The sequence below is a fragment of the Zootermopsis nevadensis genome, unplaced genomic scaffold, assembly GCF_977971745.1.
Source record: "Zootermopsis nevadensis isolate Lab colony 2312 unplaced genomic scaffold, Znev_1.0 Znev_ptg000040l, whole genome shotgun sequence".
Classification (NCBI taxonomy): Eukaryota; Metazoa; Arthropoda; class Insecta; order Blattodea; family Termopsidae; genus Zootermopsis; species Zootermopsis nevadensis.
Window position 1 is genome coordinate 104,580 of NW_028259172.1, and position 144,179 is coordinate 248,758.

Genomic DNA, 144,179 nt, shown 5'->3' on the forward strand with positions numbered 1-144,179 from the left:
TCATCTGTCGTCTAAGAATTTACGTTTCCTCGGCTGTGTTCTGTGCCAGTTAATTGGAGTTCACTACTTCAAACTGTATTTCTCTAAGATACATTTTAATATTATCCATCCATTATACGATCTGATCTCTTGAGTGATCTAGAGTGGTCAGTTTTCTTCAAGTTTCAAAACCAAAATTTAGTATGAAGTTCTACTTCTCATCTTCCTGTTCATACTAGCCTGCATTCCTACTCCTCGTTTTATTTTATTTAACCACTCTAGTAATATTTCTTTAACATTGCAAACTATTAATTTTATTGATCGAAATCTGAACGTTGACAAAAAATATCTGCCGGTCAATCTCAGATGACCTCTTCACGATGCTCTGTTTTCGCTGATGATAAGTACCGTATTTATCAGAGACACGCCTGGAATCTGTTTTGTACATCGTGTCACTAAGCGAATTCTGCACATGCGTAAGACTCCTTATATACCTCAATAATATCTTGTCATTGAATGGTTGATGCACCCCTCAGAAAATTTTGGTGGATGCCACAGAAGATATGTAATGTATATTGATTAGCTGCAAAGTATTGTGCCAGTGCGTGACCTCCAGGAACTAAAGTTCAGCACGCCACGCTCTAGCGTTATTAAAATCGATACAGCTAAAAGATTTCGGTTGCACAAGTGCTCAGATACCTGATAATCGTATGAAGATGGAATCTGCCGGCCCTAAAATGAGACTAGTAGTTCCCGAGTATTTAACGATGTTTTCGTTTTAGAGCTGGGAAAAACATTCAGTGCAGTGTCTGGCTACGGATTGGACGACCGGGATCTCCCCGTCAAGGGCAAAGGATTTTTCTTTTAGCTTCTCCGTCGAGACCGGCTCTGGGGCCCACCCAGCCTCCCTTTCAGTGGGTACAGCGTGGTTCCTCTGGTGTGACGCTGACCTCTCACCTCAAGAACGAGTAGAGCCCCTCCCCCAAAAGCCAACATGTAATTATAACCGGACACATTTACTTTCTTAAATAATAATAGGAGTTTTGTATAGGTTATATGAAGTACCTGGTCGGAATGGCTATGAATAGTGAATTGAATAGGATTTGGAAGGAAGCGGTCGTTACATATTTTAAGATAGGTCTACTCTCTGTGAATTTGCATTGATGAACTGAGATAGTATGCTCCCCCGAAACGTTGGTATTTATCTTAAGTTCCACATGACGTTACAGACCTGAAGACCAACCATCATCTTCACTGCCATGATAATAAATAAATACATTTTTTGGGGGGGAGATTTTAGGAACTGCAGCAGTCAGCGTTATATTTCATGTTATTGTTATTTACTTTTCATTATCACTTTTATGTGAACGTCTCCAGTAATATTCTTTCCATTGTCTTTATATCGAAACAAAAATTTCGAAATTGAGCATATTATATCTGATTACTCTCGACCTCGGATTTTGTGGCCAGCACGGAAGTTTGTTAATCAAGCCTCTATTTCCTCCATGCCAGTTTTAACGATACAATCTGTCTCTGTAACGTGCTGACACATTCCCAGATATCGGTTGCCATAAATATTATTTCTCTTAGCAGGAGCTCGTCTAAATAACTTTGTACTAAACTACGCAAGTCTGTATAAGTAACATTCTTACAATATACTGCAGACTAAAACGTAGCCGAAGTATCAAGTAACACGAAACTGATTCTTGTCTGATTAAAGTAATGTAACGTCCCTATGCCCAATGCATTTGGGTTGATGAGACAAAGCGCCTCACGTTCTTAACCTCGGAATTAGTTGGAGGTGAGTCTTTAGCACGAAGCTTCTACCATTTTAACCACGTCCTAGATCGTAATCAACGACTTTTAGGGACCCGGCCCGATGAATTTACATTTTTGGTCACTGAGCCAAGCCACTCATTCGATTATTAGTCGCTTGTTTGTTAGTTTGTTAGTTTTGCAATCAATGATCAGCACTACGTATTACTTACTCTACATTCACAAATACACATTTTTTTGTATGTACGCCTTCGTTTGTATGTATATGTAGGATGATTCTTAATTACACGCAGTAAATATAAGTATCACGTTCTACTCATAAAATCAAACGAAAATTTTTGTGTGTGTGTGTGTGTGTGTGTATTTTTAAATCTAATATTATTGAACTGACGCTTCTAAATTAAAGCACATCCAGTGTGGTAATCGTCTGAAAAGTTCGAACTCTCTCCTTGTTGATATTATTGGTGGTAGGGAATTAAAGTGTCCCCTGATATCCCACCAAAGTTTAATTAAAATCTGTCAATTGACCGAACAAGTTATCACATGAGATAAACACACCGAAACGCAACTTGTCTTCCTTAGAAAGGAAATTACATGGAGCCGTATCGATCATCAGATAATGTCTTGCATCGCCACGTCGTTTCTAGGAACAGCTGATTCTGTCATGTTCTTTTTTGTTGACAGTCATGGAGTTCTCATGGCTTATGTTATGATACTGTGAGAAACGTTTGTCAATAGGGATGTAGGCACGGCTTAACTCAATGTTAATTTGTAAATATGAATTTAATTCCGTATTAGGCATATATTTACAGTTCTTATTAAACATAAAACACAACTCTACCACGTTTTGTTTCTGTCCTTTTCCTGTTGCAAGAAATGCTTTCTCTCTGGACTCCCACTGTAAAGAACTGGAACCAGAAACTTCTTTTCAGTAGATCTCTCGTACCCCCCCCCCCCCTCCCCGGCTCCGGTCCTGAACCCTTTTCCCACTTATTGTCGAGTTAAATACCGTACTTTTATCTGAAATTACAATCTCTGCAAAGCTTTTGGACAATCCAGTATTTCTTATCAGCAGACAAATTAGGGCTTCATTATATAATAGTTCACTTTCAGAGTTCGTAATTCTTACTTACGAGTGTTTTCATCTGTTAAATTAACTGGTTATAACTTGTATTATCGAACACGGCTTAAAGGTTTTTAGAGTGTTGAGGGAAGCGGGAAGTATCGCGGTGACTGGGAGGGGTAATGCGCCTTCGTGTAGAAAAAACGGGGGTTGAAGGTCGGTTAGAGGAACGAATTCGAGAAAGATGAAAGTTCCATGTAAACTCGATACCCTTTGCCTTTTATTAAATGCATCATTTTTAAGCTTGAAAAATAAATGACTGGTCTCTCGTGCACGCTCTTTGAATGACGAGATTCCCCCCCCCCCCCCCCCCGTAAATAGCAGAAAAAAAGAGGCTTTGCTCTGTTTCCTCCTTTTGCCGTTGTCGTTACTGATTTGTTGAAATCGGATTAAGGAACAAACACATTTTTCTCATTAGTAAGACATTCTTCGAAGCTAACCCTAAATTCTGATTTAAAATGTGAGTAATAAATGTATCAATAACATGTAAAAGAAATTAAAATGTTATTCGTAACTTGTTCAAATAAATTCCCTCGACAATATAGGTCTACTTTTACATTTACATCATTATAGAGACTCCGCAAATTTCCATGTGAAAGAAGACTCTCTTAAGCATATTATTGTAAAAATTAATTAGGGAATTTACGGGCCTAAAGATGATACTCTACGCTATATAGTCTGAGCTACTGAAAGAGCGTCGATAAATAAACTACAAATAAATATAAGTAAGTCAACATCATAAGAGAACAGCGGCGAAAGAATGTGCAGGGTGATACCCATCTTTTGTTCGCGACGTTTGTCAGTCTCTGAAGGCAAACGTTTTGATACTGCCTTGAGTAAGCCTTTACCGATTCCTTTCACACCCCTGCCAGTTCATAATTTTTACGATCACGTTCCCATTCAACCCTGCATAACATGCTCAGTTGAAGAACACCGTAAAGTTTGAATGATTTGAGGTTCACACTACGGCGAGTATGAAGATTTCCGTCTTCTGGGTTGCTGCGCTGTGTAGTCTGGTCGATATTAACCAACGTTTCAGAGGTCATACTGCCTCCATCATCAGGGCGATGAGCATGAAGATTTAAGTCTTCTGGGTTGTTGCGCTGTGTAGTCTGGTCGATGTTTACCAACGTTTCAGAGGTCATACTGCCTCCGTCATCAGGGCGATGAATATGAAGATTTCTGTCTTCTGGGTTGTTGCGCTGTGTAGTCTGGTCGATGTTTACCAACGTTTCAGAGGTCATACTGCCTCCGTCATCAGAGTATGAAGATTTCTGTCTTCTGGGTTGTTGCGCTGTGTAGTCTGGTCGATGTTAACCAACGTTTCAGAGGTCATACTGCCTCCGTCATCAGGGCGATGGATGTTGGTAAACATCTACCAGACTACACAGCGCAACAACCCAGAAGACAGAAATCTTCATCGTAAAGTATCTTAAAAAGAAATCATTCTTTAGAATATTTAGAAACCAACCTACTGGAATCAGGAACGGAATGAATCAATAAGCATCGGTTGAAGCTTCTATATGTGAAGCTTTATAAATATAAATTTTTCCGGGACGAAATATAAGATGTAGGAAGACGCTTTCCATTCTTAAGAAATATTATCACTCTAGCGTTCACAACGACTAGCGATTTTCAACACGATACAAACAGAAAGAGGGAAGATTTGTAGGAAGGAGAAATGAAATACAAAGAGTCAGGAAATGGGCGATACAATCCAACTTTCGTTTTGACTTTTCTTTTTAGCTCTTAGTTCTGTATCGTGAAGGAGATATTCCATATTTTGGAACAGTTTTCGTGAATGAAGTTTTAAAACCAGCATTTCTCAAAGTTTCTTTATTTTAATTCTTTGTGACTACATCATATTTTACATCATTTAATGTATTTTACTGGAAATTTGGTACAGTTCTTATCTATATTATATGCATATCTTCTTTGGCTTTCTGTCAATGTGAATAGTTTATATTTATGTATATTTTATTCTGATATGCACCACATCGGTATAACCTTGTACAAAACACTATTATTTATGCCTCTTTCCTTTCGCATTATTATTATTATTATTATTATTATTACCTTACATGACCTTCAGTTCTTTATTTATGACACTATATTAAATTGTGGGCATAAAACAGGTAATGAACATCAGATTTACTCACTTTTGTGTTATCTGCTCTGTGATGCACTGAATGTGAGAAATCACCACACGTGTATACAATTAGAATAATTTATATTGCGATCAGAATCTCATAACTGGCTTGGAAACAGTGGATAAACCTACGCATCTTATTACATCAAATATATGTTCATGTAGGTCACTGCATAAATACATTACATTTCATTTTAAAATTCTAAAGAAAGCGAGTCTTTTTAAAAGTCATGCAATAGACCAATTTATGTTACACTTATTCTGCAATGCGAGTGATTTTTAACAAGGAAATTGTACATATAAATTCGTATGGAGAATGTTTCTCACAGAGTAACATGGTTGAGCCCAAAAAGGACAGCTTCCACAAGTTGTTTGTCACCTTAAATTAGGTGACAAACAACTTATGAACGAAGGAGTGTTGCGGTCTGTGAGTACTGCACGATCACCGGACTTCAACTCAATTATATTCTTGAGTCCACGTGAAGGATTCATTGTCCTGCAGTGCTGCCAACATCCCAGATGGGATATGGTGTCTTGTTTGCTGGGTGATGATCAGTGTTCGTCGCACTGTTGATGTGTGTCTGTGATCATTCTTAACAAATGCTAACGGTGGTCCGTTTGAGCATTTGACGTGAACGAAATGCTAAATACAACAACAAAATTGGTAATTATCGAACTGTTATAACATCCTCCATTTTAGGGACACTAATTTGCAGTAGCTTAATAATGAAATAGAATAAGATTTTTTAAATTAATTTTGGTACCTACTCTTGTTTCATAAAACACGGGGCACTGCGATTAAAGAAAACAAATGAATAAATAAGACTGTCATAGGGGGTTACACGTACTCATAATACATACAAATATAAACATATTGTAACCGTGTCACAGATTTTATATTTTCGTAAAATAGGACACTTTCAAGACGTTTTATAAAGTCACGTATGAAAGATGGACAGGTTGGTCTTACGATGTTTGCTTCATTTGTGAACTCTTACATTTTTGAGACTTCACTTCTTCGGCTTCACATTCACCTCATATTTCCGTTCTTTGGATTGTCACCACTCGATTGTCAATGCTCATCTGCTTAATGCTGTCAGTGTGAGAAACCACTTTCAGCTGTCGTTCATATAGAGAAGTGAAGGGACCGAATATAATAATTTTTATGAAAAATTTAGAAATAAATTATATTCCTAATAGAGTTTTAGGTGGAGATTCAAGAATTATGTCTGTATCATTTTTGAAACTCTGAAATTTTAATCAGTTCAATGTATGTTAATGACAATAATTACACGTACAGGCCTACACCCCTCGTATTAATCTATTAGTTAGGATAAGATAAAGCAATTACAGATTTCGGTGTAGCTTTACCTGTAATGAATTATCTTTACGTAGTATCTTGTTAATGCGATTTTTAATCATAGTGGGACACATCGTGATTTCTGCAGTCGTTTGTATCTGAGTGTATCTGTACTCTATGATGACTTAGTTAAATGAAATAATTGGAATAATAATAATTTTATTGATAGAATTAATGCAATTAGAATAAATTTTACAACATATATTCACCTTAAACGTGTTTATATAAACTTAGTTTTATTCTTGATACAAAAATTTAACGATCAATATAAGGGGAAGGGCAGGTAATGTAATGGAGCTCGTTTTACGTCTGAGACAAGTTTTGACGAAAGCTCCCAGTGTCATGAATTCCCCTGAATTGAAAGTCTGACGTCATTTTCGTGACGTAAGAGTCTTAGATGTCAAGATGCTTAAAAATTAAAACTTGGACAATTCTTGTAACATAATCTTCCTTGTGAACAGGAGAAGCTGGTTAAAACTTATTTTTTTCTCGTAATAAGAACTCAGAATATTTGGAGTAGGGGCATTCTTCGCATTAAATGCTGTCATTACATGTAGCGCTGTACCTTTCATGAAAATAACCTGCAGTAATCAGTTATACGTTAAAGTTTTTCGTACCATGTTACAGTCTGAAGAAGTTACAACAAGCGATATCACGACTTATGGCGTAGGAATAGGTAATATTTGTTTAAAGATGAAGTTTTTTATATTCTGCTAAGAAACGAAGAAAGAAAGAAACACTGTAATCCAATTGTGGCCGTGTATAGTATTCACTTTTAGTGTGGATTGTACATTACGATTATTAGTAGGAAGGAGTGTTTATACCTCGTTAAATACCGTGAAATCAGCTTTTCAGATGTATCAGGTATATTTTATGACTGAACAGTATTGGTTTGCTGAAAATTTAATACCATTAATAAGTACAAAGATTATTTCAAGTGTTTAACTGGGATTTCAGACATTCCAGTTTGTTATATGGTCTGTATGACCCAGAAAATATTCTTAGGCTGTTTTAAATATTACGCAAACTAGAAGTTTAGAAGGAGGAAATCATAATATTTGTCAAAGCTTGGGTTCCATAAATTGTTACAAAGGTTAACCTTTGATGAGCAGATCACACCATGTGAGTAAAACGGATGTTTTATGTTTTGTAATTATAAGTTCGGAATGTGAGCGAACACCAGGCAAGTCAGAAAATAGGTATAGAATAAATAGTCTATAGGTACAGTATAGATACTGTTCTAAGTGATGTGGAAAAGGGTTTAAATGTTTACCATTAGGAATTTGGATGCTTTTTTCCCTTTCTGGCACTTACAACACGAGTATTTACACAGTAATAGCATTTTCAGTGGTTGGGTAAGGACAGATAGGACCACAGCAAATGGGGGATAACTTCGTGTATCTGGGACTACGGAATCCTTTTGTCAGTTACATATTCCGCATTAAAACGTACCGATTTAGTATTTGATGTAAGCGGGAAAAACACTTTTGACGGAATTTTTTTTTTAGTTTAAGCATTTAAAAATATCGTGTTTTGTTAATTTTTAAAGATTAGAATCCTTGAACAGTTTTTGATAAATATATACACAATGGTAAGAAATATAAATAAAACAGTGTGCAATCCGTCGCATTCTGGTATAGGGAATGACACATAAAGAACACAAAATATTTTTCGTCGATCTATGATTTATGGTTCATTGGTTTGTTATAAATATGTTGTATGAACTCGCAATTAGTTCTCTTTCTAATGTGCATGTCAACACCGAAAAGGCGACTAAATGTCAGTTTTGCCAGTCATTATTTAATAGCAAAGTTACGACGGCAGAGATCTTTTGTGATATCACGTAGAAAACAAAATACTGTAAGAACAGTTGCCAGTTCATTACTGTATCTTTGTTCCTGCAGAAGCAATGTTCTTCATCCACCGCTGTTTCACTGCGTATCTTGAAGTCCGTAAGCCTGAAAAAGAAAATAAATAATGTCTAAGGCTGATTCAAGAGGATTTAAAAAAAATACAGTAATTTAATCCACTTGGGTAACAGCTTTAGAGGTGTGGAACTGCAGACAGTTAATCTCTTGTGATTATATTTTAAAATGTACGTATGTTTCTGCTAATTAGAGAAACTGAACGCATTTTAAATGCTTATAAAATTTTAGTCTGGAAATATGAAGGAAGAAAAATTTACATGGGTGTCTGAATAGTTTTAAAAATGATATTTAAACACAGTGTATTGTGGTGTGGGCTGGATTCATCTGGCTTCGGACGGGGCCCACAATCGGGCTCTTTTCAACACAGTAATAGACCTTCTGGTTCCATAAGAGGCGAGGAAATTTTTGACCAGCTGGACGATCAACAGCTTATTAAGAAGGACTGTGTTTCTTGCAGTTGCATGTATTTCGACGTCACATAATCTAAGCAGTCGGCACAGTGTCGTAGAATGAAGGAAAACTAACTGATCGAGATATGTGTACGTAATACAAATGAAAGCCGGTACAAAACTAGATGGCAGTAATTTTGTATTCTGTAATGGCATAATGCCCTGTATTTTCTGCAAATTATATAGAGTACATTGTTACGTCACCTGATTTCTGAGTTTGAAAATCGCGTAGCTCGGTTTGCGACATTAAGGCAGCTCGAATCACAAAACAAGTGACATGACGCACGGTAAATAAGCTGTGGACGAGAATTACCATTAACATAAGAATAATCTTATTCCTAATCACTGTCACTGCGATCTGATAAGCTTATAGTAAATTGAATGTTCTCTCATATTTTTAATGGAGGTCAGATAATGTCCAAGAGGATAATGGAAATTAATTGGACTAATAATAACAGAACATTAATTGGAAAGGAGGCCTTGTCTGTATTACTGTATTTGTATTCAATCAGAGCGGATTTATAGAGTTGAGCACCATTTTGCGGCAGTTACTGATATATCCCATCAAAATTATAGAGTGTATTTCAGAATCGTGGCTAAGTAGGACGAGGTATTAGGAAATTATTGCAGTGATATGGCCATTTGTCCAGTAATTCTGTTTGTAATAATCAACAAAGTGAGGACAATGGTTGTGAGTTTTTTGATGGCGTAACAAATCTAGCGTATGAATGAACACCTGTATTTTTCAAAGTTCATTTGTTTCGATACATCTGTCTGGTGATTTTCGAATAAATTTAGTGTTCAGGGATTGTTAATTAATATCAAATATGACATTTCAATGCTTTCGTCACAATATGGTATGAAAGCAGTGATTGCATTTAAAATAACCTACATCTTATATTAGTGTACTTAAGTGTATTTACTCTGTTCCGGTATGACATGTTTTAATTGTGAAGAACATCGACTTACGAGCCTCATACTTACATATACGTTGCTGATTCCGTTCTTTTCTTTTACCGTAAAGAAATTAGAAGGCGCCTATTTTACATTGGATATTGCAGTCTGGAATCTCAAACATCTATAGTTATCGAACGAAGGAACGAGAGCTATGAAAACGTGGACGGAAGAGACCACTTGGGAGAGACAGACGGAGATGGGAGGGTAATATTCAAATGCGTTTTCAAGAAATTTGGACTGGATTTGACTGGGGTTCAGTGGATTATGTGGTCTTGTAAACATGGTAATGAACTTTTGGGGAAATACTGACGAGGTGAGCAATTATAAGCATCTCAAAAGGGACACCATCGGGTGTTCCTTCAACATTTTCTTGCATTATATATTTCAAGGTGAATTAACGAAATAAGACTCTCAAACGGCAAATTTAACATCAAAATATCCGCCCAGGAAAGTAATCCCCTTTCTTAACAGTAAAAGAAAAGTATTAATTTATGTGACGCTTTTAAGCAATGAACCGTGTAAATTGGGTTTGTTACAGCTTTTTCAGAACCTGTGTTCATGTACAGGTACTAACAGTGATTGCAGTATAATTTTAATTAAAATAATTCTACAGTGACTTTAGAACCGGGACAAAGGGCGATTCACAGGCCACAATGACCTTTTGTCATTATCACCAGGGTTTGAAAATGAGAGCGAATTATTTACGTCGATGACGAAGCTTTTAGAAATACATGGAGTGAAAGTGATATAAATATTGTGTTACTGGCATCAATAAGTATGGCGAACATGTTTATAATACGAGCTTAATAAAAGAATAGTAAACTTATCTGCTTTGAAACCCCAGTGAATGGAACGAATATTGAGTGGCTGTATTTGAAAACACAATTTTACGTCATAGAAATGCATACGAACGGCTTAGTAAATGTTGAGTTGGTTCACCACTCAGCAAATAATCCTTTACGTACAGCAACTGCCTGTATCCTATGCAAGGCCAGAATTGAAGTTGAGTACTTGGACCAGAGTGACTGGAAGCTGCCTTAGAAGTAGTTGTTTCGACCCAAAACAGTGTACATTTAAGTGCTTAATTTTGGTTACTTTTTGAAGAAACGTCAGTAGTTTTCTAGGAGCTATGGAAGACGTAATATTTCGGAGCAAGGAACTACATAGTAGATGAAAACAAGTAGTCGTGAGAGAACTTAATGAGGCCTTTTCTTCGAGCGCTTAAGGATTATACGTACAGTGATGCTAAGGTGCATTTTAAATTAGTGTAATAATTACGCAATTTATTTGTGGGCTGCATTACATAATTACAGACTGAGAACGCGTTAGATTTGCCATGTTCGTAAGTGGAAAATCGTTTCTTTAGATTTTGACATTAAACACTAAGATCGCGGGTTTGAACCTTCTATGTCTTTCGCCTTCTGTAAGTGGTGGCTTTTGAATAAGCCTATCCCACGCCCTAGAAATCCTACAAAATGTCTGAAAGCCTTGAAAAGGTCAGAGGACAGAATCTCGTAGTAATACAATGAGGGCGCTTGGCGGCTGTGCCGCTGGAGTGAGGAGAAAGGTGTAGCAACCGATGTAGTGGTCGCGGATAATGGAAAACACCTTGCCGTGCGGCCAGATATCCCCACTGTAGATTGCGATTCAGCTGCCCATAAGACAGATTAATAATCAGTTAAGTATTCAGGTTTTACCATATCAATAAATAGATTTTTTCCGTACCACCAAGTGATGAAAAATTATATTACCTGCTCAAGATTATTATGTAAGGTATGAGATGTTGACGATGGCCTTGTAGTTGGTTACTGAAGTTTTGGAGTAACGTACCGCCTCCATGTTCAGGGTGAAGTGACCAGGTACAAGATTACATGGCGTCATAACACAAAAGATGACGATCGACCAGTTAACTCTGGTTTGTTCCAAAGTTACGTAAAGAATTGAGACTAACCTATGTTATGTTGGAACACGTACCGTTGGGAAGATTTCTGGACCGCGCTGCAAGGTCCTTGTTGATGGTTTTGACCAGCGAGCTACATCAACCTGCAAGAACACAATACACGACACATTAATCAACACGTTTTAACACATTACAGACGACTTGAGTTGCGATTACAATACGTGTTTCAGCTTTCGGCTTATACGTTTCGATTGTCCTCAGCTTCTCGGGCCGAAAACACATCGTACTTATTTTCCTTGTCCGTAATGTGGTAATGATGATGATCTTCTGGGTTTTAGTGTCGAGTATGCACGGTGCTAAAACCCAGAACAACATCATTATTCTCACAGCCGCGAATACCTCAGATGTCACAGAAATTAGAGTTACAGTCAACTTATCGCTTATTCATTTAACGTACGATGCTGAATCAACTGCTATTGTCATGTAGGATCGAATGAGGATGTTAAGATGACAGGAAAAGTTCAAGAGCTAATGAGCGATGACCATATTGGTCTTTTAGGCTGTAACGCTGTGTGGACTTGGTAGATAGCAACGTTTCGGAGGAACATTCTGCATCAATCTTCTCCCTTTTGTTTTTTATTAGAAACTTCGATAATTTATTAATGACTTTGGAAGGGGGCCTTTGGTGGCCGTTTGTAACACCTACACTAGATTAGCTAATTATTATCGAAGTGCCACTGTTGACGTATGTAATAGTTTAGTTATGAATATATCTTTGTTTCGTTCATTTATCGTGTGTCCATATCTTTTTGGGACACTCTGTATTCTACATACTGTGGGAGCATTGAATGAGGTACAAATACGAACATCAGTTTAGGATAGTAGACGTCTATCCGAATTTCGAATGGAGTACTTCACAAATACATATCCGATGGGTTACCGTTATAAATCGACCTAACAGGTAAAATTTACAACGTTGCACGACTTATCCATTTATGTCATATATTATATGTTACCAGCTGTATATTATTTAAACCGTGTACGGGGAAGTTTTGTAAGTTATGTACAGTATACGGACAGAGTAAATTGAATAATTGATGTCACCGGTGTTGAACATATCCTGCATCGGATTGTATGCTCCACAGCAGGGATACATGATCCAGGTATTGATTCTTCGATCACTTCGTCTAGCGGTTATCACTAAATTATATTAACGATTTCTAAACAATCGGGACACTATATTGGAAGACCTCTCATGGAACATTACAGCGTCTCCAACACAATTCTCTGATTTATTTGGTGTGGTAATTTATGGCGTAATTTTATGGTTTGTCTGTTTAGATACGAATAAAATGTCTTCCCCAGGAACAAGTGAACTAATATTCACATCTTTATGAAACTTAATATGAACATAATGACATTGCAGACAATGGTATCCACCTGTTTCTTAATTTTCTACCAACAAGAGCATTTACATGGCTGTTATACCACCTTTTCTTGATCATGGAATATGTGTGCATAGAGAAATTTGGGAAAATATCCGTTTGCCAAGGTCACGTTTTATGGAATTTCAAGAAACATGGCGGCCCCTCGAACTATCCCTTTTTCATTTTCATGGTAATAACTAATAAGTTATTTAAGCTAGGGGTTCCTAACCTTGTACGGAAATATATCTAAAACGTATCACAAATTTTATTTCAACAAACATGACGGCGTTGCAAAACTCTTAAATTAATATATATGGCAAACTGAATCTGTATCTACTGGAAATTATATAGAGAAAATGGACTACTGACGTTATGATTATTCGAATATAGTTTATGAAATCAAGCATTTTGAGGCAAGTATGAGTCAGATACCTGCTATATTTTCTTTATGAATTACGAACCTAGCCGAGGTCGGGCCCTTCTTCGGCCTGCTCATTGGTGGACTACTGTTTTGATACGGGTAGTTGCAACGTGTAACGTCACAGCAATGGCAGAAAGGACTCGTGTGCCAGGCTCAATTAGTACTCGGACCTAATTAGTCAAAGTGAATAGGAATTTTACCACCGTTTCCGTCCTCTTGCGCTCTCTGCCCCTCGTTCACGTTTGCAAGTCCTTTTTACACCACTGCACGGCTAGGCTCGATATTTGTGTGATGGCGTTTTTTATTATTTGGACCATCATCGTGTCTCTGCCCCCCCCCCCCCCCGCTCGCTAGCTGACATGCCTAGATTTGTTGACACGCTGCCCGTCACATAGGAGTCCATATGTCGTAATGTAATTATCAGTTGAAATCGCCAATAAAGGTCCTTGCTGTAGGGAAATTTGCTTCGGTAATGTTTGCATGTGGTTCGTAATTTTTAGACTCTGAAATCTACGCTTTGTACTAAAAAAAAAGGAACTTTAACTATGAATGTACAGGAAAATCCTTTTAATGACTTTTTTCCTCTTAAGTGCAGATTTGGCCAATGAAACTCCATTGTACAATGTGAACATTAGGCGTTTTAAATTCCCTTGTACTGCTTCTCTGAATCAAGGAGTGACGAGCTGGAATAAATTCAGTAGTCTGTGCCAGGTTAGTTCGGCTTCTTTCCCCTCGGGTTAAGAACAGTTTCTTCGTTCGACCCAAGGGCCAATTTTAATCTTTTATTTAACAAAAGCTATTGAAAAATGAAAATATTTCACATGATACGCTTAAATATGAACGATATTGAAATATGCACGAACAACTATACAAATATCGGTGAACGTTCTTATGTCGATGTAGACTCTCATGTCGTGTGACCATACGTTTGTTTATGCCCTAACAACGTTTGAATTCATCTGATAAATTTTTATGAATACTTGTAACGAAATTATATTATTACAATACATTCTGTATTTTACTTTTTATTCATCTAACGCCATTTGGAGAGTTCTGGCCCTGAGGTCAGCTTTCATTTTCCCTCAATTGCTTTTTGCAAATATTATTTCGTTCCATCTTCGTCTTCCCTATATCACCACTTCATCCATTCGTCTGTGTGTAACGTATCACAGTAAGAAACAACCAATATTTATGTTGTGTCTGGATTGGCACTTCCCACTGCTTGCTTTCTCTTGTTTTGTGGGCTGTTCCGTGGTTAAATCAAATGAAAGGAGCTAATGTTTTTAGAATGCACCGTAATGGGGTTTATAAGAATGCTGTCATGGTAGTACAATGTGATCTATCATTTCATATTGAGGTTCCCTGCGGTTCGGAGTGTTCGTTGTTTCACGCTACAAATAATTAGTAACATTGCTTTGTATTTTTTTATGAAAGAAGAGAGACAGAATGTTTCTAACGAAATGTATTCATTATTATATCTCAAAAGGACCTCTAGGGAACATGTAATTTTTTCCAATGTGAAATTTATTATATTCAGATGAAATAGAACATCAGTTGTAGGATGAAATCGGAACGTAAACCATGTCTGTTTATGAAAGCATGCTAATGACATTTCTATATGCATATTAAGCACGAAAGAATAAGCATTTAGGTTGGTAAGCGCTGAAGTTTCTGTTTCATAACTGATTTGTTATTCGTTTGAGTTTTCGTATTTGTCTTGTTAACTTGAAGCGATTGAAGGAAGAACAGTATAAAATAGGCCACGATCTTTTCTCCCTACATTAATTACTTATGGACATTTTATTGTTCGATGCTATATAACGTGTACAGTTGAAAGGCGTCATTAAATTATAAAAACTTGTTTCGGGAAGGACCATGTTTCCTTTTAATCCAAGTCAACAATCAGGAAATAAACAATGCAGTGTAATTTAGTACCTAACTACAGAATTTGTCTGAGATAACCTGTAAATCCTAAGGATTTAACGGCGGTCTGTAGATAATTTTGCTTTATTTCTTATGTCATGAGAGTGTTGTGTTTCGTCCGGTTTTTTGACGTGGATTGAAGCGGGAGGCATCCCATTCGGCTGGCAGCGGTTAACCAGATTCATAATCAAAGAATAAAAACTACATTATCTGGAATTATTCGTCAGCCATTTCAGTTTAACATATTGTGTAGTTTACATTATTGTATTTGCATTAAGCATTCTCACTGTCGTTCATCTGAACATGTATGACAATGATAGTCATACAAATAATGCAAGCAAACATTAATCTGTAACCATGTAATATTCCTGTTTGTGTAAGGACCAATTCTGCTGAGAAAGCTAAAGAACCAGCGATAATTTACCTAAACGTTATTAACCAGTTAATATTTATAATGGAGATGCGTCTTATTCGTTTCAAGACGGACCTGAATTTTTATATACTGTGTACTTGTTTAGGGTTTCAAAGGGCTAACAAACGCGTCACATTATTAACAGTGGTATTTAAATTTCTCAAACATTGCTTTGAGTTTAGACAGAGTGCATATTATGCAGGGATCAAAATTTTCAACAGTCTACCATCTAATCTCTCAAGTCTTGTAAATAAAAAGACGCAATTTAAAACAGCATTGAAAAGATACTTAATTACACACTCCTTTTACTCTGTCGATGAATTCCTAATGTCTACAAGTAAGTCGTAATTTATCCTTTGTTTGTATTTTTGTGACATTTATATGACTTGTATTTGTATAACATGTATTGTATTATTATGACTTATGCTACATCCCAGTGCCATTTTATCGTGTAGATGAAACAATGAAATTTATCTGGGTTACAGACTGGCGCCAAGTGGACAACTAAAGAACTTAAAAGAATAAAAGTATAAAACACATTTACGTCCTTGGTTGGCTGAAAATTGTCTATTAAGACAGATTTATCACAGCGAATGGATTCTAGATCCAGTTTAGATTGGAACGAGAATTTTAAATGAAAGAGAAGGAATACGCTCGCCCATCAGATAAAACAATCCGTAACGGACTTAGCATCATCTTAGATATGTAAGAAGATAATTTCTAATAATAATTTGAAGAGCTGGATGTAAAAGAATGAATAGGAAATTGTCAAGCGTAAGTGTGTATAATGTTAGTTCCCGGAATTAAGACATTCCAGTGGCAAATGCTCCGGTTTGGCTTTGGTTTGCACATGTTACATTTGTATACGAATTAGTTTTCAGACACAAGAAGACAGGAACGTGAAACATGTTCGAAAGTTTACAGTCTGACGAAGACGAACTGATTGCCTCATTATGTATGTATCAACAAAAAGTTAAACTTGAAGGCCTATTAATAAGGTATGCAAAATTTCGAAGAATGGATTTTGAAACTACTTACAGGTCTACCTACTCAAGTTTTAGCAAATCTAATTCGTGTTGAATTAATTTTTTAGTTGTGAAAATGATATTTTGGACTTTGCCCATCGTCTAGATTTTAAAAAAAAAATCTTCGGAAAATGTGAGTCTTGTTCCGTCTTCAGGCAAAGAAAGGGAAAGACAGGAATCTTGGCTGTTGGGCATCCCAGTTTTTTTTGCCTGAAGACGGAAGACAATCCAGCCTCCGAAACATTGTAATTTTACTGAAATATAGACGATTAACAAAGTCTAAAATGCCACTGTTACAGATTATAACTCACCGTCGTCATAAACCTTCAGACTTAATTGATTTTCTACCTCTATAATATTAGTGAAATTATTGACATAAACATCGAAAGAAATTTTCGCACACACGTGATAGCTTTATACAGTTACATGATTGAAAGGCATATACGAGGTGCGATCGGAAAGTTTCAAGACTGCGCGTATAAAAACCCCGTAAACTTATCTCAGGTATTAAATTCATCCATCACCCTCGAAGTAGTTCCCCTGGGAGTGAACACAACGATCCCAGCGCCGCTGCCAAGCCTGGAAGCATCCCTGGAAATCTTTCTTTGTCAGCCTGTCAAGCACCATCTGCGATTCTGCCTGAATCTCTTCTATCGTCTCAAATCTCCTTCCCTTTAGCTGAATTTTCATCTTTGGGAAGAGGGTGCGGGATGACGGCCATGGTGATTGAGGCCAAAAACTGCCGAACTTTGAGGGCGGTGTGCGCTGGCGCGTTGTCATGATTCGTCGCATGTGGAGTTCTTCCTTTAGAATCAGCCTATCCCAACAATGTCGCACAAGTCGTTGATGGTACGACGTCGATCTTCGTAACATTTTCGGGCGTTGTGCTCGAAGATGGTCGTCCAGAACGCTCGTCATCATCGACAGAGGTTCGGCCATTTTTAAAACGTGAATGCCACACAAAAGTTTGCGGACTCCCCAAATGCTTGCTTTAGCATTTCATAGGTTTCCGTAGCCGTTTTGGCGAGTCTTTGGCAAAATTTGATGCACACGCCATTCCGAAATCGCAGGAGGGTCGGTGTAATGCACTACCAAAACGCCCGTAACTAAGAAACAAATGCTAATTCGATGATGCCGGCTGGCACACTGATTCACTATGAATGTAGGCCGCACCCCCTAGCGGCAGAAGCTCGTACTACATCCGGTTCGCCCTCTATTGACACAGTCTAGAAACTTTCCGATCGCACCTCGTATGCACGTAGTTTTTCCCCCTGTTTGTTATTGCCCTGTGAAGTTGGAGTACTCCAGAGGATAATTCTGTTTCGAGTACACATTAATATGTTATGCTTCCATAATTATGTTCGCTATTCTTTAATTTATGTTTGTTTGGCATACTGCAATTTGTATTCAGGTTATGTTGATTATATTCTTCTTTCTTGATTAATCCTGACCTTATGTGATGACGTTTTCCACCACACTGTTCCAAATGGATGCGTTGTCTGTTAATTAAATTCCTCATGTATCCTCTGCCTTAAGTATCTGACGTCCATAGTTTGATTTTATGTTATTGTTTCCTTTATAAAATATTTATATTTTGTCACGGACCGTCTTCATCATATTCACAAATCAGCGTCTTATTTTTAACCCATTTTACATTATTTGAGGTGATCAAGTTTTATTGTGAAAGTTCTTTTTATTAAAGCATTTTACCGGTTCAGTGTTGTGTTTATGTATGGATCATACCTCAGTTACATATTATATACATCCTAAATGTAAGGTTCACTGTAAAATGTGGACTTGCACTTATGCAGAAGAAACTTCTTGGATTAAACGCAAAATACGGTAAATACTGGATAATTACTTCTTGAACGCCGTGGTTTTATTGCTCTTTGGACCCCTTCAACTGCGACAAGTACTAAAGTTATTTAACATCCTAGCTTGGTACATCATTTAGCTTCTGTATCATCGAATTACAGCCGTTTCCATTTATCTTTGCTGAATAGTCACAAGTCAGTACTAAATCAGGCTATAAAATAACGAAGAGTTAATTATATTTAATCTGTCCATTTCTGACAGCACGTCTTAATTCTGCCTCGTCCGGACCATTGACTTTTTAGTGCAGTGTAGTAACGCGACTGCGAGATATCACGTGAAAATATCGATTGTGTAGTTTTCAAGTTTAGTTAATTGCTTAGACTTTACATTTTGAAGTTGAAGTCTTTGTTCTTTGCATGAATAAATACATGTCCTTAATATAATTTCAAAACCGGTAACAAAATAAAAAAATAAAAATAGACTCTGTATATTATCTGTTTAACATTGGTAAGAAAATCATCTGAGATTTAAATTAACGCTAACTTATTTACGTATGTCCCATTTTACAGTTATTTGGTACTTTAGTCATGAAGGTGTTAAAATATGCTCTTCTCGTGAACTAAGAATAGGTCCAAAGTAACATTTACTTTGGTTAAGTATTTTCTGACCTGATATCAGTTGTCGCTCAGTATAGGAAGTTTACGGTATTGGGCAGTCTGAATACTGGTTATCAGTGCATAATATTCATTCAAGATTTAAATGTTAGAATGTTAGTTTATGTCATGTGAATCGCTGTAATACAATTAAATACTATTAAATTAAAGCTGCTGAACTTCTTTCAGAGAGATATTCTAAAGGGTTACACGATTTAAAATGGTGAGATTGTACATTTAATGCTATAACGCAACAGATTTCTATTGCCCCGATATATATATATATATATTAGCGATAAATAAATATAAAAGAGGCTGAGGTATGTAACATTACAATGAATGCGTTCTAATCTATATGTACTCCAGTTTGGAGTAAACCGCTCCGCTGTTGTGTACGCAAGGAAACTGTCGGTTGTGATGTTACCTGATATTAGTTGGATTGTTTTACATTTCTGCGTAATATTTTCAGTGATGGGCCCGTATTCATTTACGAAGGGTAATCACCATTGGACTCTGTAATTTTATAGTCGGGTCTCTGACCAGCCCGGCTTTTTAACCATTGTAACTGAAGTGGTTGTAATCATATTATTTCACATATCTAACATTTAATTATCCGTAGAATTTTATTCTCAGTGATGACAATAATAGTTGAATTGTAAAGGTTCAGTCTCCCCCCCCCCCACATACACACGCAAATATGTATGTATGTGTAGGTCTATATAGTACTGTGTAACCTGTGAATATTTTTTATTTATTTTTTCCATAGACTTATCTTTTCATCCGTATCATTAATTTCCTTTTACCAAATTCACGCAACGTGAAATGAATTCTGCACGTTAATCGAAACTTACGTAACCTTTTAACGAACTGGCAAAAAGCAAGGAAAGGTTTCATTTCCGCAGACTTCTAACAGCAAACAAAATATAATAAAAAATTAATCTGTGGAACGAAAGAAAAGCTGTGAAACTAGACGGTTTCAAAATATGAGCATCCACGTTTGATATTACTGATGTCTCGCCGGTGTCCTTAAATCAGAATGTTTGAGAAATGAAGAATTGACGAGATGTCCAACTTACAAAGAGAAGTACGCTAAGATAACAGATGAACTGGGAAGTAGAGGACTGAAGATTAATTACACGAGACTCTCAAAAACACTAAATTAATATCAAATAATTAATATTACGACCCCCGTCCTATATTGATGTCGTTTCGTGCTGTTGAAATAGAATCTTTGCATAAAATCAATGTTTTTTCAGGCTGAAAGCGATTGTATAAATTCTTTATAGGTCTATTTCATCGTATAGGTCTATACCCATTTATACATTTCAAAATAAAATCATATCTCTAGGTCTGGCGCCATTTTGAATTAAATATGGGTGGATTGAAGGGGAGGGTGAACGCTGAAAAGCAAAATGTTATTTTTCCCCTTGTCTCATAAGGCAAAAAAGTTTTATCAATTGTATTATAAAAATCTCTCACATACTGAATTCTATTATCATACACCTTTTACGCTAACAGAGCATTTCGTGCGAGAGACGGACGTAGTTGCCACTTAACCAGAGCGGACTCGTTCTGTTATCTGTGGATTTGCTCGGTCACCAGGGCTGGCGGTGTTGTGTTAATTCGAATGTTAGGCCACTTGTATGCCTAATTTGTAGATGGTATGTGCGTGGTAACTGGGAAGGAGACTTTCATTCAGGCAAAACAGCCCAGTCAGAGACATCCGGCTATGAGTTGTCGAATCATCTCAGCCCTTGATGAGCCTGCTGAATCCACTCTTTATTCTCACACCCTATTATTATTATTATTATTATTATTATTATTATTTCCTCCCATATTCCAAACGAAGTCTTGTCATCAGGTTTTGTGATTACAATACAGGTGACTCTCGTTATACGCTCTTTCGGTATCCGCGGTTTTATTTCAGTATGTTGAGGAGCATCAATGTCATATCTGCAGCCAAATTTTAAAGCCTGCTGCGTGCGGTCATCCATCTCCAAGATTATCAGGGAATATGATTCAGATAACAAGCTTAACATCAGACAAATTGTGGCGCCATTAAAATGGCGTTTGTTGTACGTTTCCTGTTTTGAGTATACGCGGCGATTCGTGGTAATGCAACCGCCGTGTATAACGATAGTGTCATGTTTTGTATACGTTTGTAATCGCCATACGTCCTGTATGTCTCACCAGACTTACGTTATAATTGATTTCCTTAATATTCCGTGAACACTACATAGTGTGAAGCTCATGATTATGTAATTCTCTCTGTCCTCATGTCATTTCCTCTCGTTTGGGTCGAAATTTTCTCAGCTTGCTGTACTCAAACGCGCAGGTTAGGTCTCTTAATAATGACTAATATGTCTCGCCTTGGGTGTGAACTCTGGTATTTTTATGCCCTTAATATTCGAATGTAGTTCGTTCGTAGAATTTAAAATACGCTGACATTTTAGGTGGTGTGTTACTTTCTATTCATTCTTTTCTCCGTTGCTCTCAGCGCTAGGTTACTTATTTCCTGTTTCTTGCTCTCTGTGGTCTGTCTGATATTAGCTGTTCTCGTCCTCTGACAGTTCTGCATGATGAACCTTCCATCTCCGAAGAAGCCACTGGGGGTTGAATGAGCGGGGGTAGATGGGCTAACGGGTTGAAGGGTCTGTCAGATCCAGGACGTCTCATTCACGTTATAGTTGAACACACCGGGAAATGGTACTAGGGAAACCGACACACACATGCGAATGCCTGGCGTACACATCTCACAATCAGGGCCGTGCTATTTCAAGAGAAGCGACATGACAGTAGCGATGCGGTACGAGCAACAACGTTATGGTAGTCGAAACGGAAGATTGAACACCACGAAGATCAAACGCTGCCACTTGTCACGATATTAAGAGAGTTCCTCGTCTCCCTAAGATCCATCTTTGTGTTCTCCTCGGTCTTGCAATTGTTTTTTAAAACTTTCTCCGCAAAAGTTCTACATGCATTTATTCTCTCCCCATCCTGGCTACATTTACAGATCATCTTGGCTTCACTGATTTAATTACCTTACAAAACGTTACAAAACGAAAGAAGAAATTATTGTTTTTCGTATCACGATCTTCAACTTTTTGGGAATAAAACGAGATGATAGTTTTTCAAACTGAATGGTAGCACGTATTTCGAGAGTTCAGTACTACAGTTTTGACTATGTTTCATAATAAAATTAATAATCGTATCATTAAATTACCAATACGTTATTCCTAGTTCCATAACTACGTTTGAATCCGGACATTTCTTATATATATATATATAGTGGGTATAATAATTCAATTTAATTATTTTTTATTAGAGTGCTGCATCAACAGTTAGATAATAATAATAATAATAATAATAATAATAATATTCGCTCTTGATAAATTTGTAAACTTACAGTTTGCCAATTACGATATTGTAGGATTTATTGCATTCATTATTATTGTTTGATCGTGTTTTATGTAGAAATAATAAGCTTATCATTACTGCTATGATAATGATAAATGGTATTTGGAAGTAGAAGGTTATGATTCTCTCGTATAAATTACTATTTTAGAAAATTTATAACGTTATACTTAGATATTTATAACATCATTACTGTTTAATCTATTCTGTCACGAAAAGTGCATGGAATTTGATAACCACTTTAAAAATGAGGCCATTCTCTATCATCTCATCTCCTTATAATTACAGCAAAGTTTACTTAGGGTTATTGTTTTATGTGTTATCTCAACCGCACTTGACAGGTACACTGTGTTTGTTATCGCATATAAAAATTGCAGTGTGATTTACATAATATAGATCTTGGAGTGTAGTGAAAAGGATCACTCGTCGCTGTGCTGTCTTTCGTAATAACAGTTTTCTGAAATGGAAGTTACTGCGTACGGAATGAATGGAATGTTCCATCCTAAACGATAAAGGCATTACGGCATACTCCGAGCATTGCAATGCAATGTTTTTCTTTCCTGTCTCGTTTTCTTCCCTTTCCTTTCTAACTCATATAATCGGCCAAATTTCCTTTCACTTATACCAGGCGTGGTTTTCCAACTTATGAATAAAGGTATAAGAATGTACTGTCTGGAGTACAGGACTTTATAAAGTAATTATCATGATCCAACACAAAATTACACAGTGTTTTTAAGTGAATTTTCTTTAGGTCATTTATTGAAAAGGGCAGAGCTAAATTGTATCACATCTGCTCGTCTTTCTCCCACTAGAAACCTTTTAAATCTGTTGCCGAAATTCCAGGAAACTCTTTATGAGTGTCATGACACTAGGGGTCATTCTGCCTTTGAATTTGTAATTTCCTACTACCATTATGGCGATCACGTAAAACTCTGAAGCAGAATTTATACTAGCTGGGATGTGCAGTGTGTTAGAAGCTTTTCCGACGTTTCAGAGTTTCTTACAAAACACATTGGTCTTCTTAGAGTCCTCAAGTTTTGTACGTGGTTGTAGACCTGTATGTTCAGTAAAACTTGCCAGGTTTGAAGTGTTTTAGGATGTAGGTTTCATTGCGAGAACTGGTGAATTACTGGAAGTAGCAAATTATATTTTGTAGTCTACAGAAATATGGGCCGTACAATAGAATCCTAGAATGTTGTATCATATATATTTACGTTTTAATAGTTAATATGATGTCAACGGTGCGAGAGTAAATATATGTGACAAGTGTATCATAGTCAGAATATGTAGCATTGCAGACTGTGTACAGATATGATCACTGGATTCCGTAGTTAATTTATATTTTTCCTAGCCTCAGAATACGAATTGAAGCATAAACACCTGAAAATGGAATAACACATGTCATAGTACACCGATGAGACGGGATGCAGCTTAGCGTCACAGAGATTTCACCTGCCACTGAACAGACGAATTATTTATCAATACTGAATTTTTAACGACTGTTTCCACTGCACTGATTATATAACGCTGTATGTTATGGCAAGTACGTGAATGCTGAGTTGGTAAAGGTTAGGAAGGAGCAGTCGCGAACAATCCAAATTCCTTCCCTCAGGCAGGGTAGCCTGTAACCCAGTCGAGATTCAAACCAGGGGCCTAGAGCGAGTACAAGAATAAAGACATAAAGATCAGTTACTACACAAACCTAGTTGAAATGTACAGAGATGGAGTTTACAAGCAAGAAATAGTAAATCGCTTGCCAGGTCACTGAAAATATAATTCTGTCTTACATTAAAGAATGATGTGAACTTCTGTTTCCACTGCGCGACTTAAAATAAGAGTTAAGTCCGAGTCGCAATGTTATTGTTTTTTTTTTTAAAACGTTACTTGGCGCTGAAAGTCTCTCATCCGTGTTGCTGAGCTTTGTAAGAGACTGCGAAGAGAGACTGTCGGATGGAAAACACCATTAAGCAAATCCTGCCTGGTTCTTGCTGCTCACGTTTTGTCTTGCCATCGCACGTTCTATTCGCAGTTTATATAACGAAGTTCTTCAACTGTCAGATGGTAAGAGTACGTGTAGATCATGCATTGGGAATGACGTGAAAGGAAGTGGCCGTGCCCTATTTTAAGGCACTTTTCCTGCATTTGTGTGGAGAGACAGAGGGGAACCGCTGAAAGCCTCAATGAGCACAGACAATTAAGGGACAAACCTTTAGGATAATGTTAAGGTTAGGTATTTGTTACGTTGGTGTTTGCATTCATACTGAATGGACATTTGACTATTGTAAGTTAATTTAGTTGCCCTGTTTTCGACAGTCGTTTTATAACATTTAATTTGTATTAAGAAAACACTAAATATTAAAAAAATAACTTAACGCACTTTAATTAAGAATGTTGTTCCCAGTGTCAGTTACATTAAATCCGCAAAATCTTTTTGCTACAAATATCGCAATGAGTCGCTCCTTATTTATGACTTGGAATGACATTTAATAATTTTTGGATGCAAACCACATGTTATAATTAACTATTTTATGGAAAAAAAATTCACAAATCAACATAATTTTAATCGGTCTAGTTCCTGTCTAAAATATGCAGCCCGTAACATGTCCTTTGTGACCTTAGTCGAGTCGTGACAGGCGAACAATCCAGAGCACGCCACAACGAAGCTATTTCCTTCACAAACTAAACAACTCCTTGGAGTACACGGAGCTACCTTAGACGATCTACGATAGAAGCTGTGAAACTGTCTCGCAATATGAACCATCTAACCACGGTGCATATGGACTTTTGTTGTTTATCCTTTTGAAGCCGAAGATAATATAAGTGATATTTCCGGACTGGGAGACTGGGGTTAGATCCCGGACGGAGGCAAAGGATTTTTTCTCTAGCCTCTGAGTCCACCCAGCCTCCTACAACGAATCTTAAGTTTATTTACACCGTTCATGTTCTTATCCTCACCGAATTCCCGATTGCATATTATAGAGGAACATTTTTAAGGACATAACCGTTGTCGAGGATATTCTAACGTCACATTAGGTGTCACAGAAATTGACATTTCTTGTTTAGTCGTTCTGAATGTTACAGTACATTGGTCATAATGTTTCGCAAAGTGTTCTCGAACGCGACTGTAACGCTGCACACACAAACAAATATACATACATGAATATATGCGTACACAAACACACACATGTTCTGCTTGAATGATTTATTCATATCATGCACTCCACACAAAATTTTGAGGGAAAATGACTGATTTTATTTTCTCTTCGTGCCATATGATCAGCCTTATTTCGCTACACAAGTAACATGACGTAGCGGCAACTCTTTTTAGATCTGTGTTTGAGAGACACTTTGTTCAAATATCGGCCGGCTTAGGGGTTATCTTGCTTGAGGTTTTAGTGTCTCGAGACAATGTCGGAACAGCGGCTGCATACTAACTCAATCGAAATGCTAGAAAAAAGGATTCTACTAGTTCAGCCTGTTTGTTCTTAAACATGAATACCAACTTAGTATCGATTGTAGGACAGAGTCCCGCCATTAAATACCACATATTTTCCACTTACCGCTGTTTGCACAGGTATGTTTAAATACGTTAACCTAACCCAATCCAACCAAAACTAACCTAACGAAATCTGACCTAAATTTACCTATCCTGACCTAACTTAACATCACATTAACTAAAGTATAAATTAAACTGCAGTGATTTGGGACTGTGTTGGTTTTATCTGTAGTAAAATGAGTTCTAGTAAGTAATGCGTATGAAACAGAAAGGTGTGCAGACAGTTTCATCGTTAATAGTTTTATTGTTTACAAAGGATGCAACCGTTCGAAATAACATGTTTCAATACTAATACGTCAACACCAGGCCACAAATACAGTTGTGTCACGTACGTATTTACCAAAATATAAGCTTTTGTATTCACCAGTATATTTAATTAACGTCAAACATATCACGCCTCGTTGTTAGTTATCCAGTTATTAGTATATTTATATGAATTTCTCATTACAACAAACGAAGCAAATTTGTAACTACTGTATTTTATGTAATATGACGATAGTGAACTGTGTTTCAACAAATGTAATTATTGTGGTTCATATTCATTTGTCATTGTGCCATTGTAATATATGCCTATTACACAAACACGTATTAAAACGACATATATTACTACTACATTTTACGAGGTCATGCCACTTTATGGACTTACCACCGTATTTTTAATTCACAGCCAAGGACCGACTATCCTCACTGAGGTTTACGTCATAAAACTCAATTATTTCGAAGGCTGGAACAACTCCACGTAAAAAGTGGGTCATTTACCGATGTCTGGTTAATTCTGTTCATTAAGGCGTAAGTATGAACGTAATGGGTCACTACGGCATATACGAGCGCACAAATATACCTTCCTGTTGGGTGGCAGCGGTGTGAAATACGATGGATCTGTTTACACCAAAGTAAGCGAAACAGGGAACAGGCATTTCTATGAATTAATCACTGAAGACATTTTCTCTCAAACGCTTTGATCTTTCTGGTGGGTCTTGGCAACAACTATAAATTAATAATAGTGATCTCAAGAATGAGAGAGAGGAATAAATAGGAGGTTGGAGAAAACTACTTAATGAGATTCATTATAAATACTTGCAAACCAATGAGGATTAGACGGCCGGGGCACATAGCATGACCAGGACGAGAAATTATTGAAATATCTTGGAAAATCTGAAGGAAATACACAAATTGCAAGACGTAGGCATGTATGGAAGGATATTAAAATGGATCTTCAAAGAGGTGTGAGGGTGTTGATTGGATTAATCTGGCTCAGGCGAATATTCCAGTGGCAGCTCTTGTTCACGGTAATGAACCTTCGGTTTCCGTAGTAAGCAAGGAATTTCGTGACCATCAGCTTCTCAAATCGGACTCTACTCCATGAAGTTAGTCCTTTTCACTTATGGTCAGCCTCTCTGAGATTTATCTAAATTGGTCGTTCCTCGACGAGACGCTGTACTAGTTTGCCCTCACAAGTCGTTGAGGTCTGTGGGTCAATTGTTCGCTTCCAACTGCACGGAACAGAATATACTGCAGTACATTGTGATGCGGGCTCATCGTACCAGCCTCTGTACCGCTCGTGAGTGCAGAAATCCTCCGGGAAAATCTGCACTTATCTTAACAGATAATCAACCCCTGCTTTACATGAAATTGAAGTTACACGTCATCAGTTGTCTCAAGATATTTTATTGCTTTCACATTTGCTTGCGTTCACAAAGCGGACATTAAGAAAAACTTTTATAATTACGTAATACAAAGACTGACTGACTTGCTTTCGTTGCTGTTCTCTGGTAACTGCATATTTTGATGATTTGCTTACCTGTGAACTGTTTTATATTTACATTACAGAACATTATATTATTTTTAATTACACGTGTTTGTGTGCATGCTTATGTCACTGCGGTATGCAGTTTTCAAAAGATCGCATTAAGAAGGTACTCAAGATTTATCTCTTGATAATTTGTTATCTTGGTTGATGTTCAAGATTCAACACGATCGGTTTCCTAAATACAAGTCCAGCTAGAACGGTAACGCGTCCTCTTGGTGACTGTTCCTCTAAGCGGAAACGATACAAGGCCCGTCCTACTTCCTTGTGTGGATAAATCGATAATTATCGATGCAAGTCGGATTCATCCGAATCGTAGCGGTAGTACAATATGGCGTTTTCATGTGAGACAGATGTCGGTGTGCCAAAGTTTTGTTATGGCGCCAAAACTGTTTGAAGACGAATGTGACGAAATGTGAAATTGCATATAGTTTAGACTGTTACACTGTGTGTGCTTCAAGAACATTTATGTATGAAGTAGATAGAATCAGTACAACTTGAATTTGACGCAACGACATGATGGGACATATTGCGGTTTTATGTTTCAAACGCAAGGCCAACCACGTGACATCAAATCTACTTCCTCAAGGTGAGGTAAGAAGTATTTGCGAGTTATAATGCATGAACAAACGGTCCAGATTATGGCTGAACAAACCTAATCCTAACTGAAACTGTTGAATCAATACGTGGTACGTGTTTTCACAGTACACCCCTCTATAATGAATGGAACATTCGGGAGAATCTTTAAATGAAATAATTCAAATAGTACCGCTAACATACTTATAAATTTTATAGTTGTTAATGACAATTTTTGTGATTTATTTTTGAAAGTGTTAATTATTTCACAATGAAATTAAATCCAAATAGGGACATATACAACATATTTCGATGTATAAAAAATAACCGGAATATTAATTGCCATTGATCGCCTTTTCCAATTTCACGTATAATTCTGCAGTGATACTGACGAAGAAATGTGAGGGAAATTGGCTTTTTATTGCTGGTCGGACTTCCTAATGCAGATAGGGGGCGACCTCAGTTTTCGAAGTTTTTGATAATATTTATAAAGGATCTGACGTTGAGAACTTGATTGGAATCATTCCGAGTCAAGGTGATTAATGTTCTCCCATTCATGAAATTAAAATTTAAGTCGTAAAAGTATTCAGTACCTATATGTTTCCCCTTTATTAATGTCAGTACAATTTTAATTGAAAACAAACGTAAGCATTTATGAATTAAAATATACATTTTATATCATCTTCTGGTTTTTGCAAGAGATAGAGTTTTGAAAACTTGCAAGTACTACACATTATAACGTGTTTCCATCATTTGTGGCACACACAATTAATTTAATATAATCTAGCTTTTGAATTTTGAAATAAATAGACCTATTTAGAAAACAGTAAATTAAGGGAAATAAGACAAAAAGGAAAACTAAATGGAATCCTATACATCAACACCACATATTATTTTGGAGGTTCGGAACGTCATATTGATTTTTCTAGTTTACAATCAGATGTACCTGGTGGTAAATTATTAATGGCAGCAGGAGAACATGAGACTTAACAATTTAGAGATGGATGGGTACCGAAAAGATAATGAAAGTTGTTCCCAACATATCACATATTCGATTCCAGTTTACTTCTCGAATTATGAAAAATTTTAATTTTAAAATGTGGCCGTACTTATACGCCTATTCCAATCTGGATGATTGCCATTGTATTTATTATTCTGGGGTTTGTGCATTGCATTATTTCAGTACCATATGGTGTTCTAGTCGTATTGTAGTGGAATATGGATATGTGCCTATAGAAATAGCTGATTTGGCCACGCTTTATAAGCAAACAAAAGAAATCATGCACACACAAACATGAACTGATAAACGTGATCACTGATCGGTGTTGATTCAGGAAGAGGAATGGATTGTTTCTTCATATTCTTTCACTGTGCAATGTCCAGAACATGCCTGCAAAACTGTATATATACTAGCAGTTGTAGGGAAAAGTGTACCGATGACGTCTGACACCTTTCAAGTGCCTGAATCTGTATAGAAACTGTCGGAAAAATTGTAAGTTTATACACCCTAATACAATTTAGTGACTTTATATATTAGTTCCTAGCACCAAGCACCACTATTACGTAGTACCTTAATTTTTTTTCGATTTTTCATAACATTTTATGCCATTGCGTATTTGTAATCTCAGCACTTCTAATAAAACTTGTAATTGCAACTTACATGTAGCACACTTGCCTGCTCATTAGAAAAACTTGTAGCCTATTATACCGGAGTTAGGCACCATATTTGTGTAATATACTTGTCACATTAGATTTAGATTTGAGCTTGTTAGGTGTGAAGACGGCGTTTTTCTGGGATGTTACGCCATGTAGTTTTGTAGATACTGACGTTTCAGAGATGCACCTCTGAAACGTCGGTTAGTACGTACCAGACTAACACGACACAGTATCTCAGAAGACAGCCATCTCTTTAAAATATGTTTCTTTTATAAGGGTGTTTTCGCTCAGAAAATTAACAACAACATCGAAAGGACGTTGGTATGTTTAACAAGTAGAATGGCAGAGTTGATGGCGTTATATGGTTGTCGTGCCCACTGGCGAAAGCAGAATAAATGTCAAAATAACGCAGTCTTGAAACAAGCCCAAATCAAATAGGCTATTTGTGTTATTGTCCTTGCTTTCGTTGACTCACTTCAACCTACTCAGCTTATTGTTTACCGCAATATTTAACCCCCCTCCCCCTCCCCCCGAGGCAGTCGAAGTCCTCGATAAAACTGCACAGGCGTCGTCTGTGGTTATTCCCCCCTGTTGATGTAGACTACACTGCGTTATTGAGGCACCTAAATGAAACAAACCTACTCCCGCCATGCAACCTTTAACTCTCCGTGGGATATTCACAGCACGAAGGCGCATTTGTGCTCACAGGTAATAAATTTTCTTCGTCCGGACCAAACTTTTCCATATAAGTACAGTAACACTCAAAAGAATCGTACAGTTTGTGGTGGCGAGTGAGTTATAAAAAAAAGGGGAATGGTATCATTTAGCTGTGTTTGTGCAGTGCATCTCCTTCAAAGTACGTAGCCATTTCAGTGTGATAGAAAGTAGTATCTTAAATAAGACCTAGGATTTGAGACTTTCGCGGCGACTACAGTCAATAAAAACTTCTCGGGCAATCAACTGGTTACCGTAGGAAACCGACGTTTCGGGAACCAATTCTGTCCCCATCATCAGGGTTCTGATGTGACTGGATACCTCGGAAGTCGCCTGTGTCACTGTAGAATGAATGGACGGAATTTAACGAAACTTGGTATGGACATATGCCATAGGTGAATATTGCATACCCCAATCTTTAAATTTCTTACCAACATGACAGTTATGAATTATTGATTGTTATATTTTGGGTTTCCACTCTGCGTGGTGTTGTAGATGGTTACCAACCTTTCGGTGAAACGTGTCGCCTTAATATTTTACCTGAACTTTGGGAGTGCAGATTTATTCGAAATGTTGGTAACCACATGCAAGGCTATACTGCGTCACACCCTAGAAGACCAGAATCCACAGTTCCAGCGGTGACCTAACCGCAGATATCATGTAAGGGGTGAGTTGCGTTGAATAATGAATACTTCAGAACAGCCTGTGCGCGCCTACCTGTACCACGCTGCGGAGCTCAGAGCGCTGTTTTATTGACTGTTCAGCAAGCAGCCAGGTTACCGACAATAGCAGTCACATAAGCAAGTGACTTCTTCTTGGTTATCAGTCCAGATTTATCTACAGTATAAGCAAAGAACTTTAACGCGGATACTGCTACAGCCCGTGCTATGGCCTCCATTCCCTCCTCTGCCTAGATTACGCGGATATCTGCTACCACCGGCATTTCAAAGAATTTCGTAGTCTGTGTGTCCTGTTCTTTTAGAAACGAATCTAAAACAAATCCAGTGTATTACGTCAAGCGCGATAGAATTGTTCGCCGACGAACTCGGCGAGCTGCCGCGACTGTCAGCCATGATTGGAATTGTCTGTGTGTCAACTCGCTGCTGGAATTCTAACCACGTTGTTTGGGTAGGCTGTAACACCGGGCGAGGAAGGACGAGAATTTCAGAGTATCCCCAAACAGAGACTCGGTCAGACAGAAGCCTGTCTGGGGTTGACTCCTGATTGAGTTGGACGGAGACGGTGACGCGATATGGAGGACGTGGCTTGGCTCCTGACCAAATAAATCAGGGGTGACTAATATTATTTGTCATACTTCTCTGCAGTTTACAAGCAGGAACTTAATTAGCGTTCAGAATAATAAATTGTTATTCTACCTAAACCAGAAATGGAGAACACGCGGCTGGCGAAATAAAAACTTCCCGCCCGGCAATTATAATATTAATCTGTCAATAACACGGTCCTTTAATGGTCAAGTTACGTTAAATTAACCCAGGAACTTGATTTGTTTACGGTCTTACGGAGGATTTTGCAGGAAGTAATGAAAAATTATTACACGGAAAGTGTATTGCATGCTGCAGACTCGTCACGATGCAACTAGAAGCACACATGACACAAGTTGTCTGCCAACTGACTGGCCAGCAGTTTATCTTTTTCTTTCACATCATTCCCGACAACATATCTCCCACTTTCTAGAAGAACAGCCCTCTTGTCAACAGCTAGGTCCGTGCCTTCAACACCAGACACTCCAATGAAGGGGAATCTTTTCTTCATCAAAGGAAAAAGAATAGGCTAAATCTCTCCTCAGCATTTACAGAGACGGAAAGGCAGGTGTGCTGGGCTTTCCTATCTCAGCTCGGATGGACGAGTTTGAATCTCCGACCCTGTTCGTGTTCCTCTTTTGGAATTCTCATTAAAATGCCGAGTCTTATCACTTATAAGTAGCAGAATCTATGTCCATCAAATTTGTGTTGTGTAAAAGAGGGCAATGCAAATTAAATTCGAGCCTTGGAAATACAGGATGTACAGTTTAACACGTCGGCAAACCTCTACCAGACTAGAAGGCGCAACAACCCAGCAGAGAGCTTTCTTCTGCCAGCCTTTGTACTTGTGATTACATATTGCATATGTAATTCACTTTATTGTATTTTTCACAATTAAATCTACGGTAGCGTCGTTGAAGTCACCATACAATTAGTGAAATTGGCAAAGAGAATCCACGAGCACAGAAAGATTGATACGTTTTGATTCCACCACTAATTCAGATAGCAAAAATGTGTACTAACGTTTTTAGGTGTTCTGTACATTAGGGCTGAGATGCAGAGAATGTTTTCTGATCTCTTTTTTTTCTGTTTTTCGTCAGATTGCAACAAGATGCATGAAAATTAAGTTACTGTGTAAATTTAATGTCTGATTTAAAACACTGGTTTCTCGTGTAATTTTACCATCAACGAAAGTGAATAAAAAAGGTAATATTTTCAGACAGTATCATTTTTGTCATAAAAATAGCATTTCTTCGGGAAGAACAGTCCCTCTTGTAAACGTTACGCTAATTAAGAACTGAACAAGGAAATGTTAAAAAGTAATGTTTTAATCTTGTCATTTATAAGGTGGATCATTAATGAGCGTCAGTATGATAAAATTGTAGCCTTTGCTTGAACATAGTGAAGGATGTTGGTGTGATTCATCATCCTGTGCCTTTAGCAATATCGGTAATAATTCATATTAGTTTCCACGTAGCCCACTCATATTATAGCTCAGTTTTGCTACGGTAGAGTGATGCTGAGTGATAGTCAGATGTCATTTCTCACCTGCTGTCACCTCGTGGGTGAAGCAGAAGCTAATGTTGGACCGTTCAGTCAATCATATATGTAACAGGTCCCATACATTAATCCTCTGGTCTTACTGAAGAACACCTCACCGCGGAGATATTAAAAATGAGAGGGGGAAGAGGTGATTGGATTCTACTAGAACGTCTTTCATGGTACCCAATGGTTCATAACTTTCTTCACAAGTCCCAGCCATTATTCTCTGTTAAAAGCCACATGCGTTCAATCGACTACATTTTAATATTATCCATTCAAGGATTTCAATGAAGAATTGACCTCATTTCTTATATCCCCATACGTGCTACAGTTTCCGCCAATCTTAGCTTCCCTGATTTGATCATCGTAATATTATTTGACGAAGAGTTCAAGTCGTATCAATCACAGAAATTTGTTGAAATACACAATGAGGAGACTCAGATTCAATTCAGTAAAATTTTCCTTTTCCTTTCATAAGAGACTGCCACAGGCTGAATGATTGGCATGACCCGTGTTAAGAGAAGTGAAGTTGTGTACCAGTGCACTTACCTAAGTCTAGTGCATGCGTCCATTTCTCCATAATATATATGGTGTCGTAATTAATTAACTTTATTTTTAGCGTACCAGTGTACTAAAAAGCTAGGGGTCCACCTAGAGAAAGAAATTTCTGAGTACCACACGGCACGCAATGTGTGTTTTGTAGAATATAAGACATGCAAGTATTTTTATTTTCGTATCGGCCAATTGGTCTAACACACAAACTGCATTCCCCTTCTTTCCTTCCTTGAATTTGTCCAATATCGAATGCAGTTCGTTTATTTTGCAACTGAATATGCTTGGCGAAACTGTAAACATCGGATGTAAAGAAAGTGTGTACTGTGTTACCGCGTGTTTTTTATCTTAGAGCGTTTCAATACAGCTGTGAAAGAGAATGACGTATAAGCCTATCCGTTTCAAGACATACGCACAAAACCACTTACAATATAACGGCAATAGCCTGCAATAGAAGCAGCCGGAGTAATATATTCTACGATATGAAACAGGGAATTGTATTATTTTGCGATGAAAGTGACGCTGTTTGAAACTACTTCATATTTGCGCGCTATGCAAGAAGCCTTTAATCTGGGCGTCTGCACAGTCACAACGAAACAATTTCATATTCTGCATACGTGTAAAAATGACGTATCTACTTATTTCCAAAGACACGTTAGGTCCATTCCAGGTCTTCTTCAATTGGCGGAAATGATTTTATAAAAGTTCGACAATGCGTCAGTGGCATACGAGTTAGTTACTGTTATTGGTATAACGTCGGAAACAGTGAGATGTGAGAATATTGTTTAGAACAGAAAATGTACTATAGGTATATGCACAACTTTTTTTTAAATACACTTTTTTCTCTGTGAATAATAGTTAACGAAATGGCGAAAAGTGTAATATTTACCGTGTTACCGCATTTAAATTGTCTTATACACGGAAAACTCTGTAATGAATGTGGAAACCTCGAATCTCACACATTCCATATGTTGCTGCAGAGCTATCAGTTCTCTATTGATGCTCTTAGATTTCCTGATTTCATTAATAATTCTATGGTTTAATTAGCAACGAAGACATCATAAATCTTGAAGAAATTTGTTCCCTCAGGACAGTTTGATTTATACGGAATATACTTCGTGCTGTATCGTTACATTTACAGCAAGTCCAGCAAGAAGCCGTGAATAATTAACCGGTGACTTCATTCATTGTGTTGGAATTACTCACCGCTCCGTTTCACTTAAGGGTCCACGAAACCTACTGATGAACATTACGCGGTTTAAACACACAAATCTACGTCGCCTCTCCCCTACTGAGATTATAAACTTCGTAAAGAATTGCTTCCTAGAAATATCTGCAGGAATCTTGCTCCCTTGATAGTTTCGAGCCTACGGGTGCCTCTTCGTACTTGAAGGGAAGGGGAGAAAAGGAATGAAACAGCCTAAATGGGATGTTTAACTGGTTGACTGTAGCAAGAAATTAAACTTACCACATCAGGTTTATACAGTATAGTTATAGTATAGAAATATTTAAGAACGTAATGTAGCGTAATTACCGTGGAATCGAGACCTGAGATAATATTTTAAAATGGCTAATGTCGAGAGACTGTTGTGCTCTTTAGTAACTCATGGCGTCAGTTGATACAACTGAAGCCTCTTCTTTGTAATCGCTGTCGTTGAAGGAACTATTGTTGTTAAATAATCTACGACCCCCATCTCAGGTATCGAACCTCAGTTGTCGGGATTATAGCCGGTAACTATGTTGACTCGAGTTGTCCCGCACTGAGATTAAATAGAAAATATACACTAAACAGATCGGCGAACTGCAAATGTCACAAATTAATGGAAAATGCCCAAGAAGGGGGAAATATACATGTTTAAAAGTTAGTATACCGTAAGGTCATATTAAAGAATGCAGAAGGAACTTGGACGAAGGAAAATAGAAGATAAAGGCAGCAGAGATGAGATTTTTAAGCAGACAGAAAAACGTAAAGGTATTTTATAATAACCGAGAAAGTCAGAATTAATTTGAAGAAAAATGCATTGGAAGGTAACTGGCAAAAATAAGATGGTATGGGCACTTTTTAACAACGAATGAAGACAAATCCGAAGAAGGTTTTGAACATGAAAGTAAAAGGAAAACGCTCAAGATGAAATGAACCGGTTAGAGAAAATGTCACACAGAAGGATGGAAGTAAGAGCATGGGAAGAAACTGAGGAGAAGCCGTAGGAGGACATGGATAAACGGAGAGGTTTAGTTATCAGATGGAACCGACTTAACAAGAAGAATAATAAGATTTGAAGAAGTGTAATGGTTGATGTATGGAGAGGCGTGACGTTTCCTTAACAGGTTTTCGTGTGGAGGGTTACTGCACAACAGAAGATTGCTCTCAATGTTTTAACATATGGTAGGTCTTCCACATTGTGGTTTTTATCTCACACACGGCCATCATCTCAAACTAGTAATAATTAATTACCAAGTGTGTTGACCGTGTTTGGAACTGAGTTGAAAATTCATGTCACCGGACGCACGTTCACGCGTGTTCAGGATCGTTTAATAACTCAGTAGTTCAAAGTCATGCGAATTTCTGTCATGGTTTTCACACGTTAGATTGTGGGTTAGTGGTTTGACGAAGCACGATCATTTGTGTACACAGAAACACAGTCTTTTGGGTACATAGAATATTAAATTTGTTCCTGCTCTTAATAAAGTTTAATTACTTTGTTTGCTTTGTATTAGTGTGTATATTTTTAAACAGTCCGTGTTATATGAAAATTCAACGGAGTCGATCGATAATCGATAAATTTTTCTTATGAAGAGAACTCTATTCCGCGTGATTTAGTTCAAGTCCGTTGTGAGGAATATGACTTCTGTCCAAGAAACAGACTACATAAGATGTTCAATTAACGCATTTATGTCCGCAAGGTTTAGCACCGAAATTCCTGAACAGGTTTAGACAAAATCCATTATTTAGATCCACAGTAAAGTACAAATTACAATTCTGATTGTACAAGCCCATTTAACTCCTTCTGTACGCGAAGTTCAAATCAAAATTCATCAACTGTATCTTATCACAAAATATTATTCATTATATAAAATACAGAGCACGTACAGTCATTAGAGATCTTAAGATGTGAACGTTTGCAAAAGAACAGGTATTTGGAAAATATGCATGTTGCGTTGGAGTACACCTTTCTACCCTTTCTTAACCAGGATTTTTCACATAAGCCTATGAGAAACACACGCCCTGTAGCATTATAATGAAGATACAACATATCAGAATATACACGAGCCAAACACATCTGATGCCTCAAGTAACACTGTGTAACAGCTTTTATAAAGAGGTTTGATGGCAAGGAGGGATGGGAATAGAAATGGACATCCATGCTGTAAAAAGAAGGTACGAAGTGACTGTTTCCCTGTGTTTAGATGGAAGTATCCAACCCAACAAACATCTCCCCTGTCAGAGCGACACTCTCCTGCCCAGAAAATGCGACATGTCATCTTACAGCTGGCACTTTCAGGGTTATAAGACACTTTTTGATGGCTTCGTGCTATTTAGACAATAATTTTGGCAATTATTTATTGGATTTCATGTGCGACCGAAATCTTTAACGTAACGGTTCATAAAGACAACATTTCTGAGTACTGTGGGGCACATGTACAGTTTTTTGTGTCTAATAATGCACTTGTTTCAAGGAACATAAGCACGCTAATATGGTATGCATTTCGTGATAAACTGAGAATGATGGGCCCTATCGATTTCTCCGTCTCGAGATAACCGCAGAGCGCCTGACTCTCACCCACGTGTTCAGATGTTATCATTTACGTGCGCAAACACTTAATTGATGTTGCAGTGTTGTTAACGTCACTTCATGTCCATTTAAGTATGTAGATGAGGTGCAAGGGATACGAATAGCAGATAACATGTTAATTCAGCGAAGGGAAAGTGCGCGTTCATGTTCGTCTAGTCTTGGGTGCTGTTATTATATTGTAACGTATATGAGTGCTTTAATTATGGCGGTTTATTTGAAATGAAAGATGGATTTATTCCACACATTATTACGGTAATATCTTTGATGAATGCTCTGTCGTTGAATAAATCGTAGTCTTGGTTAGAGATTCCCAATTTCCGGTCTTACATTAGCCAACCACTCTCGCATATAGCTTTTTACAATCATCTGCTTTATTGCTGTCTCTCTGCCCACCAACCAACAATAAACATATGGCTCGCATACCCGTTTAACTGCATTGGCCCATTAAACCGCATTTGGGAGAAAAAAAAAAGATATTATTAGAACACACGGAATATACTTTACTTCGAGGCTGGCAAGAATTATAAATTGCCGTAAGTGCATTGTTTAGTCATCAATTTCTGTGCATAATTTTCACTGGAACAGAGTGTGACTGTTTTAAATTTTCCCTGTGTGTTCTTAAAGTACAGCGTATCATATACATGTACCACGCAGAATTTATGTTTGTGGTCTGTCTCCGAAAACAATTCTCAAACACACAGAGCGTTCGCTGTATTCTGGATTTTATTTACAGGTGACCAGCCTAAAATTAGATTTGTTCTGGCCTTAGTTTCAATGGAATGGAAGTGTGGGATATACGGAAGGGCAAATGCCACTGTCACCTTCACGTGATACATTTTGTACCTACGAACGAGGCATTGCGGTATAATTATTCTATCTGTATTGGAAGAAATACCACTACCTAATTAAACAAGAAGTGAGTTACGATTCAAATGAAATTCCACTACATATTTAATTTCTTTAATAGTTCCTTTTGTTTGTCGCAAATAATTATTACTGCATTTGATCACTGCAAAATGAAAAATGGCATGACCCGACGTAAATTTGGACAGTGCAGGAGAATGAAGAATTATGTTATTCTAGTGCTGATACAGGGAAATAATACACACAATGAGACCATGCAGAATTAAAAACGTATAATTACATGTGTCTGAGTTTTATTTAATTTGCAGTTCGGTTGAAAGCCTGAGGCGTGTTGTCTGGTTGCACAAAGTGAACGCTGTAACAATACACGTATCTTTCATCTTACATTTGATATTAAATGAGCCTCTGTGCAATTCCATAACGTACCAGAAATTATCTTGTGAATTTTTTTTATAAAACTCATAAATAATGGAAATTCGAAGTGGAAATTTTTGTAGCACACAGTGGGACAGAGGGCACCGAAGGCAGAGGGGAAATTTAATTATCGTCAATAAAGAAATCTCCGTGGTTTCTATCAGTATTAAAAAACTACCTTGAGTTATGCTTCTAAGACAGGAGAAACTTTTTAACTGTTAAAGAAAGTACTGTAAAATCCCCCCCTCGAAATCGTTGCTGGGATAAGAATTAAAAAAATAAGGTTATTTGGCGTTACTGAGAGAACAATCTTAAAATGGAATTTTCGAAGTAGCCCGTGAACGTATGGGATGGATTCAACTGGCACGGGTCTGAGTGCTCTTTTAAACTCTGCCTCCGTAAAAACTGATTTCTTTTGAACAGCTGAGTAACTGTAAGCTCTTAATTACGACGCTCCAATATGAAGTTGTAGGACACGTGTGTGTTCTGTAGCTTATAGGCTGTATCATGTGGGAATTCTTTTCTGAACCGGACTACGAGAAGTTTATGAAAGTAGCTGACTGTTTGCAGAAGCTAAGCCACTTCATTTCTTTTTTTTATTTAAACGGGGAACAAGAAATCACCGTATCTACGATAAATTATCTCTCTCATTTATTTATTTTCTCTATAAGTGCAGTTTATTTTAAAGCTCGTCCATATTAAAACTTAAGGTCTTTAGTCTGCAGAGGGTTTATACCCATATAGTTATCTGGGTGTAAGTACAGAACCTAGCGAGAATGAATAAAAACTATAAATGTTACCAACTACTGAAACAAGTTGCTCCGAATATTAATACGTACCATTACGCTTTACTCTCTGTGAACCAGTTGGGAAGACTAAGTTTGCTTCAGGATTGGTCCACATGGGAGCCTCCGGTTTAAAATTCAGAGTAGAGCTAATTTCACTGCAATAATAGCAGATGTAGTTGGTGTTGCACAAAATTTCGTGAGTCCACAGTCTTAAAAAATGAAACACCAGCAACTAGCTAACACCACAGACTTAGAGCCCTCTCAGTAGCCTGAATCCTGACTGTGCTCACAGGAGGCTACCCCTGCTCCCTACCCTGAGCTGAACGAGTCCAGTCCACACTCCCATCCAGTTGCTTTTGAATCTATTTTAATATCATGATTACATACAGGCCGAGGTATTCCAAGCTGTATTTTCCTCTCGGAGTTCCCGACCAAAACTTTGTGTGAGTTTCTCGTATCTCGTATGCGTGCTACATTTCCCACTCATGTCACCATTTTTCATTTGATCATCCGATAGTATATGGTGAACGTTAGGCGTAAACCCATCACCATCATAGATCTAAAATTGTGTCATTTAATTTAAGTATCGTAAAATATTTGATGAAGAGTACAAATTATTAAGTTTCTCATATGCTTTCCTCCTCTGTCCTGGATAAAAGTATTCTCACCACTTTTGTTCTCAAGTACCCTAAATTTTCTTCTTCGCTCGGGGTGAGTCGCACTCATATAGAACAAGTGAATTATAATTTTGGACACTTTAACATAAAAAAAAATATGTACCTATAGTCACTTTATATATCCTTTGTCTATGTTACCGAATTAATTAATTATGTTAGTGTCTGAGAACCATAAGTTATTACACTCCTTTTTCCCTTCATTTTAATATTTGTTCTCTCGGCAGAATTTATTTCCATTTGTACTACCTTCCTGGTTGAAGTCTGCAGTAGACACTGCAGTGAGTTGGTTTGGTTTGGAATTGCTGGAAGCAGTGAGGAGGATTCCGTGTGTTGTCAGGGGTCGACAGACTTTACGCGTGTAATTTAAATAAAATTAAATTTATACATAAATAGAAGATTACTAAGAAATCACTAGGAGAGAATGTTGAAATGTCGGCAAAGTTCTACCAGAGTACACAGCGCAACAGTCCAGAAGACAATAATTTTAATGAAAATCTGAAATCTCACCTATTGGATGTTGAATTGTGTACAAAATATTATTTTAAGTGTCAGTTACGGTCTTGAAGCGTAGGCCTAATTGTGAAAATATGTTTTAACTTTTTCAGCGTAATGACTGGCGGAGCCGGTATCTCTCGTTTGGATCAAGATGTCTTTTGTAATGGATGGGAGGTACGTCAAGGTAAGGAACTTTAAGAAAATTGTTTTTCTGCTCATGTACATATCATGCAGCCCAGAAGTTAAGGGCAAGATAGTCGATGCAGCTAACATTGCCGTACCACTCACTCGCTTAATGAACCAAACACTCGAACATGGCAGCTGATTACAGAAATTGATAACGAGTATAATTTAATATTTTTACACATACATTTCATTATATGATCCAATTATACCGACGGAACATAATCGATTTTTACACTATATAAAGCCTTGTTCAGTTTAATTTACAAGTAAAATATTTGATTAGCATATTTTATTTCTTTGGAAATGGGTGAGACATGTAGTACTCATAAGCAAACGAATTCACTCCGTATATCTAAACCCCGTTTCTTTGATCTTCACTAAATAATATGCTCCCGCTTACACCAAGAGGTCTCAAGTAATATGTTCCCTTCAGGTTTTCCGACTAAAACTGCACGTTCCCCATATCATCCTCAATTTGACCACCCCAGTAACGTTGCTTTTGTCTGGTCGTATTTTCAACGTATTTCGTGAACCACTCTATTATTACAGTGGAGTACATGCAGTGGTTTTTGTGTTCTGTTACGCAGGAAACTTGTTTATTAAAGAAAATGCAAACAGTACTGCAGAGTTCAGAGGCTTTCTGACTTCAAAAGCTCTCTGCTTTGGTGTCAATAGCAGGCGAAATAGCACCTGTTAGCACTGCTTTTAGCTTTCTACATTTTGAGGCCAGAAAAGTAAAAAAAAAGTTATTACGAAATAAAGGAACAAAAATAAATTGCCAGGGATTACTACTATTCATACTGCTGGCAGAACTTTTAGCGGAACTTCAAAATCATGTAAATGTAAACGTTAAGTTGTTGTCTGCTGTTATGTTGGCTTCCGAAGTTTCCAGAGCTGGAATGTGGAAGGCGCGCTAGATTTGAACAATTTTTGTTTCAAAGATCCCACCCATTTTCAGTAACACTCTGGCCTGTAAACTCTCAAAACCGGAATTCAAAAATAAAGGAAAGATTATTGTAGTGAGAAGAAAAGTGAAATTTCTAATATGCCATAACCCCAGTCCAAGTTGTTGAGGATAAAAGTCAGGCAGGCCATTCGTATTTTGAGACTAAAAACATAGCCAGGAAAATATCCTCCCGTTTACAAGGCCCCATATTTGTTTTTGTCCGACTGTGGGAATTCCTTCCCTTTTGTTTTTAGAAAGAACGTGGATGACAGAAAGGAGGAGAGATTTAAAAAAGGCAAGAAAAAAGATAGTGTTATTTCCTTCTTCCTTATGGACGATAGAGAAATTTGTGCACATCAATTCGAAGACTAGCAATCACGGAAATGCTTTGAGGTTAGTATTACGAGTGGAAGTGGTATTCCTGAATAGGACACTAAACGTGGCGTGCATTTCGCTTACCAGAATAAAACATGAATGCACAGAGAATACCATCCCATAACAGGGTGTATGCGTCATCTGTTTATCTCCCCGCCTGAAGTCTTATCTTTTAAATTTGTTTGCTTGATATGTATGTTCGCCAACACTTCAGCCAACAAAGAATACGTAATAGATCTCTACGTAAGCTGATTCTGTTAAAAATAAATATGCATATTCTCTCCGACATGACCATTTTTGTTATCAAAAGCAGGAAATTATAACGTCTAACTCTGCACTCGGATTATACGAAGTTGTCTACAAAATATGACGAAATTGAATATTTTATCTTCTTATCGCAATATAAAATGTCGTTGAGTACATCCCATAAAGACATCTAGGTAAGTTTGGTTGTGGTTTTACGTCTGTGATATGTGCTAATCCTTCTTACGAGAAATCTGGCTACCAGCACTTTATTTTTGTATCGTTTGGCCTTCAAGGAAGCTTTCCCGGTGCAGCTTTTCGTGTGGATTGTATCCATTATAAAGTTCTTAACAACTTCATAGGCCATAAAGAAACGACAAGAACATAAAAATATAACAAACAAATAAAAAGGTAGCCCAGTATCTTGGTTGCATAGAGAGGATCCTCATTTTATCGGACAGTCCCATGGGACAGTTGAAGGAGAAGGCTGAGCAATATCTGCTCTTATGGATAGCAGTACACAAAGTTAGTAACGACAAAGCTGTAACCAGCCTCCTTCCAACCCCCTTCTGTTTGGTATCTCCCAGCGTGCGCTTACTACATTTATCTGTACTTCCGTCCTTGATTCTCATCCCTCCATAACAGAAGATTAAGCGACTCCAAACCTCATAACAAATGCCCGATCTCCATTACTGGGCTTGTCTACGCCATCTGCAAGTCTTGCAAATCTGCAAGTGTCACACCAAACTAGTCGTAAGTAGAAACTTTGTTCTGTGTCTAGCCCTTTACTTTCAAGCATAAGATTGAAGACTGAATTGCCATTTGAATGTGAAGTTCTAACTTCATATAAGGGAAGTAGGCTTATGCATATTTTCCAGATAAGTTCTCTGATATGTTTCGTACAACACTGAGCTTAATGCTCATTTATTACAGATACAAATATATTTTGGCTAAGCTAATCGCAATAATGTATCGGCACTGCATAGAGCCACAACTTATCTTTTCCTGTAGGCTTACTTTGTGTTTTCAAAATCGATGAAAGAGATTTAATATGGAATTTATAAATCTCAGTGAGACGTGGGCCATTTATTTTACCACCCACGAGATTTGCTTACGTTACGAATTTTGATCGATAAAATTAATTTTGACCTTCGTTTAAGTAGCTTATACGTAGACGTTTGCCGACGTTTCAGACGTCATCTTCGGTGAACATCTATGAGAATACACGGCCACCATCCTAGAAGACAGACATATTCTTGTAAACTCTCGTTTCTATGTAGAGGCGTTAAATTCCCACCTTTTCAGAATCTTACGCCGAGGAATTTGAGCAGAGTGTGGCAGTGAGGCTACTTTTTTTCATTATTCCAGGTTTTACAAATTTGTGGGTTAGCCCACTGTTAATCCCAGGATAAGTGTACAAAACGGACCACAGAACTGGGAAAACAGACATATCAGAACTGTATTCTAAGTGCTCCTGGAATACAACTTAATTCTGTAAATTCTTGGTTGTATAACTATAAGGAACAGGGAAGCTGAAACGAATTAGGGGGTAAATTTAAATCGACAATTGTCCAGTCTATAAAGAAAAGTAAAGTTTCATTGGTTGCACTGGGCTGGAGTGAGGGCTTACAGAGATAGAACTAACTGGCTAGAGGTGAGAAAACATAGTGATTAGTGTGAGAATAAGTGCAAGTAAGAGGTTGGGAACTGAAGAAGCAAAGTAAACTTTTCGAAGAATGGCGAGGGTTGTACAGGAGAAAACAAACATGAAATCTATTGCTAAGAGGATTGAATTTGTTGTCTTAACTTCCTCGGAATGTTCTAGGCTATTCTGTTCTAACGTAGAGTCACAGGTACGGACGGCTGGCGTTTTCCAAACTCTTTACGAGGCAAGTTACAACAGACATAGTGGTAGGAACAATTAAATTCGCCTATATAGACAACTGACAAGCATAAAGCTATTCCCATGCTTAGCACAATGCCGTGAAGCATGTAGGGTTATCTATGAATCCCTTATTCGGGACTGGGTGGTTAGTGTCACGGGCTTTGTCCTTTACCGTCGGAGAAACAGCTCCCGGAACGGATAAGCTCGGCTGTCTGCTGTCCCACAGAGGCCCTCAGTGGAAATCGAACTCCGATATTTCGTAACTGACTGTGCTGCTGCTCAAAAAAACGCCTACTCAGTTAAGATGAGGGGTCCTCAACCTTTTTAGATCGGGTGCCACATTTACCCCACCCCTTATCATCCACTTGTGGGCTGCCGATATGTAAATGAGGACAATCCACTGACTCTTCATGGTAATTTATTAAGAATGCTCAAAGTTATTTCATTAAACGTTCACTTAAAACCACTGAAATGTCTCCATTTGTGATATAAAATTCAATGTGAGTTTTCATTTACATGAATATTTTTAGATAGTGCTCAGAAATTATGTTATTGAATAATTGATCCTGTAAGTTTTGCGTTTTGTCTTGTAATTTCGAGTATTCCGATTAAAATTACCAGGGCGTGGAACACAGAACGATGAGACGTTTCTGACTCAGCTAGTGTGTTATACCATTCTGTCTACAAGTTTGATCTCGCTAGAGAGAATAGAAGGAGAAATGCCTTTTCCTACGTCACCAGGGGTCAGATTTACACGTCTCCGTGGGGTTTCCGCCAACAACTGAACATTCCAACAAGAAGACAAGAAGGAGAGGAGGAGATTTTCGCCATATTCCATACCCTCGGAGTCTCAGATGATACTGTACGCCCCCCCCCCCCCCATATCATCCGCTTGCCTGCTTTCAACTTAACTCTTGCACAGAGCATCTATCTTTATAGAAATCTGTCTCCGGAAACCCACAGTAAATCCGGGGTGGTTCGTCTCCCATCCTGGTAAGGGCTGTCCATTCCTGTCGCAGCCCAACTTGGCCATACGTGAGAGTGTGAACTGCATTTATCTGACTCGACAGGGCCCAGTGGCGGGCTGTCGTGAACGCCGTGAATAGACTAATTTTCCTTCCGGTTCCATAAAAAGGCGAGAAATGTCTTGTCGAAGAAGAACACTGCCACCCTATTAAGCATGCCGTAGTGGCTCAGGGCGCACTCTCTTCCGGTTTCTGCTTGTGCGTCAGATTTGATCGTAAACTCTTCATTTTGTATTTATGTCTTTCGTATGATTATTACTGTAAACAATGATGATTTCCTTAAACGGAATTAACCAACCGATCTTTTTAATGGTGTTGTTTAGTGTTCTTTGCGGTACAAACTAAATTCTTAAATATAATTTGGACAGTATTGGGCTTTAAAGGGCCCAGAATATTTTTTACGGCAACAGCAAGCTACAGAAAATTGTGTTACCCCTGTCGTAGATAAATAGGGAGGGAGTAACATCTTAGGGGAAACCTTCCTCCCCAATATCCACAAATTCTTGTGTAGTTTTCCCTTCCTCCGACATCTAACTACCCCATGAGCTCCAACCCAACCCCCCCCCCCCCCATACAATTCCCGTATCTCTTCAACAATACCATTTTCCTTATCCTGTAACCTTCTTTGCTGTTTTCATCCTCCTCGTCTTCGTCGCTTTTATGCGTTGTTCCAGACGGAGACACCAGGACGCGCCAGCAAGCTTATATAGTCGAGAGTTTCGCACCAAACCAGTCCCATCACTTTTCTAACGGAGAAATCTCTTCGTGTTTGTCAAGTACCAGTCGCAGTGGTTTACGAATTGTATGTCGGCATTCAGATGTTATGCACTGCTGAAGAGGTGTTTACAAACGTTCTTACCAGAATACTCGTCTATTGGCGCCATCAGTACGTTCAGGTAGGCAAATTAGCCGTCTTTTATGGAACAATACAATTTATTACCGTCACCACAAGAGCCCGCCACCGCATCCTATCCTGAGTCACTAGAATCCAGTGTGAATACTCAACACAATTTTAATATAGTTAAATATTATCAAAATAAAAATAAACCAGAAGAAAGAAGTGATAAACAGCTAAGTAATGACTTTAATATGCGTGACCTGTGAAGTCAAGACACAAATGAAATCTTTCTGTTACTTTGTCTCTGGAACAACGATGTCTCTTCAGCGAATGTTAATAAGATTGCTAGAATGTATCACACGGTACATTTGCCAATTTTCTCCACAACCTTAAATCTTAGTTACAGTTTTTAAGAAACTAATTTCAATTTCCCAAAAGAACCTCCCCTTTCGTAATTATCTCACTTCGCTTTACCTTTACTCCGTTTCTCGTGCTGCTTGCAGATTTCAGTTCTGGTGGTCCGTCCTTATTAGCATGGACTGCGTCATATCGTTTCGCACTGCCTCAGGCGGAGCGAAGAAGAACCTTTTCCTTACGTCGTTGCACCTAGCAGCACTTTCTTCATTCCACATCAGTGGAAGAAGTTTCATTAATTTTTCATCCTGAAGATCAATACTGTAATATAGAGAGGTCGACCCCTTCCTCTTTCCTCACCAAGCTTTTTCTTCCACTGCCACCTGGTGGAGTTCACAATTGTTAGTTACTATCTTTTTTCCTTCGTCCTCCTTCATCCAGAGTCTTATTTTCATTTATTTCTTGTGTTCTTGCATTCTCTTTTATCCTATCATCTCAGATACTTCAAGTCCTCATGGACTAAAGCAGGGCTCGGCAGTTATGTTTGCCCGGTGCCAGATGGAGCTCTTCTGAAGTGACCACGGACAGAGGCGCCTCACGAGTTCGGCCTATAGTTTTCATAAGGCTTAAAATTGTTAACTAATAATAAATTATTCGCATCAACTGAACACACTTTCTAGGCCCTTCTCCTTAGGTTCAATGTGCAACTTCGGCTTTCGGCGATGAGTAGCGTCGAATTGTGAGAATTATCCAACGTTTCGGCAGTCAATGCTTAGGTGTCCTTAGGAGTTTTACATAGGACAGGCAGTCGGTGGCGAATTGGAGATGAGCATGTAGTTAAGGCTTCCAAAGACGTCTAGCCATTATATATTCACCCTGAGGATGTCAACTGCAATTTGTGCCGAAACGTTGTATAATTCTCACAATTCGACGCTACTCATCCCCAGAAGCAGAAGCTCCGAGCTTTATACACTTTATAGGTGTACCAGGAGATACAAATGCCCTTTAGTTGCGTTTATGGATGTATGCTGAAAATTTAACAGAAAACTACGTATAATGCATAAGGGGCTTAAAGATAAAGGGGTTAGATGTCGAGGTACTCCATATCTCATCCTACCAACCAATCAGAAGACAGCCATCTTCACAGTCGCCGCCGTGAAAACCTAAAATCTCACAGAGGACTTCATAGCTTAAAAAGCAGGATCGGTTGTCAACAACACGCCAGTTATTAAGGATACGATGTCCTGAACTCTGTATGCTTTGCAAAGCACTAAATGGAAATATGAGTAGTACATATTAGTGCCAGTGAACATTATGTTAGCATTTTTGTCACTGTCTCTTATTATATAATTTATTAATCGAGCTACAATGTATTTCCTATATTAGGGGGGAAGTTTGTGGATCATTGGAATATTAATATTTGTATATCGCCGCTCGCGCCCAAGTTTGTTCACCCCTGTCTTAAAGCATCACGCAAGAGATGGGTTTTGGATATTTACCATATACAGTATTTACCAAAGAAATCCCTTGCGGCGAAATTGAAGTTGATGACGTCTTCGTTTGATTTATAACGCGTTACAAATTCCAGAAGTATAATGATGATAATACGAGAACAAGCTAATAGCTCATCAGCGAGATCTTGTCCTGTGAGACACAGAGAAGTCTATAGTTTAGGGGACACCGCTCCGTAATAATTTGAGTTGTGAGATTGGAGAGACGTTTTGTCTGCTAGTTCAAACAATACTGATCATTTTAAAATAATTATATATATTTGTTTACCGTCAAATCACAATAAAATAGTAAGATAAGATAATTAAAATGATTAAAATATCATCTTATGTTTTTATTGTGATTTGACGGTAAACAAATATATATAATTATTTTAATTAATATCACAATATGACGCAGCTATACTATCTCACTGATCATTTTATCTGCCACAGGAGTTATCCCAAAGAAATTGCACAGTTGCATCATAATTTCGTATACTGATGAGCACCATGCAAACACAAGTAGTTACATAATCAGTTTTAAATTACGCGAAGAAGTATGAAATACCTGTCGTATTAAGAATATATTTCTATCCGTCACAATTTTTAAATACATGAATATACTGGTTAAATATGATAATGATAATAATTATAATAATAACAACAGTAAATTTAGTTCACGCACACATCATATTTCTTTAAGATCGATTTTATCTTCCAATTTTAGCTTAAGCTTTTAAAGTAGTGTCTTTCCTTTACCGACTGTACATTTGCCTTCTCTCCATTGCGTGCTAAATGTCTGCTGGATATGATTACCCTAATAATATTTGATAAATAATACAAACTTCTGTATATAACTTTGCATATAAATTGAAACTACAGAATTGTTCCTCATTTCAAATTAAATTTAGTGTACTTGGAAGTACGTTTCGCTCAGTTGAGAAGGGCGATGTATTTTTCTTGATAAAAATAGCATTTAAAGTTAATAGCTGCGGCTACTGAGTCGATCAATCGTATCGAGATGTAGAATTACATATCCTGAATCATCAGTCTAAACACGATTGTGCCATTATATATATCTGTTTATGCAAAATACTAATCTACATATGCATTAGACAAAGGTACTTATAACAAGATGGAAATCGTTGGGTGTGCAATTTCCAGTAGCAACTCAGCGACCTACACGAAACTTGATTTAAGCTCCACTTAGGACCACCATCAAAATGTCTGTGTGTCTGGCTAGTATTCACTACAGGGAAAACCGACCATTATGAAAAGGAATTCGACCGACTAACTCGTACAGAACATTTGATGAAGACAGCACAATACCCAGATTGTTCAACCTACCATCTCACCCCCTTTCATAATCGTACGCAACTCTCACAACAACTATGTTACATCTTTTCGTCATTTTATAGCATCGCTGCCACCATGGTCAAATGTGAAGGCTGTAGTGGTAGGGAATACATAGCTAAAGAGCTATTTACTGAAATATGTGGACAGGATTTCGAAATGATAAAGCACATAAACTTTAAACGTTGGTCTGCACACCAGTTCGCGCTCTGCAGTTCAGAAAACATCGTGGATGAACTTAAATGTGGAATAGCGGCATTATAACCCTGTGCTGGTTGACTATACATGCCTAGAATAAGCAGAAAGCAATAGCATTCCTAAACGGATTATTTGCCATAGGCCACGTCAGTCGACTTTTGAATAATGTTTTTCGAAGTTTAGTAACCAGAATTTAGCTCATGGTTTTAGTTTCACTGGCAAGAGAGTTGGAAAACTGGGTGTGTTTGAGCTTACGTAACACGGCCTGTGTGTGGTGACACTCGTAGTGCAAACAATCTGCAGGAACGTGGGCCACGGTGAACCGCAGGGCAGTCAGATCTTGCAAGGTCAGCACCGCAGAGAGGCCTGTGGTCAGTCAGCCGAGTCTAATACCACAACTCAAGCGCGTTACACTAACGTCTTTATTCTCAGTCGATACTCTTCTGTCGCTTTTAGAACTCTTTCTTCCCTTAAAAGGAAGAAATGGTAATTTCTTAAATATTATACATATTTTTATTAATTTTGGTACGAAAATAATTTTGCCCAGAGAATTGATTTTTTCTTCATTTTCTGTCGACTCTGATACGAATTTAGCTGCAACTTCTGAGGTGGGAGGGACACTATCATTGTATAATGTACAATCTTTATATTTGAGAATGGATTAACAGATTTGTACCAAACTTGGCATCCTTATTCCTTGAGACCAGGAATTAAGTTCCGCGTTCAGTTATCGGTGACGGCGTTTTCGAAGAGGAGGTTGCGGAATCAGAAGTCAGAAATCAGGAAAATTGTCCTCGGTTCGATTCCAAGTGAAAATGGATTCTGTAGCTCAGACACTAAGCACGGCAGAAGACCGGCACCAAAACCAAAGTTGTTTCGAAGACTACAGAAACAGACGCCATAACACCGAAGTCCTGAGGTCGCTTATAACTCCTATTTTCGCCCATCCGCCACTTTGTACTATTGATGCCAGGAATTTTTTTTTAAAAAATGGAAAGGTAAGATGCATCAGAGTGTGTGATTTCCGTACAAGATTTCTAAAGAGATTTGAGAATTATTATGAAGTATATATTCATGTGGACATGACATCGTATCATATTATTAATATTTATTATTAACTGCAAATGAGTTTTTACCCGGTGGCAGTGGTGCTACAATAAGACACAACAAAACAATAATATGGTATCATGATATCACGTTTCGTCATGAAATAAGGCAAGTAGAATTATCTGTATAATAAGCGAGTGTTGGTTTGTGATGATTTACTTCTAAGCTATTTTGGTCCTTACGGGATCATATTTATGGCTGTGTTAACTGCTTTAGATTTCCCGCAATATACTAGTATTAGAGAAATGTAAAACACATACGGGAATATCACTCCAAATTTCTAATGAGTTATTTACACAGCGTTCATAAAATTAACGCATTATGGGAAAGAGGCCATGCCTGTCGGTCTGTCTGTTGCACATCCTAGGACCTACGAGTACTAAACGAATTTCAATTCAATTTTGTTCGCGGGCGTATTCATTCTGGTTTGTATCGATTCAATCACTGTTTTACATGAACCCGAAATACAGACGTCCGTGGTTGTCACGGCGCTGAAAAATACCTTATTTTCATAGAGAACCGCTTCAAAAGGAATGTATATTGCAAAGTGAGCAAAGCGAATGGTAAGAGAACAAAGAAGAAGGAGAAGACGTGTCGTGAGAAACAGAAACGGAGGCGCAATTATGAGGACCAGCGGGTGTAACGCCTCGTAGGAGGAGTCCTTCCTTCCTTCCTTCCTTCCTTCCTTCCTTCCTGCCCCCTGCACAATGCAGATCTCCTGGAAGGAAGTGCCACATACGCTAATACCTCTGCAGTGCCGAAGTCTTTGAGGAGAAAGGGGAACTTTAAACATAAGAAGTTTACCTATCCTTACTGCATAGTGTGGTTATGTAACGCGGGACGTTTAGCTACGACTAACTGCGATGCAGTTTCTTAGGATGATCAGCCGCGTAGATATGAATAGAGCTAAGACGTTTTTGAAAAGAAAAGAGGCTCCGAAACGTCTGGGTAACATATACCCAGTGACTTGAAGTGTATGGCCATGTGTGTTTCTGGGCAGTTGAAGTGTAATAGAGCATCATCTGTTGCAGTTAATAAGAAGGGGGTTCTAACAACACACTAGAGCAGTATATTATTATCCCATCTATTCACCACTTTATAGGGCATGTTCTTCCATGTACCTGGGACAGACCTTGTCCCTAAGGTACATAGGGCAGCAGCTATTTCCGGAATACGTGTTGTTTTTAACACGTGCTACATGTATTATATAATTTTATTTTACAACAGCGTCTTTCGAATGATGTATGAAGATCCTAAAATGGCAGTTTTCTGCAGTTCCCTGATGTCGTGTTCGCCCGGGATGTTGGCCAAATATTTTCTGAGTGACCTGGAGACAGTTCCAGTTGCTCCTATAATTATTGGGATTACTCTTGCTTTCACTTTCCACATTATCTGTATTTCAATGAGAATGTCCTTGTATTTCAAGATATTCTCCGGTTTCTTCTTAATGACATTCCTGTCAGTCGGTATGGCTATATCAATTAAGATGCAAGTTACTGTTTTAAAGCATATTAATATATTCTGCCCGAAAAGGTATGGATTGCTTTCGACTACTTTAGACTTGGTCTCAACGTTTTTGTTTGAAAAGTAAAGGCGAAGTGAAGTAATTAAGGCAAAAGTGGCTTCGTACGGTTCGCACCATTAGTTGTGAGAGTACGTGCGAAGATCACAGTCTGTTCTTAGTGCTACACCCCACAATTAGTCTTGCATTGTTGTTGAGACTGCACATGAAATCATCACAGGCCAGGCTAACGGCTCAGTCAGCAACTCCAGCATCTGCATTTCTCTTACAATAGGCCGTGCACTGCTCAGTAATCTTGTTTCACGATTTTACAATGGTTTCAATGACCAAGCTCGTTAAATGCAAGTGATGTCGAGACTAACAAGTGGGTTCCGGAAAGTCCTGGGAAAGACACAAACTTACACGGAGAGATTGAATGGAAGTACTTACCAAGAGGATTACGTTGATGCTCTGGGGTTATTTAAGACAGGTAGATGTATTTCTGATTAGCAATAGGTTCACTGTTTACTGCTATTTTCTGACTGTGCATCATCTGCCCGAGCTAACAGAATAAATAATTATGTGAAAGTATGAAACTTGACGTAAATCGAGGAGGTTCATGGCGGTCCTGTTCCCTCGAAACGTTGGTATCATCTACAAGTCCACATGACGTCATAGTCCAGTCTCCAATCTCATGTAGTGAGGGCGTTTGAAAGTAGCTTGTTGTGAGGAATACTCGAGTTAAACACACAGGACGTAAAACAAGGCTGGAGAAAAGTGTGCAATGAGAAGGTTATTATAATCTCTGAGTTTTGTCTGGATTACTGGTAATTTTGACTAGGTTTCCTGTGGAATGTTCGGACTTTCGACGCAAGTGCCCAGATAGAAGAAGTGTACCTGAAGTTTCCCTTTTAAAATTCTTACCTATTTGTTTCCATGACCGTCTTCCCATCTAACTCTACACTATATGGACCCTGCAGATGAATGCTAGGGCATTGGGTTGGAGTGAGAGGTCGAAACACAATACGCGCGTGGGATTTCTTGTCAGCATCCCATTGAAACGTGCGCGTGACTGTGTTGTGGAAACAGCTGTATCAGCTTGCCAACACTTGTCCTCACTGTATGGGCCAAAGAAAGGCCTTTGCATATAATGTAATAACACGTCACCTCTGGTAACGCTGATTGCCCAGTAGTTTCAAGGATATGGTCAGAATAGAAGGCAATTAATTCTCCTCAGCTGCCATCTCTTACGTTCCACAGTTTTAAATAGTCAACTCTCGTTTACCTGCGGTCATGACGTAAAGAAAATTAGGCTTATGTTATGTGTGTGAATTTTTCTCCGAATAATCAAGGAACTAATTTTGATATAACTGAGCACGAAAAAAATACCACCAGAGGCCACAACACTTTTTGTACTTTTGAGTTTTGTTAAGTTAGTGACGCCAACAGGGACAAAATTACTTAGCTTTTTTTTTTCGTTACATCTTTGCAACATCGAAGTGTTGCAAATAAAAATAGTAGATCTTAATGTGATTTATATTTTATGTAATAAACTGTTTTAGAAAAAAAAATTGTTCGTTTCGATTTCAGATACATGTAACAAGGTACCGATTCTAGCCAACATTAAATCATTCTGCACTTTTGAAAGTATATCCCAACACAAAATTTGAGGCGCCATGGCGACCCGAATTTGTGAGAAGGAGCGGAGAGAGAAAGGAAAGAAGATAAGAAATAAAGAAGAGGGGAAAGAAAAGTGAAGATAAATAGGGAATGGAAGGCACAGAGCGAGACAGGTTGAATATAAAAGAGTTTTCAAGGATGCAAACTGAGAAAGACGAAAGAAGGGCAGAGTACTCTTTGATCGAAAGATATTTTAAGGAGAGAGGGTTTCGAAGAGGACGTCAGGAAAAAATATATAATTGTGGCAGCGTCGAATTATCTGGAGCACTGTGTAAGTAAAGTAAAGTAAAGTAAAGTTTGTCCCACTATACGCCATGTAGGCGTTTGGGGGGAGAGGAGGTATAGCTCCTCTCTTCCTTGACCTCGGCACTAGATGGGGGTGAGTGGTCAGCATCACGCCCCGGCCGGCTTTACCCCCGGGAAAGGACCCCGGTACCCATTGTAGGGGAGGCTGGGTGGGCCCCAGAGCCGGTCTGGACGCAGAGGCTAGAGGAAAAATCCTCTGCCCCCGTCGGGGATCGAACCCCGGTCGTCCAGCCCGTAGCTAGTCACTATACTGACTGAGGTGTACATAGTGAAATGAAGCCCTCGCGGGAAATAAATGAAACGACTCTAAGAAGCCTCAAGCGATACAAGTACTCGCCAGGTAAAGTTTCCGGTGAGGTCTAATCTGTTCCTGAAAGGTTACATTTCTCATAGAAAGAGGTTCGTTTGTTTATAAAATCCTTACGGCTGTTCACTTTTCTCCGTCTCTGGTCTGGTTGCTTGGCGAGTAATTTTGTATATGCTTTTAAATAATACATAACGTGATCTGTGTCCGTTGCTTAGCATCTATTTAATACCTAAAGTGATTATTACTATTTCGACACAAAGTCAGTAAACGAAAAATGTAACAGCAAATGCCAGTTCACACGTTTCCGCTGCAGCCCACAGTCAATTCAACGCCAAGTAATCATTGGCTAGGAAATGGTTATCTACCAGCTGTTATTACGCACACCGAAGTGGATTTCTCCTGCCTGAGAAATTTCGCTCGGTCGAAACTCTGGACAAACTATAATCACAGGATTGTGTGTATTGGTCGGAATGCAAGCTACGGCTTTGTGTTCTCTGCAGCAAATAGCTGGCATGTCATAGGAAGCAAATTGTTATCATGTTATGGAAGTGTGTAGTATGTCTCGCTGCACAGCGAGGTCTAATAGACGAAACGGGAAGAGATAACATCTTTTGAAGATGGCTGTCTTCTAGGTTGTTGAGCCATGTAGTCTGGTAGAAGTTTAGAGACGTTTCAGAGGTCTTTGCTGCGATCGCCCTGATGATGGAAGCAGCAAGCAACTTCTACCACACTGCACGACGCAACAACCCAGAAGACAAGCCATATTTTGACTCACCACCGTGAAAACCTCAAATTCTATATAGCGATATCTTTTTGTAAAACAAGAAATAATGAGTCTATTTTTCTACGTATCTTTGAGGTTATAGGAGTTTCACATTTACTGTTTTATGGTTGACAGAACTATATACGGTTTATTAATGCACACAAAGCGATCTATGGTCACAGCTGTTTCGTTGCGAAGCAGCCCTACGCAGTTTATGAACAGAACGTTGTGTTTGACAATTACAAGCAGAACCGGCAATGCATTACGTATGGAGTGATGCCACGTCCTTTAGTTTTTAGTAGAACTTACGAGTAAGAACATTAAGTATGGCAGCAGTAGAGATATTTGATATACGTTTATCGCGTTGTTTAACGAAGCTAATTTTTCATTTTAGTAATGAATACAGCTTCGGGTTATTGACATGACGGTGTTAAATACAACATTTGGGCGCAAGCGTTAGGCAATTAAAGGCGAATTGAGAAAATTACGTAAGCGCAACATAAATTTTTACTCCCCACCAAGACTTAAATGTAGGTGGGAGGATAATGTTGAAATTGATCTTAAATAAATAGGGAAAACGTAGAATTCAAGTGAATTTACGATGGTGTTTTTTTTTTAATTGTTGATGAACTTATGAATTTCGTAAAATGTGGGTTATTTTTGAGCGGCTGTTATCTTATCAAGGATTCTGATTCGTGGGGTTAGCGGTGAGGAATTTCTCACCCATGGACTAAAGCGCACTGCAGTGAGTGAGACTTGTATCTTGTTGACAGATGCTTCCGACCACATTATTCCCACGCGTGATTTGCAAACAAAGCCACGCCAGTCACGACAGGGGGCATAAGGCGAGGACTGGATTACTGCTGAAGGACACTTAAGTAGATTAACGATTCTGTGCGCAGTGATTCCTTTATACCAACATTTCTCAAACTGTGATACATGCCTCGGTGGTGAGATCTACTGTGGGGTTAATTTGGTAATAGCGAACTTTACAGGCATCCCAACGACAGTGTGTGTGAAGTGATAAACACTCACTCTTGAGCAAAATGTATTATAATATACTTGATTGAACATCAAAGTTTAAGTTTAAAAGTAATAGCTTCTGCTTGTTTCTCACAACACCAATAGCATTTTGCTTTATCCTGTCTCTGGAAGTAGTTAATAAAAAGTGTGTTATTGCCACTAATCTATTTGAGCACAATGTTGTAGTTGACAAATGACTTACCTGCTGATAACACACTGGAATGATCTCCCTTGTCACCACAGACGCGTTTCGATGCAGAAAGTGAGTTGTGGTTTCCACAACGCTGAGCTTGAAACAAATCACTCTGCATTCTAATTAGGTCTTCAGTATTTGTCTTTGAGAGGTTCATGTCTTTTTTTTTTCTCTTGAAAAATTATGTCTGGGTTAAAAAAGGGAATGTGTTCTTTATCAGTCACTTGCCCCGTGTGTCTCTCGAACAAAAGCTCATAGGCCCCTGAAATGCCTATGAGATTGGACAAATTCAAAGTAATACTTTATCATTATTTTGTATGTTCAGTGATATTTGTAATATTCTACAGTCATATTCTTCCCAGAAAGTGCTTGAGGTGTTGTCTCTTCTCCATACAACGGTCTTAGATAGTGAAATGACTTAATGATCTGCGCTTTTTTCGTCGTTAACTTACTGTTTAAAAAAAGAAGTTCCTTCTTTGAACAGTCTTCGTTCTGTGGGAAGTATATTTTCATTTCAGTAAGAATTTCGTACATACGAAGTTGTCTTACAATTTATCAAATATGTACTGGTTGTAACGTGGAAGGAATTAAATTCTCCTGGTCCGACGTATTGTATTTTCTTCCACCCTGATATTTGCGAGAACTGGCAGCACAAATTGGAGAGCAGGTAATAATGTATGCGAACTATATTTTCTTTTGACTTGAAATAATTGAGTTGGATTAACTTATTTTCCACATGATCATCTTACTCGTTTCTTTAAAATAAACGATGGCATTTCACAAACTGCCTCCATATTACGTATTTCAAACCGCACTTGGAAAATAAATATATATTTCAAATCTGTAATTTGACATCGACAACTTGGAACAAGCAATACACAGTTCTCACTTCTCTTTAATACGTTTTATATAATTACGGTATATATATTTATATTTATTTAGACGCACTTATACACACACAATACACTAATTTTGTAACACTGTCACCTTTTGTTACATCAGACTTCCTCATTTATCAAGAAATTGTCATGAACGAACAAAATAGTTAAAAAATAAAATTATATTCGCCACTTTGCTGGTTCATAAAGAACACCTTGTCGAGTTTCTCAGTAGCCTATGCATAATTCCACTGCCCTCGTTAAGTGTTAGGGGCTTAAAAGCAATAGGCACACGCAGAATATTAAACAGTAGAGATGCGATGAGCGATGGTGCGCTTGTCCACCATGTTGCATTGCTGCTGGATATTCCCCTGCAACAAAGAGAAGGAATGGAAAGTACAAATTGTATCAGATGCTTGTCCTAGCATTCAGGTGTACTCCATGTCTTTTTTACTCCAATCTATTTCATCTCATTCGTTTGGGGAATAGAATAAACTGAACTTTGGCACATTATGAACTTATTAACACCGCGGTGGCAGAATCTGAGAATTAATCGGATACGATCCTTAGCCATTTCTCCCGCCCTAACAACTCATCTGTTTAGGATCCATCTCTTTCTCGCTGTTCCAAGTGGAAACTTCCTAACAGACGCTGCTTATAAACTGTGCGTCGTAACATGAGGTAATAGACAGACAGAAACGTCAGATTTATGACGAAAGAATGATTCTGAACGGTATTAAATCGCTCTTACAGCATTTTATGAAAATAATTATGATGACAGGGCCACACACGGAGGATGTTTACTGCCTAATATCCTTTTTCTGAGAGTGGTCCAAGATAAGAGCATCTCTGTAGACAGTTTCATAGAAAGTGGGTGTTACAGATATTGATATTCATCTTACGGGCACATTATCTTCCTATTTAAGTACATAATATTTTACTAACTGGTTGTAAAGGTAATTAAATAAAAACAATTCTCGTTCAAAACCTGAATGTTTCGCTCTTTGCCTCAGTAATGTACATAATAAATCACAAAATATGACGTGGTTAAAATTTAATGAACTTGTGTGTTAAGTAGCAGAAGTACACCGACGTTTCAGAGGTGATTGCTGCCCGTATCATTATGGCGCTACAACCCAGAACAAAGCCATCTTCATGTTTTACTATTTCTTCCAGGAACTCTTCCGGTTAGAAACGGCATTTTCTGCGAAGTCCTCAGCAATTTAAAATCCAAGGCCTTCGTAAATGCTGTGCTTTTGATTTCTGTCCAATAAAGCAAGAATTTCTGTTCCTACATAGGCCACGGGCCTATATAGTGGCCTACAGCTTTGCCATTTCCCATGACGACTACAAGCCTAAATTAATGGAACATGCCGAAAAATGTTTATCTTTAACGGAGTCGTTACTGACGGGAACTACCAACATCACTTAAAAAAATTATCTTTAGCCTTTGATGCTAATGATCTTTTTCTTCCTTCTCTGGCACAGATTTCTGATGGTGCATGAAACATAAATTGCATGTTTGTAGAAATATGTACGTGAGAGAGAAATGTTTTATATAATCGGACTTAAAATTCGATGCATGTGGTTCCTTCTTGCATTCGTTTGTAGAACGTTACTCTTCCCTCTTCCTATTCGCATTCCCTCTTCTTGCAGATGTTGTCAAACCCTTGAAACCATCCCCAAGTGATTTTTTGAAATTATTCCTAAGGGGGGAGTGAGGCGTATATAAATAAGATGACGTCACAGAGACGACATCTCGAATTCGCCTTCGGAAATTAACGAAGCGGCAGAACGCTTTACCTTCCTATCGTTGCCATGCTGTGAGTTATTTTTCTTGCGTTCTTCGCATGAAGTGCATAAAATACACGTATAGGGCAGAGTATGTATTATGTGCGCCCCAAATATTCAATCTCAGAAGCAAAAGAACGGATTTTGATTCAATGTGGCCCTGAAAGTCCACTAGTGAGCCTATAGGCCTACAAAAAGTTTTAAGGAAAATTTATTTCTGCTTTCTGACGGTCAGATATAACCTCCCCTCTCACCCAATACGTATTTCTTGAAGATGCTGGCTTAAAAATCACCCCGCAGACGTAGCGTTCTGCTCTTCAGATATCTAAATGGAAATTATTCGAATGTTACCATAGCGCGTTCAAATAAAATACATTATAAGTTCATTTAAATTTATCAGTTTGTTTAATCTACTAGGTATGACGAGAACTTCAAACTGAGCACATTAAACTTAAAGCTGTGTCATATTGACATTGTGTGTGTAAGAAAGAGAGGGGGAGACATTTTTGAGTACACTCACACAACGACCAGCCGGTTTGATGTCCCTTGATTCTGTTTTGCGTATGTTAAGGCTGTTATGATACCAGTAGCACAGGTGTGGCAACATACGACCGGCGGCCATGTTAAAACATAAAAATGGAGCCTGTACACATTTACCACAGTATATAAATGATGAAGTAAATCTGTCCGTATAGTGTGCTGACAGTCGTAAATACTGGGTTCAGTTACTACAAGTTTAATCTGATCAGGATTCTGTGATGTGTGTTAATATAGATTAAAATTTAAATTTTCGGTTCCCTAATAAACAAATTTACTAATTTATTCACAATGTCTGTAACTGGATATGAGAAATGAATGGCTTCCTCCCACACCAAATTCCGTTTACTGTGCGTGTTAATAGCTTGAGAACTTCAACCAGGATGTGAAACCGTGTCTGAATTATAACAATGCTGTGTCGTATGATATATTTATAAAGTATGCTTAGTCATGTACATGAATAGTACAGGCGAGTTAACAATCTAAAATACGTAGTCTTTTAGTGGGGGCAACATCTGCCCGGTCTAATTCCGTAATACGAAAGAAAAATGTCTGTGCTTGTACTATGGCGATATAGTGATTCTCGCAACGTTCGTAATATCCTATTACGGACTGGTAAATCAATGCTATGGCAATATTAACTGTGTTCATTTCGCGGCTTATATGATGACGGTCAGAGGACAATGTGCAATGAATTGTGGGTACCCACACTGGTGTATAGGGAAACCATGGTTACAGATGGAACTGAGATTTTAATAGCCAAAGGCTAGTAATGTGGGATTACCTTCAGTGCAGCTCTAATTAAACAGAACAATAAAATTAAGATCGTTATAAATGTTAGAGTCACATGAAACTGGAATGTAAATTAAAGTTTTTGGAATGAACAATGCTATCAGTTACGTTACGCCAGAATTAACATTAATGAATCACCTGTAACCGTATATACAGAAAAGACGATTTGATTAATAATGTTTCCTTAATGGTGCAATATATTTAAATTACATAATTAATTTGCGATGGACACTCATTTATGTATGCATAAGCCCCCTACAACCACACTTTTCCGTCGGTACAAACTATTGGTTTTAAGTCGTTAATAGTTATGTAGCTTATTGTAATATAATATGATAACCACTTATTTTAACCTGTACCGTAAGTTATTTTTAAAAGGACCAAAATATTCTTAGCTGTTTCCAAGTTATTAATCCCCACTTAAAATGTTGCCTTACATATAATAAAAGTTGCATTTTTTCAATTATCTAGCTGGTTTTATCAAGGATAGTCCTTGTGCAAAAGCTGCTAGTAGCCGAGTCGGTTAACAAATTCCTCGCGTTTTCTGGAATCCACATACTACGATGTTCACTAGGTCCCGCCAGTGGACGCTGAGGCGAGTTACTTTAATTCATACCGCACCTTTAAGATCCATCTTAATATTATCATAACACTTAAGGCTATGTCTCTCAAGTGGTCGCTTCTGTTTCCAGCTGACATCCTTGCTTTAATCACACGAATAGTAGCCACGTAGAACTGCTTGAGAAATTTGAAACACCGCGGTTAAGCGGGCCACAGTTTGGAGATCAATGGTTTAGACCAGCGTTTCTCAACCTATGGTACGCGAACTAAGTAAGAAAATCAAAATATAATATTAACATAAATAAATTTTCCCTGAACGCATTTGGTTACTGGTACATTTAATGTGTTGAATTAGAGTTAGTGATACGACCAGCGAAGAATGGTGAGAATCCCTGGTTTAGACTATGGAAAGTTTCCAGAGTAGCTGTGCTTGGCATGTGTGTACCGCGATGCCTTAAGAACACATCCTATGTAAGTTCAAAAAGACTGAAAGAACTTAAAGGAAAGTTAAGTCTGAGAGTGGCTGAGACGAATGAGATGTGCTAGAAGATTTGGGAAGTAAAACGTAAATGAGGGGAGTGTGGGCTGCGTACACAAAGGGTGTGTGTGTGTGTGTAGGGAGACTCCGTTTGGCTTGGATGCGCAGAAAGGCCTCGGGGTCCCAGCTAATTACAGATACAGGATGGGGGCTGGGCGGGGGTGTGCTATCTCTGATAAAGTTGTCTAAGGTTTGGTGGGAGGGGGGGACATACTCACATTCCGACGGCTTAGTCTTTACGACACTTTGGCCTACAGCAATTTTCCTTCCTTCCTTCCTCCCTCGTTTTCTCATATGGCGCAGATTCTACAAAGTTGACTTTTGCACACTAAGCTCAGGGTTCATGAGTTATCCCATTTCGCCCTTTCTGTATTCACAATACTGGTTTTATTTCCACTCACATAAATTGCCCTTTTCTAAATTACGTCATCAATCACTAGTACCCAGCGTTGTATCTGGTCTTCTGAAGAAAGCACGAATAAGTATGAAGTACTGAAGAATATTATTAAGCCATCCCTCCCTAAAGCATACGTATTTGTCCTGAGGCTAAACTATTTAATGAAACAAGAAAACCTTCAAGTCTTATAAGCTGGTAACAGTTCAGCCCGTCAGTAAATTCCCCACCGTTTATGAAACCAAAAGTTTCGTTGACCCCGCTGTGGACCCCGTCGCGAGCCAGATGAATCCAGTATACACCCTCACATCATATTCCTTTAACGTACGTTTTCAAAGGTGCATTTCTTCCAAATTAGGCCAAGGTCTACCAAGTGGTGAGTTTACTCTCACTTGTGGTTTCCCGGCCAAAGTTCTGTGTGCACGTTCTGCCCTTCAGACGCATTTACTGCTCATCTCAGCCTCTTGATCGGATCACCTCAGAATCAGATCTTAATGTTCTCATTACACGACGGTGAATCGAATTTGCCTTGTATTCAGTGCGTCAGGCGACATGTTCGGTATGGAGAAGACTACTTACCATTCAGGACGTGAACCGTGATGCTTTTGGACTGAGCATTCGAAGGGTTGCACTGGTAGCGACCGGAGTCCGAAGGCCGGGCCTTCTGGATGAGCAGAAAGCTGGTGGTCGTCTCCCCCTTCTCTGTGATGACACTGACGCCACCACGCGGCGAATCGTAACTGATTATCTGGAACCACACGAATATACACGTTCTGTATTCCCTCAACCATCAATTAGTCATCTTCTTTAGCCTGTCCTATTTGCACCTGTAACTCATACGTGAGATGCCGTGGCCTTTGATTCGTTATTGTTTAACGAATTTGCACCAGAATAACGCCACTAAAAGAAATGACCCCCCTTTTTAAAATAAGGAGTCTTCGTAGCATATTTTATTTAACCACCAACTCTGCCTATCTAGTGGTTTTGAACGTATGGACTAGTTGTTCCTGAAATAAATAGTACACCTTTAATAATTACCTTAGAACTGTACAGTGTAAATCCCGTCTGAGTATCGTTTTAAGATTCTGCACCAATTCCAAGAAAATTAAAATTAAAATACTGTTTGAAGAAAATTTATACTTGATTATTCCTGGTATTACAAGTAGTCCATGGCTGTCATTTGAGAGGGTAATATCGAATTAGTGACGTTTACAGCTGGAATAAGGGAACGAGATCTTTAAAATACACGTGTTTAGAAGAAGGAAACTATTCTGAATGCATGCGTAGCTGATCGAGGGATATAACATTTACCACGAAGGAACCTTTCTTTCTTTCTTTCTTTTTATTTTTTGCTGTCTTATTATCCAGCTGCTTTTAATCAGAATTGCTATGAAAATCAAGTGGGACGGCTGTTTAAGTGACACACTGTCTGAACCGGCCATGCCATAGCTCTGGCTGGATTTTCACCGCGGAGACCCATTCTTGTAGTGGGCGAAATGGTTCTTCTCTGAGATCCTGAGTTCTCCGCATATACTTGTGATTCTCTCATTTATCACCTCAGTCAGGATAGTAGATGTTCGGGCAGACGTTTGGACCCAGGACCTCCCGAATATGAAGCAGAAATGCTATCCACTCGGCCGGGACGTCCGGTCGTTCGCATTCTTAATAGCATATTGATTTACGCAAGTTTATCCGGAGCGTGTTGGGACACTCATAAATCAATACCTATTCTTCCGTGACACAACTCCGGTATCCCCTCTTACACCCCCGTCCTCCACCACCCTGCTACTCAATTTTACGGCATCCGTTCATGGTCCAACTCTCTCCCCACACACTTCCTCCTCATCTGCCTTAAAGTGTTGTATTACTGAGACTGCCATACAGTCCTACGTCATATTTATTATACGATATGGCGTCCTATGCACGCATTCAAATCGAAGAATTTATTATCCATATATACACTGTACTAGTTGCCCATTCTTTTATCACCTAAAAGAGAGACTGTTGTTTCGTGCTGGCATGGGATCTGGTTCTGGCCAAACCAGAGGAAGAACATTTGAAATAATTCAAAGTGCAGGTAGGACTCGGTTTACGCCGGGGTTAGGTTCTTCAGATTTCCGGCGTAAATTGAAGCAAAAATATAATGGGAACATATGTAAATACATTAGGTTCCGTTCCAAAATTTTCAGTAATCAACACAAAATACTTGACATTTTTTTATTTTATGAAATTTACGTATTGAATATTGTATAATATTTAAGAAAAAGAAAGAAAATTTACTTCTTTAAAAACGATAGAATAGATGACTGTTCGGTTTTCTCTTTTTCTGATAATAAATTATATAGTATGGCTGTAGAACTGTATCAATTCCTCTCTTAACGGTTGAGCTCCGCTTTCAGTTGGGGTCGTTGCTACAGAACATCTCACATCCCTTATTAATAAGAGCAATAGCCTATTGCATTGATTTCACTGTTGGTGTCCTAACCGGCATTGCAGAGTCAGCTTCACTTTCCTCTGTGTCTTTTTGGACAGTTGTTCAGCTAGCTCTTCTAAATCTTCCGTTGAAGGCTCTCCGCTATGACTCTGAAGGAGCTCATTTATGTCACCAACTTCTACATCATCTAGTTTTTTGTTTAATTAATTAAATTGTAGTCCGTAGTTTATTATTTAGTATTATAGTTTTATTACAATGTAAGTTATATTTAAATGTCGGGACCATCTACGTCTAGGAAGTCGGGCACAGTCATGACTCCTCACCCCCCCAATCGTGATATATGAGAGGCGCAAAAGTGAAGCCGGCGTAAATTGAAGCGGTGCAAACCGAGTCCTACCTGTACTTGTCCGCCAATAACTCAATCCTTTATTAATATGTACTTATGAAATTAACATCGCGATGTAGAGGCGCTGTTTGCTTATTTTTAAGTGACAGCACTTCAGAACAGTTTGCATCTCCAAGGACGTATCTTTAAAATTTACTGGCGCGTCATATATTTTGCAGAGAGCAGTTACGTGAAATTTCTACGGTTGCTGTTACAGCTGAATGCATGCATTGTTCAGTGAAGGAAGGTTGTATTCTGTCTGTAGCTAATATATTGAAAGCGGAGAACAACTGAACTAAGATGAAAAGAAATTTCTTCCGAATATGTTAGCTTTGTGGCATAGTACTCGTAATATTCAGCATACTATTTTTTCAACAAAATGTTTTTACCTCGTTTTTCGAGTTGTAAAGTACATTCATATGTTCAGTGCTGCATATTCAGCAGAAAATTAATTAAACAAATGCAATTACTTAATTAAAAATATTACCACGGGGAGTGAAAGCTGGCTTAAGTAAACAAAGCTCCATTTATATTACATAATTTGTAAATATACGTTCATATTTTAATTTCTCCCACAGGCAAATTGTTAAAAGGTAAGTTTTTCCCCCCTCATGCGTTCTAGTCGTCGTCACAATTTATCAAGTACATCATGGATGGGCTTATGGTAGGCCCTTAGATGCTTTCACAAAATGGCCATTCTGACTGAAGTACACCGTTTGCGAACCAATGCGAACAGTTGCCAATATACATGCATTAAAATATGTGACGGTCTCTGTTTTCTTACACCAACCAAGTCATGAGTATACAGACCTTCTTGCTTAGGTAGTAAAAGCGAAGCTGACTGATATTGGAATCTCTCGCTGCCGCGAGAATCTAAAATTGTCTTTACACAGTTATTGCAAAAATAAAAGGAGTCTGCTGACTATGGAGTCAGCAAACAGAACATATTTTCAATTCAATTCTTTATTATTAGTGTTCTGTATCAACAGCATGAAGGCCAATTACAGATACAGCACAGAGATGACCACACATGGTATGGATAACCCAGAGTGTATTAAGTCTACTTTGTGCTCACCTAAGTTCACGCAGATTAACAGTTAAATATTCAGAATTCAAAATAGAGGAATAAGAGGTGAAAGAACGTGCCAGGAGTTAAACAGAAGACAGCGGTTTAAAAAGGGCCATGAATTGACTTAGGAAAACCACGAACGAAAACCCCCGACGGGAGACCTGTCGAATACGAAGTGGAAGATCTAACCGCTACACCACACCGTAACGCTTGATTATAATTTCGATAGGTATTAACATGTGAAATTAGGAACGGATTAAAATTCGCAGTTTGTAAATGCAAATGTCAGTTAAAAACTATCAACATGGGAATATTATTATCAAATAAATATTTTTGTCTATTACGTATGCAATTTTTTTTACAGAGCCTAGACATCCAGCAGACAGTAAAGTGACTAGCTGCTGGCTGGACGGCGTGGGTTCAATTCCGGACAGCAGCTTTTTTCTTTGTCACCGAGACCATTTCTTCTGTGGAGAATCTTCCGTCCCCTTAAACAGTGATTAACGAAGACTTTTCCTGGGGCTAAAAGTGGATGTAGCTTGAACTGATCTCTTACCTCCATCTAGTGGTGAGTTTAAAATTACATAGTGCTTTAGCTCCATTACCCAACAGAGCAAATTCTTCCTTCTGTGCCTATTGATTTACTTGTGAATGGACTATTTATGTTCCAAATATGACTAACGTTAGCTCGTTATGGGTTTTGTGCTTCATAAAGACTCAATCCTACGGAAGGCCAAATTTTGATTGGGTCAAATTAAGTTTTCATCAGCAAAAGCTTTCTGCAAGGCACTCAATCTCACCGTCCGTAACCGAATTCTTTTTAAGGTAAGTACGTTTCATGCCACGTCTTCTTACTTGTAACAGAACGAGCCGTGACCCTAACACTAGGCGTCGCGGCGGTGAGAAGACAGACGATATGATTATGTTTTCCTGACAGAGACAGCAAGCTGGTAGCGTTCTCTATTTCCTGTGCTGGAGAGAAATGCAGACGAAATATTGGAAGCAGAGCTGTTTTGGTGCAGTATCCGCTCCATTGCGAATTGAGTTAAGGCTGTTGCTGGTCTGTACGTGTCAACTGATGGACGCCCCTCCGTGGTCTCCCCTCAGTTTGATCTCGAACGTGAAGAGGTGCTAAAAAGAAGGAGGCGTAAGCTAAAACAATTCTTTTTTACTTCGAAATGGGTTGACCTTTTCTTTATAAGGGCGACTCGAATGGAGCACTTAGAAGTTGCAAAGGAAAATTTATATAGAATCATCTCTATCCCTTTCAGTAGCTGATTTTATCTTCTACGAGCAATACCTCTCGGACAGTATCTCATTTTATGGTGGATGGATTCCAAAGATTTTTGATTATATTATAGAAAAAAAATAAACTGACAGTTTGCCTACGATCCTAATAGTTTTTTTAAGGTCTGGTAGTTCTCAAAATGAGGTACACTACAACGTACAACTTGGTAGCTGGGCCGTAGATTTCTAGTAATATACTTGAACACATTTTTAAGCATTAAAGAGACGTCTTTTTGGTCATGCAGCGAATAGATGACAGAATAATCTAGTTTTTCGTGCACATATAACAGCAGAAACGCGGGAAAATGGAATAGTTGATCTTGCTACTTACTTCCGCAAGCAGCTCTGAAACAATCGATCAGTTTCTAGGATATTACACAACTCAACATTTCGCCAACTTCAGTTTCTCCTGATCTTCTGTTGCCTGGATTACGTGGCAGTGCTCTGGACTTGCATTCGAAAGGTACCCGCTTTGAATTTTGGCCAGGTTATTTGCTGCACTGACTTAATTTTCTTCAGTTTCTGTAGGCGAATTCCGGAATAGCCTACGACCGTCTCCCTTCAAATTGTTCCCTACTTAACATTTAGGACACTATTCCTACATCATTCGACGCTATATTGACCTAACACCTGCATCTGAAACAGATTCGGTCAGTAACTTGACAGTCGATCACCTGTTTTTCTGAGGCCGATCTTAATGTTATCGTCCCAGTTCCTTCTTGGCGTTCCAAGTCCCCGCTTTCAAACCCGTTTCTACGAGGTGCGATCGGAAAGTTTCAAGACTGCGCGTATAAAAACCCCGTACACTTATCTCAGGTATTAAATTCATCCATCACCCTCGACGTAGTTCCCCTGGCAGTGAACACAACGATCCCAGCGCCGCTGCCAAGCCTGGAAGCATCCCTGGAAATCTTTCTTTGTCAGCCTGTCAAGCACCATCTGCGATTCTGCCTGAATCTCTTCTATCGTCTCAAATCTCCTTCCCTTTAGCTGAATTTTCATCTTTGGGAAGAGGAAGAAGTCACACGGAGCTTAGAAAGGAAGTTGGGGTCGGTTCTTGCAAGATCTTTGAGCTCCTGACAAACGAGAAGTCGATTCTGCTTCTGGTCCTCAGACAGGATGCGTCGCATGTGGAGTTCTTCCTTTAGAATCAGCTGACAGGTCCCATAGCCTATCCCAACAATGTCGCACAAGTCGTTGATGGTACGACGTCGATCTTCGTGAATGGCCTGCCGAATCTTCGTAACATTTTCGGGCGTTGTGCTCGAAGATGGTCGTCCAGAACGCTCGTCATCATCGACAGAGGTTCGGCCATTTTTAAAACGTGAATGCCACACAAAAGTTTGTGCACGACCCATTTCGGACTCCTCAAATGCTTGCTTTAGCATTTCATAGGTTTCCGTAGCCGTTTTGGCGAGTCTTTGGCAAAATTTGATGCACACGCCATTCCGAAATCGCAGGAGGGTCGGTGTAATGCACTACCAAAACGCCCGTAACTAAGAAACAAATGCTAATTCGATGATGCCGGCTGGCACACTGATTCACTATGAATGTAGGCCGCACCTCCTAGCGGCAGAAGCTCGTATTACATCCGGTTCGCCCTCTGTTGACACAGTCTTGAAACTTTCCGATCGCACCTCGTATATCAAGAATTTGTGCGTATTGCTCGTCTCCCCATCTAGTCCTCCCTAGATTTCACTACCATATTAATACGAGGTGACCTATGCAAATCGCAAAGTTTCTCGTCAAGTTATACGTGTCGTAAATTACCCACTCTACTCTTCTTATGTCAAAGTATTTCGCTGTACTGTTTCTTTTGAAACACTTGTAATTTGTCGGAGATTTGAGGTGCTCACGCCGGTGAAAATATCGAATGTGTTGTGGGTGTTGTGCTTTTTATTCGGAAGGTCTGTGGTTCAAATCTCTGCCCCGAGACGGATAATGCCACAATTTCTTTCTTTTACATACAATTCATTATTTATTAATCGCCATGTAATCGACGCTATAGGCTTATACAAAGAGTTAGTGATGGCGTCGTTTAATAAATCACATAAACTAAAATAAATATAAAATTGGACATATAATTAGGCAAGCGTGTGTAATCTTTATTAAGGTAGACGTAGTGAAATCCTCTTTAAATAACACACGTTGGATGAATTTTGTGACTATTTTATATTTTATTTACGCATTGAAAATATAAAACGACGAAATACGAGTCACCTGATGATAACGAGTGAAACAAGTCGTTGGTCCATGCACAAAATGCCTAAGGTTAACTGACTGTTAGGTATGCGGGGTAAAATATCTGTAGAGAGCAGTTCATATTTGACCCAGAATGTTCACTGTTTCTCGATGTATCCACTGACAGCGATATTCTTCTAAAATGTTATATCCTTCAGGGATCAGAACAGTGTATGACTGTAGAGGGTACCTTGAGGAAACTGCCGGATATGAAATAGATGGGAAGATTTACTGACATGCTCGAATTTGAAACACTGCAGATAACACCATGACAAAACTAAACATGTTATTACTACATTAAAACAGACTGTATCTAATGGTAATTGATATTTGCTACAATTTGCAAACCTTCTCTCCCCACTCCGCCCCTTGTTATGGATGATATTCTATGACATCGGTCAGTGCCGTCAGATATTACATTATATCTGGCTCGGTGCACTTCAATCATTGCTCCTTGGAATTGTCCCCTTACCATGCTCTCATGCACTTGCGAATCTATGTATATTAGCTGCTCCATCATGACATTACACCAACTCATGTCTCTCCTGTTACAGGGTTTGTCACTGATCTTCACCTACAGATACAAACCGTACCAGCTCTAAAGAGACGGAGGTTCCAGTCAACATGGGGTGAGCGACCACACAGTATCAGGAAAAATCTCATATGAGTGATTGTTGAGAGTATGAGCGGTAGACAAAGGGAATTATTTCCAAAATGGTGGACAGTAAACCTCCACTGAGACGGTGAGCTCACGAACACATCCGAATAAAGTACAATTAGGAAGATAAATTTACTATAAGCTTTGATAATGTACAACAAGCAATAACCAAATGCTCCCCACCCGATTCCTGCCAGACCCGGTGTCTGACGGGGTCTGTATCTGACGTACCCTCTCACTGACGGACAGGGACTCCGCTGTACACAGTCTATAGACCATCCAGTCTCTCTTTGACCACGTTCCTTACGCGCCGTCGTTGCAAGGAACGCTTCTGGCGGAGATCGGTTCAGGCATAGACGTCAGAGACAGTATAAGGCAGAGAACGCGTCCTACTTAGACGTAGTGACAAAGACACTGAGTAAGGCAGAGAGCTAATGAGACTGTCAACGAGTCATGCAGAGACCTGCTGTGGTACTATCTTACTGACGCACAAGGATCTGCTGTGCACAGTGTCTAAGCCATCCGATCTCTCTTTGACCGTCTTTCTTACGCGTCGTCGTTGCAAGGAACGCTTCCGGCGGATACCGGTTCAGGCATAGACGTCAGCCAGAGACAGTGTGAGGCAGAGAACGCGTCCGACTGAGACATAGTGACAAAGAGACTGAGTAAGGCAGAGAGCTGGTGAGGCTGTCAACGAGTCATGCAGAGACTTGCTGTGGTGGAGACGAATTCTAGCAGGAAGATTTTCAATTGAGGTTCAAGTGAGGCAAATTCTGAAAATTTTTCAAACTTTTCGAAAAATAAAAAAATCCTGCAAATGTCTAAACCGCGCACAAAACCAAAATTTTTTGAAAAAGTTTCAATTTTGTTTGATAATTATTTAATTTTTAGTTTTGTGCGCCATTTGAAAGATTTCAAGCATTTTTCAATTTTTTGAAAAATTTGAAAATTTCCTTCAAAATTATCCCCACAGGTACCTGCCAGACACGTTTTCTTTTCTAGCCTGTCTCTGACATACCATCTCAATGACGCATAGGGACTCTGATGTGCACAGCCTCTAGGCCACCCGGTCTCTCTTTGACACGTTCCTTACGCGTCGTCGTTGCAAGGAACGCTTCCGGGGATCGGTTCAGGCATAGACGTCCGCGAGAGACAGTGTGAGGCAGAGAACGCGTCCGACTGAGACGTAGTGACAAAGAGAGTGAGTAAGGCAGAGAGTTATTGAGGCTGTTAACGAGTCATGCAGAGACTTGCTGTGGTTGAGACGAATTCTAGCAGGAAGATGTTCTAGTGAGTTTCTGGTGAGGCGAATTTTGAAGATTTTTGAAAATTTTCGAAAAATCAAAAAATGATGGAAAACGTCTGAAACGCGCACACAACCAAAAATTTTCAAAAAATTATCAAAATTTTTTTTGTTAATTTTTCATTTTTTTTTTAGTTTTGTGCGCCATTTGAAAGATTTGCAGCATTTTTCGATTTTTTGAAAATTTTGAAAATTTCCTTCAAAATCATCCCCTCCCGATACCTGCCAGACACGTTTTCTTTCGTGGCCTCTATCTGACATACCATCTCAATGACGCACAGGGACACTGCTGTGCACAGCCACTAGGCCACCCGGTCTCTCTTTGACCACGTTCCTTACGCGCCGGCGTTGAAAGGAACGATTCCGGCGGAGATCGGTTTAGGCATAGACGTCAGCCAGAGACAGTGTGAGGCAGAGAAAGCGTCCGACTGAGACGTAGTGACAAAGAGACTAAGGCAGGGAGTTGGTGAGGCTGTCAACGAGTCATGCAGAGATTGCTGTGGTTTAGACGAATTCTAGCAGGTAGATGTTCTAGTGAGTTTCGGGTGAGGCGAATTTTGAAAATTTCCAAAAATCAAAAAATGCTGGAAAACGTCTGAAACGCGCACAAATCCAAAACTTTTTCAAAAATGTTAAAAAATATTTTTTTTGATAATTTTTCAAACTTTTTTGTTTTGTGCGCCATTTGAAAGATTTGCAGCATTTTTCGATTTTTTGAAAATTTTCTTCAAAATCATCCCCTCCCGATACCTGAAAAACACGTTTTCTTTCGTGAACTTTCTCTGACATACCATCTCAATGACGCACAGGGACTCTGCTGTGCACAGCCACTAGGCCACCCGGTCTCTCTTTGACCACGTTCCTTACGCTCCGGCGTTGCACGGAACGCTTCTGGCGGAGATCGGTTCAGGAATAGACGTCAGAGACAGTGTGAGGCAGAGAACGCGTCCGACTGAGACGTAGTGACAAAGAGACTAAGGCAGGGAGTTGGTGAGGCTGTCAACGAGTCATGCAGAGACTTGCTGTGGTTGAGACGAATTTTAGCAGGAAGATGTTCTAGTGAGTTTCGGGTGAGGCGAAATTTGAAAATTTTTGAAAATTTTCGCAAAATCAAAAAATGCTTGAAAACGTATAAAACTCGCAAAAAACTAAATTTTTTTGAAAAATTTTAAAAAATAATTTTTCAAATTTTTTTAGTTTTGTGCGCCATTTGAAAGATTTGCAGCATTTTTCGATTTTTTTAAAATTTCCTTCAAAATCATCCCCTCCCGATACCTGCCAGACACGTTTTCTTTTGTGGCCTTTCTCTGACATACCATCTCAATGACGCACAGGGACTCTGCTGTGCACAGCCTCTAGGCCACCCGGTCTCTCTTTGACACGTTCCTTACGCGACGTCGTTGCAAGGAACGCTTCTGGCGGAGATCGGTTCAGGCATAGACGTCAGCCAGAGACAGTGTGAGGCAGAGAACGCGTCCGACTGAGACGTAGTGACAAAGACACTGAGTAAGGCAGAGAGCTGTTGAGGCTGTCAACGAGTCATGCAGAGATTGCTGTGGTTGAGACGAATTCTAGCAGGTAGATGTTCTAGTGAGTTTCGGGTGAGGCGAATTTTGAAAATTTTTGAAATTTTTCGAAAAATAAAAAATGCTGGAAAACGTCTGAAACGCTCACAAAACCAAAAATGTTTGAGAAATTTTAAAAAATAATTTTTTTGATAATTTTTCAATTTTTTTTTAGTTTTGTGCGCCATTTGAAATATTTGCAGCATTTTTCGATTTTTTGAAAATTTTGAAAATTTCCTTCAAAATCATCCCCCTCCCGATACCTGCCAGACAAGTTTTCTTTCGTGGCCTTTCTCTGACATACCATCTCAAAGACGCACAGGGACTCTGCTGTGCACACACTCTAGGCCACCCGGTATCTCTTTGACACGTTCCTTACGCGACGTCGTTGCAAGGAACGCTTCCGGCGGAGATCGGTTTAGGCATAGACGTCCTCGAGAGAGTGTGAGGCGGAGAACGCGTCCGACTGAGACGTAGTGAAAAAGAGACTGAGTAAGGCAGAGAGCAGGTGAGGCTGTCAATTAGTCATGCAGAGACTTGCTGTGGTTGAGAGGAATTCTAGCAGGAAGATGTTCTAGTGAGTTTCGAGTGAGGCGAATTTTGAAAATTTTTGAAAATTTTCGAAAAATCAAAAAGTGCTGGAAAACGTCTGAAACGCGCACAGAACCAAAAATTTTTGAAAAATTTTAAAAAATATTTTTTTTGATAATTTTTCAGATTTTTTGGTTTTGTGCGCCATTTGAAAGATTTGCAGCATTTTTCGATTTTTTTAAAATTTTGAAAATTTCCTTCAAAATGATCCCCTCCCGATACCTGCCAGACACGTTTTCTTTCGTGGCCTGTCTCTGACATGCCATCTCTATGACGCACAGGGACTCTGCTGTGCACAGCCTCTAAGGCCACCCGGTCTCTCTTTGACCACGTTCCTTACGCGCCGTCGTTGCAAGGAACGCTTCCGGCGGAGATCGTTTCAGGCATAGACGTCAGAGACAGTGTGAGGCAGAGAACGCGTCCGACTGAGACGTAGTGACAAAGAGACTGAGTAAGGCAGAGAGTTGGTGAGGCTGTCAACGAGTCATGCAGAGACTTGCTGTGGTTGAGACGAATTCTAGCAGGAAGATGTTCTAGTGAGTTTCGGGTGAGGCGATTTTTGAAAATTTTTGAAAATCTTCGAAAAATCAAAAAATGGTGGAAAACGTCTAAAACGCGCACAAAAGTAAAAATGTTTAAGAAATTTTAAAAAATATCTTTTTTGATAATTTTTCAATTTTTTAATTTTGTGCGCCATTTGAAAGATTTGCAGCATTTTTTGATTTTTTAAATTTTTTTTAAAATTTCTTCAAAATCATCCCCTCCCGATACCTGCCAGACACGTTTTCTTTCGTGGCCTTTCTCTGACATACCATCTCAATGCCGCACAGGGACTCTGCTTTGCACAGAATCTAGGCCACCCGGTCTCTCTTTGACACGTTCCTTACGCGACGTCATTGCAAGGAACGCTTCCGGCGGAGATCGGTTTAGGCATAGACGTCCTCGAGAGAGTGTGACTCGGAGAACGCGTCCGACTGAGACTTAGTCACAAAGAGACTGAGTAAAGCAGAGAGTTGGTGAGGCTGTCAACGAGTCATGCAGAGACTTGCTGTGGTTGAGACGAATTCTAGCAGGAAGATGTTCTAGTGAGTTTCGGGTGAGGCGAATTTTGAAAATTTTTGAAAATTTTCGAAAAATCAAAAAGTGCTGCAGAACGTCTGAAACGCGCACAGAACCAAACGATTTTGAAGAATTTTAAAAAATAATTTTTTTGATAATTTTTCACCTTTTTTTAGTTTTGTGCGCCATTTGGAAGATTTGCAGCATTTTTCGATTTTTTGAAAATTCCCTTCAAAATCATCCCCTCCCGATATCTGCCAGACACGTTTCCTTTCGTGGCCTGTCCCTGACATACCATGTCAATGACGCACAGGGAATCTGCTGTCCACAGCCTCTAGGATACCCGGTCATGGACCACGTTCCTTACGCGCCGGCGTTGCAAGGAACGCTTCTGGCGGAGATCGGTTCAGGCATACACGTCAGCCAGAGACAGTCACTCGGGTCAAAAAAGATTGCATACATGTTACGTATTTACTATAAACAGCACCTTATTGTATTACATAGCATAACAGAGGACAGTATTGTAAAACACATTAAATACAAATAATGAAACAGGTTCCACACATAAAATCACACACTTAGTTCAGGTCCCAGACAGTATCACTCCTGTTATAATACAATTCATATACTGAACCATCACTCTACTAACATCACAGAGAATTGTTCTCTTTCCTTCTCTATTTCAGTCACAAGAGATCAACAGAATTTCTGATATGAGAAAGCAAAATTTGTTTTCCTTCTCACATTATTTGATAAATCACATTTATACGTAAGACAAAACACGACTATTAACTTTATTTTGGAACATATTAAAACTTGTCTCATGTGTATGAAAAATTAAATATCAAGTAGACAATAAATAACTAAAGAGCATCCTTCTACATAATTTCTTTCATGTTACAAGTAATTAAAAACGAAACATGGTACGAAAGTCATATATTTCACAATACAGCTGCTGAATGCAAACATGTCTAACTGCTAATTATTTTTCCATTGTATTGCCTATAGTATATAGATAGTATTGCTAACAACCAGTATGTCACATGTCACTCTCATATAAAATAATGTATGAGAAAACTACATACTATTTATAATGTAACAGCCATTTTGTCACTGATGTACATACGTAAAGAACACTGACAATAGATATACACACACATCATAAAAACAAACAATTTAGCTGTCTTCTTTCATATTAAAACTATTCAGTAGTGATACTTGAAGCCTGTAACATTAATAAAATAGAAATTACCTTCAGGGAAAATGCCACTACAAACAAATTTCCAAAGTACCTTTAACTGGGGGGAAAAAAGCACATTTTGTGGAATAATAATAATAATAATAAAAGTTTTCTGATGTAACACAAAATAAAAATAAAGAATCATTCATTGTGTACAAGATAAATTGAAGCACAGTATTCTTAATGACGTTCTAGTTGCCATACATATCAGTCTTGAATTTAGCAGGAAACTATTCCATGCAGTACAAATTTTTAGTAAGTTCCACTCCAACATGACACCAAATCCAAACACAAACACCTCAAGATATCAGCCTAAATAATATTGCCATTTTGAGATGGTAATTTCTATCACATGGCTCTGAATTAAGGTGGATATACACATTCATCTTCTAACCAAGGTGGTAATTTTTTTGCACTGTTTATACACACAGCTCAGTAAAGCCCAAATGTTAAAATGAATTACACCGAGTAAAAATGGTAAGAGAATTTGGTGGCATGACTGATCCAGACAATTAAATGAAAACTGAAATTAAGTACAAAACATGTGCAAACAAAACCTAACAGATATTCTGACCACTGAAACAGAATCGTTTCACTGTGGCAGGATAAGATTCAAGAGGACATCATACTACCCCACTATAGTGACTTCATACAAACAGTTGAATTACTTAATATTGTTTCATTTGTGCCTCTAGTTCAACAGTCATGGCTCCACATGTTTATATTTTTGTCACATTATAAAGTTAGGAATCTGAACCTACTCTATGGGGCCCTGAAAAGTGCTATTCCTATCCATTCATGGTGTGCTGATCACATCAGCTTGAACCAGGCACCGGCTATTCCCTCTCCTGCAAATCTGATTAGATCACACTAGCCTTTCTGACAACTGTACAGATCTTTCTTCTAAGACTCACTATCCCCTCCCTATTTCTACCATTCTCACCAATCCTTGATCACATAGGGTCTCACCTTCACCACATCCCATGCTGTTGCCCTAAATTAAGAGAGCACACCTGATGAGACCATAAAAGAGCTGTTTCTACCCATTCACAATTCACTGATCCTATTGTCCTGAGGCTGCCACATGGTTCCTACCCTCTCCCATGAGTCTAGAGGGACAACACTTGTGTCTATATATCATCCAACTGTTCCCATTCTACATACTTTCACCCGAAGGTGGCGGGAGCATGTTCATCTGAAACATCAGCAACAGCCCACATCCACATGGTGCCAGCACCCGAAAGCAGGATCAGTATTAACAATGAATCACTGACAATGCTTAAAATCAGTTATAGTTATAGTTATAATCTTCCTAATTATTATTCCACTGAAGATTAATGGCAAAGCTACTAATACAAACACGATAATTTTGTAATAATAAATACTATCCTGTACGTGCATGATGTTCTTCATGCACATGACAGGAGATTGGCACATGCAAGCATCTGACAAAACCTTGGTCTAATGCTACATTATCTGATACAGGTAAAATACAACATGGTACAGTGGGAATAACTTGAGAAATAAGCAATACACTCAAATATTATGGAGACACAGTATACCAAAAAAAGGAAAAACACTTATAGAAGCCAACAATACATACCAACTCTAACATATGCAGCTCAAACATGATATGAACCATGAAGAGTGCTATATGAGATTTCAAGATAAAATACTGGAGTAAAACCTTTAAAGATGACAGAGACACAATTTGGACATTTTAGATATGGAAATAAAATCAAGATGACTTAGTGGGAGAGTCAAGAATTAAGTGCAGTCACCAGGGAGAGGAGGATATTGATATATTACATTACTATTCTGGAGATCCACAGCATTTTATTTACTTATTTGTGGTTTAACAGTAATGCCAACATCTCAGATTAAAGTGCCAAATTATAGGGTGACAATTGAATGAATTTGAAGAAATGTGGAAAAAAGAGGTGATCACTTAATTTAAGGTTGTAACCTGACATTTTCCTGAAGGGAGCAAAGAAGAGCACAAAAGCGTCAGTCGAGACAGCCAGTCTCTGGACTCATATTTGAGCCTGGGACCTCCCAAATAGGAAGCAAGAATGCTAGCCACTTGACTATGATATTTGGCAAAAGATACACACAACAATAGAGATTAAAGGAATACTGAAGAGAAGGCTGTGAGAAGTGACGGTTATGATATCTCTTACAAACAACAGAAAATCAAGACCTGCAACAGTGAAACAAAAAGAGTTTATTCACCCAACTCCATAACCTAAAAAACTGTATATATAAGAGAAACTGCAATGGAATGTTATTTAATATATGCTTGGATTAACCAAGTTGCTAATCATGTATCCACTGATCACTTTTAACAAAAGGTATCATTACCTATGAAACCCAACACTCTATTTTGCCATATACAATGTGATACTCCAGTATTTCAAAATAATACAATACCTTAGTAGTAAAACACAATGATATGTCACAAATAGCATAATTTTGAACATGTTACATTTGCTTCAATACAAACTGGAGGGACACACTTCAGGCTTTTATTCAAGGCATGGATATTTATCTAGCTACACTCAAAAAAATGTATACAGTACTATTTGTATGAAACTGAACTGTTACTTTCCATTATTTATTGTATTAATAAAGCTAAATATAATACCTAATATGCATAATGAACTAAATAGCTTTTTACATTAAGAACTGTAATATATGTGTGGTTACAAACTCAGTATCAGAAAGATTCTACTTTTTAAATCCGCTAATTCAGTGCCTGTTTATATCTTTAATATTAATATTAAAGTACATACAAGCTGAATATCACAATGTACATGTAAGTCAGCCCGCTTGCCTAGTATTCTGGAGGTCCTGGAACTGAAACATAACTTAGGGACTGGTTATCCTGCAGATTGTTTTTCTCTATTAGTTCTCCTCATACTACCCAGGTAAATGCAGAAATACCTTAAATAGGCCACAGCCACTTCCTCACATGTCCTAAATTCATCATTCATAATCATGCTGCCAACTGATAGTAAGTAGCCCATGCACTTGACAAAACTTAATTAATCAAAAAATATATACTTAAATTGAAGACAATTTTAGGACTTAGTACATTGTTAACATTTTATTTTCATAATTGAATTTCCCAAATTTTGAATTTCTTAATCATACTATAGAATTTTCAGGTAAATATCCTCCAAGTGTTTTGAAGTATAAGAACAAGCTGTTATGATTGCATGAATGTTTGTGGATATTAAAAACTGATATTTAGGAGTGTTTTGATGTTTAAATCTTCCACATGATTCATATGAAGGTGACTGTTTTCTGGCATGTTGTTCCATTGTGTAGTCTTGTACAAACTGTCCGACATTTCAAAGGCGCTTAGTGCCACCATCTTCATGACCTGATGATGGAGGCAGTAAGCACCTCTGAAATGTCAGTCAGTATCTACAAGACTATATGGTGCAACATCTCACAAGACATTCATTCATCTTCAAACTCATTGCTATGAAATCCTGAAATCTCAAGGTTCACATGAAACTCTGCAGCCATTCATGCACAAAAAAATCAAACTTCTAAATGATTTTAAACAGATCATTGGGGTTTAACAAGCCCTAGAAAAGATAAACAGAGTTAATGTGTGCATTACTTATCTATGCTGTATTAACTAATGATGTAATTGATGGCAATAACATTTTAACAAGGACTGAATATAAATAGGAATAATGGAATTAACAGCAGGGGAAATAAAAAAACTCTGAGAAAACCTGCCCCAATTTCAGCTTCACCATACACCACATTTCAGCAGGACGTGTCTCAAACTGAGTCTGCTTTATGAGAAGAAACACAAGGAATCACCATGTAAGTATATTCATACATTCATCAGGGAATCCTTTTGTGAAAACAAATCAGGAATTATATGCAGAGCATAATAATTCTGGCTTTTTGCAGGATTTGATATCTGACCTTTGCAAATGGTGCCAGTGACATCAAAGTTGGGGATGCTCCATCTGGTTACATGGGTACTAGCATGTAAACATGATGACATCATCATACTGATTCTCCCACATGGTCACATAAGCACCTGGCTGGTTCAGGATTTCCCCAGCCAGTCACTTTCTTGTACAGAAATGCATGTAGGTAGATCTTTATATGAACTACCCACTGTTATCCGATTTAAGCATAACAACATGTCAACAGATTTTAATAAAATTCTCAAATATCAAGCATGATGAAAACTCATTCAGTGGTTCTTGGCTTGTCACATGCAGGCAGACAGACAGACAGCAAAGCTAACAGGCACATTTTTGCAACTTTTGGATGTAAATGCATCTAAAAATCTAAAAGCTAGAAAACAAATAAAGATGGCGAAAACCTACACATTAATTAACACGGTCCTTACTACTATGGACTACAAATGAACAATGAAGTGTTATCAGCGAACACCAATGACAATTCAGTCTCATGATTAAAAGAGAGAGAAAAAACAGGGTTTCATTATTCCTTTAGTTACAGCTCATTATCTGTTATGAGCTAGAGAAATAGTAAAGAGTATTATGTATGTAAGACTTGAGGTTCTCACAGCGATGAGTATGAAGATTTTTGTCTTCTGGGTTGTTGCGCTGTGTAGTCTGGTCGATGTTAACCAACGTTTCAGAGGTCATACTGCCTCCGTCATCGCCCTGATGACGGAGGCAGTATGACCTCTGAAACGTTGGTTAACATCGACCAGACTACACAGCGCAATAACCCAGAAGACAGAAATCTTCAGTATTATGTATGTCTAGGTGTTTTTACATATTTACACATTAAGATATACTTAAACTTTCATCATTGTCAAAACTAGAAAAAAAATCATACTGTTTCAAAATGAATAAAATTTATGTCCCACAAAGGTTTTAAGTACCATCATCATATTGTAATAAAGTAGAATCAGTCTAAATCAGCAGTTATAAATCACACATTTGTTATGACTGCATTAAGTTTAACCTTTAATATATGAAAATTTAAATTTCCTAACACAACCTCACAACCAGAGTAAATTGGGATTTAAATGCTTTAAAGAGCAGAAAATCATAAAATAAGTTAATATATTAAAAGAAATTTTTAACCTAGAATCATCAAATCAACTTTCCCCATACCAAGCTTTAAAACAATCAGACCAGCAGCTTAGTGAACAGGCCTCTTCAATTTTGTTCCCCTTCTTTATATTCTTTGAAATGTTTTAAAACAGATGATTTGGAGTGACAGATATTTCTTAACAAACTGTACCACAGCTTTAGAATTACATAAACTTTGTGTGTTTGTGTCACTTTGGCTCTGAGAACTTTAGAGAAATGATTCAGAGGGAAAGACCATCAGAACATGGTACTCTGTCACCTCCTATACAGAGACACCAATGGGACAAAATATACATCACAAGAAAGAAAGATCTAGTTCTATTTGTGTCAATTACTCACAGAACAAATAAACTATAAAAAGAAATAAATAAAACGTTCTAATATTGAGCCAAGCACGTGGTAACAATTTTGACTTGTACACAGATGGTACCCAGTCTGAATCTCGACCATGGTACAGACTATACTGACCGAGGATGTTTGTGGTTTCCCTCAGTACTCCAGGTGAATAAGTGGGTAATACCTTGAAAGAAACCATTACCACTTCCTCCACAGTCCTTTCAAATTCGCTGATGTCACTATACAGAAAATACACTTGTGCATAATGGCCCACACTATAACAGCTTTCTAGGACTTCTTACAGAAGACGAATTTTCTTAAGATGGCTGTCTTGTGGGTTATTGCACCATGTAGTCTCGCAGAAGTTTACCAACATTTCAGAGGTCCTTGCCACCTCCATCATTAGGGTGATGAAACTACACAGTGCAACAACCCCGAAGATAGCAATCTTCAGACTCACAGCCATGAAAACCTCAAATCCTAATGCGGATTTTCTTGAAACTGAGATTTCTCCAATTAACTGAATAAATTAGCATTATAACACAAGATGAAAATGATGACAAGCTGGGGAAAATGATGATGATAATAATGTCAGTGATAAGCATGGTAAATATAACACCTGGCTGAACTTTTAGCAGGGGTCAAGGTCATTTAATAACAGAGTATTTAGATAATACATTTCGAAGGAACAATAAACAGTTTGGGAGACAGATCTATGAAACTGTGTAACACAAATGGATAATTTATGACCTGAAAGTCAACAATGAAAACTACACATGGAATTATGACATGAGAGTTGACAATGACAATGTGAATAGAAACAGTGACAGATGTACTAGAAGGGTTCACATACATTTTTTATGGATAATTTATCACCCTCTCTTGATTTATGTAACAATATACATAGCAGTAAAACACGTAGTTGTGGTCCTGCAAAACATATTATTGAACGCAAACACCACAGTATCTTCAAGGAAAGGTATTCAAATTTAAACAGGGTGAAAAATAGACAGGGGTGAGGAGTGATTTGATTGAAGTGTATTAAGAAGAAATGAAGTTAGGTGTCATGTCGCCTGTCTGGAAAGAGCAATAAAGTACAGAATGCTCTGTACTTTAGCAATGTGACACAACCTTTTCTCATAACATACGCAACTTCTCAGAAAGACGAATATTTTTCCAAAAAAAAGACAGTTTCCTAAGCTCATGAATATTTTAAATGTAGCAGGAGAATAAACTTAATTCCTTTGAGTATATACAAAAAGTCATGCCACTGGTACCCCTACAGGGCACTAATATGTTGATATATAAATAACAAGGAAAAGGGAGTGTGGATTTTATGAAAGGGGGTGATGATATAAACAGGGGTATCTTTGATAAGTCTTTAGATATTTTTATCTGATTTTGACATTTTGTGGGACAACAAAGAAGGAACAGCTTCTTGGAAAGAACTATCTTAAATATCCAAATTTCAGCAGGAGAGTTAGTAAGAAAAACCATTCCTTAACATGGATGGTTCAATTATAAATGAATCTCTGACAATCTATAATGCCTTACAAACATTTTACACACACAAAATGCTGTTTGTTTGAGTAAATAAACGTTTTAATAACATAATGACTTAGCAGGACTATATAGTTCTTTTCAGTCAACAACAAAACTTGTATGGGACATTCATGTCCTTTGTGGCTCTTGAAGGATAAAGTAATATTTTCATATGAATGTTCCAAAGTAAATAAGTATCTTCAGTCTCTGGATAGGTAAAACATATTCAGAAACAAAGATATTCAGGGTATGCAAAACAATACTAAGGTTGGGATCATCTTAAATCTGGTTATTTCAGACTGAAATAGGTGAAATAGCTGGTAGTGCAAGAATCACTTGCCTAAACATCATCAATTTATGATCCACGAAGTTGTTCATAAACCTGGAACCTAACATTTCAATTCTTGCAAAAGTAATCACAATGAGGATGTGCTGATGAAAACAAAAACCACAATGGCCCTACCACAAGTGAACGTACTGTTTAGTCTGTAGCCCATCACTTCACGTATTAGCACCATGCTCCTACAAAGTACTCAACCCCCATGTCAAATCTGTATTCTGTTACATCTCTAACTGTGTTGTTCTAACGTATTGTTACAGTAATCTGATTGGTCACTAAAGGTAGATACATTTCATCACAAACAGAATCAAAGTTTACAACATAAACATCACATTAATTCCAAATGTGGGGTATAAAAATTATGATATTTAAATTAAACAAGTATGTGTTCCTGATTTTCACTGTGGTGCTCAAATTGTCAGTAACATACAGAAATTAATAGTGAAGAGCACTTTGAATGCCCTCCCCTCCTGCCACTGATACCATGAGTGCAACACATAAGTTGACTGCCATTTTCCGGGGCATAACTCACTACAAATCTATGCACCAAGGGTCTTCTTGTTCCTTTCTCATTACATGTTTCTACTGTACATGAATTCTGAATGATATGCATTACATGCATACAAAAGTATATCTTCCTGGACATATATTGTGTGTTTCAACTAAAGCAGCAATTTTAGTTATTGGATAAGACTTTATTGTACAGTATTTTGTATAAAGAATAACTCAAGCATTGAATTCAAAATTTTCATAAGTAATAATTGGTTCACAGCATACATATCACCTAAAGTGTTTATCTATTTTAAATCCTTCAAGTTTAGAAAATAAATACGGAAATACCTTGCAAGACTTTTTTGACAACTGAGTGCATAGTGAATGGGGAAAGAATATACTGACAAAAATCCATATTCTTTATAAAACATTAACCAACGCAATAAATAAAAACAAAATTTTTGAAAACCTGATTTTGTATGACCAACATAACTGATTTTGGTCATACCAAAATAACTTCAAACGAAATGACACTTAAAATCCAAGCAGTTCTGCAGGACTAAAGTATACTGTATTGTCACTACATTTTCTAGCGCAAACCCTCTTTACACTCAATTCAAGCACTAATTTGGTAGACACTTCCAAGTCTGACAAATGCAAATAAAATCCTATCTCATCTTCTAAATATTGTAGGAATTCTATGTAACAATAAACAGGGACACAGTTCTAGTAACATTCCACATCTCTCTGCACTGAAAGAATCAATATTATTCATATGAAAACATCTGTATTACAGTTCCATGTGTAAACATTTAACAATATTTGTTATTGCAATTTCACATGTTGATACCGAGTTATCAAATACAAAATGCTACAAACTTGAAGAATACAGTTATGGAAAAATTTCATACAAAGAATGACTACAAAGGGTCCAGACAATATTAACCCTAACAAGGATTTCTAAATAATAATGTGCTGCAGATTCCACAAAGAAGTAGGAAGTACGTTAAATCAGAAAAAATGGATTTGATTACCACCTTATTTATAATTTACTTGGCCTGGTTCTGCATTTTTATTTTTATTTAACAAATGCTATTTTCCATATCTTGAATAGTTGCTGTTCTATATTAATAATCATTACAGATCTGTCACAATACTAATTTCAGTCTGATCTGCAAACAGGTTCAGTATTCAGAAATGCCATCTGAGACAAAATCTCAGTACAGTGCAATAGAATGATATGTAAAATAATTACCAATATTTTATTACCTGCAATTAGCAACACTAAAGTTATGTGAAAATTCCACTGCACAGGAACAATGATTGTAATTTAAAATCATACTACATAACATATGTGAAAAGTAGTGTTGTATGGCACAGTAACAACAATGCACTACTCTTACACAGGAATGTTATCATAAAGAAGTGAAACTGTGCACATCTTATAAATATATTGAAATCTGTTCTCCAGTTGGCTTCATCTGTTAAACTGAGGAAATTGAAATACATGAGCAAGTTCAGTCACTGCTGCAAATACCATCAGTTACATAAACCTTACTTACACTGAATCATTACCAATGATTCCATTTGGAAAAGGTTATTTTTTTGGATATGAGCCTAAAATCTTGGTTAAACAGACAACTTACCTAAAAGTCCAAAAATATTTTGATACTTTATCAGTACATCTCTGAAAAGTGTCCTCTACCTTCCCACCTAACGGACATACAATAAAGACCTTCATATTTCAATCTGTACTGTCAAATTAAACAGAATTAAAGATAATATTTTTTGTGTTGTCCCCAAAGATAAAAATGCCATGAATATGTATGATCAATCTAAATGATATTAGCACTTGTTGTAATTCTTTTTACTGTATATCTAATTAATTATGAAGGTTAAAACCACATGAGTAACTTATTTTCAATGTGAACTAAGATTCAGTGCCAAATTTTTATTGTGATATTGACTGAACTGATTGAATATCCTGATAACTGAGCTGCCTCCTTAAATTTTTAGCCAGATATGGGTTTCTTCATAAAGGCAAGAACATTTAGCATAAAAGTATACTATACATTTCATACATTTATACGGCTTACCGCTATCATTTACATACCACTATAATATCAATAAAAAATATTAATTCGTTGCAGAATCTTTGTGTAATGTACAAAAAAAAGTCACCAAGTCTAGGTAGAGTATTGAGTGTATAAGATGTCAAGGCATTAATGCCAATATTAAATTACTTTTTAAACAATATGTATTATGCAAGACAACCATATATATGAAAACAGAGATGAAAACATATAAGGGCCCATATACTATATATTACACGATGCACTATAAAAATGTTAAACAGTGCAATATGGAAGAACAAGCACTTGCACACCTACACACCTACACACATAACCTATGCGCTGGAACAAATGTATCGTCCACTTATAAACCACTGCAAGAAAGTTAAGATGTGTTTATCAGGCCATAAAAAATCAACCTTTCAATTTCCAGCCACATACTGCATACATAAAACATATTATGAAGCAGTCAGACCATAATGACTGAATTTAGTGAATCAGCATCACATATCTTAGGTTAAGTTTGAAACCACATATGCATTTTGAAGATGGGTACATTTACAGTTTGGAATTTTAGGAAACCATACTGAAGGGAATATTAGATTGGCAAGAGTAAAAGAACATAGCCATTCCACATTCAGGAATGAACCTGGATATGCAAGTACTTGCAAAGATAACACCTAGGTATCAATCTGAGGTAGGCTGTATAATTTCCACTCACCTATGGAATAAACTGTTAGCTTTTTGCCCCTAGCAACACAGAAATCGCAATTTATGTCTTACTTACTTTAATATTCTCTTTAAAACTTAAATGAGATGTGAAATCCAAAATGTAAGTTATTTCTTTCAAATAAATATGCATTCTTAATTTAAAGCAATGACAAATCCCACATAAATGTTAAAAAGTTTGTTCCTATCTTTTATTACCTTGTCTGAGATTTTAAAATATGAGTTTGTATACAAAATCCTCATGTTAAATCCTGCATTGAATATATCAGGGTTTCTCAATTAAGAGATAAGGACTTTAATTCTCTCAAAAGCAGACACACACACACTCCATAAGCAGGAGATAACACTTCTTGGTGAGGAAAGTGGATCTGCAAATACTGGTATCCTTTAATAGCTAGGAGTTTCAAAACAGTGACTCCAAAATCAAACATATGTTTCCAAGTAAACTACAAAATCATCCATCATATTAATTTTAAGTGTAGTTTAACTTACTACACACAATCAGTGATGAAAGATAAGGTACAGTAACTCACAAATGAGCTCTAGTTTGGTGCGTAGTTGTTGATACAAAGTGATGTCATCTTGGCATGTTAGTCTGTATTACTAAGCAAAGTATGTCCATCCCTCTTGCACCATAGAGAATCGGTAATGCTCATTTATCATCAAAGCCTGTCACAGGAAGTAATGTGGTGGGCGAACAGTGAATCCCATATGTGGGTGTCGTGGTGGAAACTGTGATCCCATGAGTCTCTGCTGTTGCTGTAGTGCTGCCAATCCTCCCCCACGTGGGTCGCCGGGGTACATTGCATATGTAGGTAGCATGTGTGGTCCCTGTCAGATAGAAGTTCATTAGACATCAGAACAAAACCCACAAATATAAAACATATCTTGGATGTAACAGCTATTATCACATCCAACAAATTATGAAAAAAACATTCAGGTTTGTATCAATGATGAAATATTGAAACTATTGCACAGTTCAGAATGCACCTACTGAACTAATGTTTTCCTAGCCTACTTAAAAATAGTGGAAACTTAAGTTTTTTCATTAAATTTAGGACTTGGTGGTGGGGGGGGGGGGGGCAAGAAGAAAACCCAGATTGATAATAAAACAATTCTTATGATTCATGTTACTGTTAAAATACAGAAGATGTAAATGGTAGACAGCTGAGGTATAGCTTTCCTATCCAGAAAAATAACTTTCTTATCAAATGTTGCTGCCAACCAAAACTTTTGTTCAGTAAATTTTAAATGATTCTGCATCTATGTTGTTTGACTAGATTTTAATGTTATACTTTCTCTGTAAAAGGAATATGGTTGTACATGATACAAACTTTCATAGAGAATATTATCACGTCTAATCACATTTTACACAACTCATATTTATGCAGTTAAATACACCTGAATACTGACAGGAAGGACTACTTTCTGAAACTTTAAGATGGTTACTGAATTTTACTGCAGTAATTCCTACACTACAGTATAGCTTCCTTACAACCATGTCTCATGAACTATGGTTAACAAAATATAAGTACACATTCATCTTGCTATAACTGAATCTCATATCACTACAATTACAATTTAAACCCTCTTATATTTCTTTCATATCTTTGTGAATGCAATTTTGTTGTTACTGTCTTTCCCAAATATTCAACATTTGCCACATCTTCAAAGGACTTTTTTTTGTTACCTTCATACTATGATTTTTCCCAGTAGTCTGGTGAAGAGACAGAAGACGTATTTCATCTATTCTACAACATCCTTACCATCATCTACTAAAGCAAGTGTTTTTCTTTATGATATTTATATGCTCACTCAATAAATTAAAATTATCAGCATAGACCAGAAGTTGATGTGTCCCACCAAATTAAAGACCATATTTGTTTGCTGGTACCCTCTTCATGATATACTTTTGTTCTGTTTCAAACTCATTAATTTTATCTTTAAAATATTTTCTTTATTTTTCTGAACATTTTAACATTGTTCATACAATATCTGTTCATGTGCTTGGATTTTGCAACCACAACAATCTAGCCTGTTTCCTTCAATGTAATGATCTTGAACATTACTCCTGCTTTATAAACATCATCCCTCATAGTAGGAGACTAGTTTTCAGATGCATATATGAGAGAAATATTATTTTATAGACCTGTACAGTGTGTCCATAAAATAATGGTGGGGTAACAGACAGTCATAGTTTTGGAACAAAGCATGATAGAGATATGAAATAAACTTCAAAATAAAGAGAAACTCTCCAAGAATCTTACCTGTTCAGTAGTTTTCAATATGCGCTCCTTTAGTTGCCCTGCAGACATCAAGACGATACTCAAGATCTTGCCATACACAACCGAGAACATCCGGTGTGATAGATGAAACAGCTTCAGTGATCCGTTCTTTCAAATGGTCCAAATTTGTTATTTGGACAGAGAACACTTGTTGCTTCACATAACTCCAGAAATAAAAATCCATAGGGGTAAGATCTGGAGAACGTGGAGGCCGGGATGTCCACCCTCCTCGTCCGACCCATCGCTGAGGAAATGTTTGGTTTAGGTAATCCCGCACGAATGTGGAGGAGCGCCATCTAACTGGAGAATGAACTTCTCCGGTATTTGGGGCACTGCATACCCTTCTAACATATCCAGGAAGTTCTTTCCCGTCACAGTTTGTTCAGCAAAAAAGAAGGGGCCAATGACTCCGTCTCGTCCAATTGCGCACCACACATTAACTTTTGGGCTATCACGTTGATGTTCTACGACATATGGAGGTTCATTACCCCATATTCTAACATTATGCCGATGGACTTGTCCCGAAACATGAAACATAGCCTCATCACTGAACATAAACTTGTCTAAAATTCCCCATCATGATCTAACCTATCCAGAATGTCTGTAGCAAATTCAAATCATTTAATTTTGTCCTGTGGATAAATTTTATGTAACATCTGAATTGCAGTGCCCCAAATACTGGAGAATTTCATTCTCCAGTTAGATGAAGCTCCTCCACATTTTGCCACATTCGTGCGGGATTACCTAACCAAAAATTTCCTCTGCGATGGGTCAGACGAGGAGGGTGGACAGCCTGGCCTCCACGTTCTCCAGATCTTACCCCCTATGGATTTTTATTTGTGGAGTTGTGTGAAGCAACAAGTGTTCTCTGTCCAAATAATAAATTTGGACCATTTGAAAGAACGGATCACTGAAGCTGTTTCATCTATCACACCGGATGTTCTCGGTCGTGTATGGCAAGATCTTGAATATCGTCTTGATGTCTGCAGGGCAACTAAAGGAGCGCATATTGAAAACTACTGAACAGGTAAGATTCTTGGAGAGTTTCTCTTTATTTTGAAGTTTATTTCATATGTCTATCATGCTTTGTTCCAAAACTATGACTGTCTGTTACCCCAACATTATTTTATGGACACACTGTATTTTGGAAAGCAAGTCAGATAATAAGAGATTCTGAACAGATGCATTTCCTGGATTTATTCTTCTTTAAATTCCATTATTAACCTACTTTTTTTCTACTTTTGTTATGAGACAGTTATATTCCAAAATATTTTCAAATGATCAGTTGCTTGTAGTTATATTATGTATGTGTTTCAAACTTGTTGCATACATACATATGCATTTATATTTACATCTAGACCAGTTTCTTTTCCCCTCCTCTAAATTAATTTGTCATTTATGTTAATTATTCTAACCTAACGAATTAATGCCACCAATAAAATTAGTACCTGGTTTAGGCAATTCATATCAACTTACTTTTACACTCTAAAAACAGCACTCAAAATAAATCAGAATCTTTACCAGTGGCAAAGTGACACGAAGAATATGGGTAGTTATAATATTATTCTTTTAAACAAAGCAATTTATGAATTCCATTACAAAAATCTACTCTCTGAACAATGGCTGCTTACAGGAATTAGTCAACTTTAAACAAAAACTACAGTTTTTAATTCTCAAACAAAGTATCAGACTACAAGATGACATTTTTATGAAATGATGTGCCATCACTGTACATGGTATGGCCTTCAAACACTTCAGTAGCTTTCAGCCAAGTATAGACGAGTAGTGTAAGGAGTGGTTGCATATGTATTAGTGTTTTTCCATTTCCTCTCTGTTTCTGTGAAAGTTTGTTGGTCTGAGAGACCAACACTTTGAATATCATAAAATATGGCATTTCCAGCAGTGAATCAGGAACTGAAGATTTGAATCACAACAAGGATTCAGTATCTCTCAGCAATATTGGGGACAAAGAGTGTTTTGATAAGCATCATGAAGAACCAGAAATTTTGTTAGAAAGAATTACTTTTGTTGAGAATTAGAACAGCCTAACAAATCAAAACACACTCCCCATCAAAATATAATTTGAGGTTTGCCAGTGTTATCAGCCACTGTTAAATGATTAAAGAATGCTCCACCAAAAGGAAAAGAATATTGGAACTTGTTTGACACACAAACAAATTAAATAACTAAGTAATTAGATGGCTAACAGAACCTAAAGGTTCATCACCAAAACAACCAAAGCCCTCCACTGGTCCCTGTCCTGGGCCAACCAAATCCAGTCACCTTCAACTCATATCTCCCATAGATCACGCTTGATATTATCCTCCCATCTATGTCTAGGTCTCCCCAGTGGTCTCTTCCCTTCAGGCTCCCCAACCAATACCTGGCACACACCTTTTGCCCCATCCATGTGTGCCACATGCCCTGTCCATCTCACTCTTCTTTACTTAATCACCCTGACGATGTTGGGGGAGAAGTAGAAATTTTTAAGTTCATCATTTTGCAGTTTTCTCCACGCCCCATCCTCTTCTTTCCTAGGCCCAAATATCATCCTCAACACCCCATTCTTAACAAAATTGTAAAATGGACTAATGTGAAATTAGCAGTCCATATGAGAGAAGGTATATGGTCTTCAAAAGAGAACAAAAATCTGTTAAATCACCACTCTCAGGTACATTCACTACTGAAAATTTCAAAACTACTAGTATCAGCTTCACCACTCTGTCAGTCTGACTCTGCATGTAACAATTCAAAAACCAATAAACAGATTTTCATGACATTTCATATTAGGTAGTTTTATCAAAATTTGTCGGTACATTCTAATTTTGGTTGAAATTAGACCAGAACATGGATTTCACATTAAGACCTTCTGCACATGGAAGTAAATGAGTTGGGAATCCCCAGGCAGTTTCACAATGATAATTAATAACAATGGTGATAATGACTATGACAACGAAAACAGGAATAGTTCACATATAAATATTCCAATACCACAGAATATGTTAAATGTAATAAAACTATGCAAGTGTAAGAACATGCATACATTCATACTAGTACTTGAAAATTGCAGTTTACTATCAAATACAATATGGCAGAACCCATGCTACTATGATGGCATGGGTAACAACAAACTGCAGACATTCTACACATACATGTTAACACACACAAGAAACATTAGCCCCAAAGAAACATTTAGAAAACTACTGTACCATTACAATCTGCTAATGACATAAAATACCAGTTTTCATTCCAGTGTGTCTCGAAAATACAACACAAGGAGCATATATAATTTTAGGTTATTAAAAATAACTGGTTAGAAATACGTGATAAGATTGAATAATAACCTGAATCTCTCAAAGCAAAAACTGTGCATACTTTGAGATTAATTTCACACATTTCTTGGAATAGTTTTCAAAAACAGAGTTCTGCGGCCTGCCTAGCTATATACAATGGATTCCGGTTAATTGGGACACATCAGGAACACTTTGGCCCAATCAAGCGGCTGCCCCAATTATGTGGAGTTCCACGTAAAAAGTTAAAAAGGTCTGTTCTTTAATATTCATCCCAAATAAACGACTGCCCTGATTAATCAATGGCCCAATTAACCAGAAATTACTGTATACAAAACTAAAATTTTGTTAATTATAAACATAAAAATGTATGTTAGCATGATTCATGTCAATTGTGTGGGTAAAATAAATACTAACAATCAAGTAAATGCAATATCAATACAATCACACACCTCAAAACAAAATTTTAAATAATATAAATGTAATTAATTTCATAACTATGTAATATAAGAAATCTAAAATTTAATTCATAAAATGGGAATGATTATGTAACCAAATGACTGACTTAATGTTTATGTTTTGGAACATTTAGTTTTTGCAACAAAAAGCACAAAGTGGAAATGTGTGACTGTAAATTTTAAACTCTAAAATTAATGTTCTTGGTGGAATCAGTCATAATTATGTGAACTTGTGTTTCACTTTCAGAATATGCTTCATCCTATTCTGAACTTCACTGTCTTGCCTAAAAATTATAATAGCAGACAGTATCTAACAAGATCAGTTACCAATGGCAGATTTCATTAACATTTCTTCATCACAGAATCTCTCTACATTTGATTTTCCATGAGTTTTTACAAAATAGCATTTTAAATGATAACGCTGCCTATGCAGGGTGTCCATGATGCACATTCAGGGAAGGTCATTATAAGTATCAATACTGGCAAAATTTACTGTGCATTGTTTTACATTTGTTATTAATGTTGTAACTTATTACAGTAACTGCTCAAGTACCAACCACCTTCTTTTAGGCAAACTCTCAATCTCTATAAAACAGAACTACTTGCTCTGCATAGAATGGTGTAATCATTTCTGATCTGCATAGCACAATTGAAGATGAAACCAGTTAATTCTGCAAATATTATGATTTCTTTTCATAAGGCTTTTCATATGCTGCCCAAAGGCACCATATCCAGCAACCTCAGTGGCCAGATTTGTGATCCTCCCTGGCTGACCCAGTGACCTTCAAAGCACTGGTTCAAAAACTATATAACACAACTTGAAAAGTGTGCTGGAGCACCAATGTGCTGAAAGCACACACTCTTACATCAAGCAGCACACCTTCCAGCAGTTCTTGTAGAGAGTCTTCAAGGGAGCATAGGTACGTGAGATTTCTGGCTCTCAATGGCAGTGAGTTTGAAGGTGGGTTGTTGTAACTGTAGTCTGGTAGAAGCTTACTGATGTTTCAAAAGTGATTGCTGCCCCCATTATCATGGCACAACAACTGAGACAACAGCCATCTTCAAGCTTCAGTACGTCTCTGCAGTTAGGTTCTGTTCAAACACTGGTCCAATACGTTCACAAGTGAGAATATCTATGGTTCATTATACCATCCCTCAAGAATACTGCCTCACAAGAGACAAGGAATTAACATTTCCTTTTGAATAATCTTCAAAACTCCATATGTGCAGGCCAATCTTCAAGTTGAAGGGCTTGAACAATCTGCTGATGAAATAGATAATAACCAAGAAAGTTAAGAGTTCTCCTCATTTGCAGTTTGTGGATTTACAGAGACATTCAACAAACACTGGTGGCTTGACCATCAGGGTGTGTCCTCTCCCACATTAACTGTTTGCTGAACTGGATGCTAAAGGCATTGCTTTGGAAAGTTACCTTTCTTCCTAACACCTGTGAAAGCATCTAAAGGTGTATGTCAATTTTGGAATCATCTCTTATATTGTCAGACAGCTGCTGCAGCATTCTCACTGCAGAATCCATAAAGTAAATGAATATCTATCCACATATCCTTTGTTAGTATACGTGCATACTTTAAAAACTTCAGTAGAACACACAACACATTACACTAATCTAGCTCTAGTTATTCATCAAATAAACATGTGTTGTCTTCTCAATAGTGTTGTCTATCTGCTCATTGTTATCTTCCCCATTTAAAAATTCTTGTCTCAGTAAATTCAAATGTCCTTAACTCCATTACTTAGAACAGCAAAAATGAATACTCTTTGTTTTCAACGTGTGATGGTCTCCACTGAATGCAGGTGAAGTACTTCTCTGCATTATGAGATGTGCTGTGTCATTAGTACATACATCAGAAGCAGAAAAGAAATTTGGCACTGGTAAAACTACAAAATGTATAACCCAAGAACTTTTCAGCAGCACAAATTATACTTTCAACAGACAGAAACATTTCAAATCATTTTTCAGAAATTTTTTTATAACATTGGAACAGCGCAGTTTTTAAATACAAAGCATGAGAGTTAACCACTTGACCACAACGTTTGGCAACATTGGCCAAAATTACTATCATGTCTGTGAGAAATTGCTATTTATGTATTTAAACCGATAAGCCAAAAGGTCCTGTTCACCAACATATCACATTTCAAGAGTGTATATTTAATGTGTGCTTTTATTATTAATGGAGGATGAAGTGGATGGGACATTTGGAACACGTGGGTGAGGGGAGGGGTTACAAGGTACTGGTTGGGAGGCCAGAAGGGAGCTGGGAAGACCCAGGCAGAGGTGGGAGAATAACATTCAGATGGACCTTAGGGAGATAAGAATCGATGGAGTAAACTGGATGCAACTAACTCGTGATAAGAAACCGGTCATGGGTTTTTGTAAACATGGTGTTGACCTACAGGTTCCACAAAGAATGTGGGCTATTCTTTGGGAAGCCAGATACAACCAACTTTTTAAAGAATAACCTGCACCATAGAGTGAGTTTCTAAGATAGCCTAAAGAAAGACAGATAAAGATGCTAAATGGGGAAGACAGGTAAAGAAAACATAACTATAATATTTGGTAAGATAGAAGAAATTAAGAAGAGGTATAATTTGGGCAATGCTTGCTACCATGCAGTTCAGCTACTTTTGTTTTCCTGTCTACTGTCTAAAACATAAAGATTAAAATACACAAAATGTTAATTTTACCAGTTGTTCTACATGGATGTGAAGCTTGGTCCCTCATATTTAGGGAATAACACTGATTAAGGGTGTTTGACAACAGGGTTCTCAGGAGAATATTTAAACCCATGAGAAATAAATTAGAAAAAGGCAAGAGAAAATTGCATTAGGAGGAGCTCCATTACTTATACTCTTTACTAACTACTTGGATCATCAAATTAAGGGGGTTGAGCTGGGAATGGCATGTAGTATGTATGGGGAGATACATAACTGGTTTGAAAGAATAAAGGTAAGAACCACTTGGAAGATCTAGGCATAGATAGAAGGATAATATTCAAATAAAGTTCAGGAAAACAAAGCATCAGGGTGTGGATTACATTCTTTTGATTCAGGATAGATACAGACTGGTGGTGGGATCTTGTGAACAAGGTATTGAAACTTCAGATTCCATAAAAAGTGAGAAATTTCATGACTGGCTGAGCACACTATCAGCTTCTCAAGAAAGACTTTGCTTCAAACAGTTAGTTAGTTGGTTGGTTGGTTGGTTAATCAATTAGTTAATTATTTAGTTACATAAAACAAAATAATAAAATTTTAGAGATTAAAGATTAATACAAAATTTGAGCAAATGTAATAGAAAAATATATTTTATATACGTATCAGGCAGAAAATATAAGCAGTATAAAGTCAGATGCCATATGTCAACCCTTTAAATGCTGCACATAAGACATCTTGGTTATATATCATACTAGAATAATCAAGCACCAAAGAAAATAAGTAAAATAAACTTCTCCTCTTACATCTTCATAGCTTTTCAGCAATATAAAGTATGTCACCATGAAAACATACTGACAGAAAAAGATGATTTAAATAAAACCAGCATTAAGAAGGTTAGAGTATTACACAAAAGAGGAGGAATAACAGAACTCAAAATGTAAATGTACAGTCATAATTAGGATTAGAGGTTCTCACTGCAGTGAGTACAAAGACCACCATCTTCAGGACTCACTATGGAGGTAGCAAGGACCTCTGAAACATTGGTAGACTTCTACCAGACTACATGGTGCTATAACCCAGAAGACAGCCATCTTCATTAAGAAAATAAAAAATACTGTGTCATAACTAAAATTTTACCAATATGTAGATGCAGAAATATGCGGGTCTTCTGGACCAAAATGACTGTATACTTATATGTGTTGCCTTGAAAGCTACAAGCTTTATCTAAGCTAAAACATCTGTCACATTATTATTTCATATAGTAACACACAAATATAATTCTAAAAAGTGTTAGTACCCTCACACTGACTGGCTACAGAACAATCGTAACTCTAGCAAATGGCATGATGAATTATAGAGTGAAAACCTATGACTGATAAAAAATAATGGGGACCACTGGCTGCTGGGTAACCATTATGAGTAAGTTCGGAGGGATCACATTAAGATTCTGTTCATTAGCAACATTATCATTAAGATAAGAGTTTGGTGAAGTACCTCCAAACACTGGAACTCCAGTATTGCCAATATCAAGATTAACAATATCAAAAAACAGAGATGAATTTCTATCTTTAACCCCATTTGTATATATGCTAACTTGACAGCCTGGTTTGGATTTTTGAAACGACTGTGCCAACACTAGTAATTTTAAATTGGCCCTGTAATAAAGGTACAATACAGTTGTCACTTGTACCAACAATTCCAGTCTGCAAGGAAACACTACCAAAAGAGTTCATCTTATCCTGCCTGCAACATTGGTCTCAGATACATATGCTGGACTGTTCAAAAGAATAATGCAAGAAACACCATCAACTTGTCATGATAAAGTTTTACAGTTTGCATTAATCCCCCACCCCACTACTCTACCAGTACTGGCTCTGCCAACAAGTATCAATGGAGAGAGAAAGTCAAAATTACCAGTAGTTGATGTCGTCAAACTAGCCGAAGCCGTAGTAGAAGGCTGAGAGAAAGTGTACCCTGAAACCTGGAACACATGCACCAATGTACCAAAATTTAAAAAAAAGATAAATAAATAAAAATAAAAAGAAACTAATGTGCTAATTATAAAGTAAATTGTATCATTACCAACAAAAGATATAATATACTTGCACATGCATTAAATTAATGCACAGTTTTAAGAGTAGTCAGTATGTTCATAGATTCAAAGCTGTGGTCTTATGGCAGAACTGGACTCGAGGAACATTATGTTATGTACAAACCAAAACACAAAAACTTCCATGCCAAATGGCAAGTAATATTGCATATGAGGCATTCAAAAAATGTCTTCAATCTAGAAATCTTCTTTAAGTGGAGCCATATAAGTCGAAGTGTACAATATATCAAAAATAGTAAAGGAGTCCCTGCACCTAAGTACCAAAAGTTAAGGCACGTAGGAGGAATGGTAATAAAGCTACATTCAGTCTTAACTTAAAAATTCAATGGAGGGAAGGGAACAGTTTAATGCTCTAGTGCAGCGTATCTCAACTGGGGTTCCGCGGAACTATGGGGTTCCACGAGAAATCACTAGGGGTTCCGCGAGAAATAGTGATGAATAGGCTAATCATATGTAAATGTATTTTTGAGTCATTTTTGTGTTTAATTTCATATTCGTCATTTTACTATACACGTACATCATATTCTTGGAAAATTCTTGGGTATTATAATAAAGTCTTCAATCTGTTATATCATTTAGAAGTATAATAATCATAGGAAATATATTTAGCGATATCCATACGGCGCCAGTGTGAAACCAGGAGCTGTATGTGGCGGATTCACGTATCATCAAGTGACTCAGTCGAGTACAGGACGCATGCATGGTCGCCATCAGTCCTGTCTGTGCTTTCTGGCGTGCAGGTACAGCCCCTCATTCACCCAGGTTATTTAGTAAATTTTACCCATCATTTAGGGATGTTATCTGGTTATATGAATTTTAAAAATTTAAGTATGTTTATGATTATTTTTGTTAATTTATGAGAAATTTGTGTGTGTGTTCTCTCTCTCTGTCTTCCAAAATTAATTCTTCTGTTTGCCTTTATTTGCTTCAGTTTGTTTTGTTTAAATTTTATTTATCAATTTATTTATCTTCTTTTTTACATTTTTTTTTTTTTTTATTTTAGAGAAATGTCTGACCGTGCAATGTGGCGATTTTTGAAGAGGAAACATCCAGACAATTCTGAAGAGGCTAGTGATGAAGAATTGCAATCTCCTGACAAATTTCACTGCACTAGTGCACAAAAAAGGTTTGTCTTTACAATGAAAGTTGCTTATCAATGGGCTTTACATGGACTGGTGATCCAGGTTGTCCTATTCCATTGTGCCTCATCTGTGGCAAACAATTTTCAAATGCAGCAATGGCTCCAGCAAAATTGAAAAGACACTTCACGACAAATCACAGTCATATGAAAAATAAAAGTGCTGATTATTTTATAATGCTATTGGAATCTAAAAATAAACAGAGTACAGCTTAATAAATTCAGTGTCAGTTAAAAGGCTCAAGAAGCAAGTTATTTGGTAGCAGAAATTATTGCACAGAAAAGGAAAAGTCACACAGTTGGTGAGAACCTAATAATGCCAGCATGTAAAATTATAGTGGGTAAAATGCTGGGACAAGATGAGGTACGAGAAATTGAAAATGTTCCACTTTCAAACAGTACAATAAGTCGACGTATCGATGACATGTCACATGATGCTGAAGAGGTTTTGTGTAATAAACTGAAAAATAGCAGTTTTTCTATCCAGGTTGATGGGTCAACATATTTTACCAATAAATGTCACATTGTAGCTTTTGTAAGATTTTTCAATGAGGGTGAAATTCAAGAAAACTTTTTCTGTTGCAAAGAATTGTCTGAGACAAGCAAAGGAATAGATATATTCAATGTTTTGTCCCCATATCTGGAAACAAAAGATTCTCCTGGAAAAACTGTGTTGGCATCTGTATTGACGGTGCCCCATCCATGGTTGGCTCCATAAGAGGTTTTGTTTCTCACGTAAAACAAGAAAATGCTGATGTTGAATCAACACACTGCTTTCTTCACAGAGAGGTGCTGATTTCAATACCTCTTGGAGATGAATTGAAAAAATGGTTAACTTTATTAAACAAAGACCAGTTCACTCCACACTGGTTAAAAAGCTGTGTGGAAACCTGTACAAAGAGCACATAAATCTCTTGCTACATGCAGAAATCTGGTGGCTGAGTAGAGGAAGAATTCTAAATAGGGTGTTTGAGCTAAAAGATGAATTGCAGGAATACTTTCAAAAAAGCAATAAGCAACATTTTGCCAAGTGCACTGAAGATGAAAAATGGTTGCAGAGACTAGCCTACTTAACAGACATTTTGCATCACATGAATCAGCTGAACAAGTCACTGCAAGGCCCTGGAGAAATTATATTAACTTCAAGTGACAAGATTCTTGGATTTAAAAGAAGACTGAATCTTTGGAAAAATCATGTTGCAAAAGGGAATCTTGAGATGTTTCAATTACTGGTGGGGCTTAAAAGTAAAGAAGGATATCAGCAAATTTCAAGTCTTATTAAATCCCACCTGGAAGAACTGTTGATCAAAATCAAACATTATTTTCCTTCCCTTTCAACACAAGTGTGTGATTGGGTGAGGGATCCATACTCTGAATCTTCTGCTCATCCTGAGAACTTGACTTTAAGAGAAGAGGAAGAACTTTGTGGGCTGCAATCTGATCATACACTCAAGATGAGATTTACTGACCTATCCCTGGACAAGTTCTGGATTTCTGTGAAAGAAGAGCATCGTGCCATTCATAGGAAAGCAATAAATATATTTCTGCAGTTCTCAACCTCTTACATGTGTGAGCAAGCTTTATCTTATTTAACAAGTATCAACAACAAAGACAGAAATCGTCTCCTTTCAGTTGAAGATGAAATCCTCGTCTGTTTATCCAAAGGTCGACCCCGAATTAAGTATTTGTGTACCAAAAGACAAGCACAGGTTTCACATTAGAAAAGTAAATTTTATTATCTAAATTGGCTTCAAAAATATCTTTCCTTGAGACATATTTGTTCATATGACATTTTACCTTGATTTATCTTATGCCTTTTCAACACTGTCAATAAACAATTAAGTTATTGTAGTAGTTATTATCTGTTTTCATTCTGTTTATATGTGTTATATAAGATATTGGTTTATATATATACACACACACACACACACACATACATATACACACACACACAGATATGGGGTTAATTTTTTGTGTGAATGAAAACCTCCATATGAGGTCTTTTGAACAGGCAGTTTGACCTCAGTTTTTTTGTATTGTCAATAAACTTGAGAAAAACGGAAGTTATTTTTTGCTTAAACCAGTTATCAGAACAAATATATGATGTTTCCCTCATGAACTTTAAGTTTATAAAAGAGAAAGAAAGATATTAATAATGATATATAATAATTTTTATGTAGGGGTTCCCTGAGACATGAATATTATTTCAAGGGTTCTGCAAGGGTTAAAAGGTTGAGAAACGCTGCTCTAGTGACTTAAAGTCCAAGAAAAGATCCCCTGTCCTATTGGGTCCCAGAGCCAGTCCATAATTAAGACTGGTCATCCAGTGTGTGCAGGCAGTAATACAGGGTGCGGCAGAGCATGTTTTTCAAATAACAATAACTCAATTGATTTTCAAGTTAAAAAATTTTTAATTACACAAAAAGAAAGGTTTTAATATGCAGTTTTTGTTGAAAGTTTTGAATTACTTCCGAAAAATAACGCCCTTCCTTCTGCACGTACTCTTGCAGCCTCTCCTCGAAATTCTGCATTGCTCTTCCCAACATTTCTTCCCCCACAGTAGCGATTTCCTGGCAAATGGAATCTTTCAGTTCCTGGATGGTGCGTGGTTTGTTTCTGTAGACCTTTGATTTGAGGTAACCCCACAAAATAGTCACATACGGACAGGTCAGAGGAGCAAGGCGGCCACGGATTCACCACTTTTGATATAATTTTCAACGACAAACGCCCAATGCTCGCAGGTCCACGGTGCCATGGCTACTGTAACAGCATCATTTAAGCTGTCTACTAGCAAGGGGGCAGAAATCCCCCACCCTCCTCCTTGCCAAGTACTAGCCATTTGAAAAACATGCATTTCCTCTGCTGCACCCATTATTACTGATGGAGCTACCCGGAATCCAAGAAAACAAACATATTGCATATATGTGTATTCATGAAGTCCTGAAGTATTTGACGACTTATTATCTCAAATACATTGTAGCTGGTGGCCATTAAAAGGTGCATCTCATTTACACATAATGCCTCTCTGCTGTGTATATGCAACCATTTCCCAAAAAGAAAAATTTCAGTAGATGTTGAGGAAATCAATACAAGGGCTCATACAGACAGAACTCTAAGCAAGAAAAATATCTTATGGGCACAACTTATCATATCTTTCAACTGACAAGATTGTGTTGCCACACATCACTGGTCTTACAAGATACACATATACTGTAATACACTCTGTCAGTGACAATATATAATATATGCTACTGCTACCCATTAGTGTCCATGTAGACTACTTGATATCACACCAACAGGATATGGTATAAAGAATGCCTTTGAAACTTTTGCATACACATTTCCAATCTTATCATTTATAACTACAGTCCTTAACAGAAATGGCTCACTTATGATTCCTAATAGTTCACAGGGTAATTTTAGAGTCTTGATCAGCTGGTGGAAATAGTGATTGAAATACAGAAGCTTGGATAACAATTCTGATGGTACATATTTCATACACAAGATTTTATAATAGTGACCTTCTTGAAACTGGTAAATTTTGTAAAAATACTACACGACATAATACGTATATTTTATAGATACCCACAACTTTTGTTTGGCATATTTCTTTCAGTTACCTTGTTGTGGTGGTGGGGCTTGAGTACCTCAGTGATCCCAAGAGCTATGCTGGTGGTAGCATAGCTACTGGTAGGGCCTCCCTAGCCAGATTGATCAAGGGGGAGAGGTCAGACTAAGACAGGTACCCTGGCCCTCCAGGTTGTGGGGTTGGTCGCAAGGCTAACAACCTTGCACTGTAAAAAGGAATATGTTTTGAAACCTCAATCAAAGCCTCGGACAGACGGACCTAACAGAAGACGAATTAAGCGAAAAGATAAGGATATTGAGATTGGTACGTGGAATGTTAGAACCCTTCTTAAAGCAGGAGCATTGTGAGTATTTACAGATCAATTAACTAAATATAGAGTACACATAACAGTGGTACAAGAAACAAGATGGACAAGTGAGGAAATATGGGACACAAAAACACACACTATCTATAGCAGTGGTAAGAAGAAAGGAAATAGAGAGGCAAGGGTAGCCTTCATAGTGGACAAAAGATTTAAAGGAAATGTGATGGAATTCCAACCCATAGATGAAAGACTATGCAAAATAACGATTAGAACCAAGTTGTGTAACCTGTCTATCATAAATGTGTATGCACCTACAGAGGATAAGGATGAAGCAATAAAAGAAACGTTTTATAATAAACTGGAGCAGATAATAGACAGCACACCATATAATGATGCCAAAATGATGGTGGGCGACCTAAATGCACAGATTGGTAAGGAAGAAATATACCAAGGAGACAATAGGGAAACAAAGTCTACATGACACATCCAATGATAATGGCCAAAGATTCATTGACTTAGCCACTAGTAAAAACATGATAATCAGCTCTACTTTCTTCCCTAGGAAACAAATACATAAATATACATGGAGATCACCAGATGGAATAACCAACAACCAAATTGATCATGTGTTAATAGACAAGAGAAGAGGTACAAGTGTAATAAATGTCCGAACATACAGAGGAGCAAGTTGTGGGACGAACCACTATTTAGTTAAAACAGTCTTCAGAGGAAGTATATTGAGACTTCCAAAGAATGGTACAGAGGCAGTGCAAAAAGTAAATATTAGTAAGCTAGAAGATAAGAAGACCAGGAAAACCTTCGTAACCAATTTAGAAGGAAAACTGGAAAGCATGGGATTGCAACAACCACAAGATATAACAAATGATAAGGGTACTGAGGAAATATGGGGAAGACTTAAAGAGAGTGTTGAAGAAACAGCAAAGGTCACACTCAGGACAGCACAATTTAATAAAAAGAAAGAATGGTTTGATGAAGAATGCCGAGAAGACATTCAAGAAAGAGATAAAGCTTATCAACAAGATTTAGCATGCCCAACCAGAAAAAAGAAACAAGAATTATAAGAACTGAATAAGAAAGCTCAAAACACTTGTCGCAGGAAGAAAAGGAAACACATGACAGAGAAATTAAGTCAAATTAATGAGAAACTTAGAATAGGTAACACATATATGGCGTACAAAGAAATAAAGAATATAAAAGAAGGGTTTAAACCAAGAACTAATATCTGCAACGGCAGGAAAGGAGAGCTGTTAGGAAATGGAAAACAAATCTTATCCAGATGGACAGAATATTTTGAACAAGCACTCAATATTTTGGAAACGGGAGGAATTGAATCAGAGACAGGTGAAGGATTAACAATCTGACATGATATAGAAGATACAGAAGAACAGCAAGCACCCACACTAACAGAAGTTAAAGAAACGCTTCACAAATTAAAAAATAATACAGCGCCGGGTATAGATTTGATACCAGCTGAAATCTGGAAATATGGAGGAGGTATGTTAATAACAGTGCTGCACCACCTTATAAACAAAATATGGAATTTAGAACAAATGCCAGAAGATTGGAAGAAGAGCATAATATGGCCTATATACAAGAAAGGAGATAAACAAAAATGTGAAAACTACAGAGGGATATCGCTGTTATGTGTGGCATACAAAATGTTTACAAACATACTGAAAGATAGGCTACAGCCATATGCCGAAGAGAATATCGGAGAATATCAGGCCGGATTTAGGAGAGGCAGGTCTACCATTGATCAAATATATACTGTAAAGCAAATACTAGAAAAATGCTGGGAAGGAAACATAGAGATAACACAGATATTTGTAGACTTCCAACAAGCATATGATTCCATAGATAGAACTAGAATCAGCCTTATAATGCACCAATTCAAGATACCTGGGAAACTAATAAGACTTACAAATATGACGATGGAAGACACTAAAGCACATGTGAAGATACAAAATCAACTGGGAGACAGCCTTACAATAAATCAAGGCCTCAAGCAAGGAGACAGTTTAGCACCACTTCTCTTTAATCTTGCCCTTGAGCATGTAATTAGAAAACTAGCAGTAGACACCAAACGCACTTTGGAATATAAAATGGTACAAATAGTAGGGTATGCGGATAACATAAATATTTTGCGAAGATCATTAAGATCAGTCAAAGAAGTAGTTGAAGTGCTAGGCAAGAAAGGAAAAGAAGTTGGATTACAAATTAACACAAGGAAAACAAAAACCTTAATACAAACAAGAAGGAGATCATTAGACCATCATATAAAGATCAAGGAACATGAAACAGAAGTGGTGCAAAGATTCACATACCTGGGAGTATGCATAACAAATAAGAATGAGGAACTATAGAAATACAAAGCGGAATTCAAGTGGCCAATAAAGCATATTTCTCGATTTACCACTGATAAAATTCCAAGGAATAACTAAGAAAGTAAAAATCACATTATATAAAACTTTCATCCATAGCATAATATCATACAGGAGTGAAAAATGGGCAGATAAAGTTGATCTTTTTTTATGGAAAATCCTGAGGAAAATTTTCAGCCCAACACAAGAAGCAGGTGAATGGAGGATAAAAACTAATCAGGAAATCTATAAATTATATAAAGACATACCATTGTCACAATTTATAAAAATCAAGAGACTTCAATGGGCAGGTTACCTGATTCGGATGGACAACATCCGAATTCCAAAGATGGTATTCAAAGGTAGTGTTGGAGGAAGAAATCCAGTTGGAAGACCCAGGGACAGATGGGAGGATGCAGTTCAAATGGATGCCACACTTCTCCTGAGGATTAGAAATTGGAAGAAGGCAGCGGAGGATAGGACTGAATGGAACAGGAGAATTGAGGAGGTCATGGACCGAATACAGACCAGAGAGCCACAGAAGAAGATTTCTTTCAGTTACGCACTTAGAAAGATATAACCAAAAATGTGTTTACATCCATATAACAAATCATAATATGAAAAGGTAAATGAAACTTGCCGATGAAAATACTTGTATAATATAAGGGCCATATATCAAGAATCATTCATAAATATCATCAGACTGAAAGGGGTTCAATTAGGCCAAAAGGTAAAGTGGTCCTTCAAATAATTCAAACCAAACTAAAGTCTGTCACAAAATGCAATAGTTGTCATTTGGTTGCCACATAAATATGACAAAAGTAAGAGATTCTGTTTCCTTAATTGCTTTTTCAAGATCCACCTAAAAGCAATAAACAGCATGAATAAAATTTATCTAAAACATATTTTGCAGGGCCACCTTCTTTCGTACAATTTCATGAACTATAGTACTTATAGCACTGAGGTTTTTAAACTTTACTTTGATAGATCATCCACTATAGGTCCATAATAACATTGATCAAAAAATCAATTTGAATGCACTGCAATTATTATCACAAAACTGTCCAAATACTACATGCATTTTCAATCAACTCTGGAGAGCTGTATGTAGCTGAAACTATGCATGGATCTGATTTAATAAAATTTGCTGTATGCTCTCATTCACTTACAGCAGGCAGGCATTTTGAGGTTCTTAATAGAAAATTGACAAACACATTTTATACCAGTTTTTTTTTGTTTTGACCTAGTGCCAAGTACCTAGAGAAAATTGTGTCCCAGGTGATTAGGGCAAGTTGCAGAAAATATATAAAAATCACTTTAGAATTACATTTCTTCTTATTTTTACCAGATATCTCTATCCTATGTGAACTCCCATCATGCAAGTTGAAAGTTTTACTAATTACGAGACTAAGTGATGACTTCAGAATATAAATTACCAAATCTGTAATTATGTATACTTTATCATACCAAGCTTAATTAAACTCACCTGAAGACATTTTTAGCCACATTGAAGGGGTGGTACTTAATTAATAAAAGCACAATTTAGCAAGTGTTACATGGCAGAAAAGACACAGGTGACAACTGGAAATGTCCAAGACCAAGTTACTGAAAACCTTGGGGCCAGAAAAGAAGTCCATATAAAAATGACTGAACAAAGTTCAGTATAATTCACCAGTCAAAGACATAACCCACATTCTTAAAAATATAACTAGAAATCAGCACCAATTTGTATTGGACATGTACCATATTTACTCAAATACAAAAGTGCCTGCTTTCAAAATTAGGGTATATGTTATATTCAAGTACCCAGTTTCTAATACTGTCTTTTCAAGAATCAGTACGTGTATAGTTAGAATTTTGTTATTGTGATTCAGTCTGTAATATAAATCAAGGAAGATGAAGCCCTGTAAGAATGTTTTAGGAATAACATGCAAGACAATGTAAAGAGTCAAACCGTTTCAAAAACACAGGAAACAATTCTCAAGATGTCTCATGTACACAAAATAATTGTTCACAGAGTCAGCCCAACCAGCCACATTTATGAGTGAGCATCTGCAGTATTAATAGGCACATCAGTCACCAACATTACTCCATTCAGCAGCCATTTCTACAAAAGTACAGGCACTTCCTTGCAAAGTACAATTACAATTTACTCACCATTAGTGTTAATACATACACTATGTTCATAAGCCAACAAGCACATTTCTGGTATGAACATCTTAATTTAATACAAAATAATATGAAAGGAACTACTAAGATTATATTATTCAAAATTAAAGAAAACAAAAAAAATACAGAACATCAATATAATATCATCCTGAAAATTACAAAAATGTGGATAAAAGGCACATACCAATTTTCTCATGTCTAATCACCATACCATGACAAAACACAGAGGGCATGAAAGTAAAGATGCATGCATTTTGGCCTTGCTCTAACATGGAGGAAAGTGGTTAACTTTATGTTCTGAAAATTTTATTCTGAGAAAAGGGTCTCTGGTACTAAACATATAGGAGGTTTGATGGACCCCACAACATGTATGAATATGGGTTGAGAGAAAAATTCTGCCTAACAAGAAACAAAATCTAGTCACCCAGCCCAGAGTCAGTCTCTCTACTGATTGAATTACATCTCACACAGTGTTAATTAAACACTTCATCTAAAATGATTGAAATTTTTTATTTATCACATTGTATACTGTGGTCAGGTAAAACCTATGTACTGGCAAAACAATGCCACTACAATCTTCAGTACAAAGAATCATAATGCTTGTCAAAATGTTGGTTACATCCACGCTGGGGCATGGCTCCAACTCGGGAACAAGACAACAAATTTGAGATTTTGTTCATTTTGTATTAAAATACAAATGCAAAATAGGTGAACAGTTGCTGTAATAACAAATCTGCAACATGTAAATGTTCAACAGTTACTTTATTTATGTTTGGTACCAATGCTGAACATGAATGAGTAAACTATGGAAATGGTAGCCAGCCAAAAAACCTGTGCTGTCATAAAAATCATACATCTGCTGAATTGGTTAGGCTGTACATGAGCTGGTGACAACGTAAAAAAACTCAAAATGGATTTGTTTTTTAGAAAATATACCAAACCTTCTAATCTTTGTTGTATTACAGTTTTCCACCTCAGTTGTGATTACACAAGAGGAAAAAGACTGTAAGTACTCCAAGTATACTGCAGTGGCCTGTAGACAATGCCATTCTGTACAAATTCAAAATCAACAATAAACAGGAATTATAAAATTAATATAATAATAAGCATTATGGGGAAAATTAGAACATTATTTTTACACAATACAAAGTAAAATACAATTTATCTGCACAGTCAAGACGTACAAAGTGCTATGTGACATTTAAGGTTCTCATCAATGTCAGGAGCTATATAAAATTCAATCAAAATGATCCATTGTACTCAATGTGAAGGGAACTTTTTCAGTCATCAAAGTAGAGTAAAATGTTAAATAAACACAACAGTGACATTACATCAACTGGAAGTTATCATCAATTTCTGAAAAATGTGTTGTCAGTCCTCTGTATATAAAGTACAGTTGTACTTGATTTTGTATGAGTGAAACTTCAGTATCCAAATTTTAACCCCTCAACGCCATCCAACATTCACAGCATAACCAGCAGTTATTTTTTTATGCAATGTTGTTCATTCAGTATGAAATCAAGGAAAAAATTATGGGCTTTCATCTCACATATGTTTTATCACACTTTCATTTTCCTGTGGCGCATAAATTACAAATCTGTAAAAAAAATTCTCAGCCTGACTGTTTCGTATGTTACATTACAGTCAAATCCTGTCTCTACTATGGGATTTCTCATGAATTAAATGCATTAGATCAATATGAATCAAAACTTAGATTGACTACTTACTCCCTGCCTGTTGATCAAAACAAAAACAAAAATTGTTGAGTGTTTTCAATTACTGTTTCATGATCCAGACAGTGCTGCCTTGACTTAAGTATTTACAACATGAACTGGAATTTTTTATGGCTTCATCTTGACTCATAAAGGTATAATAAAAGTCTTCCAGCCACATACAAAACAATTACAATTCTGTATACAAATGCCTGTGTTGTGCAGTTAGCATGTACAAGCCTGGTGTCTACTAGCAGGAAGTGATCAGGTATTCTGAGTGATAAAGTGGGTTAATGTTTCTTGGCAGTGAATGCAAAGAAACTTTATCAGATTCAGTGTATGATATTGACAATGAACTGGATGACTGTACCCTTCTCGGTGTTGTGGTGGGCAGTAACAGTGATTAAATTACTTAAGACTTTGTATGGGCAGACACAAACAAATACAAGGGACAAAGGAAAAATGTCATGGGTAGTATTGAGCCTCAAGGTGCTGCAAAACAAGTGAAAAAAATTGTGGATATTTTTTGAGTCATTTTGCAGCAGAGAACTTATAAAACTGTTGAAGAGACCAATAGATAAGCCAAGCAGTTTCTACTGGGGCATAAATTATCAAGCAGCTCAACTGCTAGGGCCTAGAAACCTGTGACTGAGGGGAAAATTTATGTTTTACTGGGCCCCTTTATGCTTATGGGCCTACCTACCAAGATCATATTTCCACAAGAAGGGTAATTTCTACACCAGGATTTGGAGACATTACAACAGCAGAGACAGAAACTATCTGTAATTATTTTGCATTTTACTAAAACTGAAACTGTCAACAGATTTCAAGGACAGAATTTTTTTTTAACATTCTTCCCCATAATTTCACATCTAAATAACAAATTTCAGAAACTGTATTTATCAAATCAGGATGTTTCAAATAAATGACTGATACTTTGAAAGGCTGTCTTTCAGACAGTACCTTCCTCCCATGGTATAAAAATTTTGAATCAAAACTTATGAGCTGTGTGACATTACTACTGCAGACTTGTGGTCCTTTCTTGTACATGCAGGCAAGGACATAGTCAACACCAAAGAAACAACAGCAATTAGTCTGAAACTGGCAGAGCCTGTACTGAAACAGGGATGGACTGTGTGGATGTATAATTTCTGTAACTCACCATATCTGGACAAAACAATGAAGACTACTACACAAGACAGACTGGATCAGTATATTAAACTGAAGAGAAAAAATGTTTCAAGACAAATGAGAGACACAAAACTGAAAGAAGGTGAATAGCACAGCATTCTGGCCCTGTTTCTGTCACAAAGTGGAGAGACAAATCTTCACTGATTTCTATGTGTCAGTCATGACACTAGGGCTGTTACAGTTAAAAGCAAAGAAATAGTCAAGCCCATTTCAATGTTAGATTACAATCAATGCATGTGTGGGGATGACTTGAAAGGCTGACTGCCGCACACCTATTTGATGGAGAGAAAGTGAATGAACAAATGGTATATTTTGCAAGCTTCTGAATATCTCAATTCTGAATGCCATGATAATATACATAAATAACGCAGGGAAAAGAAATGATCAGCTGTCATTTAGAAGGCAGTTAGCTACAAGACTTTGTGAAATGCGCTGGAACACAAAGTTCCAGTCTGACATTCTTCAAATAACTACTGCACCAAGCATAATTTATAGGGTAATAAATTCCGTTCCTTCATAATTCTTAAAAGTATACTGTGAAAAAAGTAATTCTGAAATAGTCTTATGTCAATTCTGTGCACTTCTCTGGACACAGTGTTAAAGTTATAAGGAAAAAATATCGTTTCTTTCAAATATTTTGCTGTTCAAATGAAATATTGCATTTTAAAGCTTTAATATTTAAATATTCTCTGCCTCCAAAACTGTGTAAAAATTAAATGTCCCATGGTGTTGAGGGGTTAATGCAAACCTGTTATAATCAGGTATGATAACTAAACATAAAAATAAGTGGCTTCAATCAGGAATTAAGTTTCCTGTATATTAATCCATAACAAAACACAGGAAGGATTTTTGATGACAAAATGTACTGTGTCACCAACAGCTTACCAATCAAGATACAGAGTATCTCCCAAAGTGCATTTCCTTCGCTGGTTAACTTACCAGGAGCATAGCACATCTGCCATCCCTTATCAGAGATACTGTCAGAGATCCAAAGTTTTCATGGCATTAAAAATGTGGATCGTGGTCTTCTGGGTTGTGACAAAGTATAGTCTTCTAGGTAGTTACCAGCATTTCAGAGGAACATACTGCCTTCATCCTCTTGGTAGAAGTGAGTCAAGCTGAGGATGTGGGTCAGATATATACTGGTATGGCAGCCAGTGAGAATGGTAAAAGAAAGAGAAGGATAAAGGAACCACGATCCATACTCTATATTTACCACATAAAACAATTACATATAAGATTCAAAATTAGTGAGAATGTTTTTGTTTAATCCAATATTGCCACTGCCAGAAACCTAACCACTGTTACTAAATAATGACAATGAACACATTATTTATTAACAATGTTTTACAAAGACAAAGTTTTCAGACTGAAATGTAAAAACATGATGTCCATTGAGTCCACAGTATCATCTACAGTTTTTGCATGTGTGGGTAGATTTTACTATATGCTGGCTGTCAAAATATACCATGAGAAATATGTATTGGCTTTAATGAGGCCTTTATCAGTGCCACCTTCTTATAATGTGTCACATATGGTTAACTCTCTGAAGCTGAAACTTATCTGAATGATATTTAAGAATTAAATTTGTATCTCAAAGAAAATACAACACTTCTTACCTAAGATCACCTGGTTAATGCTGTTTCAGAAAATAATTCCTGATTACGCCAAAGAATACAAAATACAATTACTGATTATTAAAGAATGTGGTGCACATATTTACCACTGGGCTTTAAAAGGTTAAATCTATAATAATTATCCTGTAATTATAAAATTATGACATACAGTCTTTGTAAAGCTCCACATATATCTAAAATAATTATACTTTCAAATTAAAATAAGTCTTATTTATATATTCCAACAGTTTTAAACAACCTGGTAACATTGATGTCATAAAATGTTAATTCAAATTCTTCAAATGGTTGTCATTTAGATTACTATCAGTATTAATTTTTTTTAAACTGTTAAAATGTGAAACAGAATGCATTTTAATTTAAAACTACAATTATTTCAGACATACAGGAGGATTTCTAAGGCATCACATATCATAGTTTTATAATTACAAAATGATTTTGTGTAGATTTACTCAAATGTGATGTATGTAAGGATGATGATGATGGTCTGACAAAGGCAAAATTCACTTGCCACGGTATAATTTCACAACCAATGTAATTTTAAGTTTGTTGGTATATATCAAGAAAACATTTACAGCAGAAACTATACAGCATACAGGGATACAACATGTTCATTATTTTCTCATGATTCTCTAAACATTTGTGACAATGCCTGACTCATTACAGGAACACTATACTGGACATATTTGATAAACATAACATTTCGGTACTTGACTCAAGTCCTGTCTTCTGCCAACTGGCTGCCATCATTGTTGTTGTTGTTGTTTATTTATGGACGATGATAATGATGGTCATGATCAAACCTAGACCTTCCGAACGCTAGGCTAGACCGCTTACCACTAAAACCACCAGGGTGGCCCAGAAATGATTGTAGTCATAACTATATTTATGTTATGTTAGATCCATTTTTCCTATTCCATAGCACAAGGAGCCATATGCAGTGAACATCTACGCTTGGTTGACTAATGACGTTCTGTTGTTCTGATGAATACTATTTCAAGATGGCTGTCTTCTGGGTTGTTGCACTCTGTAGTTTGATAGAAGTTTACTGACATTTCAGAAGTCCTTACTGCCTCCATCATCAGTGCGATGAGTAGTCGCATCACCTTGATGATCGAGGCAGCAGAGACCTCTCAAACTTCAGCAAACTTCTACCAGACCACATAGCACAACAATCCAGAAGACAACTATCTTCAGACTCACTGTCATGAGAACCTCAAATCTTAATACTATTTCAGTTTCCTTATGAATCACTTTTCTTCTTGTGGATGATTTCTGCCTTCTCCCATCACATTCTATAGTCATCATCCTATGGATGTTCTGCTATTTTGGACTTGGAAATTTCTCTCAAACTTGTGATCCTGTGTTGCATTTGGTTTTGGTAATTCTGATGCTCGATGAACTTTCTCTCTCCCCTAAATATTTTTCCCACATTTGCGTGGGATGCTGTATATAGTCTTTTCCTGGATTTCATTCATGGATTTGGTCTGATGAGTACTCTGAAATCTGAATGATTTATATATTCTGAACATTTCCCCCTCCAATTCTGCAATTTTTTCTGATAACACCTACTTATATAGCACCATTTGACTGGCAGGGTTACATTTCTAGGTTTGGCTGAGAATTTCACTTATGAGTTGTGGCAGATATTCATTTCTTGCTTCATATTAATGACACTCTTAATGTTGCTTCTTCCTTTTCCAAAGTAGAATGATCACCCCTCAGTGTGAATGCAGTAACAGAACTTGTAGGTTTATGCTTAAAGACAACATGCTTCCAATGCAATAAACTGAAGATCCAACTCCCGAAACACTGTACATCAAATGTACTCAGACAATAGACAATGTCCAATACAGTGTTCCTATAACATTATTTTCTCCCTATGACTTGCCTCTTGGTGACGAGAGTCTTATTTCCCACTCTATCCATTGTGCCCTTATTCCAGTAAATGTATTTTATCCACTCACCTGCATATTAGTAGGCCTGGCCATGGGCAGCAAACCTGCATATTGGGCTGCTACTCTGCCAATAGCTGCTCCCATGTTTCTTTGTGTCTGTGCCATCACTGTTCCACTATAGCTTGGTGGAGGTCCTATTGGAGGCTTTCCACCATTTGGTCCATTTGATGCCACTTGTTGAAGTTTCTGCTGCAAAATAACAGACAAATATTAAAACACACTTTCAGAACACTGAGGCAGAAAATTTATATCAAAACTTTCCAGTTGTCTAAGAAAAGTATGGTATGTTATTTCAAAGTTATCCTATAGAATGTGACAGTTTGTTCTGAGTGAAATATGATAATCATCTTGACTAAGGACTGTAACTGGGTCTCCAGCTTTACATTCTTGTCTTACTATACTGGGCTATGTTACCTACTTTTACAATTTCTCTCAATAGAAATTGTCAAGTAGGGAACAGAGCACCAATGTTGTCGTGGAAGTTAATTCTTGTTTACAAAAAATTTTAACAAATTATAGCACAAATGTCTTAAAGTAGGATTCCCTGATTAAATTTTCTTCCGCAAGTATAACACCAAAAAATTATTCTTTATTTCACATTTGGAACATATCCAAAAATAATAAATTATTGATATGTATTTTTATGAAAAACATCTAGTCATACTATACTAAAAGTTGTTTATATAACTGTAATAATGATTATCCAATAATCTTGATCACTTTTCATTGTTAAAAATTAACTTTTCACAATCACAGAATACAAATGACACTGCAGTTAGCACAAGAACTTATGACACATGCTACAGATGCATAGAAGTCCCCCTATTCTGCCCAAAAAGAGTTCGCCAGTTTTCCCTATTCGCAGCTTATGCATGTGGCTTATTAAAGTACAGCAGTCTATCATTTGCTGACATCTAGAGTTTGTTATATGTATTTTCTTCATGATCCAAATTAACACTCATCAGTAATAACAGGATGGAACAAAATTATTGTCCTGAATTAATTTGGGTTAAAAATGTTTGCAATATCTGTTTCGCCCTAGCCATGGCACAACTTCATTCTTTATAGAACAAATTACTTCACACCAAACAAGCTAGTAAGTTAAACATTTTCATCTTAAGAAAATATTTTATTCAGGATCACCCTCCATCTACAACATTGCATTGACACACTGAACATATTCCATTAATTATGGCAGGTCCAACAAAGGTGGGTACCACTTTCCTCCTAATAAATAAAAGTGGGAACACCTGTACATAAAAGCAAGAATATATGTCACAGTCCATTAATATTCAACAATGAACTCTAGTTACAGTAGACATTAATCAGATGTGATTATTTCATACTGCTGTATGAGTTTCTCAATCTGGCCAGTGACAGAACAGTATCCTTTGTATTAAAACAGCAAATTCAGCATTTGCATTAAATTTCACCTGAGGCTGAGATTTTAACTACAAATATGAAAAGCCCTGTGATATGTCAGGTTCTCAAACCAACAAGTACAAAGATATGTCTTTATTTATCCTATATTTTTCTTCTTTCCATTTATTCCTTACCTCCCTTTATTTCCCCATTTATTTTATATTTCTTCCATTTCTTTTCTGCAGTCTTCACTGTTGGTCACCTGTCAGTCCTCACAAGTGCTGTTTCTTACCTTCTTTGCATGTCAGGAATACATCCATAATTCCCAAGTATTAATTTCTTCAGTTTCATGTTCTTCTATCCTCTTATTTAATTTCCGTATTTTTATTCTTTCCTACCCTCATTTCACATGCTGTATTTCATGTTTACTTGCTGGTCTATAACTCTCCCCACATCCCTTGGCCAAGTACTCCCCCAAACCCCACTTTAAAAATCAGTAACTATCAGTAACTCTGCATTTTGTATTTATGGGTTTCACGTGTGTCTCAGTGTAAACAGGGATTATTTCCTGAAACAGCATTAACCAGTTCATCTAAGTTATGGAGAAATGTTGTTTTTTGTTGTGTTATGCAGGTCCTTAAAGAGCACTAATGGAACAGAAATTTTTGAATGATGATCATAATGTGGCAGTGACAAGCTGATGACAGGTTTTTCACCAGCATATCTCTATGAAGGGATTCATAGCACTGGTTTCTCACTGGGACAAGTGCCTCTAAAGGAGTGATGATCACATAAAAAAATGATGTTACAAAGTCTGAACGTGTGCAAGCAGCATCACATCTGTGGTAATAAATGCTTTGACAGTTTCCTCTTGTATACCTTACTAATCTAACTTCATTCAGCAGAGTCCTCCTTGAGATAGTGATAGTTACTCAGTTGGTCAAGAAATTCCCTCTTTTATGGAAGCCAAAGGTTTGTTACTGTGTTCACAAGCACCATTAAATGAATGGTGCAAACCTCTGGGGTTATGCTTTCAAAACATAATAGCAACTTTTGGAACATATGGTAATACACTTCATGCAATAACGTTAATTTTACCTGTTAAATGTTCCAAAATAAACTACAAAAATAGCATTTTCTGACACAGGATCACAGAAGTTAGAATTTACTGTATTTACATAAGACATTTTTCATGGTTGCCTAACAAAGAAAAACTTGAAGAAAATGAAAAACAATGTCATAACCTTATCAAGTCATTTAAAAACTCTAGAAATGGTTTCCTTTGACCAATAATACCAGAAAATACTTTCTTTATTCCCACGTTCTAAGACACAAGTTTATTTTAAAGAAATTACATCTTGATATCTGGTTTGAAGGGGGAAAAGATGATGTGTGGAAACCACATAAACATGTAACTCAATACATAAGGTGGGAAATAATTCATACAATCCTGAAGACACCATAAATTAAGTTCAAATAATATATATATAGTCACCTACTAAATAAACTGCACTGTGACAAATACAAATATAAATTTAGAAGTTTCATCCTGTAATTTCTTTCTCTGTAGCATGGAACATTCAAACAGCTCCAGTTTCATTACAGAGTATTAAGCATTAGATTCCCCAGATTAATTACTTTACTCAAGACATCCAAAACCTCAACAATACAAGTTTCATTACTTAATAACTGAACACTACTAAAACAGAAATAAGTACGGTTAGATATTTCTACTTAAGAAACTGCAGGCAGAATGTGTAACAATAAATTGTTATAGATTCTAATACATACTTTGTAATTCGTTAAGTATACTTAACAATACAAACTGCAAAGTTATTTGCAAGTAAGTTACATAGCAATCCATGAAAATTCTTAAACACTGTATAATTAAAGTAAACATATTCTGGATCTTCTTTTTGGCTATAAAGGGACAAAAGATGCTTATGAGATAGGGAAATGCATAGTGTGGGAATTCACAGCTGTCAAAGATTCAAGCCAGACTTGCATTGCAAGAGTCAGCCTGAGAAAGTCAAATTTTACACCAAAAACGCTCTTAAGTCCTGCAAAGTATTGAACTGTAATATAAAGGCTCAGAGTCCTTCTCAGACTTGACAGAGCTCAGTGCAATGCAAACCTGCCTAAACCAAACCAACCTGTACATTAATGTGGCTTCTCTTGATGGCAGGACTGGGAACAACCAATGCTGTTTCCATCAGGAGGTTGCTACACCTGCGCTGTCGACACACTTGGTGTGTCCGTGTGCTGTTACAGGGTGGACACTGTCCACAATTACCCACAGTTGTGCAGCCTTTGCATTTACCACATCGTTTGCGTTTCTTTTGTAGCCGGTGTCCATCCATGTTCATTCCTGATAGATCTCTAAGGCCAGAATTTTCTTTTGGCTCAGTTTCCTGCCTTCCTTCTGGATGCTGAACAGCTTCATAGCTGTTGTTATTGTTGTCATAATCTTCATCACCAACTTGGTATGTCAATGAAGGTGAAGGATTTCCAGTCTTGTTGCACAATCCATGGTAGGATAACAAACTCAGATTTCCAGCAGATGACGTTGCAGATTTGAATATTGGTACAGAATCAAGCCAGGGCTAAAATGTGAGAGTGGAATCAGAAGGAAAGGTAATGCTATTAATACAGTTACTTTTACTACAAACACAATACACAAACATTCTGAGTCTTGCAAAAACAGACTGCATTTCAAAATGGCAAAACACTACTATTGTGAAATGTTGGAATTAAGCAAAAGAAATTAATACAAAACAGTGAGAAAGGAAATCTCCCAACAATTACAAATGCACATACAAAGCAGGCCAACTTGCTATCAGATGATACCCAAATTATATGGACACAATTGTGTTGTTTTTTTGTTAGGTAATCTAAAGAGAACTTATTTTATGCAGATTATCATTTCAGATCAACTGAATCTTTCACCACAGAGTTATTTTGTTATAAAAATATATTTTGCATAATGCAGTAATTAAGGGTCAGCAAATGATTGTATACTCCTAGTGCTGCATCAAGTGGAATATAAGACATGCTTAATTAAAAAAGAAGTAAATGATAAGAATTTTTTTAAAAATTTGCTTGACATATTCTGCCTTGCCTTTTCAATTAATATTTATGAACAAAAATTCAAAGCAATTACATTAGTCTATGTTTCACCTCACACAGAGGAACAGCAAGGCTTAATTTAAATATGTATAATTCTTTGTCAAATGAGAATTTCAGTATCTGTATGACAAGCAACATGCTTATGAGTTCTAATTACAGATAATTTGTTGTAAAAGGAACCTACAAAATCAATTAGACAGGATTACATCACAATCATAGGGGCATATGCTGGGAAAGTATATTCTTATCAGCTATGACAATGTGTAGTCTTGTAAGTGGTTACTGATGTTTTGGTGGAACATACTGCCTCCATCTTCACCTCAAATATGATACACACTAAAGAATGTTCTTAATTTGCATTACATTTCTCACCATCAGTTTCATCTTCCATTAAACTGCATACATCAGCATACTTAGAAAATTCTAACCATAAACATTTAATTTTAATATTAGGTGCTTTGGCCAAATATTGAAAGAACAGTTTATACTTTAAAACCTAAAGAACAATTACCTCCCTATATAGACTTTTGTCCCATCAGTATTAAATTAAACCTACACTAGTCATGGTTATGCAAACAAGCATAATTTAGAAACAAAGACAAATTTCCAATTACCATCAAAAGCTAATTATGAAATCTGAATTTAACTGTAGCCCTAAATGTTTATCAAAACAATGTTTCAACATATTAGATATTGGCTTCTGTAACAAACAACACCTTGCACACAATTTTCTGGTATCTATAATTGTATTTCTTATACAGGGCATATTTTATTATACATGACTGATTTTACTGCTGAAGGCAATTTGACTAATGCTATGGAAATGTGTGAGTATGGTCAGACTAACATTCAAATTCTTTCAATAATTTAAAATGTTGATGTATGACTGGTGACATGACATTAGTACAGCAAAGTATCATCTTCCTTGACTGGTTAGTTCTGCCTCACAAGATAGAATAAATACAAAGACTGAAAATAAAAAGGCTCATTCTGGTCTAGTCATCCATTCATCTAAATATCCCATTGTATCTAACAGTATGCAGCAGAAAAGAACAGGAACTTAATTACCTTCATGCTTCCAAGAACAAATATCAGTAAATTCCATTAATATCATGCAAAGTGTTTTTGATAATACTGATGGTAATCAAATAAGTAGCTGGTTACATTTCTAAAATAATCCCAACTTCCAAATATATCACAGCCACGCATCATTTCAATTCCAGAACATAAAATAACTGCCAATTTTCAAAAGCCTGAAATTATGTTTGAATCAAATTTGTTTTCAGGTCCAGATAATCAACACAGATTATTAAGCTTACACGTTTAACAATGACATCACAAAAGAGGTGCACCTTCAGAAGTGACAGTAACTAGAATTGGTGTTCTAAGGAACTAAATATAGTAATTTTAATATATTCAATAGGATTTGAGGTTTTCACAGTGGCAAGTATGAAGATGTCTGTCTTCTGGGTTTCAACACCATTAAAAGTCTGGTAAACGTTTACTGAAATTGCAAAGGGGCCTGCTCCATGATCAGAGTGATGATCTTGATGCTGTTCAAATTTCTATACCAGCACTTGAAGTAAACAATGGACTGTATGCAATATGAAGCACCAACTTCACTCAGTGCAGTCAAAGTAATTAATTAGAATGGATGCTGTCATGCCAAACATACTGTAACATAATAAACCTTAACTAGCTCCATGGAGCATAATCCTCATTGAGAAAAAGGACAGATGCACAGTTTATGGAGAAATTTTCCAAATTTTAGACCCTAAACTTCATTGCTATATTCACAAAAAACATTACTGAACTCTATCTTCAGCCAGTTGAATCCAGTCCATACCAAGTTTCTTCAAGATTCAGTTGAATATTATCATCCCACATATGCCTAGATTTCCAAAGTGGTCATTTCTTTTCAGGAACTATAGAAGTTTCTATGCACTTCCTGCTGCTCCCATGTGTGCTCCATGTTCCACCATCCTACCCTCCTTCATTTCATCATCTTAATATATTTGATGAAGAAAACAAATTACAAAGATCCTAATTATATAATCTTCTCCCTCCTATTACACCTAAGGACATTAAAATAAACTGTCTGCTAGTACACAGAATACAATGTTTATAAATTTTCCAGAAAGACTTAATGGTAGCTATAAACAGTATAAATTCCAAATGTTTCTTGTTACTAACACAGAATGGGAAAGAATCATGCAGTAATAAAGCAAACTGCTGCACACTTCTCACACTAAACAAAGATTGGAAATGTGTACTCTGTAAGGTAAATAAAATTTCCAAATGCATTCTTAATATCACATCTGATGGGTGCGATAGGAAATGGATAGTAACAACATTGATCAAAAACTGGAATACCAGTAATGCCAATATTAATTTAAACATAATGTATTAAATTAAATTATATTCTTTGGGTTTATTTATAACAACAGAATAAATTCCTTCAACATGTGCACAATTAAAAACATACTGCAGCAATTTCATTTCAGCTAAAAACACAGGCAGTTTTTTGTAACAATGTGAAGCTCTTATGGAAAATTTTTATCTTTTACTTAAAACTTACTGAATAGCCATGGTGGTTACAGGACCAGATGAAATAGGTTGAGGTCCAGTGTGGGGGCAAAATTTTGTGTAATTATGACTGAATACACTTCATAACATTTATATGTTAATCAATAATTATCACAACTAACATAATAAACTTCTAATTAACATTTGAACTAATATTTTGGGAAGAGATGCTGAATTTGCAACAAATGTTCAAAATTACGGCACTCACCCTCATTACACATCCCGCCAAGTCTGTGTATCGACCACATAGGTCAGATCACTTCATTAGGCTTGTCCTTTACAAAGGCTGCAGCATCCAAAACGCAACAAAGCAATACATCTTGTGTTTCCACATTCTGCTGGTATACCCAATATTTTATGTGCCCCCAAAAATAAAAATCTAGGTGGAATGTGGTCTGGAGATATGGTGGCCAATGTTGTGGACCATGACCAATCCATAGACCATGGAAGCAATGATCACTACATATTTTTACTGCATGATTCAAATGCACTTTCTCTCATATTGCAAGTACAAATGCAATCATGTTTCCAAAGGTAAACCTTAATCTTCTAAAATATGTATATTGAGGCTGAAGGTAGTTATTTTGAACATTCATTGCAAATTCAGCAATATTAATGTCATATGAGTACTTGTTCACAAATTCTTATATTTTAACTTTTAGGTGATGACAAATCCATAACTGTTGAGAAACAAGCCTATGACATTTTACATTTCACCTACGTCACTTCTAACTGGGAATAATATCAAGAATATGCTCCTGAAGTTACAACATTAAATTGTGAATCATTCTGTACATGGAGGTATTATCAAAACCACAATAAAATATAACCAATGCTATAAATTAAAGAATATGATCTCCCCAAAGTGGAGACATATCACCAGCTAACTATACTCCATATAATCTACCCAACAAAACATATTATTCATTAAGCAAATGATATTTATGTGAACAGTTATGGAACCAAAGAGCTTCATCATTCTTATAACCAATCACTGCAGCCTGAGTCATCACAATCTAAATCACTGGATACTCTTTTGAGTCAGCTGTAACAGCTTCAAATCATCACAATCCATATCTTTGAATTCTAGCCAGAGACAATTGTAACCACTTCAAATCATTACCATCTACATCAATGGATTCTCTCCTGAGTCAGTTATAACAATTTTAAATCATCACAATTTACATTCCTAATCTACTCATTTATACTATCCTTGTATCAGAGCCTCTGTTCCTTTTTTATCTTCTTTCAATTTGCTTCTCCAACCAAATTTTGTAAAATTATAACCTACTCAAATGCATATTACATGTTCAGTACACCTAACATAAATCAATCTAATGACAGCTATACCTTAACTGGCTTATATCTTGATAAAGAAAAGAGGTGGGGAAATCATTGTTTATTAATATCAACATTTACTGTACAGTCTCTTCTGTTCCAGCTGACCTATAATAGCAAACCAATCAGATTCCATGAGTAGGTCATAACAATCATCAAAAAAGCCTGCCAGCAGAACTTATTCTGAGCCAGTTCTATCCAGCTGGTAGCTTTATAACTGTGTGGGATTTCAGGTTGTCATGGCAGCAAGAATGAAGTTCGCTGTCTTCTGACTTGTGATGCTGTGTAATCTAGTAAACTTCCATGGTGCTACAACTTCTGTTTTACAACATATTTACCCGAGATTAATTTTTAATGTTATTCATTTCACACAGACCAGAAAGAGAATAAATAAGATGACATTGAATATGAGATAAAGCAGGTGTGGTCTACATCAAAGTATTATCCTGGCACTTTCTTGGACAGACTACCAAAAACTGAATGAATGATCAAGCCAATATAGAAAATAGAAACTGCTATAATTCACATTACAAGCAGACCAATAAAAATACATTTTCACATGTGCTGTCTTAAAAAATAACCTGCTGTAAAAGCTTCGTCTATTGACTGTATTTTCTGGACTGAAAATGCATTTTTCAAGAAAAGTGCCTTATTCTCCAGAGAATAGGGTATTTTATTTATGCTCCAAATCCTTCCATGTGTAAAAAAAGTAACCATTTGACACATACACCCCCATTTTTGTATTGTACATGGAAGCAGTAGCTAATATGTCATAAACATATAACATCCCATCTATCACATACTCCAACAGTCATACTATAAAAGAAATGTATACTGAATACACACAAAGAATTAATTCAACTTTATAAAGATTTCTGTCTTCTGGGTTGTTGCGCTGTGTAGTCTGGTCGATGTTAACCAACGTTTCAGAGGTCATACTGCCTCCGTCATCAGGGCGATGAATATGCCAATAGGCCAACCAACCAACCAAAAAGCTAACTGAGGGCGGAGGTCTGCGCAAGCGCAAGCCTCGTCCCTACCTAGGTGACACCATTCCTGCGCTCAAGGCGCATTGCTGGAAATGGTAAACGGTCTTAATGTAAAAAACGGAAATTTTGCTGACGCTAACTGGGTTACGCCGTGGCTGGAGCCTCGACCATTCAAACTGGGATCTGTTGCTGCTGATGGGAGGTTATCCCGTCAGGCAAGTTGTCCAAAGGAATTTGGTTGGTTGGATCTCTGGGGTTTGAACCCAGAGAGGGAGGGGCCGTTTCGGCTGAAGGCCTCTGCGGCATGGGGGGTAGATCACTTCAGCTGATGGCCTCCATGATCGGGGGGGTGGCGGGCCGTGCCCCTATTAAGTTATACCCTGGCATTCGCCTTACAACTGAGGAAAAGCACGGAAAACCTCAGTCAGGGTAGCCGAGTAGTCTAACCACTCGTTGTGCCGACTTGGCCGTCTTTTGGGGACGGCCTCGGCTGGCCTGCTGAACATCGGTCGCCCTCGGTTGCCCTTGGGCGACCTCTGGCAGCCCTCGTTCGGCACGAGTGCCTCCCGAGTTGCCGGACTAAGGGGTTCCCCACACCAGCCAACCTCGAGTCAAATCTCTCAGTCAGTGCTCTGGTGTGGTCGGCAAAGAAAGGGACCCCCAGATCCTCATGTATTTGCCTGTTACTAACGTACCAGGGCGCGTTAGCAACAATGCGAAGACACTTGGATTGCAGAACTTGCAGCTTCCGGACGTGGGTGCGGGCAGCTGACCTCCAGATCGGGCATGCGTAATCCATCATGGGACGGATGAGCTGCTTATAGAGCAGCACACCGTTCCTGATGGACAGGCCACTTCTCCTATTGATGAGCGGGCCTAGCACACCTAATCGTTGCGCCGCCTTCTTTCCCACCTGGTTGACGTGCGCCGACCAGGTAAGCCCGGCGTCAAGGGTGACCCCCAGATACCGAGCTGTTTTGACCCATTCGATCGGCTGGCCGAGAAACTGCACCGCTCTGGGCTGTTGGATGCGTCTTCTCGCCGAAACGAAGAGAACCGCGGTGCTCTTCGAGACGTTGATAGCAATCCTCCAGGCCATGAGCCAGAGCTCAAGTCTACTGAGGTAGGTCTCCAGATACCTGACGAGAAGCGTTGGGCTACGGGACGTGACTACTAGAGCCGTGTCGTCCGCGTACTGAGCTAACTCGACGTGTCGGGACGGAGTGGGTATGTCGTTGACATACAGGCTGAAGAGCACAGGGGAGAGAAGTCCGCCCTGCACAACTCCAGCCCGCATGGCTCGACGTGTGGACGTGGCCGACTGGAAGGACGTCTGGAATGTCCGGTCAGCGAGGTAGGAAGAGATGGTTTTCACCAAGTACGACGGGAAGTTGAGGACGGTCAGTTTGTATAGGAGGCCTTGGACCCAGACTGTGTCGAAGGCTTTGGCCACATCCAGGAAAACCGCACCGGTCAGCCGCTTCTCATCAAGGTTTCTGTTGACCCTTTCGACGAGGCGAGCCAGCTGCAACGACGTGCTGTGTCTGGGTCGAAACCCAAACTGCTCGTCGCGCAGCAGCCCGCGTTCGCTGACCTCGTGTAGGACCCTCGTTAGGAGGATCTTCTCGCAGAGCTTGCCGACCGTGTCGAGAAGACTGATGGGTCTATAGGAAGAAGGTAGCGTGGGGTCCTTCCCCGGTTTCAGTATGGACACCACGCGAGCGTGTTTCCATGCCGAGGGGAAGTGCTGCCTGCGGAGGACCGCGTTGAACACTTTCGTGAGAAAGGTTACCGCGCGTCGTGGGAGATGTCTCAGGACCCTGTTCGGTATACCGTTGGGGCCCGGAGCCTTGCCAACCTTGAGTCCCTTGATGGCCTGGGCGACCTCCAAGGGACTGGTTAATTTCGGTTCACTTGCGGGGGCATACTCGTATGCTCGCATCGCCTCGTTAACCATGTCAATTGCAGCCGGGTCCGACGGGTTGTCTACCGGCTGGAATTGGACCTCAAGGCTGTCGGCCAGGGCTTCTGCCTTCTCGGGGTTCGAGAGAGCCAGTCCTCCCAGCACTATCAAGGGGGGCGACGGAGTGGGGACTCGCATCACCCGCTTGGTCATCTTCCAAAGCGACTGGTCCTCGCAGTCCAAGGATTCGAGCGTGTCGCTCCACTGTTCGTTCCGCCACTCGTTGAGACGGTAGGTCACCGACCTCTGGAGTCGATTGACCTGGGTCTTAAGAGCGGGGTCCCTCGTGACCTGCCACCGCCTCCTCAGCCGGTTCTTCAGGCGTATTTCATCCCGAATACTAGCGGGCAGAAGCGGCCGCCTGTCAACGCGGGGTCGAAGCTTGGGAGCGGACACTGCTGTGGCTTCCAGGATAGCACTGGTCAGCTCCTCGACGCACTTGTCGATTGCCTCCTCGTTGTTTACCACGGGGTTCCCCGGGAGTCTGCTTTCGAGGCAAGCCTGGAATGCAGCCCAGTCCATTCTCGCGAAGTCCGGGCGATCAGGCAGGTGTTGAAAGGACGATCGGCACGTGGTGTCGATGAGGACGGGCAGGTGATCTGAGCTGAGTGCGGGGCATACAGTCAGGTGCACCGGTAGGACGAAGTCCTTGATGAGGACAATATCAAGGACGTCGGGTGTGGCGTTGTGTGTGTAGGGAGCCGTGGTTGGGGAATCCGGCCCGTAGATCAAGCAGGAATTTCTGTTGGCGTATTCACGTAGGAGCGAGCCCCTAGCAGAGATCAGCCTAGAATTCCAGTCCGTGTGCTTCGCGTTGAGGTCACCAGCCAAGAGGACCGGGAAACCCCCGCTCAAGCACTCGGTCCAGTCCGACTCAATCCAGGGCCGGGTGGGTGCGAGGTATGCCGCCACGAGCTTGACTTTCCTGGTTGCCAGCACCAGGTGAATGGCGGTTGCTTCCAGTTGCTGCAGACCCGAGACCGGCACAGGGTAATGATCAATGCCCCTGCGGACAAGGATCGCTGTGCCGCCCCCCATCGTCGGGCGGTCCGTACGGTGGCAAACGTAGTTTGCGAACCTCAAGGCCCGACCCGACGTGAGGTGCGTCTCGTTCAGGAGGCAAACATCGACTCCGTAGTCACCGAGGAACTGCTCCAGCTCCAGCTTCCTGCCGCGAACACCGTCGGCGTTCCAGTAAGCCAGCCGCAAGGCTTTACCACCGTGTCCTCTAGGCCGTGCAGTCATTGTCGGCCATGAAGAGGAGAACGGTTTTGAGGAGGGCTCGCGGACGAGACCCCCCGGATGGGAGGGAATGGATCGCGGCGAGGAGACGGCGTGTCAACTCGACGCAGACCCGTGGTGAGAGGGTCTCCAGGATATCTGAGATGTCCTGGAGCGGCGACTGGCCCTTGGGTGGGGTGGGGTCAGTCTTCTTGGGGGCAGGTGCGGGCTTGTTGGGAACAGGTGCAGCGGGATTTGCCACCGGCACCACAGGACGAGCGGGCTTGGCACGGCCGGCCTTAGAGACAGCCTGCCGCTCAGTCCGTGCAATGGCGCCAGATGGCGTTGGGGCGGAGTTCCTCATGGCCGCAGCCTTGACGACGCGGCCACCACGGACCACGTGGTTCCACCCAGGGACCAAGTTCTCCTGGTCCAGAGAAGGCTTAGCTGGCGCCGATTTGGGCGCTGGCAGGCGCGTGGAGACGCCGTCCTTTCTGCCGCGATCCCCTTTCGCACGCTGTGCAGCGGCCGCCTTGGCTTCCTTCCACTTGCTGCAACCTCTATAGTTCGCAGTGTGGTTGCCCCCGCAGCTGCAGCACTTAAGCTGCTGCTTGGGGGTGGCACACGACCCGGATGGGTGTGCGTCCCCGCAGGCCACGCACCTAGGTGCATAGCCGCAGTTCCGCTGCGTGTGCCCGAAGCGTTGGCACCGCTTGCACTGCATGGGCCCCTTCGGTGCGACGTACGTCTCCACCTTGACCCGCAGACCGCAGATCTCGGTAAGGGAACGCACTTTCGCCACGTCGGGGCCCCGTGCTACCGACACGATGAAGTGCGGCGTAAGGGGACGGTCACCGTCCTGGTCCATGGCCCGGCGCGTCGATCGGAGTTGCAGGACACCCTGCACAGCAATGTGCATGGCGGCCAGCTCCTCGCGTATCTCGGCCTCGGGCATGCGCACGCCCAGGTTTTTAATCACCAGGCGCACGCACCGATCCTCGGGGAGGGAGAATGTGTGAAAACTCACACCCTCGCCCTCACCGAGGGAACGCAGGACCCTGACGGTGGCCCGGAACCCGTCGGCGGTCTCAGGCACAAGAGTCAGGTTTTCTCCCTTCATCTGCGCCACGATCCCGCAGGCCGACTCCGCGCGAATCCTATGCAGGAAACCGCGTACGTCCTTCACCCCAGAGACGTACACCGGGGTTTTGTTACGGCGCTCCCCCGGAGCCGTTTTGTCCACTTGAGCGTGGAAGGAAGAAGCGGCGTCAAGTGACATGCCAGTGAGCGGCCCGGACAGGTCCCCGGAAGCCCGGGGAGACCTGCGCCCAGGTGCCTCCTCCATCGAGGAAGCGGATCCCGGCCGGGAGCCGGGACCCTTGGCTGCGGGCTTCACTGTCCCGCTTGGCGGTTTCAGCGCGGCGGGGTGAGCGGGGGGAGGTCCGCGGGACGACTTCACGTCCCTCACTCCTTTAACCTCTTGCGAGGCCCCGGCTTTAGTGGGGAGCGGTGCCGAGGAATCCACCCCAGCAGTCGCCCCTTTAACCGGTCGCCCGGCCACTACCCCGGTGTACGCCGCGCTGACCTCAGCATAACTGCCGAGTTGCCGGCCACACGAGGTGGCTTGTTCGCCCGTGGATACGTTGGTGGAGGTTGCTGTTGCTGCCGCCGCCGAGCCATCGGGCCGATGAACTTTTGCCGGTGCCGGCAGAGGAGTGGACCCGGCTCCGGACAGTGGCCCGGGCGCCGGGCGCCTAGATGCGGGTTCCATCGAACCGCCCGAGTTGGACAAGTCCAACTCGTTGGCCTTCCTCTTGCCAGCGTTGGCTCGAGTAGGCCCTCCGACCACGGCTGTTGCTGCTGCTGCTGCTGCTGCTGTCGCCCGTTGTCTCTGCTTTTCAGCATGGATGGCGTCCAGAAGCTGCTTCCGCACCTGCTGAAGCAGCTCAGGGAGGTGGGCCTTCAGAAAGGCCAGGTCACCTCCGTCCATACCTCGCCGAGCGCTGAGAGTGTTGAACCAGACAATTCTCTCGACCAGTGCCGAAAAGTGAGATCCAATCCTCTCCTCTCTTTTCACCTCCCTCCCTCACCTGCCAATAGGGTGTGAGGAGCTGGATTTATAGGCAGGGAAGTGAAAGGTGTAGCCTGCCCCGAGCCAATGGGAGCAGGTATGGGAGTGGACCAATGGTAGCACGTGGGCGAGAGTGGGAGAGGGAGAGAAAGTAGAGAGAGAAAGGTGTGTTTGGTTGTATGGATAAGGGCCCTGAAAAGGGCACACACACCTGCAGTGCAGTATTAATGCATAAGATTTCTTAGATAAAAACACTATGGGAAGTCTTTGAGCAGTAATTGAGTTCCTTTCAATCAAGCATTCAGGGGCCAGCGGCGAGATGAAAGAAATGCTGAATTTCAAACTGTCAATGTTGGTGCAATACGAATACACGACCCTTTCTAATCTATCTCTAAGTGGGGTCAATCGGAAGAAACTACTTACATTCTTTTCTTTCGTCCCTGATCGTTTTATTTTATGTGTGGAGCCCCTTGTTCCCTTTTCGATCTTTCATAACCCCATTTTCTTTCAAGGAGCAGTGAAGTCGCTGGTTAGAGACTGTGTGGCCAGGATTTTATTCTTGGGAGGGGCATGAAGTTTTCTCTTCGCCACCACTCTCAGGACTCTGATGGACCCTGTCCCGATTTCTGCCAGGGACATTTCCCCAGGGTGTAAGCCTAAACTTCGCCGTTCACAGACTGTGATTGTTGAGGTTTTCATATTTTTTTCTGTATCTCCTGCCGATTGCCAAGATAGTAACTTTTAATAGGCTATGGCTTCTTTCGACATTCTCTGAAGTTGGCCATATAAAATTCTCTCTGTACGGATAAAATTTCGCACATGACAGCTATAAAGGAAAAACATATCTACATCTAAAGGTTGAATCGAACCAGAAGGCTGGCGAATGACGACGACCTATCGTGCAGATCGAAACAGCATTAAAAGACTTCTTTGTTACGAGGTAGATTCCGCTATTTTGTATGAACCGCTGTGGTAGAAACATCGCACTAAATGAATCGTATGTTTAATTATCGACAGGTATGTTAATTTTTTTTAAATTTTTGGGTCTGAGTATTTATTCCAGTTAGAATTCCCTCAGCTAAAAAAAGTTTCACTTTCTTGCAGCACCACGTGCCTCAACTGTGCGGCTTAGCAGATTTTTCACTCACGAGAGGAAGTGTACAGTGCCATTAGTGATCCCAGACTGCCGCTGATTGGTTCAGCTTTCACCATGTGACAGTCTTCAACTGTCACCAACCAACTAGTCTGATATTTAATGTAGTGATGTGTTTTATGATTGTGTTACGAAATGGTGGAGTCATAAATGTCTTGTGCATAATAATTCTACTAGCTTCGAAATGGAGTCGTTGGTCTTTCATGAATTGATGACTTTCGGGTCATAATGCCGTGTCCGTGCCAGTAGGGAGAATGTTTTCTCAATGCGATCGGGCCAAAGACAGCTGTGGAAGCCTGGATTATACTCACGGTGTACAAAGCCACCAAAAAGGGATGCTTCAAAGCAGCAATGAGAATTTTTGTTGTAGTTGCAATAGATCAGAAGTAGAGGAGAACGGTGACAAGAAGGAATCCACTGTTGAACATTCATTTGGTTGTGAATTAAACTTGACTTGTATTGCTTTCTTCATGAAGGCCGGACAAGACACTAGTCGCCGAAACAGGCGTCTCGTTTGCAGGGCCGGGTAAGGTCATGGCTCTATCTTGGCTTCGTAAGATTTAATTACAAGCAACTAATACAAATTGCATTAAAAATACGCAGCTCTATACGTCCACACCGCCACGGTGGTCTAGCGGTTAGAATCCCGGGTTCGATTCCCGGCGGTGCCCGAATTTATAACTTGTGTTGGGCAAGGCAGTGATCTAGGCCAGTGGTATTCAACCTGGGAACGTGTACCTCCGGGGGTATGCAAAGACATCTTAAGGGTTACGTGAAATTTAAAATATATATTATTTTATGATAAACACTGAATAATCAGTAATGTAATGTATTTAATTTATTTTAGATGTAGATTATTTACTATGTATAACTTGTAATATACACCAACAACTTTGGGGGTACAAAGTTGAAGAGAAATTATATCTGGGGGTACACGAACGAAAAAGGTTGAATACCATTGGTCTATAAGTTTTCCTCCGGGGATTCCCCGGTTTCTCCGTGGCATCCCAACAATTACGCCATACACACAGAAGAAGGCAATGGCAAACCACTTCTGTATCACCTGCCTAAAAAATATATATGAACAGGTCCCAGTCCGAGAAAAGGATGGAATTATCCTGTTCATAATATGTCGCCAACCTCCTGTAAAGGAGACGGCGTAATGATGATGATACGTCCACCAGTGCCGGGAATACATAGTTGTACATATGCAGCACCTAGCGCCCACCCCTCTTCAGAGTACACTATCAGTCAGCTGGAACATCTGCAAACTGAAGTGATTGCACTGCAGCAGATGGAGAACTATACTCTGTTCAGAATGTGTATGGAGCTAAAGTAAATATGGACGAGGAGAAATGACAGACAAGTGACATGCGCAGTTCTTAATCACACAAACCGTTCTTCAGTGACCCTATGATCAGCGCACAAAGGCATTTCCCTGGTATAATACCAGACCAATAGGCTGCCAGTATGACATTGCTCCGTGGCAATGTTTGTTGATGTATGCTCCAGTTACATCCTGAATATATTATTGCATACACTATGCTGATATCTAGACCGTTCGTTCCATTGCCCATAGGATGCAATATATGCCTCAATGTCAACCTCGCCTTTATATGGTGAATACCCGGTTTCGTTGTCGGAGCGACAAAATTGCTGTCGGTTAGAAGAAAATGCCACTACCGACTTTTAAGAGTAAGAGTCACGGAAGTATCATTGCATCTAGTGTTTTTGCTTGGTATTATTTTACTGCTGGTTTACGCTACAAGCAGACATTACGAAGTCCTTCCGTCTAATGACAAGGATGATTAGTGTAAAATGAATTGGAAAGGACGTAGAATGAGTCAGTCGTGGCGTAATTTAAGGAACTAATGTTTTTACTGGAGGGACTGAGGAAAACCTCGAAAGATATCAGTCACGATAGTCGGCCTCCGATGGACATTTCAACCAGGGGGTATGCAAAGACATCTTAAGGGTTACGTGAAATTTAAAATATATATTATTTTATGATAAACACTGAATAATCAGTAATGTAATGTATTTAATTTATTTTAGATGTAGATTATTTACTATGTATAACTTGTAATATACACCAACAACTTTGGGGGTACAAAGTTGAAGAGAAATTATATCTGGGGGTACACGAACGAAAAAGGTTGAATACCATTGGTCTATAAGTTTTCCTCCGGGGATTCCCCGGTTTCTCCGTGGCATCCCAACAATTACGCCATACACACAGAAGAAGGCAATGGCAAACCACTTCTGTATCACCTGCCTAAAAAATATATATGAACAGGTCCCAGTCCGAGAAAAGGATGGAATTATCCTGTTCATAATATGTCGCCAACCTCCTGTAAAGGAGACGGCGTAATGATGATGATACGTCCACCAGTGCCGGGAATACATAGTTGTACATATGCAGCACCTAGCGCCCACCCCTCTTCAGAGTACACTATCAGTCAGCTGGAACATCTGCAAACTGAAGTGATTGCACTGCAGCAGATGGAGAACTATACTCTGTTCAGAATGTGTATGGAGCTAAAGTAAATATGGACGAGGAGAAATGACAGACAAGTGACATGCGCAGTTCTTAATCACACAAACCGTTCTTCAGTGACCCTATGATCAGCGCACAAAGGCATTTCCCTGGTATAATACCAGACCAATAGGCTGCCAGTATGACATTGCTCCGTGGCAATGTTTGTTGATGTATGCTCCAGTTACATCCTGAATATATTATTGCATACACTATGCTGATATCTAGACCGTTCGTTCCATTGCCCATAGGATGCAATATATGCCTCAATGTCAACCTCGCCTTTATATGGTGAATACCCGGTTTCGTTGTCGGAGCGACAAAATTGCTGTCGGTTAGAAGAAAATGCCACTACCGACTTTTAAGAGTAAGAGTCACGGAAGTATCATTGCATCTAGTGTTTTTGCTTGGTATTATTTTACTGCTGGTTTACGCTACAAGCAGACATTACGAAGTCCTTCCGTCTAATGACAAGGATGATTAGTGTAAAATGAATTGGAAAGGACGTAGAATGAGTCAGTCGTGGCGTAATTTAAGGAACTAATGTTTTTACTGGAGGGACTGAGGAAAACCTCGAAAGATATCAGTCACGATAGTCGGCCTCCGATGGACATTTCAACCAGGGGCCTTCAACAAATCAGCAGGTGTGCTATACACATTTTAAGATATTGTAGGTGCGTCATATTGTGATTTATTTAAATAGTATTCAAAATTATATTAAAATTGGCCGTCAATCACAATATAAGATAATTAAATGATTAAAAGATTAAAATATCATTTTTCATTCCATATCGAGTACTCGATTTACATGTGGAACATTTACGACGACATGTTTCGGCTATCATAGAGCCGTCATCAGGTGTTATGTTAAAAATCAGTAATTCAGTTATAAAGTAACCATTTAAATACGACACCAATCAACATGTGCATCTGAAATATATTGTTAAGACGATTTATATTTATTTGTGGGATTATTTAACGACGCTGTATGTAGCTTCTGATTGTACAGCGTAGAATGACATGATAAATGAATTGGAAAGGGAGGACTTAGGTGACTGAGGCAAACCATGAAAATCGAAAGTCCTGATAGAATGCCTCAGGGACGAAATTTTGACCCGGGGCAACCTGGACACTGAGCTAGAGTGCTAGCTAACAACTCTGCAGCGACGTTCGGTTTATTGAAAAGTGATAACTGAGTGAGATAGACAGGTCTGCTGTTCCCGCTTGCTGTATTCCGTTAAAAACTCTTTATCATCCTGTCTAATTTCCGAGATGCTGAAAATATTATGTATTTTGAGGGAAAGAAAGCAAGTTTGCTTGAAATAAATGCGTTATTAAGCAGGCAACAGACACTCCGTCTTCCTTCGTACAGTGTCAGAGTAATTTATCATTATTCTCTAATTTGCTGTCGTCATCAGTCTTGATGAAAAACAGTGCGAAGTCAGGAGCAGGAAATAAATAAACAGCACCTCGGCAGCTTCTTCATCATATTTAGCAATGTCGCTAATAGCAGAAGCATGAGCCATAATGAATGTCCTCTCACCAGCCTTCCGAGTGGGCAGACCAGCTCGAACAAATTGGTGACGCCGGGCAGCTTTGACTGCCGCGGCCACGGTACCTTATTTCAAAGTCGGCTCACAGTTTTGAAGGTCACCATGGCCCATTAGAATGAAACTTCACTGGAATTTATAAGCTATGGAACAAGAGATATTAATCAGCAATGGACGGATATTAGGTCAAATGGTGTATGAAAAATTACTAAGAATGCGCCTAAGTTTCAATTTATATTTAAGTATGAGCTGAATTAATTTAAAAAAAACACAAGTAACATGTACGTTTCTTCCACATCAATGATATTCAGACTTCCTTGCAACTGAACACACTAACTCAAAGAATTTCTACGAAGACCTTACAGAGTTCGCTTTCCTTAAAACTTAGCGAGACTACGTCACTATAAATTAGCAGTGTTATGCATTCTTTTTCATTTTCTGTGCGCAATGTCCACCGTTACCGATTTGTCCTACATGACCCCATTTCGCGCCGTCGTCATGTTTGTGATTTTTAACGAAAACCGTGTCTCATATAGGATGTGTCCTTACGATTCATCTCCGTTCAAAATTCTGCATGCCTAAATCTCTCTCACCTATCGTCATGAAACCAAAAGATAAACACAATTCGGGCGGTTGCCATGTTGCTGCTACAAACAAAATTACCTTCTCAGCAGTTGCATGCTTTTTAAGAGTTATTGTCATACAATAACGCAAAATCCTAAGTTTACTGGAGCTAGTGTCGTCCCGCCTCAAAATTTCGTACGAGTGCAATAGTCGTATCAGATAGGGCATGAAATTAAGAATAAAAAGGTAATGTTGTACTCCTGCAAAATTCAAAAGTCCGCCTGGAAGTCCTGGTACCGGGATGGGGGGGGAGTCTCGTTAGAATTCTGACATGGGACCGAAAATGGAAGTTCTTGGTAGTTTAGTGACGTACCTGAAGACGAATTCCCAAAACCTACTGTAAGACATATACAACGATTGAGTCGTAAACATCTCGTATCATTTGATGCTACATAAGCGTTGTAGTTGATACAGAATTGTAAGACAGCCTAAAGTGGAAGCAGTCGAAGTGCCGCATTAAGCCACTTCAGCGCCAGTCTGACGACATTCAGCTCATCTCACAGATGTCTGCATTGCGTCACCGCATATCAATCACTGATCAAACTAACATTTTGTTTGAAAATTGTTTTACTGGTGTGTCCAAAGTATAACAGTTTTAGGTAATGTTTATTTTTAAATATTTAAAGTCGTCTTGTCCTATTTGATTCCATAAACATTAAAACATCTTATGTTGGTAACTCACATTTGTGGTGTGAAGTGTAAACTACGTTCAAACAACAACTTATTCTCTTCACTGGCTGTAACCTACGAAAAAATCTCTTTCCATCCTATGTCCCATACTTGTATGAAAGCACACCTGCTGACAGCGCCGTACAGTGTCGGCAACTTCTCTGCTACATCATAGCAGCGGGGCTGTATACCCAGCTCCATGGCGCATGTTTCTCTAGTAACAAATCCACTCGGCTGCTCAAGGTATTCCTCACCCTTTATTGGACATGAAGGTGCGTTTACTATGTTCACATATGCTTACACTTGCAGCCCGTCTTCAGACATTCCAACCCAGTGTCCATCTGAACAGATCAGCATTCTCTTTCTATGCATTGGTCTCCCAAGGGAGCTTATGCGAGATTTTCTGACTATAACATCGTGCATTTTTCATCTTCCCATGAGTTACACACGTTCCGTCCGTCCCAAGTTTGTTTTAGAGTACGAATTATGAAGGTCTGCGCTGCATCCTGATGTTCATTCTCATTCTCATTCTCTCTCTCTCTCTCTCTCTCTCTAACTGTTTACTCAGTACACTGTTCTCAGACACCGTCTCTTATACTCTTTCGTTATAACGAGAAAAAAATTTACATGACGGCCAAAATTACACTTCTGTCTGCAAGTATTTTAGTATACAGATTATTAGATTAGGGCGGGAAGATACGTTCTGAACTAAAATGTTGCAAGCATTTGCCAAAAGTACACATAATTATTTTGAGCTTTTCATATTTTATGAGGTCTTCGTACGAAGTACATAAATGAATACGTAAGGAAGATTGCAAGTCAGTTCGTCTGTTATCAGAACCTGTAGAGTATTTTAATAATACTCCACGGATTCAGATAACGTTAATAGTAGAAATAATTCTATTCATTTATTCATGTGTTTGGCAGCAGCCAAACATAGTCAATTACATCCAAGCATTAAAAATAACAATAGTACAATCTACAACTAAAGTAAAAGATCGTGAAATAACAGTAAAACAAAGAAACGCGGTCCAATTGTACACTATAAAACCTACAGATAATGAAAAAATAAAACTTTTAAAGGCCAGTCCAATTAAGGTCAAATTAATGTTAGAAAATATTCGTAAATGAAATGCGATGTTTTTAAAAATATCTTATGTTCTTGGCAGTAAAAACACATCTAGTTGAGTGACTAACCTTGAAAGAACGATTTACAATAAATGTAGAGGTATGTAATTATTATTGCTGGTATACTCATACTGACGGAATCAGATATGGAACAGCTAATTTTAGTACTCACTCAGCGCACCATTACTGGAGAATTCGCCACTGCCCATCATGCATTCACTTTACGAAGTAACTGCAAAGAACGCATAAATATCAAGTAATAATCATAACAAATGCTTGTAACTTTCTCAATTTATTTATTTTCAGGTGGGGGATTTTTGAATTTGTACAGGCGAACCTTAACTTACGAACATAATGTGTTCTTTCAAATTCTTTTGTAAGTTGAATTTATTTTTTTCCATAAGATATGTTGTTAAATTTGAACTTTGCGCGTCGTAATATGTTCGTAAGCGTGGGGTTCTGTGTTCGCTAAATGAATTCGGAGTCGCAATTTCTTGGTCCGTACAATGTTCGTACATACGAATTGTTCGTTTCTTGATCGTTCGTAAGTAGAGGTTCGCCTATATTCTGTTTAAGTCTGTATTTGTACAGACCTATATTTTGCATTTAAGTTTCGTAATGAATAACTTGCAACATTGCAGGAGTACTGGGAATAAGTATAAGTCGCCTATCTGTCGTGTTGCGCAGACACAGGACTCGACCACAGCCGTTTAGATATGATCCTGTAATGAAAGACTTTGCATTGCCTGATATCCGCAGTCAGATCATGTTTCGAGCCTATCCTGGAAACATTGCATCATATCATGGATGTCCAACCTGCCCACTTTATTTAATTTTGAGTGTTTTGGCAAATGATATAACTTGGCAACGGACGACTGTTATTACTATGTGCAAGATCCATTCACTTCAATTAATTTTAATACTAGTACCGGTTTCGAGAAAGTCACTACTCTGTTAACGATAGGTATTAATTGTGCGCCATCCATTACAACGCATTACAGAACAGCGGACAGTCGTCATGTGAACGCACCCTTACGACGAGACACGTATTTTACCGTTTGTGTTTCAGTTGCGAAGGAACTATTAGCAAGCTGCAGGTATCTGTCTGGTCACTGAGTTAGCCACAGACTAAATGTGTGCACTTTTTTTGAGAGGGCTGATCACTCTCCCCTTTTCAACAACAGTCGAATGGGGGAGGTTTTCTAGTTCTATGTGTCGATGGTCCACTTGGCCAACGCCCCTGAAGAAGGGTGTAACACCCTCTTAAGGAAAACACACTCAAGGACACAGCAGTATAAAATTATAAACAAAACCCTTTGACTTTCTTAATACAGGTTAACCAACTGTGATCATCGTCACAACACATACGTGTCACACAGGGTCGTTAATTACACCACTTCTAACAAAAGATACCAACAAACAAAACATAAGTAAAAAATAACCTACGACTGTGCTCTACTCTCGGTAACAACTCCAATTCATCTCTCCAGCCTTGACCACCCCGAGGGACCAGGGAAAACACCAAAGACGGTAGTTGCCCCGTCCACAAACACAACAAAATCAATACCAATTTGGAAGGGCAACCGCAACGTTTAACAACAACAGCCAAATACAAACCGAGCGGATCCGCAGCAAAAGCCCAAGTCCCCGTTCGTGTGCTGGCGAGAAGAGGTCTCCCCCGAATCAGCCCCCCATCCTAACCGACCAAACCTCCCCACTACTCCCAATACTTCGAAGTTTTCTCCGTCAAATCTCCAGAGTCGAACGTAGTTGACTCAGGGCGTTCAGATTATGTTGTTTAGGGTGTAACACCGCGCAGTCTTATTTGCAGAGGAACATACTGTTCTGATACGTAATGTACATGTTGTTTGACTTTCGTAGTAAAACACCTCTACTCTGAAGACGGAGGCGGTACAAGTGTTGGTAATAATCTACACGACTAAACGTAAGCAACAATCCATAATATAAATCCAAATTATACACATTAATTTGCCTATTACGGAGAAACTGGATTTTCTCCAGCCTGAATTTTACATTTACATTTTTCACTACTAGATATCATTATTTAAATAATAATTATCATTACTGTTATTATTATTATTATTATTATTATTATTATTATTGGCATTGGCAGGGTCAATCTGATGCTGTTTATTTTGATCTTAGCAGTGCATTTGATCTTGTCCCTCGTACTCTTCTACTCAAGAAGCTCAGTGCTTTTGGACTCTCTGTTGTTTACGTAAACTGGTTTCGTAGTTACTTAACCAACAGACAATCTCAGGTTCGCGTTTCTGGAACTCTTTCTCCTTTTGTGGCCCTCTCTGGAGTTCCACAGGGATCTGTTTTGGGCCCTCTCCTTTTCAACTTCATTATTGACGACATATGCCAAGTAATTGATCATTCTAAATGCCTTCTTTTCGCTGATGATATCAAAATTTTCGTGCCATTAAATCTCCAAACGACTGCAATCAACTTCGAACTTACATTGAATCTGTTCAAGGTTGATGCACTGCTAACTTCGTGAAACTTCTCCAGGAAAACCACTACTTTGATCTTTGATTACAAACTTTTTCAGTCCTCATTAACAGTGGTATTCAACCTGGGGTACGCGAAATTTAAAAAAAAAATTTTATGATAAACACTGTATAATCAGTAATGCAATTTATTTTAGACGTAGATTATATACTATGTATACCTTGAATTATACACCAACAAGTTTGGGGGTACAAAGCTGAAGAGGAATTATATCTTGTGGTACACGAACGAAAAAGGTTGAATACCACTGCTCTATAACACATACGGACACTATTAAGAAGTCCTGGGAATATTTATCGACTCCAAGCTCCGATTTCACAATCATGTTGACCACATATTTTCACATTGTATTAAGTTGCTGGGTCTTGTTCGCACATTAACCTTTTCGTTCTCTTCTCTCGATTGCCTGTGTATGTTATATGTAACCTTAGTTAGATCTAAGCTTGAGTACGCCTCGGTCGTTTGGAATTCTATTACGAATACTGATGCCAACAAACTGGAGCGTATCCAGCAGAAGTTTGCAGCCCTTTGCTACTATCGTTTCCTCCCCCAAGTGCATTACAGCTACGCTGATGCTTTAGAGCAGAGGTTCCAAAACTTTTATACCTTTCGCCCCCCTTAAAATATTTCATTAATCTCACGCCCCCTTCCAGAACAAGTGCAAGCAAACTTATTTGACATAAAATTTGGCTATGAGTATACATTTTTTTTTATAATCTAGTATGGTTGTTGATACAGCACACTAATAATTGAGAATTGAATTGAATTAGCGTTAGCATTGTTAGCAACACGAATACACACACACTTTATGAAATGTGGGATTTACATTATCAATTACCTACGCAACAGTTTACATCTGTTTTAGTTACGTAATCAACTTGGTAAAGAACGCACTCTGAATATGTGTGCATTTCAATAGAGTTAAGTCTGCATCCGCCCTTCCGCAGACTGCTTTCTTCTTGCTCTGGTTGCCCCGGGATCAAAGCCAGTAGCGTGCCCGGTTTGCTTGCGGTTACAGCTTGATATAACTTCGGATAATGCGGAAGGATATAAGGAATAATAATTGGTGTAAGGTTTGTCGGCGAGCAAGATTGTCCGACTCTCAGGGATTATACGGGGACTGTGATAGTTGGAGCGGCCGTGCGCCAAGGACGTGAAATCTTTGGGGATGATCAACTGCAGACCACACCGAAGTCACCTTGGAAACGTTTAACCTTTTATTTCCTTTCTAGACACTGTTGTACAATACGTTATTCTGATTGTAGGGCAGCGCGATGATTCGGCTGTTGTATTTATAATTGTAAGAATCAAGCAGAAACTGTCTGCTTGCCTTGAAGAAACAAACTGTTGTATTTTGTACTTGAAATTTGATGAATCGAGGATAAACTGTCTGCTTGGCTTGAAGAACCGAACTTTCAGAGAGCGAGCCCCAACGCAATCTCGCTTTTTATATTCCCGCAACTGTTCTTGAATTTTGAATTGAATATGACAATCCGATTCGTCCCCCAAAAAGTCACTTATGACGTCGGAAACGTGCCGAACAGCCACATTCAAATTCCATTGGTCAGAGTCGTAGTGGAGCTGCGGTCATCTGGCAATCGTCACTCCACACCTACTAGGGCGCCCCAAACCAACGGTCACCAAACCGAAAGTCGGGGGAAGAGACTTTCACACGCCAGGATGGCGCCACTCTCTTTCCCAATGTGATACATTTGACAAAGCCAAAAATTAAATAAATCACTCAAATTTTGATGAAGTGAGGTGTACCAAGTATCATCTAATCACACCTCCTTCGTTCATATAAACCAGATTAATATACCAAATCCTGGTTTACCCTCATCTCAATTTTCAGCCCGTTCGGGAATTGAACCACGGACCCGGACTGGCACAAGTCTATACATTTCCACTGTAATTTGTAGCGCTTAGCGGAGTTGGCGTTTGGTACAAGTTTCATTCTAAATTCCAGAATTGTTACATGCCTGTTTCAGAGCCCTCGTATTCTTATTTCATTGTCTTCGACTCGTCCGCCCAAAGGCATACATTCTTTGGTATGGGACGAATCCGTTTCTAGGATCGGTATTTCGCAGTTTGCTTAAAAATGCAAATATGAATATAACAAATGTACACAGGCGGTCTACAAACATTTCCTGTTTCGAAATGAAACAGTATTTAATTTCCATTAGAATTTCAAATATTAATTTATGTTCTGTGGACACACGGCCGTATTAATAATAACAACAAAGAAACAATAATATGAAGTAACTTAGTCTTAAAAATATTAAACTTATTAGGTCTACTAAGTCGCTAAGCAGTCAAGGTGTCGAATGGATGAGCCACAACTCATCCTGTAACATCTGCATGCTCAATTTTCAGATGCTTCATATTATAAGAGACATAATCAGGTCTGTCAAAAATACACGTATATCAACCAGAAAAGTAAATACGGGTTACAAAATAACTCACCACTGTAAAGTAATATCGGAATCTGAAAGTAAGGATTTAACGAAATAAACCTATGTTAACAGTTGAGATTACTTAATGCGATAAACCAGGTCTGCTTGTTCTGTGGACAGAATCAACTTTCGGATTTGACATTTTAGTAAGAAAGTATTTCAGGTTGAACTTAATGACGAAATAGGCCATTATAAAAACATACCCACCGGTGTTCGAGAGAAACAGCTGTTATCAACCCATTTACGTTGCGCAACATTCATGTCTGTACGAGACTGATTATTCCAATAAAATTGTGGTCAGTTTACGATCACAACGTTTATCCAGTTTATGTGTGCATCTGTACTATAGAAAATTAAACAAACCAGCTTCAAGTTAGGAATGTGTATCTCTTCAGCGGCGAAGGCCGGACAAATATTCAGAATCAACACGGCCATAACATTGCCATCGCGACTCACGTCTGTCATTGGCACAGACCTACGACCTCGATCACGTATGAATGACGATTAAGGCGCCGAATTTAAAAAAATGACAAATATAAATCCTTCACACTTTCCATGTTTAGTTCTATTTAGAGAACGATGTCGTGATTTATTCATACGCGACTGTGAGTGTGTGTGTATATGCATGCGTGCATATATTTTTGCGTGCGTGTAAGGTTGGTCTATGTAATGGCGATGTTTATTTTGGGTTCCGAAGGATTACGCCTTTGTTTTACACCTCAGTAAACCTATTAGTAAATGTGGTCTTGGTACGTCACCAAACAAACTTAAATGAAGTTAACAAACATAATGCTGAATCAGACCTCGTCAGGAGATCAAGACCGTTTTGCATTTTTAAAGCGAGACACTTGAAAGTTTACACACAATGATTGCCACTGGCAGCGTAGTTTTAGACAAGAGTGTCTTAAGCCAAACGAACAGTGGTGTCGTGAGTCTGAATCCAGTACTTGGTGTTCAGCCGTGAACTCATTCTTCCCCCATCGTGCAAATAAAACAGACGGCTTTAGGATTAAGGATTCTGGAAGTGATCCAAAGAATCTGATTAATATATCCAAAGATCAGTAAAAACGTCGAGTTGTACTGGATAGGACTCTTTGTTTTGTAAACGGGTTATCTCGGGTTTGATTCTCAGTCGTATCCTGACTGAAATTGTTCGTGGTTTTCCCCACTGGAATTCTGATATATTATAGTATCTTGTAAGGGAGGATTTAATGGCATGCTTTTGTGATGATGATCTGTACCATTACGCCACGTTTCTTTGTAGCAGGCTGCATCGTACAAGACATATTTCCATGTTGTATACGCGGATCTTAAAATTTGGCTGTGTTTCAGTAATTTTGTTTTAGAGCACACATGGGTTATCCAATAACCCTCCATTGAAGATTGCCGTCTTCTGGGTTGTTACGGCGTGTAGTTTGGTAGATGTCCACCAACGTTTCAGAGGTCCATGCTGCATCCATCATCAGGGCGATAAATCGTTGGTGGACATCTACCAGCCTACACGGCGCAACAACCCAGAAGACGGCAATCTTCAGACTCACCGCCGTGAAAACCTCAAATCCTACAACCCACCATTGTGTTGTAAACACACCTCAATTACGGTGTTTGTAAATAATACTCTTTATTTATCGGAATATCCATATATTAACTGATGAAACTACTCTTTTGTTCCCAGGTAGTTATGACAAGCATTAAACCTGAAGAGGGCCCATTCGGCTTTTTCATAACCGGATAGCATGTAAAAATAGTGAATGTTAGCACTAGGGACTTTAGAGACTTGTACGTGTGTTTTAATCTTGAATTTTAATTATGAGGTTTAATTTCATTATACAATACTTACTGTACACGGTGTGAGAAAAATGTGTGGACATGGCCGCGGGCCGCATTTTGCCAATTATCTGATAACAGATTTTTTATGATCACTTTGTGCCAGCTGGCGCTGGCACTGGCACAAAACACGAGTCGCGTACCTCTTACTGACGACATGATTGCCTGACAAACCTGCTGTTCGGAGAGATTTGTTATCGTCTCATTTGTGGCATCGTAACGTTGAATGTGGGCCGCAGATTCCACAGGCCCATTCTAGTTCGAATACGGTTCATATGCCATTTTTCCACTTCGATGTCAATGGTCATTTGGCTGACATGCAAAATCCTATTTATAAACGTTACAACTAAGTAAAAGCATGATTCTAGTTTTTCCTTAAATCAATGTTTTCCAAACTTTTCAGTTCGCGAAAGACTTCTGACATCCTAAATAATCTAACTAACTAACTAGATGGCTCACCGAACCCGAAGGTTCATCACCGAACCAACCAAAGCCCTCCACCGGACCCTGTCCTGGGCCAACAAAATCCAGTTTCCTTCAACTCCTATCTCCCATAGATCCCGCCTGAGATTATCCCCCCATCTACGTCTAGGTCTCTCCAGCGGTCTCTTCCCTTCAGGTTTACCAACCAATACCCGGTGCACACCTCTTGTCCCATCCATGCGCGCTACATGTCCCGCCCATCTCATTCTTCTCGACTTAATCACCCTCACAATACTGGGGGAGCAGTACAGATTTTTAAGCTCGTCATTGTGCAGTTTTCTCCACGACCCATCGTCTTCCCTCTTAGGCCCAAATATCCTCCTCAACACCCGATTCTCAAACACCTGCAATCCGCGTTCCTCCCTCTGAGTGAGAGACCGTGTTTCACACCCATACAAAACAACAGGCAAGATTATTGTTTTGTATACTTTAATTTTCAGGTTCTTAGAAATCAGACGGGAAGACAAAATATTTTGGACTGAGAAGTAGCAAACATTTCCGGAATTTAGTCTCCTCCTAACTTCCTCACAAGTATCATTTTGATTTGTTATTG

At 38.4% G+C, this 144,179-nt stretch overlaps 2 protein-coding genes and 1 long non-coding RNA gene across 3 annotated transcripts; all 3 read right to left on the reverse strand.

Moving 5' to 3' along the window:
• Positions 1–8,019: 8,019 nt before the first annotated feature.
• LOC110839040 (uncharacterized) lies at positions 8,020–57,446 on the reverse strand. The gene is made up of 3 exons (XR_002546313.2): positions 57,191–57,446; positions 11,673–11,764; positions 8,020–8,345 (listed from the first exon to the last, which is right to left on the reverse strand). It is a non-coding gene; the product is annotated as an uncharacterized LOC110839040 (long non-coding RNA).
• Positions 57,447–58,058: 612 nt separating this feature from the next.
• Positions 58,059–64,221, reverse strand: LOC147871737 (uncharacterized). Its single transcript, XM_087360167.1, has 3 exons — positions 64,099–64,221; positions 63,252–63,420; positions 58,059–58,430 (listed from the first exon to the last, which is right to left on the reverse strand). Exons 1-3 carry the CDS (start codon positions 64,219–64,221, stop codon positions 58,327–58,329), a joined length of 396 nt encoding a protein of 131 aa, XP_087216293.1. The 3' UTR covers positions 58,059–58,326.
• Positions 64,222–82,566: 18,345 nt separating this feature from the next.
• Positions 82,567–119,574, reverse strand: LOC147871738 (uncharacterized). The gene is made up of 5 exons (XM_087360168.1): positions 119,569–119,574; positions 117,528–117,977; positions 114,022–114,201; positions 97,741–97,807; positions 82,567–87,948 (listed from the first exon to the last, which is right to left on the reverse strand). Exons 1-5 carry the CDS (start codon positions 119,572–119,574, stop codon positions 87,770–87,772), a joined length of 882 nt encoding a protein of 293 aa, XP_087216294.1. The 3' UTR covers positions 82,567–87,769.
• Positions 119,575–144,179: the final 24,605 nt, after the last annotated feature.

Bases quoted from the DNA above. Each gene is read 5' to 3' on its own strand.
- LOC147871737 (XM_087360167.1), bottom strand. From the start codon at position 64,221: ATGAGAGAATCACAAGTATATGCGGAGAACTCAGGATCTCAGAGAAGA. The intron at 63,421-64,098 runs GTGTGTCACTTA...GTGTGGTTCCAG, and splicing joins TGGCATGGCCGGTTCAGACA to ATAATCAGTTACGATTCGCC. The intron at 58,431-63,251 runs GTAAGTAGTCTT...TCTTTGTTGCAG, and splicing joins CACGGTTCACGTCCTGAATG to GGGAATATCCAGCAGCAATG.
- LOC147871738 (XM_087360168.1), bottom strand. The intron at 97,808-114,021 runs GTGAGTGGATAA...CATGTGTTCCAG, and splicing joins CCAGGCCTACTAATATGCAG to GTTTCAGGGTACACTTTCTC. The intron at 87,949-97,740 runs GTAATTTTGACT...TCTATCTGACAG, and splicing joins TTTGACGACATCAACTACTG to GGACCACACATGCTACCTAC.